At 43.3% G+C, this 129,469-nt stretch overlaps 1 protein-coding gene across 1 annotated transcript; it reads right to left on the bottom strand.

Moving 5' to 3' along the window:
• Positions 1-45,540: 45,540 nt before the first annotated feature.
• Positions 45,541-126,149, bottom strand: LOC124789144. Its single transcript, XM_047256437.1, has 5 exons — positions 125,973-126,149; positions 122,575-122,887; positions 75,831-76,058; positions 71,920-72,185; positions 45,541-47,572 (listed from the first exon to the last, which is right to left on the bottom strand). The coding sequence occupies exons 1-5, from the start codon at positions 126,147-126,149 to the stop codon at positions 47,327-47,329; spliced, it is 1,230 nt and encodes a 409-aa protein (XP_047112393.1). The 3' UTR covers positions 45,541-47,326.
• Between the last annotated feature and the right edge of the window lie 3,320 nt (positions 126,150-129,469).

Here is a 129,469-nt window from a genome sequence, read left to right as displayed (position 1 = left end):
TCTGCTGAAACTTGTTAAAAAAGGTTCTTAGTTTTCATTAGCGTAGCCTAAAGTTTTGTTTAATTTTCGCATATCTGCCATTTATTTCCACTTCTTGTTGTTCAATAGGCACAAAGTCACAAGATCTCTCTACATCCACTGAAGTTCACAAAACTGTTACACAACATCATACATAATTGTTCATTGTAAACTACCAAAGCTACAAGGTACACCAATTAATCTTTATTACAGAAGCTTCTAGAACTACCCATGACCCAAATTAATAATTTATAAACTTCCGTTTTTTGGAAGATATAACACAATTTAGAGTTTCAGATAGAGCATTAGAGAAAGAACAGGGGAAAGAAATACAGTATAAGAAGATTGGGTGACTTTGAGAGATGAAATAGTCAAGGTAGCAGAAGATCAAGTAGGTAAAAAGACGAGGGCTAGTAGAAATCCTTGGGTAACAGAGGAAATATTGAATTTAATTGATGAATGGAGAAAACATAAAAACGCAGCAAACGAAACAGGCAAAAAGGAATACAAACGTCTCAAAAATGAGATCGACAGGAAGTGCAAAATGGCTAAGCAGGGATGGCTAGAGGACAAATGTAAGGATGTAGAGGCATGTATCAATAGGGATAAATTAAAGAGACCTTTGGAGAAAAGAGAACCACTTGTATGAATATCAAGAGCTCAGATGGAAACTCATTTCTAAGCAAAGAAGGGAAAGCAGAAAGGTGGAAGGAGTATGTAGAGCGTCTAGATAAGGGTGATGTACTTCAGGACAATATTATGGAAATGGAAGAGGACGTAGATGAAGATGAAATGGGAGACATGATACTGCGTGGAAGAGTTTGACAGAGCACTAAAAGACCTAAGTCGAAACAAGGCCCCGGGAATAGACAACATTCCATTAGAACTATTAATAACATTGGGAGAGCCAGCCATGACAAAACTCTACCATCTGGTGAGCAAGATGTATCAGACAGGTGAAGTACCCTGAGACTTCAAGAAGAATATAATAATTCCAATCCCAAAGAAAGCAGGTGTTGACAGATGGGAAAATTACCGAACTATCTGTTTAATAAGTCATGGCTGCAAAATACTAACACGAATTCTTTACTGACAAATGGAAAAACTGGTAGAAGACGACCTGGGGAAAGATCAGTTGGGATTCTGTAGAAATGTAGGAACTCGTGAGGCAATAATGCCCCTACGAATTATCTTAGAAGATAGATTAAGGAAAGGTAAACCTACATTTATAGCACGTGTAGACTTAGAGGAAGCTTTTGACAACGTTGACTGGAATACTCTTTCAAATTCTGAAGGTGGCAGGGGTAAAATATAGGGTGCGAAACACTATTTAGTGTTTGTACAGAAACCAGATGGCAGTTATAAGAGTCGAGGGGCATGAAAGGGAAGCAGTGGTTGGTAAGGGAGTGAGATAGGGTTGTATCCTATCCCCGATGTTATTCAATCTGTGTATTGAGCAAGCAGTAAAGGTAACAAAAGAAAAATTCGGAATAGGAATTAAAATCCAAGGAGAAGAAATAAAAACTTTGAGGTTTGCCGATGACATCGTTATTCTGTCAGAGACAGCAAAGGACCTGCAAGAGCAGTTGAACGGAATGGATAGTGTCTTGAATGAACCTGAACAAAAGCAAAACGAGGATAATGGAATGTAGTCGAATTAAATCGGGTGATTCTGAGGGAATTAGATTAGGAAATGCGAAACTTACAGTGGTAGATGACTTCTGCTATTTGAGGAACAAAATAACTGATGATGGTCGAAGTAGAGAGGATATAAAATGTAGACCCGGCAATGGCAAGGAAAGCGTTTCTGAAGAAAAGAAATATGTTAACATGAGTATAGATTTAAGTATCAGGAAGTCGTTTCTGAAAGTATTTGTATGGAGTGTAGCCATGTATGGAAGTGAAACATGGACGATAAATAGTTCAGACAAGAAGAGAATAGAAGCTTTCGAAATGTGATGCTACAGAAGAATGCTGAAGATCAGATGGGTAGATCACATAAGTAACGAGGAGGTACTGGATAGAATTAGGGAGAAGAGAAGTCTGTGGCACAACTTGGCTAGAAGAAGGGACTGGTTGGTAGGACATGTTCTGAGACATCAAGGGATCACCAGTTTAGTATAGGAGGGCAGCGTGGAGTGCAAAAATCGTAGGGGGAGACCAGGAGATGAATACAGTAAGCAGAGTCAGAAGGATGTAGGGTGGAGTAGGTACTGGGAGATGAAGAAGCTTGCACAGGATAGAGTAGCATGCAGAGCTGCATCAAACCAGTCTCTGGACTGAAGACCACAGCAACAATAACATAACTCCATATTAATAGTTGTAATTTCCACATGTAAATTCTTTGAAAGCATTATGGAAATGAAAGAATAGAAAAGACATCAAAATAAAATGTTTATAAAATTATGAATCTTATGCCACATTCTTAATCTGACATAACATCGATCAGTAAATTAACAAAAAATATAGTACTATTTATCCGGAATAACACAAGATTGCTAACGTAAATGAATCCAGAGCAGTTAACCAGTTGGAACAGAAGGTAGTTTTACACAACCTTTACCAGTTGGAACAGAAGGTAGTTTTACACAACCTTTGTCCATAATTTCGACAGATGTAAACCCATTTTCTTCAGAAACAAACGAAACTCTAAGGTAGTGTAATAGCAGTAACTACAAACCCGCTAACTCACCTGTCAAAGTTACTTGCCACACAGAGATTGGCTCTCCACAAAAGTATAGGAGTATCACACATATCGTAAAACATAACTAAATTAATAAAACTAGTACTAACTAAAAATCACATTGGAGAAACACCAAATAATGAATCGATTTTTTAACCAATGAAAACGTGCTATTAGCGCATATCATTTTATAAGTTATTAAATTTGCTGTCTCTTATGATCAGGCTTGTCAAATGTGAAAAGTTAAAAATCCGGAAATAAAACCAATCAAATCAAATAAAAACTTGGTTCATTGATTCATAGTACCTACTCCGTTCACCGCCACCACCTACCAGCATGGCATGAGGTCTCAAGTGTAACCTAAAAAAAAAAAGTTTCTTGCAGTTGTGATTGTTTATACTCATTTTATTCTTTGTTTTTCGCTATTCTCTCATTCCCCCCCTCTTCCCCCCCCCCCCCCCCCCCCCCCCAATGCTCTTCCACATATTGACCATTCATCATACAAGCGTACTTCTTCATTCTCAGTGCATGCACCAGTTGCTTTGTTTTCCTGGTGTTCACACTCTGTGTCCTTTCAGTTGTAGCACAGCTCATAGCATGGCCTGACATTTTATTTCACTGGCTTTATTTCCGGAGTTTAATTATTCTCGCCTAACAAGCCCTGATCATAGGAACCAGCATATTTAGTAACCCAGAATGAGATTTTCACTCTGCAGCAGAGTGTGCGCTGATATGAAACTTACTGAGTTGGAGTGTCGCACACAGTTTTAATCTGTCAGGAAGTTTCATATTTAGTAATGTATACAATGACGCGCACTGACAGCATATTCTCTTAGGACAAATGTCTAATTGCTTCATTATTTGGTGTTTTTCCAATGTGAAGTTTTAGTGACTACCAGTTTTATCCTTTCAGTTATCTTTTACGATATATGTGATATTCACACCGCTTTGTGGGGCTCTAGTTTCTGTATGATGCATAATTTCGACGTTTGTTTCAGGGTTTGTAGTTATTGCTGTTAAATTGTCTTTGGCTTACACGTATTTCTGTAGGAGACAGGTTTTCATGTGACAAGATCATGGTCAAAGGTTGGAAAAAACTACCTTTCGTTCAACAGTCTGGCTGCTTTGGACTCAATAACTGATCTCTAACCATTGCTGAAGCGCAGCCTTGTTCATAATATTGAAATCAGATTGACTTATTTTCATGATACAGCCTGGTAGTATAATAAACTATCGAGGTATAATCTGTAAAGTATATATAAGCAGAAACTTCATCCAAGAGCTAATAAATTTACTAAATGTACAGAAACATGAATCAGGATACTTTACTACCGGAAACAGGCGTAAGCATGGTTAAAGGCGTGTGGTATCTTAAATTTCTCTAACTGAGATCAATTCCATAAGATTCTTACTTGTTGTAATATCCTCTACACAAGATCAGATATAAAATTTCTGTGACGCTCTATGGAATATGCATAGAAGTTAGTCATCCTATAAACGTTTAGCTGTATGTGGACTTTTAGATAATATTTATAGATAGAAAATCCTTTGTTTATGAAAGAACAAATGCCGGCCCTTGTGACCAAGCGGTTCTAGGCGCTTCAGTCCAGAACCGCACTGCTGCTATGGTCGCAGGTTCGAATCCTGCCCTGGGCATGGATGTGTGTGATGTCCTTATGTTAGTTAGGATTAAGTAGTTCTAAGTTGTAGGGGACTGATGACCTTAGATGTTAAGTCCCATAGTGCTTAGAGCCATTTGAACCATTTTTTTTTTTTGAAAGAACAAATTGTAATATCATAATCATCATCTCAGCCTTTTGCTACGTCATGTGGGGTTGGCGTTGCTTTGCTGGATCCTTCTCTTCCATAAATGTCTATCCAGTGCTTCTTTTCTGAGGCATCCTTTCTCCCGTAGGTCCCCTGCTACCTTGTCCTTTCATCTCATTTTCGGTCTTCCTCTTCTCCTTGGTCCTTCGATTTTTAGGTCTTCAATTCTTGTCCCCATGTAGTACTCCCCTCTTCTCTGCACATGCGCATACCATCTTAGCCTACTTTCTCGGATCTTCTTCCCTATGGGCCCCACTTTCACTGTCACCCTGATGTACTCATTCCTTAGTCTATCCATTCGTGTCATCCCACTCATCCACCTTAACATTCTCATTTCTGCCACTTCCATCTTTCTCTTTTGGGCTTTTGTAATTGGCCAAGTTTCTCTGCTATACATCATCGCAGGTCCTACCACAGACTTGTAAAGCTTTCATTTCATTCTGCAGCTAACCTTCTTATCACACAGTACTCCACTCAGTTTCCTCCGATTCATCCATCCACTATTTATCCTGTGCTATATTTTGGCCTTCAGTCCTCCATCACTTTGCATGTAAGAGCCTAGGTATTCAAATTTCATGATCAGCTTCAGTTGTTCTTCTTGCTGGTTAATATATAGGTCTTTGGCATCCTTTGTACATATATACTTTGTCTTCATCCTAATAATTCTCATTCCCATTTCCTCTAGAGCTTTTCTGCACTACTCAAGCTTGTCTTGAAGTGCCTCCTGGGCGGGTTCGCACATTACAACATCAGCGACAGACATCATGCTCAAAGGTGCCTCTTTTTTACATCTTTGACTAGTTCATCCATGACAAGGTCAAAGAGGTACAGCCTGAGAGCAGATCCCTGATGTAGTCCTACTCTCACTGGAAATGCCTTTGTTGCACCTGCACTGCTCCTGACTTGTGTCAATGCACCTACATACATGTCTTTTACCACCCTGATATATTTTTCTGGCAGGCATTAACTTCTCAGACATCTCCATATCTCTTGCCTCGGCACTCTGTCATATGCCTTCTCAAGATCGATAAAGGCCATATGCAGTTCGGCTTGTACTTCTCTGAGCCTCGCCATAAGTGGCCTTAGTGCAAATATTGCATCGGTCGTTCGTCTTCCCAGGATAAACGCAAACTGTTCTTCACATACTTCAGTTTCTAGATGCAACCACTTCTCAATTATCCTTTCCCAGATCTTCATTGTGTGGGACATCAGTTTTATGCCTCTATAATTGTCACAGTTTTGGATAACCCCTTTCCCCTTATATGTGGGAACCAATATACTGCTCCTCCACGCATGCGGCATTCTTTCTCCTTTCCAAATCTTCTGCTGTAGGCCCCAGAGAACATCAGTTTCCAGACTCTTCCATGCTTCTATTGGGATTTGGTCTGCCCCTAGGGCCTTCCCATTTTTCATTTTCTTCATTGTGTGTTCAACTTATTTCCTACTTATACTTTGTGTCATTTGTTCATGTATATCTCCATCTTAATACTTCTCTTGTACATTTTCCTCATTCAATAGCCTTTCAGAGTACTCCCAGCACCTATTCAGGATTTTCTCAAGGTCGTGTAATACTGCACCTGATTCATCCTTTATCTGCTTCATTGATGATATGTGCTTGGTCGCCTTATCTCTTGCTTTGGCAATCCGTAGAAGTTGCCTGCCGTTCTGTCTTCTTCCCAGCTCTTCATACGCCTCCTCCATTGCCTCAGCCTTTGCTTTTGCCACTGCTCTTTTTGCCATATTTTTTGCAGTCTTGTAGACTTCCCTATCCTCCTGTCTTCCTCTTAAGTTCCATTGTTTTTTTCCCCTTTCTTCACTTTTATCGCTTTCTGTACCTCCACATACCACCACCTTGCCTACTTATCTTCTGAAATGATAATTAAATTAAGACCCTATGCTGTCGACAGGCGTTGATATACATCAACATGGATAGTTGAAAATGTGTGCTCCGATCAGGACTCGAACCCGGGATCTCCTGCTTACATGGTAGACCCGCTATCCATCTGAACCATCAAGGGCACAGAGGATATTGCGACTGCAGGGACTTATCCCTTACACTCTCCCTGTGAGACCCACATTCCCAACTTACTGTCCACACACTACGTTCGTAGTGCCCCTGCCCATTGCACTAAATACTCACGGCAGACAATCTTACCAAGTCCCATAAGAGTTCGGGCAATATATGTGCATCTGCACAGAAGAAGAAGGTCAATGGCTGGTTAGCCTTGGTGTTGGCGATCATTAGGTCAAAAGACACAGTGTATTCTGGAATCTTGTTCCCTGCTACATTTCTTTTTCCATAGCTCCATCCACCATAAATTCTGTCTTCCCTACTCCTTCTCTCAGCAACATGTCCATTTAAATCTCCCCCAATTATCACTCTTTCATTGTCTGGTATTTCCATTGTTACTCCATCTAGGATTTTCCAAAATTCGTCGTTCTCTTCTTCTGAACACCCTGTCTGGGGTGCATACACACTTAGAACTGTGATGACGCCTCCTCCGATAGTAAGCTTTACACCCATAATTCTGTCATTGATTCTGTCCACTCCACAGAATTCCTCTTTTAGATCTTTATCCACAATAGTCCCTACTCCATTTCAGGACTCTTTGTCCACACTGCTATAGAACAACTTGTATTCTTCTGCCAATAGTTTGCCTTTGTCACCCTTCTGCCTAGTCTCTTGTAAGCACAGGATATTTATCTTCCTTCTTTGCACCATGTCTACAATCTCTCGACTCTTTCCCTTCAATGTCGCAATGTTTAAAGTTTCGACTTTGATTTTGCTTTTCATTCCTTCTTTCACACCCTCTTCTTTTGTTGGATTCTTCACAAAACAACTACCCTGGAGATCCGATTGGGAGATTATGACTACAGAACATTTACTTTGAGAAAACGAATTGTAAAAATCATAAGAAATTAAAATCAAAATCTTGAATGTTTAAGAGTAAATTTTAAAGAAATAAAATTTTAATTTAGCAAAGCTTATGTTAAATGACATGATTTTTTGCCATAAGTAAGAAAATTACAAAGTATACATTAAAAACATTTTCAGCTAGGAAACAGAGTACATATTGCATGAGAAAGAGTCCATTATATTAAAATAGTCATTTCAAATTTTAAGCACAGATCAATTTTCAGTTGTGTAGTTAATAAGTGTGTTCTGGGGTCCATCTGTTCCAAATTAGTTCCAGACAAATTCTGTATAAAACTTGTGCGTCCAGCCACAGCTATAAACGAGATGACATTTAATATCATGGATAAATTGTTTACACTTGCACATTACAAAACTCAGTCCCTGTTTTCTTCATTTTAAACATGTTAACTGTCCATATAACATGTTAGTAATTACACTCAGTTGCGAATACAAAGATATAAAAGAACCTGGTGCCCAACATATGTCCCAACTTCTTTTTCTCCACAAAAATAATTGTCCCTTGTCTTCGTTTGGTTACCATAGACATTATAAGTCTCACTTAGCCCCTTGTTTCGATTGTGTCATATTTTTGTTTGTTAAGGGGGAGGGCTGATTGCCAATTTTATATAAAACAATGTGAGTTCTTACTGACTGCTTGGATGTGGATGCCTTTATATGCCAGAGTAGACAAAGCAAATTGAAATAGTGATATTCAGTCTAGCAGTGATATTTAGTCTAGTTAGTATATCTGGCATTTACACTTGCACATTACAAAACTCAGTCCCTGTTTTTTTCATTTTAAACATGTTAACTGTCCATATAACATGTTAGTAATTACACTCAGTTGCGAATACAAAGATATAAAAGAACCTGGTGCCCAACATATGTCCCAACTTCTTTTTCTCCACAAAAATAATTGTCCTTTGTCTTCGTTTGGTTACCATAGACATTATAAGTCTCACTTAGCCCCTTGTCTCGATTGTGTCATATTTTTGTTTGTTAAGGGGGAGGGCTGATTGCCAATTTTATATAAAACAATGTGAGTTCTTACTGACTGCTTGGATGTGGATGCCTTTATATGCCAGAGTAGACAAAGCAAATTGAAATAGTGATATTCAGTCTAGCAGTGATATTTAGTCTAGTTAGTATATCTGGGATTTCCTACGTGATCATTTAAATATTAAAGCTGTTTGATATTTTCACTCAACATCATGAATTTTTCAATATTTTCAACAGTCCAGAAAAATGGTCAGATTTGGACAAGCATCTTAAATACATAGTGTAACAAATAATGGTAATTGTACAACAGGTTTAATGTAGTGCCAAAGAAAATGTGCATACATAGACAATTAAATGGTCATCACAGCAACAAGTTTTGAGGTGTAAAATTAATTAACTTCAATTTTAATTAATTACGTGCCATTTAAAGCTGTGTTATATAACTGGCATACACCAAGACAAGAATAAAAGAATTTGATCACTATAAAATATCTTTAAAGTAATGTTTAACCCATAATGCATTACACAGTAAAATTTCTCAAAATTCCTTGTCTTTTGACAAGTAACACAAGCATGTATTTATGAAAACGGAGTAAATATTAACAGAACCCTTCTCAAATAATGGGCATAGAACTTACTTTTTAGTTAAAGAGATGTTGACAATAGACTTCCATTTAAAAAGAAATTGGCTTCAACCCCAGCACACACAAAATTAATAAAATGTACACAGTAATACAGAAAAAACAAAATATTCCTAGTTTCTACTTTGTGTAATCTTACAGTATACTATGAAGTGTGAAATATATCTCTCAGGTTCACTCTGCCTTTGCAAAATTTATTGCAGCCCTGAAATATCTATATTTTTAAATAAGAACAATCTATGCTCTTGTTTAGCATTGAATAAGCCCCTAATTTTTATCTGTGTTCAGTTTTCATTTAGCATGTCAGATACTTTCAAACTTTATTCAGTGGGTGTTAAATTTTTTATAGTCAGTAACAACATTATGTTTTCTATTTCTTACAGATCCTTTCAGTATCCTTCTCATTTTAAAACTTGCCATCACAATAAAGTACTCAACAAAAATTCACATACCACAAATATGTCAGATCCATTTGAAGCATTGCATAAATATCATTAGCATAACCATAGAAAAAACTACTTCAACATGTAGCATAAGTAACCTTAGTCATTCTTGAAAACCATAGACAACATACCATTGCAAATGAGAGTAAACAAAATTACAAAACAACACATCAACATCCCTACATCATTGCCACAGAATATCATGAACATCTTCACAATACTATAAAATACAGTACATCAAACTGAACATATTTCCCAAACCTCATATATGACAATGCAACACATACCACAGACCAAGAAACATTTTACAATCCAGCTGATCTTTCAGACATCTACCTGTATTCAGTGTTCTTTGGATCTGAGAACTATCACACTCTATTGAACGTTTCTCTCGCAATGACACAACAGTAACAGAACTGACACAACTTTCAAATAATATAACAATTTCATTTCCCTTCAAGAGTTTTCACTCATTAGAGTTTAGATATTTTTTGATGTTAATAACTGCTGAATTTCATCACAAAATACTAAAATATTTCGAGTCTGATTTTTCAAAATAGTTACCAAAATTTCCTCACCATTTATATTTAGTTATTTTAGAACAGCAACATACAAAATATGACATCTTTGTTTATACAACACTGAATAAAAGAAAATTATTTTTCAGAAGAGCATGAAAATCTTTCATTATCAACTTTTGTGTACATAGATTTCATAATGTGCTACACATGGCAAAATTTCAAAATGGAGAAAATATTGCTTTATCGTCATCAAAAGATTTTTCAATGTAAACAGTTGTGCATCTTATTTCTTTCTAGTCCCCAGATAATTTTCAGTTGATTTTGCACCTTTCTGAGTACTGTAACCATTTTTGGTGAGATTATCATAAGACCTCTATATACTATCAACATGGTTCCTATACTAAGGTTGTAGAACACAGACTGACAGTAGAAGGTAATCAAGCAGAGATTAACAGATGAGTAGAAGGAAACAGGCAGTATAGACATGGAAAAGACTGAAATGTTACTGCACAAGCATCAGTGCCATGGGTTTGCACACATACAATTACCCAAAGAGTTCGTAATCCTCTGAGGGTACTATTATTACAATTCTTCACCATCAATTTCCTGAGTTTCATTTGTTATCACTGTTTCAATAGCTGACCTCAGTTTCACCATTCTCTGTTCGTTAGATACACAACATGCTGTCATGAAAAATTTGTAAACTTCCTCTTAAAATTTCAGTGAATTATTGCCAAAACATGTTACCAGTAAAACTGATTTTACGAAGTCCTCTCCACATTGTAGCTTCTAACTTTGTCAAAACACTTCAGAAATCACTGTCACACTGAAATCCACTACAGAGAGTGTTACATTATTTATGAATTTGGTCCAAGCAAGTTAATAGTCAGGTGTCAAAGCACAGAAATCTTAAATAAAAAGTTGTGCTTTTAATTCTCATGTGCTTCTAAATATTATCCTTCTGACTGTCCTATAAGTGCTAAATGAAGTTTTTCTGCATTCCACAACAGGTAAACATATATATGGTAAGGTTGTGTCCACACTGGTTTCTTGTATGACAACAATACTGCTAGTTTCAATAACGAAATGTTTTTCTTCAATAATACAATCGATTTTGCTGCCATGTTTCTAGATGTTGGAGTTGTGTCAGCACTAGTTTCCTTAACTGAATTGTACTCTTTGATAACACAGCTGGTTTTATTGTTAAAATAATTTATCATATTGTTTGAAGAGATTTTTATTCTGAGATTTGAGTGATAACTGATTCACTGTTGGCCTTCACAGTTCATTCTGTCTCCCCCATTCTAGATTCCAAAGGGTTTGTATTAGTTTTTATTTCAGTTTTCACTTCTTCTATTTGAGATTCCATATTTCCTAATTTAAAGCTAATTTGTCCTAATACTGAACTCAGTTCATTCAGGTCTGGCTTTCTTTCAACTTGCATGGTTCCTCTCCCACCACTTCACTCTCAATTTCTTCATTGTTTTTCATCATGTTAGAAATTTCCAGAAAACACTCACACCAGGGGTAAATATTTTGAAATTTCTTATATACTTATTTTGTCTCTTCCTTTATAGTCTTGTGCAATGATCTTGTTTGATTTTTTGTTTTCATGTACTGGTGTTATTTCCTATGAGTAATTATGGTTTTCAGAATGGGTGTCAGTTATTGAATCTTTTCTCCACACACTGCTTTAATCACATAGTGTATGGTTCCCATATTGTAGTATGTTTTTGAACAATATATTTTATATTAAAACTTCAGCCAACAAATCTTTGTGTCCCAGCACGAGCCCTAATATACAAAATTCCTTTCTCAACTATTATCTTCACAGATAATAGTTCCACAATGTATTGTGTATTAGTGAGTATGACTGTCAATGCACTAATTGTAGTCAAAATTTTAAGGAGAAAACTCTCTGCCAATTTAAAACATTTTAGTTAACTTACAGTTGGCATCACTGTTCAGGAGTTGCAATGTCTGTACAACCTTTTTTTAAAAAAAAAAAAAAAAAAAAAAAAAAAAACTTTAGGTCCTGGGCTTTTCAGTAGAATAGGCAGAAGTTTGTTGTTTAATTTTCCCGTATCTGCCATTTATTTCCAGGCACAAATTCATAAGTACTCTTTGCACCTATAAAGTTAATAAAATTGTTACACAACTTAGTACATAGTTGTTCAGTGATAACTACCGAAGTGCTTCATGTCCTGCTCTTCAGTGAATGAAGTGACACTTATTACTCCAAAACAACAAGTAATATCGACTATGCTTTGTTCTGAAAGCTTCTACAACAATCCAAGACTCAAATTAATTATTTATAAACTTAGGTGTTTGAAGATTTAACATAATTACAAATTAGTAAATGTAATTTGCAGATATAAATTCTTTGAAAGTATTATGAAAATGAAAAACATAGATAGCAAAATAAATAAAATATTTCTAAATTCATGGATCTTATGCCATGTCATTAGTTTGGTATAATAACAATTGGTAAACTAATAAAAAAAGTTAGTGTCATTTATCTTAAATAAAATTAGATTTACTTTGCTAAATAGGGATAGCAATGATACAGTTATGTTTTACATGCTTTCAATGTCATTTACAGGAAAACTAATTTTCATGATATAACCCATTAGTATGTGAAACTATCGATCTACAATCAGTAAAATATATATATAAGCCCAAGTTTCACTTGAGAACTAATAAACTTCAGAAACATGAATTACATGTTGTACTACTGAAAATGGCTGCAGACATAGTCAAAATCGTGTGGTATTGTAGATTTTTGTAATTAAAAAAAATTCCATAAGAATCTGACTTATTACAAGAGAAGCGAAATCTGTCTGTAGTCTAAAAACATTATTTTGTTTTAAAAATGGAACTTGAGATATAATTTCCCAGATGTAATTCAACTTTTAAATGAGAGGTGTCTTCAGTGGATGTTATGTAACAAGAGACATAATCACAGATTTAACGATAGTTCACATACTGTTTGTGGCAAAATTAAATGAGTTAATCTTTGACTATTCTGAATATATCTCTGCTTTCCATATGTTTTATTTATAAACTTGTTTTCAGTAATGGTACATATCACTTCCTTACAATATAATGAATAATTTTATGTCTATTTCATTACATACATGTATTTTTGAAAATTGAAGCACTGTATATACAGTAAATGATTATTTCATAATGCCTGCTTAACAGTCTTCTACCTGCACATCAAGAAAGTTCAAAAATGCTCTTTCTAGTTCACATGCTGGCTGCTGTGGCATGTTCTCAACACTGACTACCCTCTAACAACATTAGTACTGGTAGTGGGGGCAAGTAGTCTCCAATAAAAAGTTGGTACAAATTGTAGAGGGGGGACAAGTTTTGACAACAACAAGTACATTCAAATGTATGTAGACTGCAGTTATTATCCAGAGGCTTGCGCATGATCGACAACCATGGAGTGCTGCATGAAATCAGTATTCGAGCTGAAGATGACCACCACCTTAACCACCACAGCAACAACAACAACAACGACATGTCTCGTAATATAACTTACTCATCACCTGTAACGGACTGTTGTGCAAAATGTGACAGATTTCAATCACCTCCTTCCCATCCTCCCCTTGGTCTAACATTTTTTGCATTTCATTTCTTATTGCCTCTTGCTCTGACACAGGTACTCAATAGAGCTTCACACTGAAAGGTTTGTAGTTTGTTACATCTAAGTGACTCTCAGAATCCTTTACCTTAACATGTTTCTCAGAAAAAAATCTTCTAATTTGTGCTAACATTCTAAACATATCTGTTTTCTTTTGCTCTGTTATCCCTTGTATGTAATTGATTTGTCGCCTAAATGAAAGAAAATCATATTTCGATATGGTGAGATGAGCTGTTTGTCAAATATAAAGGATCTGTATTTTTCTTGATGTTATTTCTATAATCCAAAAACCATTATTATTAACAAAAATGTTGCACCAAAAGCCTAATAAAATGTTCGCATCTTCTCTTCATCAGGACACACCAGACTCGTCTTTCTGCCGCCTTAAAAATGACAGTCACACCTCTCACATCTAACAGCATCTCTGCTGCAGCGCCTCGCTTCGTTTATCTTACGTATGCCTCTTTGGAAACATCCAGCAAGTGCCACTATACCTGCTCCCTACTGAAGGCTGTGGATTCATAAACATAGTACTCAATACACAATTTACAATTTATATTAATGTATACAAATTTATACATTTTACATTTTGTACCCACAGGGGCAAGGTGCAGTTGTCTGCTTTCATGGCCACAGGGTCAGAAACCTTTGTTTTGGCCTTTCAGCCTTTGGCCTAATTTTTTTTCTTTATTATGATTTCATTCCCCTGCCCCATACGGGCAGGGGAGGGCTGTCAGCGGCACAATCCGCCGCTCTTCAGCCGAGTGACACGACAACTAAAACAAGAATAAAAGGATACACACATAAGGCGATAAAAAAGGGGAACAAAAAACAGAGTAAGGGGAGAAAATGGAGGTAAAAATACACTGACATGGAGACGTCCATGGGGGCAGTTAAAAAAGTCACCAGAAAGTTAAAAAACACAGTTGGCGATTCTTAAAACACAGAGAAGACACTGAATGTGCATGCACAAGTTAAAAGTCGGCAACAGTATTAAAAACACACTTAAAACCCACTTCGAGCACACACAGCGAAGAATAAACTGCCAGGTGGGACCTGCCGAGGGAAAGGTCAGAGAGGATGGAAAAGGACGGGAGAGCAAGGGGCAGCAGGGGGAGTGGCGGGATGAAGAGAGTAGGGGTGTCAGCGGGTACACTATGAGGCAGGAGACACGTGGGGCAGGAGATGAAGAGGGAAGACAGGGCAGGAGGGAGTGCAGAGACACTGAAAGGGGGCACAAGAGAGGGAGGGGGAGTAGGAGGGGGAAGCCGCTTAGGAGGAGGGAGGGGGAAGAGAGGGAGCCTTGAGGAGGAGGCAGGAAGGGGTTAGAGTCGGTAGGAAAGGTAGATGTCAGGGCGAAGCTCATCATCCGGGAGGGGTAGACGGTGGAAGTTGCATTGGGAAGGAGATGGAGGGTGTGGAGATGGAGAGAGGGTGGGACACAATGGTAAAGGCGTGGCAACTGGTTGGGGGTGGAGAGGAAGGGAGACGTCAGGGGATGAGGGGGATGAAGGCGGCGGACAATTTATAGGGTGCGGATGTGTTCAAGGAAAAGGAGAAGGTGGGGGAAGGGGATGAGGTCGTAGAGGATGAGCGTGGGGGACGGAAGGTGGATGCAGAAGGCGAGGCGGAGCGCATGGTGTTTGAGGATTTGGAGGGCTTTAGAGAACTGGGGAGGCCTATTTGTCTATTATTCTTTAATATACTATTTGACTAACTTCTGTCAGCTATGATGGAACCTAGTTTTTACCAAATGATTTATTTGACACACATTTTACCAAAAATTTTCTTACACTACCGGGTGGTTATAATTAAACTTTACGTATTTAAAACGTAATAACACGGAAACTGATAACTGTACGAGTATCAAACTTGGTAGCATTGATGTCCAGAGTATGCAGTGCATGATTTCCATGCGTCCCAGCCCCACCGTCTAGTTCCAACTATGACCAACAGGTGCCGTGATCAGTCATCGAGAATCGTAGTTTCACACGCCTAACCAGTCGCAGTGCACTTGTTGACGAGTCAACATGAGCTTGGACAAAAGGAGCAGGGTGTTATTGGTGAAGCTCTATTATCAAAACAACAGTAATGCTGCAGCTGCACTTCGAGAATATCGCCGGCTGAAAGGACTGCGAAAGGGCCCTCTTTCTCCACCTGCTGTGTGGAGCACGATGAAGAAGTTAGAATCAACTGGAGAACTGGGCATTCTGTGTTACGACAGTTGAACATCCTGTGGTCCACTGTACGGAACATGCTTTGAACCATTCTCAAATGGTATCTGTACAAGATCCGTATCGAACAGCAGTTTTCACCACAAGACTCACAAAGACGTGTTGGCTTCGCTCTCCACTTTCTCGCAAGGATTGAAGTTGACGAGGGCTGGCGCTGGACCATCCTGTGGACAGACGAAGCTCAGTTTCTCTGAAGGGTGAGGTGAACACACAGAATTGCCGAGTGTGGGGATCTTCACCCTCAGTCACTGCTCACGAAGTTCCTCTGTATGGTTAACGTGTCACCGTATGATTTGGCTTCACGGCTACATTCATCATTAGCCCATTCTTTTTTGAACAGGTTGGCGCTCAAGGACCAAAGACGTTCAGTGTGACTAGCCAGCGCTGCTACGATATGCTTAATGAGCATGTTATACCCGCCTTACAGGAGAGAGACGCATTGAACTCGACAGTTTTCATGTTTTCATGCAAGATGGGGCCCCATCGCACATCGCTCGTGAAGTTCAGCTGATTCCCCGAAACACAGTTGGAAACGATCTAATTATCAGCCGCTCTTTTCCAAATGCGTCACCAATACGGTCACCTGATGCCTGGTTGTGGGACTACCTGAAGGACAGGGTTTACCAGGGGAACATTCACACATTTGCTAAATTGAATCAACACATCAAGAGAGGTAGCCAGCATACCTACGGACATGCTTCGTTCTGCTGTGCAATCCTGTGCTTTCTGACTCTTCTAGACGCTGATGGGAGCCGTATTGAGCCTCTTTTGTAGCGGCATTGGCGCCGGTAGATAATGGTATAATGTACCATAGCAACACATTAAAAGTGTTTCAACTGGATTGATTCTGCATTATCTCTCTTCCCCATATCCTTAACATTAATGCTACCAAGTTTGGTTCTCGTACGGTAATTAGTTTCCGTCTTATAACGTGTTAAATAGGGAAAGTTTAATTATAACCGCCTGGTATATTAAAATTACAAATAAATCAATACTTAACATATGTAAGGAAATTATTACAAATTTTGTCTGACATCATGCAGTCCATTTCCACATTCATATTTATGACAGTTGCACGTGCCTCATTTAGTTTACAACGAAAATTTGCATCTTCCCTGTCCTTCGTTTATCTGTTGTCGAATCGTCGACGTGAGCTGGTTCCATTGTTAGAAGTTCCTCGCCGCTATTATTTTCTGCACCACGAAGAGCATTTTTCGATTGAGTAATGAAGTGTGAACAGTTCGGTCTCCACTCTGGGTAACTACTTACACTTGCCTACGGATTCCGCAAGCTACGACGGTCTCCACTGCATCGTGAGGCCGAAGGACCCTGCTGAACCATCTAAGTCTGGATGAAATCGTGACTTTTTACCTCTCCAGTAGCACATACGTACCACTGTTCCACCTATTCATCATCGCAGATGATGAATCACTTGGCGACTGCGAACTTGAATCGTTGCACAGCACTATATTTTAAGAACGACGTGGCAATTCTACATATCCGAGGTACGTTGCACAACTTACACAGCATTCTTTCACACGTATTTGCACTTCCTAATACGTCCGTTGGTTTTTCACATATTTACAGAATATTTAAAAGACATGGAACAAATAAGTCATGCAAACACAGTTACAAGAAAATCTTATCCTCGGTGAAGAAACAATACCGGGTAACTAATAGATTGTGGATTTTGCGTTTTCCACTCTTGACTCTCAGCGCATCAACTCTTACCGCCAGAATGCCGATATTTATTTTAATTATCTATAAATAAAATGAACTAAAACAGCACCATGTGTACGACACAGCGAGAAAATAGCTGGAATTACCGCGAAAGTGCAAAAGTATGAAATACTGCGCAGCTAGAATGTTTTGGATATTGTAAACAACACCGTGTAAATTCAGAAGTGCGCACAGCTTCAGCTGATTGTTACTACCTACTACGTAGAACCCAGAGCTCGAAAGTGGTTCCTTGGTTGTACCTTCAGTTACCGAAAATGGACATCGTTTTACAAGATGATCTCTTTACTGATGAAGAAAATGTTTCTCATCTGAACTTAGCGCATAAAAGCAGAAAACCCTTCTTGAGAGTGATTGACAGTGGTAAGAAGGTTGTTTTGTTATTTACCTCGCATTAACAGCAGTGCGCAAAAACTCTAAAATTTACTAATACCACAGCTCCTTTATTATAACGCCACATTTCACTTCACTTAGTGCACGCTTTAGTCCCTTCTGATAAAGATGTTTTGAATATCCACTAGATTATCGCTTTTCCAGTAAATACAGAACGAACAATATGTGAGAAGCGTAGTAACAATGAAGTTACATGCATAGAAGAAGAATTAATTTCTGTTACTTTTCCTGAGCCATCTAATGACGCAGGTAATTTTTATGGTGACTATTAGTGTTATTGATGATACTGTAATCGTCGTTCATCTACATCTGCACAGACACACTGCAAGCTACCGTCAGGTGCGCGGCAGAGGGTACTCTGTACCACTACTTGTCATCTCCGCTCACGTTCTACTCGCAAATAGAGCACCGGAAAAACGACCGTCTGTACGCCTCAGAGCCCTAATTTCTCGTGGGTCCTACACGTGATGTATGTTGTCGGGAGCAGAATCGTTCGGCAATCAGCTTCAAATGCCGGTACTCTGAATTTTCTTAATAGTGCTTCCCGAAAAGGATGCCGCCTTACCTCCATTGATTCCAATTTGAGTTGCCGAGGCATCTCCGTAACACGTTTTGGTTGAACCTACCGGTAATAAATCTACCACCACTTTTGCGAATTGCTTCGACGTCTTCCTTCAGTCCGACCTGGTTCAGATCCCAAATACTTGAGCAGTATTCAAGAATAGGTCTCACCAGTGTCCTATATGTGGTCTCCTTTACAGGTGAACAACTCTTTCCTAAAATTCTCCCAATAAACCGAAGTCGATCATTTGCCTTCCCTGCCACAGTTATCGTAAATACATTACAATGAAATTCAACTTTGGTTTTCTTAAGGTGATTTAGAAACGTTTCTCTTCTAGAAACTTCGCTGACTGCATCCAAGAAAGCTCAAAATAATACAGCCGTCACAGTTGGCATTGGAGACGATAGTACTTCTTCACATTTATTGCTGCCCGATGGCGCTGATTTTTTACCAGTGAATTCATATAATTTATCGGCAGCTGATGGAAGCGAGGATATTGAAGTGGAAGACAAGTATTTTGTGGTGACTTAAACAGTGATGGGGAAAAGGAAATCTGAAGCCTGCCCTGAAGAATGGATCAAAAACGCCAACAAAACTCTGAGAATGCTCGGACAAGCGTATAATGGATATAAAAGAAGTTGAATTGACAAAATTACTCATAATCGTCGAAGAGAGGCCCGAAAATTAGGTCCGATGTGTACTTCAAACGCGGATCATAAATCCGGTCAAAGGAAATGTCATCAAATTTCTGCTGTTGGCAGGCAGGAAATTTTTAACACTTTCTGGGAAACGATGTCATGGGATCAGAGGAAGAGTTGCGTAACCAATCTTATGGGCATAATTCCAACCAAAGGTCCAGGAAAGATCACTGGCGAATTCAGAACAAAAGACATGCTGGTTTATTATTTGAGAATTGATATGAGAAACATGAAGTATACTAAAAAATAAAAGAAAATTAAAAAATATATCTCAGCACACTTGTGGCATCAAAGAATGGACAGTGAGATATTGGCTGGATAATTCTACATTCAGAATCTTCATGTTCCTAAATAAAACCAATAAAGAAGAAAGATGAGAAAAACTTGGTAAAAAAATCCTGGAATGTCTTCCGAAACTGCCATCACATTAATGCAGGAAATCCTCCTGCAAGCTGGCTGTATCTTGAGCCTATTGTACAAAGCAGACAACAGCTGTATGGACTACACCGAAAAATGCAATAAGGAACAGATTTCACAATTAAGTTTAGCCTCCTTTAATTTCGAAGAGGGTAACCTTAGCTTATTTTCTCCAAAGGAAGACCAATGCGACTCGTGTTGCAGTTACAGGCTTGGAAACGTGAGTGAAAACACGTGGAAGCAGCATGTACAATGGAAAGAGCAAGCAAGGTTGCAGTAAGAGCTAGATAAGAAAGATGCCCAACGGAAGCTCTGCACAGTCTGCACCATGGACTTACTGGTTGTGAAAGAAGCACCGTTTCAACAGGCAAGTGTAGTTTGTTATGAAACAAAATTAGCTATCCTTAACTTTCCAATGTATAATTCAGAAAGTCATGACGCATTGCGTGTTACAGGTTCGGTAAAAAGCAAGGTTAATTTGTTGCATCAAGTTTTGCCTCTTTTATTGTGAGCACACTGTCCAAAACAATTAAGCAAAGGTCTGCTCCAGTCATTCTGTGTTCTAATGGCTGCTCATAGAATAAAAACGACGTATTGTCAAACGCTCTTTTAAGATTAGTAATTGGTTAAGGATTACTGATTACGCGGAAGTGTTTGGAGAAAGGTCATACTCAGACGGAATGTGACCCAGTTCCATCGAGTACAGACACGGAGGACGTGAAGTTATACTTCCTCGTCAATATGCCTAGGTATCTAAAGAGGCGAGAAGAGAGCTATGACCTTACGAAGTCTAGTACCTATATTACGCCTTTTTCACACCGAGCCAACAGTTACGGGCATGAGGGGAATGCAGTACCGTCCAGACATTATTTACTACAAGTGCACTTTAAGCGAAGTGTGGCAAGAAATACCAAGACGTCCGAGAAATATTTAAAGAAAAGTTTACTTCCTGAAACTACATAGACAAAGAAAGACTGACAATCAAGAAATCCAAATGAGATCATTTACAAAAACATAAAGCCGTTATTCCTAAGGATTTTCATTGCTATTGTGATAACATTCCTTACGACTTATCATCGTCTTGGACGTTACTGTTTAAAGAGTAACAGTGCGATGTAGTTCTCCGTTTGGCTGTTTTTTTCCTGAAGAAACCTACAGACAGTATGAGGCCTATTTGAACCGCGTGCGTATTTGAATTTGTTTCCATGAAGTCTTTTCAAAACGATGTTGTTACTGTTTTTCAGCAACAAAAACAATGTAAAATCGGTAAGTCATACAGGAGACTGAAAACAAATACCGTGTAAATAACATTATTCGTCCTCCTCCAAAAATACTGAGAAAATTCCGTGTATTGCCATAATTAAGTTTTCTAAATAGTATTTTTTCACTTTTTGTTACGATCCGGAATATCGTAGTAGTGCAACAATGCAAATTTCGTGCTGTTATGAAACGTATCAGGTATTCTAGACAGGTTTTGCCTCTCCTGTAAAATTCTTGTTTTGGCACTTTCGCGGTGTTGTTTCTTCACCGACGTTATTTCTCTTCTAATTCGAGATTCCTCGTAATTAATTTTTCCTGGCACCTTTGTTTTTAGCTCTAAGAAAATTTTCTCCCTTTTATTTCTTTCAGTGAGTGAGTGAACAATTTACTGCTCAAAGTTTTTATATCTTCCATAATAACCTGAAAACTAACACTATCAGCAACACAATCAAGAGATAACGGTGAGGAAAAGCAAAGGAACTCTATCAAGCAACTTCTGTTTAAGATGAACATCACGAATTCACTTATACTAGTATCTGTTTAAACAAACTACTTGCTACGAGCACGGGTAAAATACTGTCTGTAAATTCATCTTCTGCTCACAGCATAACGTTTCTACTCCTCTATCTCTATGTCTCAAAATCCTTTTTTAATATATTTTTCACTCAACTCATCACTGTTGAAACCGTCTCTGCATGCTACAAACCTATATATATATATTTTCATTGCATTTTATGTTCAGCTTCACTGGTAACTCTGTGTTTGAATAGTGTGTTTAAGCGTTTCTACAACGTTAGTTTTGTATTACTCTTTGTACAAAGTGAACTTAAGGGGAGGTTTACTATCTTTAGGTTCAAAAAAATCGTTTTCTTAATTGCATTTTTGGATCCATAAAAGTGTTTAGAACCCACCCCTGAAACGGTTTTTCCGAATACGGAACGGAAATGTTTGTTATTCGTGGTTGAACAAAAGAAATGCACCTGCCTGTAATCGGCCTTTTACACGCACCAGTTTTTTTCTTTTGGAGGACTAGTTATTGTACCGGTGCTTGGGAGGAAACACACAAAATTCAAATAAAAGTCTGAGCGCGTGTGTTTGGAAGTTAGCCCCCAAGCATTTGCATTCTGGTGTGAAGACTGTGGAGATCGTGACTTTCTTGGCAGTGGGCAGCTTCAACGAAGGGTATTCAGCAATTCTGGAGACCATGACAGCGACGGACGTCACCCTGGGACTCTATTCGACGCAGTTCGCCAAGCATTCGGAAGCCCACCGGATTCAAGCGGCCGAAAACCTTTTATGACCGGCCGTATGAGCGGCTCTGGAGCAGCGCAGGATGGCCCAGATCGAGCAGAACGCCCTTTTTGAGGAAGGACTAGTTTATGGACCCGGAATAGCAGATTAAATGTACGTTGTATAATATTGCATTTATATGTAGTCAAAACTTCAAACGCGTTTTCCTCGAAATGACTTTTTTTTATCACGCAGTATGGTAACTTCAAATCTACTGAACCGATTGGCATGATTCTTTGTTTTCGACGAAGCTAACTAAATTGTCTAGGAGTTGTAGCACTTTTATTCCGATCCATCAACTATAAATATTTTTATTTGGCCGACGAAGTCGAAAAATCGATGAAAACACTATTTTTATCAAATTGCCGCCATTTTGTTTCCCATGGACCAAGTAACTTAAGCGAGGTACAGTTCCTAAAGAATCTTATATACTTCGCTAACTTCAACTCAGTTTTGATTTCAGACGAGCCGGCTGACCTGTGACATACCGCGCGTGGAGGTCTACATCGGAATTGTGTTTCGTTCTGACGGCCTTTGCTCTTCGACATTTCCGGTCTAAAAAAAAGTCCAGTTTGTAGAGGAAATATCAATAAACATTTTGACCAAATTTGACATTGGTATCTACTCGTATAACACATCCCGAGAAAGAAATTCTCAAAGAACATGCTTTTTTTCGGGCCAAAGATAGTAAACCTCCCCTTAATTTACACTCAGATGTGGCTTGCGTAACCATCTATGTATTTCAGTGGACATAGCACACAAAGTTTTACCGAATCGCGTAACACTTAGGCTAAGTTCATGTGAGATACACTGTACTTATTACTACTCCTCAGCTGATAGAGCTGCACTCATGTTTAGCTCTTTCGACGTACTGAATATAAATGTATCCTAACTTAGTGCCGGACCGAGACTCGAACTCGGGACCTTTGCCTTTCGCGGGCAAGTGCTCTATCATCTGAGTTACCCAAGCACGACACACGACCCGTCTTCACAGATTCAATTCTGCCAGCACCTTGTCTCCTATCTTCCAAACCACACAGACGCTCTTATGCGAACCTTGCAGAACTAGCACTCCTGGAAGTAAGGATATTGCGGAGACATTTTAGCCACTGCCTGGGGGATGTTTCCAGAATGAGATTTTTCACTCTGCAGCGGAGTGCGCGCTGATGTGAAACTTCGTGGCAGATTAAAACTGTGTGCCGGACCTAGACTCGAACTCGGGACCTTTGCCTTTCGCAGGCAAGTGCTCTACCATCTGAGCTACCCAAGCACGATTCACGCCCAGTCTTCACAGCTTGAATTCTGCCACTACCTCGTCTCCTACCTTCCAAACCCTAAAGAAGCTCTTCTGCGAACACAGTTTTAATCTGCCAGGAAGTTTCACATCAGCGTACACTGCGCTGCATAGTGAAAATCTCATTCTGGATAAATGTATCGACTTATCCTCTTTTCCATAAATTCACACATAATCCCAATTATACGTAACTTATAAACTAATGTGGGAGGTACATTCCACCTTCAATTCAGTTCTTTCACCAAGCAGGGCGTCCTACTTTGTATCATTTCCTACAAAATTCTTATTAGTACATAACTTCTTAATTACGCATAACTGCCCATAGGTCAGTCACAGTGTTCATTCACACATACGCACACAAAGTACAAATGGGTACATTTAATATTTTTGCTGATAACGTTTGGTCTTCTACCCCTCAGAGTATATGTTTATCAGTATTTCGTACTTCCTCACGCTCTGTTTGACAGTGATTTGCCTGCTGTACTGTGTTTTTGTAAATACTGCTTATTCGCCGTAATGAACCTTTACTTACCATGAGACATGTTGTTGCTAACTATGCAAAGTTTTTGCCGTTTTATCAGACGAATTTTTCTTTTCTTTTTATTTCCCTCGCATGCAGTACATTAGTTTTTCGTATTCGCTTTAATGGACAGGTAATTTTCAATAGAATAGTGCAAACTATTGTACAGTTATCATAGTTTTATATATGTATGAATAGCGTAGTCCTTCGTTATTGTAAGTAGCTGTAAGTAGCTGTAAATAGTGTAATGTAAATCGTACATAATGTTGGTTCTGTCACTATATTCATTAGCTTTTTCTTCTTCGAAGCTTACTTGTTAACATTTGTTTTATTTATTACTTTACTATAATTGTAACCTTTCTGTAAACATTTCTTTCCTCGCACGGAACCATAGCTCTTTCCGTGTAAATATTTTCTTCTGCATATAGCTTCTTATTCTGATATACCTTTCTCCTTGTGCATAGTCCTACGTCTACGTACGGTCGTATGTGTGAAGTTGCTTTTGAAGTTTGTCTCAGAATTATATGGTAGAATGGACATATCATTAGATAAAATGCTTCATACTAGCAAAACCTGTGTATAAAATACCAAGTGTGCAGTAATAATACTCATAAAAAAACTGAAGAGCCAAATAAACTGGTAAACCTGACGATATAGGGTAGGGCCCCCGCGAGCACGCAGAAGTGCCGCAACTCGAAGTAGCATGGACTCGACTAATGTCTGAGGTAGTGCTGGAGAGAATTGACACCATGAATCTTGCAGGGCTGTCCATAAATCGTAAGAGTACGAGGGGGTGGAGATCTCTTTTGAACAGCACGTTGCAAGGCTTACCAGTCATGCTCAATTATGTTCATGTCTGGGGAGTTCGTTGGCCAGCGGAAGTGTTTAATCTCAGAAGAGAGTTCCTGGAGCCACTCTCTAGCAATTCTGGACGCGTTAGGTGTCACATTGTCCTGCTGGAATTGCCTAAGTCCGACCGAATGCACAATGGACATGGAAGAATGCAGGTGATCAGACAGGATGCTTAGGTACGTGTCACCTGTCAGAGTCGTTTCTAGACGTATTAGGGTTCCCGTATCACTCCAACCTGCACACTGCCACACCATTACACAGCCTCAACCAACCTGAACAGTCCCCTGCTGACATGCAGGGTCCATGGATTCACGAGTTGTCTCCATACCCGTACACGTCCATCCGCTCGATACAATTTGAAGCGAGACTCGTCCGACCAGGCAACGTGTTTCCAAACTTCAACAGTCCAATGTCGGTGTTGACGGGCCCCGGCGAGGCGTGAGACACTGTGTCGAGCAGCCATCAAGGGTACAAAAGTAGGCTTTCGGCTCTGGAAGCCCATATCGATGATGTTTCGTTGAATGGTTCGCACGCTGTCATTTGTTGATGGCCCAGCATTTAAATCTGCAGGAATTTGCGGAAGGGTTGCACTTCTGTCACGTTGTACGATTGTCATCGGTCGTCATTGGTCCCGTTCTAGCACGATCTTTTTTCCGCCTCGGCGGTGTCGGAGATGTGATGTTTTACCGGGTTCCTGATATTCACGGTACACTCGTGAAATGGTCGTCCTGCTTTACCGCTACCTCCGAGATGGCGCGTCCCATCGCTCGTGCGCCGATTATAACACCACGTTCGAACTCACTTAAATCTTGACAACCTGCCATTGTAGCAGCAGTAACAGATCTAACAACTGTGTCAGACACTACAGTTTCTTTCGCACTTCAGTGTACATGTGTATTCTTATGGTTAATACATTGGGTAGCAATACGGTTTATCAAGTGCACCCTTCGTTCCTGTAACTAGCTGTGTGGATAAAATGGAAAAACTGCTACCTCACTTGATCGATTTTCCCGTAATTTTGTGTTACATATGTGTTGGTGTTTGTTTAATGCGGTTTGTTCATACTATTTCCTTTGCGCAATAGTATTTTCATTTTCACTAGTTAATGTTTGAACAACGCATTGCGTTTCTTATATTCAGCCATTCTTCGTTAAGCGGTGCATTAGCGCGTTGGGAATAACGCACATGCACGAATATGGCCACTGCAAGCTACACTACGTCACAAGTGGGAGAGCGGAGAGGTTTACCACCTGTAGCTCAGCTAACTCGGCGCAGCCTGCCATACTGTATTGCTGTCGTTCATATTCGCTGTTTCCAAATATTTACTTAAAGTACAGTTTGCATATTGTCATTTCGCTCTGAGTAGAGTAACAAAATTTTGGTAATAAATTTCAAAGAATCTTCATACCGACCTTGGCTGGTACCTAGTCTAATTTGTTTCAAAAGTGGTAGTTTGCATATAGTTAGGCAAAAAACATCCTAGAAGTGTTTTCATTTCTTACTATCAGATAGACCTCCAAATTTCTGTAAGGATTATAGATTTTTTTTCCCATAATCGCTGCAGACGCTGAAGTGGCTGAGGCTATTGATCTCTTGTTTAGCATACGAATTCTTTGGTGGACGTCATTCACGTATTTCCCTGTTTTTTTTTTTTGTTGATAGGCAAATAGCATCCTTGCTGTGCTATTCTGTGCATAATGTATGATCCTTCAGCAACTGCCATTTTTTTTAAGCTTTTTGCGTTTCGTAGATGGAAGATGTGTGCACAGTGGCATCTCCAGTCCAACGAGAAAAGTGGTTATACGACTTTTTCTTTCATGGCAATTTTCCTAGCTTGTGCCTTTGCTTGCAACGTTATTAAAGGTTGTCTAACCTTTTAACAGTATCTCTGTATCCGGAAATTTAGATGATGGATTAGCCAAGTCATTTAATTTATACTTCTCGTGCATCAATTCGATTGATGTAAAGCCTGCTGGTGAGTGTGGCAAATTATTTACTATTTGCCGAAAGGGCGTCACGTATTCAATCTACTTAGTATGTGTGTGTGATGTATACGACTTCACAAACCTGTTGAACTCACGAAATACTCGTCCTGCTGGACTGGCCTCGGGATGAATTCTGGATACATGAATACATCTGTTACGTGACTTGACAAATTCTTTCCACTTTCCATCTGTGAAGTTAGTTGCCTTATGAGTCAGAAAAGCTTTTGCTTTACCCAATTTCACAAAAATACTCTCACAATTCGCTTGATTGTAGGCCCTGCCATTTGAGTTGTAGTTGGCACACATTTGCAGATATTTATAAAACACTTCATACAAGACTATTATATATTTCATTCCTTTTGCAGTTGGAAAAGGTCCTGCGGCTTCTACTGACACGAGCTTGAAGGACTTAACTTGTATAATAGGATGCAATTCATCGAATCGTGATGTGGTTAAGTATTCGATTTTTGACAGATTGCACATTTCTTGAGGGCCTGTTGTACTCTGCGTCTGATTTTAGGGAAATAGCAGTATGACATTTTCTGAGCTCACTTGACTACACCATATTTACCCCATGAGTTGTGTGTATGTCTGACAAAACTGTCTACATATCCTTCAGCTACACAAACACACCAACTATCAGACTGAGGAGTTCGACGATAAAACAAACATCCATTATTTAACTTACAACATGTTCTGAAGTCTGCGTCGTCACTACAAGTTGGTTGTTGCCTTACCTTTCTCCATCGAGAATCTTCCTAGGTAGTTTTAGTTTCCCTTTTATTTCTATGAACGAGCTGTACGAAACAAAATTCGTAGCTGCTCATATGTCTAATATCACGTGTACACCTACTATTCCTATTTTTGCATTAACCATCACCTGTACTTCATAGTTTATTCCTTTCACGTCATTTGCCCTATCTGTATACAGCCGTGCGATCTATGGCGTCCTGTCACGGTTCGCTTGTGTGTATGTGTGTATGTGTGTATGTGTGTATGTGTGTATGTGTGTATGTGTGTATGTGTGTATGTGTGTATGTGTGTCCATCCTTAGCGTAAGTTAGTTTAAGATATAGTATGTAGTGTGTAAGCTTAGGGACCGATAACTTCAGCAGTTTGGTCTGTTAAGATCTTATCACAAATTTCCAAAAATTTCACTTATCGCTTCCTTATTATACCTTAAATAATTGTTTATTAGCGTCCCGACCCAACTATCGTTTTCGGTCGGCGGCGGCGGCGGCGGCGGGACTAGGCCGACGACAGATTGCCGCTTATCGTCTGGACAGACGGTGTGCAGCCGCTCCTGCCGGTCACTTCTACTTGTTCACAACGTGATCAGTATTTTGACATGTTCTATTCTGCGCGTTATTGGGGGGGGGGGGGGGGGGAGGGAGCGTTTCGCTGATTTTGGTTGATGCAGCTCCCATAACCGTTGTTTTCATAACTTGTTTAAGTGTGGGTGTTCATTCACGTTCCTATTACCCTCGTTGTCTGTTATCACCGGTACCACATCAAGTATTCCAGCCACTACCGTTATTTCTTGATGGTGAGCCACGGTACCCTCAATTCCCTGTGACTAGTTTTTCTCTAGGAAGGCCTGTTCAAATTCTTTTCATGTTCGACAATGGTCTGCCTCTTCGGCCTCACTTTGTATGTAACCAACAACGAACGGAATCCTTTGCATTTAGGACCAATAGCGAGGTAAAACGTTTCTAAAAGCTCTCACAAAGACAACGGGTCGTGTTTTCTTGGATTCTTGTGAGAAACCTAGGAACTGTCTGTTTTATTAGACCCCCGTCTATTATAACTGACGATAGGCCAGGCAATACACCAGACTGCGACACCGTCCAACGCCTTTTCGTGGGCGGCAGTGTTAGATATGGTGACACTGGCACATACGTTTAATTGTTTGCGGACTGTTCTCCTTCACTGTCGCCGTAATCTGACGTTGGCGAAACAATGTTCGCGTGACTGCTTTGCTGGTTTGATTAGCTGGGAATGCGATTCTGCATCTACATCTATACTCTGTAAACCACCGTGAGGTACATGGCAGTTGTACCAGTTATTAGGGTTTCTACCTCTTCCATTCACGTATAGAGCGCTGGAAGAGAGATTGTTTGAATGTGTCATCATCATCATCATCATCATCGACTATGCCTTTCAGCGTTCAGTCTGGAGCATAGCCCCCTTATAAAATTCCTCCATGATCCCCTATTCAGTGATAACATTGGTGCCTCTTCTGATGTTAAACCTATTACTTCAAAATCATTCTTAACCGAATCCAGGTACCTTCTCCTTGGTCAACCCCGACTCCTCCTACCCTCTACTGCTGAACCCATGAGTCTCTTGGGTAATCTTGCTTCTCCCATGCGTGTAACATGACCCCACCATCTAAGCCTGTTCGCCCTGACTGCTTCATCTATAGAATTCATTCCCAGTTTTTCTTTGATTTCCTCACTGTGGACACCCACCTGCCATTGTTCCCATCTACTAGTACCTGCAATCATCCTAGCTACTTTCATATCCGTAACCTCAACCCTGTTGATAAGGTAACCTGAATCCACCCAGCTTTCGCTCCCATACAACAAAGTTGGCCGAAAGACTGAACGGTGCACAGGTAACTTAGTCTTGGTACTGACTTCCTTCTTGCAGAAGAGAGTAGATCGCAGCTGAGCGCTCACTGCATTAGCTTTGCTACACCTCGCTTCCTGTTCTTTCACTCTGTTGCCATCCTGTGAGAATATGCATCCTAAGTACTTGAAACCGTCCACCTGTTCTAACTTTGTTCCTCCTGTTTGGCACTCAATCCGTTTACATTTCTTTCCCACTGACATTACTTTCGTTGGAGATGCTAATCTTCATACCATAGTCCTTACATTTCTGATCTAGCTCTGAAATATTACTTTGCAAACTTTCAATCGAATCTGCCATCACAACTAAGTCATCCGCATATGCAAGACTGCTTATTTTGTGTTCACATATCTTAATCTCACCCAGCCAGTCTATTGTTTTCAACAAAAATTTGTCTGTGCGTGTAGTAATTATTTTTATCTTATCCTCACGGTCCCTATGTGGGCGATACATAGTGTATTCGTACAGTAATCATTTAAAGCCGGTTCTTGAAACTTTTTAACAGACTTTCTCGTTATACTGTACGTCTGTCTTAAGTCTCTCCCAATTCAGTTCATTATCTCTAACATTCTACGAACTAAACAAACCTGTGACCATTCGTACTGCCCTTCTCTGTGTATGTTCAATAGCTCCTGTTAGTCCTGTCTGGTACGGGTCCCACACAGTTGAGCAATATCAATATTTTAGAACCGGTTGTACGATTGATTTGTAAGCAATCTCCTTTGTAGACTAATTGCACTTCCCCAGTGTTCTACCAATAAACCAAAGTCTACCACCTGCTTTACCCACGACCTTACATCCAGTTATTTTTACGATCTGGCTGATACCAACAGTGACTCATTGATATTGTAGTTGTACGATACTGTATTTTTTAGTTTTGTGGAGTGCAAAATTTTACACATTTTAACATTTAGACTAAGTTGCCAATGTCTGCACCACATTGAAATCTTATCAAGATATGACGCATATTTATGCAGCTTCTTCCGGACATTACTTCACTATAGCTAACTGCATCACCTGCAAAGAGCCTGATTTTAGTATTAACATAATCTTCGAGTTCATTAATATACATGAACAGCAATGGTCCCAACACGCTTCCCTGGGGCTCGCCTGAAGTTATTTTTCACATCTGATGATGACTCTCCATCGAATACAACTTGCTGTGTCCTCCCTTCAAAAAGTCCTTAATCCAGTCACAAATTTCACTCGCTACCCCATATGATGACACTTTTGACAATAAGCTTAGCTGCAGTACTGAGTAAAATGCTTTTCAGAAATCAAACACTGCATCTACCTGGTTGCCTTGATCCAAAGCTTTCAGTACGTCACGTGAGAAAAGTGCGAGTTGGGTTTCACATGACCGATATTTTCGAAATCCATCCTTGTTGGCATTGAGGAGGTCATTCTGTTCAAGACACCTCATTTGTTTGAGCTCAGATTATATTCTAAGATTCTACAAAAAATCCATGTGAAGGATATTGGACAGTAATTTTGTAGGTCATTTCTATTACCCTTCCTGACGATGGATGTGACCTGTGTCTTTTCCTGGAAGTGGGCACGGTTTATTGTTCAAGGGATCTACGATAGATTATAGTTAGAAGAGGGGGGGGGGGGCTAACTCAGGCGCAAATTCAGTATAGAATCTGACAGATTTGGAGCTTTGTTCAGTTTTAACAATTCAATTGTTTCTCAACACTACTGACACTAATTCTTATTTCCTTCGTTTTTCAGTGGTACGAGGAATAAATTGGGGCAATTCTCCTGGGTTTTCCATTGTAAAGAAACATTTGAAAACGGAGTTAAGCATTTCAGATTTTGCTTTTTACCCTCAATTTCAGTTCCTGTCTCATTCGTTAGGGACTGATCACCAACTTCGGTGCCACTAACAGCCTTTACAGACAACCAGAATGTCTTGGGGTTCTTCGAAAGATCGCTTGACACTATTGTGATACGGTAGTCGATGAAGGCTTCACGCATTGCTCTCTTGACAGGCAAATGTGTTTCATTTAGCATTTCTCTATTTATTACCCTACGCTTTGTTTTACACCTATTATGTAGTAAACTGTTTCTTCAGGAGTTCCATTACAGTGACTGTATAGCATTATGAACTGTTCTACTGGGTACATATCTATGCAGTTCATGATCAAGTACTCTTTTAAACTTGAGCCAGAGTTCCTCTACATGTTCCTGCCCTGTGCCGAAAGTTTTAAGTTCCTCATTGAGGTATGACACTTCTGATTTTTTTGTCTAGTTTACTGAACATATATTTTCTGCTTTTTCTAGTTGCCTTTGTACTTTGGTAATCATTGTTGCCACAACTGCACCATGGTCAATAATACAAGTTTCGATGTGGACATCCTCAAAGAGGATCCAATACACCTCCATCGTGAGTGAGTTTCCTATCTATCTCGTCTAGGTAGATTTCAGAGAAGGCATTTAGTAAAGGTTCACATTGTCTTATCTCGCCCACCACTAACAAACCCGTCATTTTCCTAATTGTTAGATGGTTAAGTCTCCACCGATGATTACGGTTGATTGGGGAACTTACGTACAAGTGAGCTGAGGTTTTCTCTAAAATTTTCGGTCACATCCAGAGATGAGTCTGGTGGGCGATAGGAGGATCCAATAATCAGTTTATGCTCACCCCTGATATTGAGTCTTGCCCAAACAATCTCACAAGTAGCTTCAATTTCTACCTCGGTGGATTGGAGTTCCTTGTCTACTGCGACAAATACATCACCTCCATCTCCCATTTGCCATTTGCCTTTACTTTGGACACACACTTAAATTTTCCGCAAAACTCTAACTACTATCAATTTCACATTTCACTTCGTTGCAAGTTCGTCAGCTTGACGTGCACTTTGACCTTCATCTTCACTCATACTAGGAAGTTTTTTTTATCTAGCTGATGATACGTATTGCTAAATTTTGTATCTAATTTATCGGTTGCATCTGTCAACTGTGTTTTCAAGTTAGTGGCAAATTTTCGACGTTGTTTGAATGTGTAGTGACTATTCGTTCTAAGGTACTGAGACTTCGCTCTAACTGGCCGAGACTAACGGACGCGTTTGTGACTTTTGCACTCAAGTCTGTACGTAACTCAGTATTTATTTATATTACTTTCTGTAAGTATTGTTCTATGGTTGATACCTGCAAATAATGACTGTCTAACGAGCGCACAGCCTGAGTGCATGTGTCCATTCCTGTTCACTCAATATCGAGCTCGGAAAATTTCCTGCGTGTCTTACCTACCTATACCGACCCACATACCTACCTATACCGACCCACATACTTACCGATTTACATCTCATAAGAGACGACAGCACACTAAATAGCAAAACCGCTGACGGCTCGTAATGCTTCAGCATGTGTCCATGAGTCATTCGCGCTGTAACAACAAAAAGTAGCTAATCTGTTGGAAGGGTCGATTTCCAGTGCTGTTACAACGCCTGGTGGATGTATACTATGAACGACGACAGTAACCGAGTGTGCTGTAGTTTACACTAGGCTTGCATTCACGATTACCTCGCCAGTCGTGCCCATGTCGTTGTCGCACGTATGCGCTTTCGAAATTACTGAAGATTTTTCGTATCATGCAGTGACTCACAGACACGGAAATATATTATAAAGGATCCCGATCCAACTGTGCTAATTGTTCTGGTGTAACCACAAGCGCCGGAACGAAGATGCAGAACGCAAGACCAGAGAAGGCGGTGAGGAAACATCGGCCGATGGTACGCGGAATTGGACCGCGCCGCGCAGAGAGCGCCCCCTTCAAGATGTGAATATGAGCGCCGCTCCTGCCAGCCCCGACCTCTCAGATCAGCCCAGTCTGCATCGGACATCTGTGCTACGCTATCAGGGGGTGTGTAGAAAGAATTTTGCTGTTTTCATGTCTCATTTCGCTAGCGACGTTTACTGTAATCAGAGTTAAGTATTGTCTATTTGCTTTCTAGAAATAAAACTACTAATGTTATTTGTTTGAATTATTATATAACATTCCGAGAGCGCCTGATCCCTTATGCACCCTATTAGCAACGAGTGGGCAAGACCCCACACTAATTGGTTTAGAGAACATTTTAGAACAAAAAAATGACCGTCAATACAGACGCGAAAGACTGCAGAAATGAGTTCAATGGGAGTTTGTGCTGAGGGCCTAAAGTTCACGGCAATTAATCAGTACACGAGCGAGCTATCCACCCCTGGCAACATGAGAGAACGACAATTGTGTACATAGGAAAATGTGGCGAGTTTGTGAAAGGTTCTGTGCGGCCGAAGGCACTTGAATATCTTGATGTGTTAATTAATCGACCCCACATCACTGCAGTATATGCTGATATCTGTACAATACGCTCTTGTATCACGCTTGAAAGAGAGAGAGAGAGAGAGAGAGAGAGAGAGAGAGAGAAGGGGGGGGGGGGGCACGTGCGAGCCACGAGGTTGGAGCGTGAACGTATCCCTGTAGTCGCAGGCAGTGGCGCAATAGTGCCACAACCACACTTGCGGCTGGTCGGATGAGACCAAAGCGAAAGTGCCACGTGCAAGCTACCGACTGCGGTCAGGTGCTGCGTCCGGCCAGCATCTTTGTCATGCGACGAGCCTCTCTGTTCCCAAAGTTGTTTGCAGCTGCGAGTAGCAGCGCACAGGGTTGAGTGCCAGTGTGCGGCCAGCTATCACGCGGGTTCCAACTGCTGTGGATGTTTGCATTTCGTTATTTGTTACGAACAACTTTCTGGGGAGGGTAACGACAGCTCAGAGATATTGTGAATAACGGTGACACCACTCAATAGCCATTCAAATTATCATATAAATTTTAACAAAAGTGGTGAGCTGTTTTCAAGAGCCGCAAAGCTGTATGAAAATGCTTTGTCAGGATAGACGCATCTTCAGGTTTGTCTGTCAAGAATAGACATCACTGTGTGAAAGTTTTGAAATGGTAAACGTACAGAACCATAGTGTTTGGCATTCAATAATTTTTTAGGCATTTTATCCTCGTTCACAGCATTGACATTTTTTTCCCGTTTTTTCTTCTAGGCCTGGCACATTCAGCAGACATGCTATACATCTTTTGCATGTACACAGTTTTATAAAAATCCACCAATGTGCTTTGACTCTTACCGTGGATAACTTCCCGAAAGCTGGGACTCAGTAATTGTCCATCCACACCATGGAAACGTAACCACTGTGAGTCCTCGTCATTCTTTTATTTGTTGAATGCCAGCACTATTGTTCTATATTTCTACCATTTCAGAAATTTCACACAGTGATTTGAATTTTTGACAGACAAACATGAAGAAGCGTTATACTTACGTTGCTAATAAAGCACCTTCATACAGTTAAGCGGCTATTGGAAACATTTCATCTTTGACTTTTTGATATAGTTTTTATGATAATTTGGATTGTTATTTAGTTAGTTTGTTGCTGCGTTTCTATAAAAGGATCTTTCTGTCATCAAGGACTTAAACGCGGAAAATAATTACAAAATTTAGGAAGACTCCCACTTCGTGGGACTTGCCGTCCGAAGAGCATGTAGATAAAAACCTAAAGAGAGAAACCGGGGGGGGGGGGGGGGGGGGGGGGGGTTAATGACAGCCGCAGGAACAAAACCCAGTGTGTATGTTCTTTCACATTTTAGCACCCCAACACAGACATTCACAGAATGTGATCCAGCTGCCATGACAGAGCGCCATCATCTGCAAACTAATCGGTCAATACGTTTCTCATTTCTGTAATGTGAACTGAATATATCACTTTGTATTCATCGTGGAATCAACATTAACAGGAGGAAATCCATACAGTGTATCCATAAATTATCCTCCATCTCCGCTTCGTACATAGTTCTGTAGAAAAGAACATGCATTAACAATGTCTACAGCGACGTCAACGTCTACGTAAAGATCCGTGTATTTGCCATTGCCTCCAATATGCACTCGCAGAAACGCCTGGCCTGGGAACGCCCATAGTTTAATACTTTTTGTTTCATTTAAACAGTGTTCAAAATTTAGAAAGTAAGAAATCTTGTGTAGAGCAACATATGGAAGTATGTCCATGTGAGGTTAAACTAAATAATGGTACTTTTATAATTGTAGCTGCGTATAGATACCCATTTCCAGCTATTTTTTAAAACTTGGATTCTTTGTTATACTACCTGTCAGACAGGGAAAAGCAAATTATTGTTTATGGGGATTTCAATGTAGATTTTCTGGAAGAGTCTTATAGAAAGAATGACCTTTAAGTATCACTTTGTTCTTTCAATTTGATATCAGTTACTGATTTTCCTACTCGGGTAGTACGGAAAAGGAGCACACTGATAGATAATATTTTCATAGAACAAGATAAATTTAATCAAATAAACATTTACCCCGTTAAGAATGGTCTCTCTGATTGTGATGCACATCTATAGTGGCCGGCACGAAAATAGGGCTTCAAGGTCATCTCGCCATCTTACAGCATTGCCAGTTTCTTTTTACAGTGAATTTCAAACGCTCATAAAAATTCAAAAAAATATTGCCCAACTATTTTAGTCTAGAATATGATGGAGTACATTCCAAAAGGAAATTCTTACTAGCTGCTAGAAAAATAAAACTAACGCTACAAAAAGTTTTGGAGAAAAATAACTTTTTACTTCAACCTGTGGTAGTAATAGAATCACTAATGTAATTGGACTGAAAAAAATGAACATCTTCAAAGTTTACAGATGCATATGCTGCATCTTATTTCGGAAACAAAAGTATTCTGAGATAAAAAATAAAACATTGTAAGAGGTGTGAAATTGTGCCGACTGCGTAGCGAAAAATGTAGTCGTTGATGAATTTTCGTTTTGTAGGACTGCAATGAAACTTCCCGCGAGAAAGTTAAGAAAACTACAAAATTATTTTTGGTAACATTTCAGACATTATTGTATCGTACCACATACAAGGCAAATTGCTTCCGCGATATTCCGTGCGCGAGTCGTCGTAGGCCGCCGCGAAGAGTTTTGTTCGGACGGCTCGCTTTAAATATGACCGAGAATATTCCGTACTTCCCGAAAATATTTCACTGGCTGCTAATACATATCCTTCGTCATTGCATTCATCACTCAAAACCCCAGTATACCCTTCGCAAAAGTAATTTTAGTTCTTTTGAAGCCAGTATTTATGTTGAAGCCAGTATTTATGTTGAAGCCAGTATTTATGTTGAAGCCAGTATTTATGTTGAAGCCAGTATTTATGTTGAAGCCAGTATTTATGTTGAAGCCAGTATTTATGTTGAAGCCAGTATTTATGTTGAAGCCAGTATTTATGTTGAAGCCAGTATTTATGTTGAAGCCAGTATTTATGTTGAAGCCAGTATTTATGTTGAAGCCAGTATTTATGTTGAAGCCAGTATTTATGTTGAAGCCAGTATTTATGTTGAAGCCAGTATTTATGTTGAAGCCAGTATTTATGTTGAAGCCAGTATTTATGTTGAAGCCAGTATTTATGTTGAAGCCAGTATTTATGTTGAAGCCAGTATTTATGTTGAAGCCAGTATTTATGTTGAAGCCAGTATTTATGTTGAAGCCAGTATTTATGTTGAAGCCAGTATTTATGTTGAAGCCAGTATTTATGTTGAAGCCAGTATTTATGTTGAAGCCAGTATTTATGTTGAAGCCAGTATTTATGTTGAAGCCAGTATTTATGTTGAAGCCAGTATTTATGTTGAAGCCAGTATTTATGTTGAAGCCAGTATTTATGTTGAAGCCAGTATTTATGTTGAAGCCAGTATTTATGTTGAAGCCAGTATTTATGTTGAAGCCAGTATTTATGTTGAAGCCAGTATTTATGTTGAAGCCAGTATTTATGTTGAAGCCAGTATTTATGTTGAAGCCAGTATTTATGTTGAAGCCAGTATTTATGTTGAAGCCAGTATTTATGTTGAAGCCAGTATTTATGTTGAAGCCAGTATTTATGTTGAAGCCAGTATTTATGTTGAAGCCAGTATTTATGTTGAAGCCAGTATTTATGTTGAAGCCAGTATTTATGTTGAAGCCAGTATTTATGTTGAAGCCAGTATTTATGTTGAAGCCAGTATTTATGTTGAAGCCAGTATTTATGTTGAAGCCAGTATTTATGTTGAAGCCAGTATTTATGTTGAAGCCAGTATTTATGTTGAAGCCAGTATTTATGTTGAAGCCAGTATTTATGTTGAAGCCAGTATTTATGTTGAAGCCAGTATTTATGTTGAAGCCAGTATTTATGTTGAAGCCAGTATTTATGTTGAAGCCAGTATTTATGTTGAAGCCAGTATTTATGTTGAAGCCAGTATTTATGTTGAAGCCAGTATTTATGTTGAAGCCAGTATTTATGTTGAAGCCAGTATTTATGTTGAAGCCAGTATTTATGTTGAAGCCAGTATTTATGTTGAAGCCAGTATTTATGTTGAAGCCAGTATTTATGTTGAAGCCAGTATTTATGTTGAAGCCAGTATTTATGTTGAAGCCAGTATTTATGTTGAAGCCAGTATTTATGTTGAAGCCAGTATTTATGTTGAAGCCAGTATTTATGTTGAAGCCAGTATTTATGTTGAAGCCAGTATTTATGTTGAAGCCAGTATTTATGTTGAAGCCAGTATTTATGTTGAAGCCAGTATTTATGTTGAAGCCAGTATTTATGTTGAAGCCAGTATTTATGTTGAAGCCAGTATTTATGTTGAAGCCAGTATTTATGTTGAAGCCAGTATTTATGTTGAAGCCAGTATTTATGTTGAAGCCAGTATTTATGTTGAAGCCAGTATTTATGTTGAAGCCAGTATTTATGTTGAAGCCAGTATTTATGTTGAAGCCAGTATTTATGTTGAAGCCAGTATTTATGTTGAAGCCAGTATTTATGTTGAAGCCAGTATTTATGTTGAAGCCAGTATTTATGTTGAAGCCAGTATTTATGTTGAAGCCAGTATTTATGTTGAAGCCAGTATTTATGTTGAAGCCAGTATTTATGTTGAAGCCAGTATTTATGTTGAAGCCAGTATTTATGTTGAAGCCAGTATTTATGTTGAAGCCAGTATTTATGTTGAAGCCAGTATTTATTTTGAAGCCAGTATTTATTTTGAAGCCAGTATTTATTTTGAAGCCAGTATTTATTTTGAAGCCAGTATTTATTTTGAAGCCAGTATTTATTTTGAAGCCAGTATTTATTTTGACTGAAGTCTAGCAAAATATTTGTTCGAAAGGTTTTGTGAAACCCATGTTTTATTTAAATTTGCTGTAAGCCTATTAATCTCAGCATCCAATATGTGCTTGGTACACAAAAACCTCGTTCTTACTACTGCAATGTCCCTGTCTTGTGTTACATATTTCGTCCATCATTACAATTTCTGAATTAAAAAGCAAGTGGCCGGTGGAGACAGATTGATGTGACTGCAGAGTAATCGATTTTATCAAGGACATTATCCTGTGTTTCTCTAGCCACCGGATATTATCCTCTGTCATACTAAAGTAATACAATTCTACGTTCTAGCTTTTTGTAAACGTCGTCAAATATCACAGGTTTCTATACTCTTCTCGGAGAATCAGAATAGGTGCTGGGACTGTTCTGATGTTGCTGCACTCGATACAGAAGCACCATAACGTGCTGTCATTTTATAAGCTGCATTACCCTTACTACGAAAAGCCGGTAAATCTTTCTATGAAGAAAAGGAGTTAAATTTCGAATGTACAAGTAAACCGAATGCAGTAAGATTATATCCGAATGTAAAGACATCCGATACATGGTTTTACGAAAAACTGTTAATTAATGCAGAATTGATAATCTTATTTTAATTGACAGTTACTGTCGAGTAAACTAATCACGACCAGTTGTGATAAATTTATCAGACGTCTACTGTAAGGGAAAACATTCACAGTATGTCCTCTATAACTGAAATGAATAGACAAACATTTAAATACAGTCAGCTTTACATATACGGCACTTACATAAACTGAAGGATCTTCTGGCTCCGTGTCTTCAGATTCACTGTCGCTTGTTTCAGCCAGGTGTATCACAGATTCCACTATGGTATCCCTCAAAACCTGGTTCAAGAAATCAGTTTCTTTCAATGTTTCTGCGTGATTTACGCACCTCTCCTACTCCTGCTGAGTAACACTGTCAAGAGCTTCGTGTGTTGGCTTCTCGTGATCAGTAAGTTTGAAATTAGTATTTCTTTTCACTACTCACTTTACTTGGGCCCGTGTCAATTCAGTGGGATTATACTGGCAGTGATGCGGTGGTAGACTTACTGCTTGGTGTCCCATTGCCTTTGCCAGATGATCTAATTCTCAAGTATTATTGGCACCTACGAGTTCTTCCTTAGACAGGAGTTCAGCCTTAGTTTCATCGACTGAAAATGAAACACACTCTCTTTAACCACTCCATAACATCTGCCTTGCGCCAATTTGAACGTGGCAGCTTTTCTATCTGAATGGAGTGATAGCTGGTGTTATTCATCACGATAATTGAATTGACCCTCGTTGCAGCGCAGACAACATTCGAAGAAACCAATTCTTAACAACTCCTCCATTTCTGAATGGTGATCGGATTGGCAAGAACTTTTCCTACCACGAAAAACGAGTTTAGCTTCTGGTATGAAGTCTGTGGTTAATGAACCAGCGTGGGCATGATTAATCTGCCACCTCTACCAGTAGGCACTTTCAAATCGCCGTTTCCTTATTAGTGTGGTTCTGTGAAACCGAAGGTTCATCCAAGTACACTACTGGCCCGGTGTCTTCAGCACGCAAGAAGTGCATGTACGCAAAAACTTCGCTCTTGCTGTTGCAATGTCTCTGCGTTCAATTAAGAATTCCGTCCGTCATTACACTTCTTGAATCGGAAACCAAGGGAACGGAGAAGACGAAAAACGGAGGTCTTTGAGCCCGAGTAATTTTTTCACAGAGGTCTGCCTGTATTTTTTAGCCGTTGGATACTCTCCTCTGTCGTAATATCCAAGTACAGATCTACGCAAGAGTTTCTTGTTAAAACCGTCAAAGTCGGTTGATTTCCGTTCACGTTCGTATCCCTTTCTTGGAGAATCTAAACATTCATGTCTAGAGTGTCTCCCAATGACACAGATTTGTTAATATGGCCTACAGTTGACTTTGAGACACCACACGCTTTAGCAGTAAGTTATGAATTTGCGCAAAATTTAAGTTACTCCTCACTTCTTCATTGTCGGCCAGATCAGTAAAAGACTTAAGTACCGGTACATCCGATATGAAAATTTTCGATTTTTACGAATGTCTTTCCGCTCTTTATGCACACCGACCGGAGGAGTACAACAAGTAGGCCGTTGCACCTGCGAACACGTCAAAGCACCTTTCTGAAGACAGTAAGACACTGAGATCAGACGTGAACACTCAATATAGCACGGTAACACTGAGCTTTCAGCTGCTCTGACCTACCGCATCACTAACGGTACGTACATGGCAACCAAGCCGAGAGGCGGGCGATATAGTGTCCCTTTCCATATATTTCACATGAACAATATAAATAACGACAAAAGAACTATACATGCGTAATGTTGTATGAACTTTAATGCTTAATTGTGATACGGACAAAGTGACGAAATAACTTTAAAGACAATTTATCGATTCTGATAATAGAAAAAAGATTCTCCGTGCTATAAGATCATATGTGTAAACCACAAAATAAATATCTCTGGAGTGAGCATTGCGTTCTGCGCGTGTTGTCAACATTAAACCAGGATTGTCACGTGTTTTCGGGACTTCGCTGTGCTTGTGTGCTTTCCTCAGAGTTTGAACTTCATAATATCAAGAGTTTCTGTTGTGTTTTCACCGTTTGTTGATAGTGTAATGCGATGGTGAATTACTGTTGTTGCTACGGATGCAACGAAAAATATGTGAAAGGAGGGATAGGAACTTTTCATGGGTACTATGTTTAAAAATTTCGAGACGCATTATAATTAAGGCTTGATTCTGTAGACCTATTTCTCTACGATTTTATGACTATATAATAGATATTACTGCTCGTACAAAAGCTTACAAACAATCGCTTCCTCTCGTAAATTTGCTAGTTGAACACGAAAGGGAATGGTTAGTTGTTTCAGCAAATACTATCCTCCATGCATTTATCAGTGACTTGTCGATTATGTATATAGATTTGAAAGACGGGAGACAGAAAAATTCAATAGAGTGGGAGTCTAATTGTCTTCGTATAATGTGTGTGTCCAAACCTTTTTTGTTTACTATAAAGTTACAGGAGACGACCATGTTAAGTGTGTCTAGGACATGCAGAATGATTATGTGTGATTTATATTTTAGTATCCCGAAGGATGAACAACGAGTAAAGATGTGGTTCCAGAAAATGAGGAGTAATTTTGTCCCCACAAAATATTCCAAAGTATGTTCAAAACACTTTGAAGTGGAATGTTTAGAAACAGAAAAATTTGGACGTGTGTGGCTGAAGGTAGATGCTATACCAACTATTTTTAATTTTCCACAGCACCTACTACCAATTTCTGCATTCTGCTTAAATACATTTTCTGCACAAATCAAATAAAAAAACACAGTAGCGTAGCTAATCAAAGTACACATTCATCTTCTTTTATGTATTTTGCCTTCAATTTATTTTCTCCACCATTTGATTAAGAAGCGTAAAATATTAGTAAACATGTCCCCAAACTGTTTCATTTGTGTCACTTTCCACTTCCCTTAATGGTGTTATATGGATTGACTGTATTTATTTAATAAACTGGGAGCAAGTACGTAAAATGCGTTAAATAAACACTTCAAAGTGTCGCTAGTAAGAATAATTGTGCTTTAGGTCGCAAAAACGAGAAAATAAATACGCATACATTGCAGAAAAAAAGGACAAATTAGCAAGGATATAATCGCTAATGTGAGGCAAATTCGGTGTTTTTCGGACACTTGCAAAAGTACTAGCGTACTGTCAAGTCGTTTCTCAAGACTATCACTGCAAAAATGTACGTCAGGCTCTGTAATACTATAAAGTGCGGTATCATACCGAAAACTACCAAAACTAGAGTGCATCTGAACTGTGACACCTATCGCAAAGAAGCAGAATGCAATTTCACTTGCCCTTAAAATTTACGTAGCTGTTTTACTCCCGGTATCAAATGGATACTGTTAAAATGTCTGCGCACCCTATATAAATGATTCACGACACGTACGAAAAGAATCCGTCTGTAATAGGGATGTAGTGACATTCGAAATATACAGAGCGCTATACGGACAAACACGACGTCCCGAGAACACGTGACCAGACCGGCAATGTATCTTGCAAAATCTGTTCTGCGCATGTGAATGCTCACTCCAGAGATAGATACTCTATGGTGTAAACTAAAGAACTGAACGCTATAATCTGTTATATTATATAAGGACTGGAAGACAATGAACTTAGTCCTCTTCTGATGGTTTCTTGTGTCTTAGCTATTGTTTGAGTGCAGAAGGTACGATTGTATTGCGATAGCTTTTCTCTTGTCTCGTTTAATTACTAGAACATAATTGATGTGTAAAAGAGTTACGAAAATATAATAAGCTAATCAGGAGTGCAGAGTATTTATTTAAGGAACCCACGCCACATTTGTTATAACACAAGAGTTTGTGAAGCATTTTTTGCAGCTGCGATCATCTTTGACTGAGAAAGTTGGCCGTCATTACGCGGCGCATTTAAACTTTTTATTTCCACAGGAAATACGAAGTCGAAGCAGAAGAACTTATTTAAAAATACTATCAAAATTAATTAGCATCAAATCACAAGATTTATTTTATCATAAAGTGACTATTTTCAGTGATACAATTTACTATAGGTCAGGTGCCTCTTCGCATATATTTTATTACGCTAACGCATCTGATATTATTTGTAGGAGCCTGGCGCTCGTTTTCAATCAGAATTTAAAGTTTAATTTGGCAACCTGCAAATATAATATTGCTTATTTGTAATTGTTTCTTACGAGGTTCTATGAAACATAGCTTTATGAAATTTAACTTCACGAACTTAATAGAATTCTCATAACTGACAGCAGAAAGAGACATTACAGCGAATCTGAGCCCGCAACCCCTGCTGGCGACAGGCAGTGGCCGTGACCTTGAGGACTCTACTTTCGTGTAATAAAAGCAACAGTATATGACATAGCTCCATACAGTGATGCAAAACAGTCCTCCAAAATAGTTCTATTAACGATTTAACAATTGCAAATTTTAGGGAAAGCTTGCAACTGTTATATTTGGATGAGAGATACAGGGAACCGGATGCAAATTTAAAATTTAAGCTATTTCATGAAACTTCCTGGCAGATTAAAACTGTGTGCCCGACCGAGACTCGAACTCGGGACCTTTGCCTTTCGCGGCCAAGTGCTCTACCAACTGACCTACCGAAGCACGACTCACGTCCGGTACTCACAGCTTTACTTCTGCCAGTATCTCGTCTCCTACCTTCCAAACTTTACAGAAGTTCTCCTGCGAACCTTGCAGAACTAGCACTCCTGAAAGAAAGGATATAGCGGAGAATTTCTGTAAAGTTTGGAAGGTAGGAGACGAGATACTGGCAGAAGTAAAGCTGTGAGTACCGGCCGTGAGTCGTGCTTCGGTAGCTCAGTTGGTAGAGCACTTGCCCGCGAAAGGCAAAGGTCCTGAGTTCGAGTCTCGGTCGGGCACACAGTTTTAATCTGCCAGGAAGTTTCATATCAGCGCACACTCCGCTGCAGAGTGAAAATCTCATTCTGGATACCGTCAGATGTTCGGAAAAGCATCATACACAGTTCCGAAGGTAGCAAGAGTTGCAAGTCCGAGAATAACTGCACAATCACCTTATTAGCTCATGAATCCGAGTTGTTGACAATAATAATACACAGAAGAATGAAAAAGAAAATTGAGGATGTGTTAAATGATCAATTTGGCTTTAAGAAATGTAAAGACACCAGAGAGGCAGTTCTGACGTTGTGGTTGATAATGGAAGCACGAGTGAAGAAAATTCAAGACACATTCATAGGATTTACCGACTTGGAAAAAGCGTTTTACAGTGGAAAATGGTGCGAGGTGTTCCAAGTCTTGAGCAAAATAGGGGTAAGGTATAAAAAAGTCGGTAATATACAATACGTGAAAGAACCAAGAGGGAACAATAAGAGTTTAAGACCTAGACCGAAGTGCAGGTATTAAAAATGGTGTCTGTCCCCCTGCTGTTCAATCTACACACTGAAGACGCAATGGAAGAAATAAAATAAAGGTTCAAGAATGAGATTAAAATTCGGCGTGAAAGAATATCAATGTTAAGATTCGCCGAAACACTGCTCTCCTCAGTGAAAGTGAGGATGTGATGCATGGGGAACAGTCTAATGATTACACAATATGGACTGGGAGTAAACAGAAGAAAGACAAAAGTAATGGGAAGTAGCAGGAATGAGAACAGCGATAAACTTACCAGAATTAGGGATCACGAAGTAGACGAAGCTAAGGAATACTGCTACCTAGACATCAAAATAACCCATGACAGAGCAAAGAGGACACAAAAAATCGGACTAGCACAGGCAAAAAGGGAATTCCTGGGCAAGAGAAGTCTGTTCTTATCAAACATAAATCTTAATTTGAGCAAGACTCTTCTGAGTATGTTTGGAGCATTGTATGGTAGTTAAATGCGGATAGCTGGAAAACTGGAAAATAATAGAATCGAAAAATTTGAGATGTGCTGTAGAAGAATGTTGAAAATAGAGTAGAATGATAAGATGAGGAGTGAAGTGTTTCTCCGGAGAATTTGCGAGGAAAGTAACGTATGGAAAAGAGTGACAAGAAGTGATAGGATGACAGGGAATAACTTCCAAGGTACTAGAGGGAGCTATAGAGGGTGAAAACTGTAGAGGGAAACATACAGAATACATCTAGCAAATAATTGAGGACGTAGTTTGTCTAGGTGCTACTCTGAGATGAAGAGGTTGCCATAGGAGAGGAACTCGGGGCAGGCAGCATCATACAATTACAAGGCTGATGACTCAAAAAGCAAAACATACAATTTTTAATTTGCATTTTTATCAGACCATGTATCCTTGCTTAATCCAAAGTTCATCTTAAAATTTAAAAACAGAACATTTTCCGCATGCTTCTTACTTGAGTTCAGCGACAGTATTGTGAATGACAAATTAACTGGTGCTTTATTTCTTTCCAGATGTTTTGTCTGGTTACAATAGTTTTTAATCAATGCTTAATTTTTTTACTTTGGCTGTGGATATATTTTTCTGAAAGAGACGAGTTTTCCTTTATTCTTTGTTGACAACCACTCTTAACAACATAAAAAAATTATGTAAAATTGCTATACTTCATTTCCTTACGGTATAACATGTGCATAAGACGCGAGAAAGGGACTGCAGTCGAGATCGCACAACGCAGTTTCAAGTAAGGAATGGCATCATCATGGAACCATTGAAAGCTGTTCTAAAATGAGGATGTTATTCACAGACAGTGTGTTTCAAATCAACGCTACATTTAATTTAAGGACGGTTGCCCGGCGCGAAATGCATGTTTGCTTTTAGCTGCAGCCTGTGTTACGTGCTCGTTCGTGTACTATCTTTTCCATCAGCCATCAACAAGTCAAAAGATGACCTCAATTACTGTGTTGCAGCTACTGTCTGGTCAAAGAATACGAACTATTTAAAGACAGAGAACCTTCCTTAAACTTGATGTAGTCCTGATGTGTTGTTGAAGATGGTCAGTTAAACTAGTTGTCTTTGGTAAAAACTTTCGGTCTTCAGAAATGTTTGTTATAAGACATGTTTTAAGATGGATGTGCAATGATTGGAACATGTCCATCTAACTGAAACAGATGTGCTACTGTACATTTTATTGTATACTGTATGAGTTTTATGAGAGCAATCGTTTGTGAGCGCTAAATATATGGACATGGCCATGTGTACGGTGCGCTTTTTGATTTTAAATGTTTTATGTATGAAAACCTTTATATAACGCTCTGCATTTTATCTACTTACATGAAAAGTTGGCGAGAGGTTTCGGAAAAAATGAACGTTTTATAACAAAAATTTTTGAAGACCTTAACATACCGCAAAGTCTGTAACACTGAGTGTTGTAAGGAAATATTTTTGCGATTATGTCTTTAGAAAGTTTTTAGCAACTAAAACAGACCTCTCCTGATTTCTGGACATAAGAAAATTCAATCTAGTTGTCTGTGAATAAAAATTCAATACAACAACTTTCATTAGTTCTGTGACGCCCATCTCTAAAAACATTGAATATGTTGGGCACTGCCTAAAGGAAATATTTTACTCTTCTAACATTAAAGGTGTTACGGCTTCCAGGTTGGAACGGCTGCACTGCTTGTGTGGTGGAACGGGTCCGCACACGACAGTTCGACCCTGTTAACTGTTAAAGAAGGAACGACTATGTTCCAGTCAGAAGTAACACTTATCCCGTGCAGGCGTATCTGTGCGTAACAAGTTGCAGGACTGAAGCCTGAAGTTGGATGTTCCTGATTTGAACTGCAGGACCAAGAGCACTGGAATATAAACGCAGTAGTTTTCTCATTGATGCCCAAAAATGATGCGAAAGGTGAAAACCCACTTTTCTATAATCATATTAAAAATTTAACGTATTATTTGCTTAAGTATGATTCAGTAACAGTGTTATGTTCATCGCTACGTTAAATATCGTCCGTCCCTACTGCACTGGCAGTTTCATCCGAATGGCTGTCATGCGCGTGAACTGGAGCAGCTGGTGGAGTTGAGCCCTTTGGTGGAGGGGTGAGAGACTTGTTTTGAGAGCTGGCCAGTGTATGGCGTGGGTCTAGGACGGCGGCAGGCCGCGGCGGCTGCGCCAGACTGCATTCTCGGGGGTGGTCGCGCCGGCGGCGGCTTCGGCCCGCGGCTGGACCGCGCAGCCCTCCCGAAGCAGCCGCAGCCGCTCCTGGTGCAGCGCCTCCTGGTTCTGCAGCCGCAGCCTGTGCAGCTCCTCCTCGTGCATCACCCGCAGCTCGTGCAGCTGCCGCGACTGCTGCAGCTCCTGACGCGCCAGCTCAGGGTCCTCGCACCTCTGGCCACACACAAACAACACACATCACAACTCTCACCCCAGTGGGATGCACCAGACTCGTAGCAACGAGTCAGGTTGGGAACAACTACACCCAGAAGAAAGGAAGGGTTGTTGCTCGGTAACAGTCGTGAAAGCGGTGCAACCCAATCGCACAGCAAACACTAAAGTGCGCGTCATTTATGACGGCGGCCGAGTTTAGGTTCGTTCTGCGCATCTGACGTCACAAAACACAGTCAGCCAATGAACAGAGAACGACGTTGCCAGAGCTCGACTGCAGTACAGAGCACGGACGAGTGTCTTCAGTTTTAGAAACGTTCAGTCATAAATAAAGTAACTGAACGAAAGCGATGTCTTGATAGCAGAATTTCTTTCATCGAAAGTTTGGAAAAAGCATTCTTTATACCAGTTGCTTCATATCCTATTAATTAATTAGACCAAACAAGCAATAAGTCTCCTAATTCAGGCGATAGCAAGGAAAGCTGTTTGTATCATTCTCACTAACCGCTTTTTCGCAATAAAGAACAGTGGTAATTGTTTATTTCCTATTGCACTTCGACGAAACGTGAATAATTCATAGTCAATTCAACAGTGTTTGTCGGTATTTTGCGTCCTAGTTTAAAGTCGTCCAAGAACTACATTGAATGATGAGCTGCGATAGCGTAATGGTTAAAGTGTTTGACTACTAAGCGAAAGGTTCCGAGTTCAAATCTTGTTCGGTGCTTCATATTTTCATTATTTAAAAACAATATCGAAGTGTCTTACTTCATGAATTTTATTCGTTTGAATGTAATTTTTTGAAATTTCTAGTGGCAGCTGAAATCAGCCATACGGAAAGTATACGCTATGGACTTTACCCCTGCAAACTCTTCAAAAATTTCGTGCAGTGGTTTACTACATTTAATGCTGCACAAAAACTGCGTTGAACATCGAAACAAAATTAAGTCATAAGGGGGGAAGGTATCAGTCAAGAAGATGGGTAAAAATCAAATTTTTGGGCCAAATTGTTTTTGTGAAATCGAATGATAAGTGTGTCAAAGCAGTCTGAACACCAGTGTCTGCACAGGCGAGCAGTGCAGGGGCTTTACTTCATGAACTGCGCGCTCCCCCTTAAACGTAAGTTTGCTAGGCGCGTGCAATTGGCAACGCAGCAATATCCCGCGTCTGGGCGGGCATGCGCGAACCGCCAAGATAAAAGAACTGAACTATAGGTGTACAGACTGTCCATAATAAAAGTTCCAGTTTCAAAACGCTTTAGAAAGGGAACCGCAGCTTACAAGAGGGGAAACTCCCCATCGCACCCCCCTCAGATTTTGTGGCAAGATGGTCCAGGTGCGGCGGCGCGGTTCTTTCCGTCCCTTTACGACGAACCTGCACCTACCTGTGAACATTCTCTCAGCTAATCATCAGTAGGAAAGCCGAGTGAAACCTACTGTACTTCGATATGAACCAGGCTGCAATTAAAGTCACTAATCTACGTTTCGGGAGAAACACGAAATGAAAGGTTGGAAATTTTGTCCTCAGTTAATATATTCTGAAACTTAGGTGAACAAGTATCACTGCCAAGCCCGTGCTTGTCTTAACACAGTCACTCAATCCCTTTCACTCACGTTAGCAAGTTTATGGTGTCGCATTTCCCGAAAACGTAATAGCTACAAAAATACTGATTGTTTTTTATTGATAATGCTCGCCAAATATTAAGTTTGTCGGTACCAAATGCAGTCACAGTTTTTAGCCACCGACCTGCTCAATACGCCACGCGGAATATATGCCTTATCTCGTCACAAAATTCACATAAAAATTCCGAAATTTCTAAACGTCCATCGGAATACTTATGGCGTCACTTTACCACACTTTTGATGTATGGAACACTGCTAGATCCGGTAACTTATTTCCATCGGAACTACTACTGCACACGTCCGATCTCTTTCATGGCTAGCCTTCGATTCTTCTCTAGAATACTCCAAGTCTTTTCTACCAGCAGAGAAAGGCGCGCGAAGAATATTGCTTTACCATTGGTCAGATTAATCAACCGCCAATAGCAAAACAACATTCTCTCGCGTCAGTCTGCGCTTTTCATTAATAACCAATCGCAAAATAGTAAACCTAACGACTGCACCTTTTACCGACGTAATTATCTAATATGCTGAAGTTTTGTTTAAGCATAAAGTTATTTACTATTGTTATTTATACCTGAATTAACTTTCCATTTACCATAAACTTACTTCACAAAACTATTCTACAAAAATCCCCTTTGTTCATATCCATACTACTTCGAAATGTTCCCACACTAAACCCTACTACATAACTCGTTAAACAATTATTTTCATATTAACATTAATCCACACACACGCATCATTCATACTGCTAAAACATATTTATAACATTTTACATACACAAAAAGACATAACACTTTATGAAAATACTATAACAGCTTATGAAAAACATTCTATTACTTTAGTGCACTTTACTGGGCACAATCTAAACTGAATCAGTCCACTATCCGATACTGTCCTCTATCGGCTGATACATAAACTACGTGCGCATCCAGTCTCGCGTCACCATCTGTCACTATCCACTCTGAGACACATCTCCCACTTAACCGCCTCCAAGGCAGGATCGTTATATGGCGCTACGCCTCACAGCGAATAGCCCATCAAATACTGAATACAGATCAAGCACGAAATCAGCAAGAAGATGTACTGAACTGTGAAAAAAAAAGCAAAACAAACAGTGAACGGTCCACGAGCACAGTGGCGGAACTACGGCGTCGTGGTTAAGTCGTCAGTCTGCTTTCCACAGCGCTGCGGCGAGGACGTCTTGTTTACATCCCGTTCGCGCGATCACGAGTGCCCGTAGTTGTTTACTACTTCGTTGTCGCTAGTTTAGAGTCCGTCACTATCCACGCAACATGGCACATTCATACAAACCACCATCTAGATCAGTTTTCAACCTGATCGTGCACGGCCACGAGCTTTTGAGCTGGAACGTTTTCTACGTGACGTTAAAATTGAACTGCAGGACGTAATTGGTATTCATCTCTCTATCACGAGCAGTGTTGTCTATGTCAAGATAGTCTGTGGTGTGGGGTTTACCTGTTATTCTGCACAACGGATTAATCTGAGATGTACCCTTTACCCTGTGGTTCCTGCAAGATGCAATTTCCACCCCCACACTACTACAGAAGTCAGACAGACGGTCCTAACGTTCTAAAGAGAAATGCCTGAAAAACTTTCAGCAATAAATATCTTCTGGAGTCCTCCGCTGTAAGGAAATGACACAAAAATTCACAAAATTTCTTACGTAACTAGTGGGATACTTGGGTACTGAGTAGTGCTAGTTAGTGTAAGAAAAACATGAAACTAACGAAAGTTATTTATTTTGCAAAAATTCTGAGAAATCACAATGGCACTTTTAGTTATGAATTAAACAAGTTATATCCTGGTTATTTCCGGAATGTCAAGTTTCCTCTCAAGGATAGGATTCGCTAACGAAATTTCTATACAAAGTTTAAGATTGTGGTTGACTTGGCAGAATGGCTGAGGGGGGCACCTACTCAACTTGAATAATTATCCGTTAGAATGTTGCTAGGTACGTTTGAGGCTGTCGCGTGTGAAATGCAGTGAAGTGTACCGTTGTGGAGGAAATATGGGGCTCGCAATAGCTGTAGCGCACAATACCGTAAGCTGCGATGACGGCTGTCTGCGCCGCTCGCTGCTCATAAATAAGATAACTCTCGTTCTATCTGGATTGACCTTCGCCAATCAAACTCTCCCTACGACTTGATGAAGTCAAGGGTTCCTATTCGGCCCTAGTCTAACTATTGGCGTGATACACTGGTCAGATAACCAGTCCACCGCGATGCCACTCAAAATTTGGTTGCAGGCGTTTAACTATACCTCTGTCCGTTCACACCGCACAATAAGTGTGTCGGCCAACACAGTGAACAACGCTTAATTGCAAGGACTCGATATAGAGAGTCGGACTACGATTCGGCTCTCGACAGAGGTGCTCTCCCAGTGAAGTGCTGAGGAGAGACTTGTTCCTCGCTCCAAGAGCGACAATGGAACAGCGCCTCTCCACACCAGACGTGAAGGGGTATATCTTTCGGTCTCTTCCATTACTCCTTCAGCTCAAGCCGTCAGAAATATCTTCTGCCGATCAGCATTTCTCTTCTAAAACGGGAGAATGACGTTTCGTTTAAGGCCACCAATCCGGAAATCTGTAGTATCGGCGTTTGGCGTTTGCTGTCTCCCTGTGAAAAATCTCTGTAACTGCGTGCTGTGTGTAAAGAATGCATAGGGTGGATGCTTCCACACAATGTATAGGAATTTGCTTTTAAGCTGAACATGGGGTCATTCCTCCTTTCCCTTGGGCGAATGCTGTCCGCTCCACGGGCGGCCACCGGCCGACATAGATGGGTTGGGACTGGCCTCCTGGCGTGCGGATGCCTCACCAAACTAAAAGCTCCTGTGACCGTCGTGTCTGGAATGTGTGTGTGTGTGTGTGTGTGTGTGTGTGTGTGTACGCCAGCCTCTAGTATTTCAACCACCGTGCGCACTTGGGATTTATTAGTTATTTGCATATCGTTTACATGAATTCATACAATGTTAACTATCCTTTCGAGTTTGGGTTCGAATGAAGTGTCTTGATGTGCGGAACATGATTGTGAGGGCAGAATATGTAAGCAATGAAGGTCAGGTTCAAATGGTTCAAATGGTTCAAATGGCTCTGAGCACTATGGGACTCAACTTCTGAGGTCATTAGTCCCCTAGAACTTAGAACTAGTTAAACCTAACTAACCTAAGGACATCACACACATCCATGCCCGAGGCAGGATTTGAACCTGCGACCGTAGCAGTCACGCGGTTCCGGACTGAGCACCTAGAACCGCTAGACCACCGCGGCCGGCGAAGGTCAGGAGACCACGACATCTTACAATAGTAAGCGACGAGGTGTGCAACAGAATCGTGCGCGTACATGCGAACGGTCTTAAATTGAAACATTCTGATGGCCACAATGGGGGGCGGTCTCTATCGATCACTCAGAGCTTGGCCTCCATAAGATACGCGTCTTCGAACTCCCTTTCGAAGTACCACCGGATGTATTCACCGCGGCTTTGCAGCCTTATGGCAGTGGTCAGCCTTATGGCCGAAAATGGATCACCTTTACAACGTACCCCGTTCTTAACGGGTTACGACAGATCAAAATTGAACTCACCAAACATGTACCATCATATCTTGTCATCGGCGGCTCTAGGGCGATCATTATGTATGACGGTCAGCCAAGCACTTGCTCCGGTTGTGGCCCAGAAGGGCACGTCCGGTCGGATTGTCTCCGAAGACAGCTTACTCAGATGCCAAGAGGTGAATCAATGACCCCTTCTACCGTGACAACCCTTCCTCTCAATTATGCCCGGGTTGCATGGGCAGCAACCCTTTCCGATGCTGACCACATTAGTCCGATAGCCGCCCCCGATAGCGAGACCATGGATTCTGCATTACCGGATCCGGCCTCTACAACGGCGCCCCCACCTGAAGATAATCACCGATGGGCCTTGCAAGGCGGCATGGATGCCAGGATGGACATTGACCCAAGGGTTGTGCCGACAGCGGCTTTTCTACCAGACACCGGAGCAGCTGAAGAAATCCACCTACATTCGGATACTGAAACAAACGTCCGTAAACAGCGTTCCCCGCGGAAACACAAGAGACGGCGGTGTGCTCCATCGGACGAATGTTTTCAGCGATCGTCTGACATGGACTGTGGACGCTCCGACGACGGTCCGGCGGTACAGAGGCCGCAGTAACATCCCACCCAACAGATCGCCGTGGTGACGGCTTCAGCCCCTTCGACCCCACAGAACAGCAGGATCCCAAGCAGACAGTCGCTGCCGACTCCCAGCCAGTAGAGCCGTTGGAGTCAGCGCCGAGTGCTGCAGCAGCCACGAACAGCTGATGGTATTTCATGGCGACTGGGCGGACGACAGTGGGGAAAACTCCTTGCCCATCTTGTCGGACGACACGCGCGGGAATTTACCCCACCAGTGTTGATCCTTTCCCGCCATCAGATACAGTGACGAGACAGCCTTACAAGGGTATTGATGGCCAACACGGGTGCTATGAATAAACCTCAAACTTATCGCGGTGCGACTATAAACAACACCATACGGACGCGCGCTAAGTTATCCTTGCTTCAAGATATGTTGAATTCTGCTTCCATCGATATAGAACTTCTCCAGGAAGTGTACGTCGACGACTTCCCAGGCATGTACGGTTACGATGCTTGCGTCTCTCCAGCTTCCCCCACAGGCAGCGATGTCGCTGTACTACATCGGGAAGGGATAGTGTCGCACGATATCCTCTTTCTGCCCGGGGCAAGAGGAATGGCACTCACAGTACTAGTTGTATGCCTTCTCAATATGTACGCACCTTCCTAAACGGACAAACGTCGCGAACGTTCACGATTCTTTGCGGAAGACGTCACCCCGCTCTTCCAAGGCCGCCACGACCACCTGGTGTTTGAAGGTGACTACAATTGCGTACTGCCACCCAGAGACCAACTCCCACGACATAATCCGTACCCGTGACTCGAGACACTAATTCGAGAGCCGGCCGCGGTGGTCTAGCGGTTCTAGGCGCGCAGTCCGGAACCGCGCGACTGCTACGGTCGCAGGTTCGAATCCTGCCTCGGGCATGGCTGTGTGTGATGTCCTTAGGTTAGTTAGGTTTAAGTAGTTCTAAGTTCTAGGGGATTGATGACCACAGATGTTAAGTCCCATAGTGCTCAGAACCATTTTTACTAATTCTAGACCTGCAGATGGTGGACACTTGGGAACATCTTCAAGGCCACCGAACGGGATTTACACACTTCGAGTCACTCTTCCAGTCGCATCGACCGGATTTATGTCTCAAGCTCTCTCGCCGGTGGAACACAGGATGCGGAACTGTGGCCTGCAGCTTTCTCGAACCACTCAGCTTACGTTTGTGCCGTCACCAAACGGCGGCAACTAGTGTGGAGAAGCCGCTGTCCGTGGAAATTAAACATTGCCCAATTGTCTTACCCGGATTGCCGCCAAGCTGTTGAGGATACGTGGCATTCGTGTGAAAATCGCCTCCGTGCATATACCACAACGATCCGCTGGTGGTTGGACTGCGCCAAACCGGCACTGAGACGAACGTTGATAACCTACGGTCGCGACCACGCTGCTTGGCGTAGACACACACTCGACTTTTACTTCAGGGTACTGCGTGACTGCGATGCTACGCCGCCGTCTCCGGAACGACAAACGGCAGTCCACCGTGCTAAGGCTCAGATCATCGCTAATATGCGACGCCACCTAGGGGGTGGTCATCCGCACAAGGACGCAGGATCGGATACCGAGCGAACGCCCGTCGATGTTCCATGTACTTCGTGAACGTAAACGATGCCAACGAGCGCTGATACGCTTCATCGACACGGAAGACAGTCGACGCCTCACCACGCAACAAGACAAACACGATCATTATTCCCAGCTCTATTCCGCTCAGACCCCTGATCCGACAGTACAGGTAGACGTCTCTGACGATTTACGGCAGATCCGACAGTACAGGACGACGTATTTCAGACGATTTACGGCACCGTCACCCCGGCGATGGAAGCGGCCTTGATATAAGAAATTACGGAAGACGTAGTGATCGACGCCGTCAGAAAATGAGCTGTCAACAAGTCTCCGGGTCCTGATGGCCTCCCCTTGGAATTTTACCGCACTTTTCAATATTTATTTTCCACCCAATGGACGGACATCTGTCGCGAACTAATATCCTCGGAAGTGCTGCTCCCTGCGGCCCTTGTGGAAGGGATGATTATTCCTATTCACAAACCGTCCGGTGGCTCACGGCTGCAGGACGACCGCCCGTTGACGCTATTGAACTGCGACTTTAAGATCTTTTCTCGACTGTTGGCGGCGCGGACACACCAGACCTTACGAAACGTCATCTCACCCTATCAAACGTCATTATGAGGGGACAATAATATTCAGACAGCACTCAGTGAATATCGTGACTTGATCTCATTGGCGAGGGCATGTCGTCTGAAGGGTGCACTGGCGGCAATCGATTTCAGTCAAGCTTTCGACCGAGTGGACCACGACTATTTGGAAGCGATCCTCCAACATATGCGGTACCCACAGCCATTCGTCACTGTCGTCAAGCGACTATTCCATGGCGCGACATCCAAGGTGATCGTCAACGGCCGACCTACGCAGCCCCTCACCATTTCTCGATCGATATGACAAGGCTGCCCTCTGTCCATTTTACGCAGTGGCCATGCACCCACTCCTATGCGGCCTGTGCCAACGACTAACGGGTATGACGTTACGACGCCACACTTTCCGATGTGAAGCGTACGCTAACGACCTGGTGATTGTCATCCGCAACGGCGACGACACCGCTAGCACACTGAATTGGATAGCGAAATACGGGATGGCCACTGGTAGTCGTATCAACGTCGCAAAATCGGTGGCGGTGAACATCGGGGTCGGATTGTCTGTGGACAGTGTCACCCCCTTACAGCTCAGAGATACTTTGATTTTACAGACGATATACGACGAACCGCTGCTCGCAACTTTCGACGGCTTTTACGAAATGTTCGGACTGGGATTGCCAACAACCGCTTACGAGCCCTGGACATTGTCCAACGGACCCAGTATGTCAACACACATTTAGCGTCACGCATTCCGCACATCGCCCAGATATAACCTATACCGGTGATGTTAGCTCGCCGTATACTTGCGACTTTTGGGTCCTTCGTGAGTTCAGGAATGCTTTTCAAGATCAAATATGAGACTCTCACCCTTCCACCGGATCGGGGAGGGCTTGGCCTTTGTCACGTTCGTCACAGGGCGGTCGCCTTATTTGTGAGCACATTAGTCAAACTATGGCACCGCCGTCCGGACAGTGACGAGTTTGTTAATAGAAGAACTAGCACCGCCCTCCCTGTTGCCACCTGTGCCGATACACCACGTCCCCTCCTCGCTCTTCTACATCGGTGTCTTTTACCTCGAACTCAGTTACGTTTGACTTGCCTTACCAGCGACTCAACTGGCGACGGCAAAGTCGGTTTATCGGGTCATGCAACGTGGACGACCCGATAACGTCGTGGAGAGGAAGCACCCGAACGTCAACTGGCGAGTAGTGTGAGGGGATAATTCACCACGTAACACTGGACACTGACGTCACAGCTATGTGGTATATCACTGTCAACGGTAAGCAGGTGACCAGATCACGGCTACATGCGATCCACATGGTAGACTCACCTACGTGCACGAGCTGTGGCGTTCAAGACAACGATGAACACCGTCTTAGCTGTGGCGAGTCTACGGCAGTGTGGCACTTAGTGAGGCAAATGTCAGCATACTTCCTTCGAGTGACGCCGAATCATATCGACCCCACGACTATCTTATTCCCGGATGAGACGTATTACCCACGCACGAAAACTAATGCCGTGACGTGGCTTCGTGGACATGCAGTGCTTTATCTGTTTCAAGGACACTTTACATTTTTGGAACTATTTGCAGGAACGACATTGCAAGATCCTCCGTAACCCAAACTATCGACAATATTTTTCCAATTATTTGTGGAGTGCGTTCCACGACCCTCCACGCAGCTGGAGGGTGAGAGAAGCTAAAGTTACAAGACGATGATAGAACACTACACTGTACAACGTGGGATCTACCTTTCTCATTGCGAGAACTCATACCTGGACGATACAGCAGATGGAGAGTTTCGTCGTGACCCCTCGCACTCTGTATCAGTGTTTGCCCCATTTCCTCTTTTTGTCCCCGGTGGGTAAAGGTCTTCGCAGTTTTTGTTTAATGGTTGGAATGATAATGGTACACAGAAGACTCGCGTAGCATTTTCCAGAGACGGTACAGATAAATGGACCTGCAGGACTCACCTCCTAGAAAAAATAGGGCCCTACGATAAATGATGCCGTCAACCCGCACCACAGAGTCACGTCTGCAGAGTGAAGTGGTACCGGTTGATGTGCGCGAAGATTTCCCGTTGCCCGTATTCATCAATTCTGCGTATTGACATCTCCATGGAGATAGAAATGGGCTTCGTCTGCCGAAAGTTCCACGGCCATTTACCGTCCATTTCCATCCAAGCAAGAAATTCGAGAGAGAACTTTTATCTAGCTGGCAAGTCAACAGGAAGCAACTCCTGAACTTACATGATTTTGTGAGGAGAGGAATGTCAAATACTGCAACGTGCGGGCGATTCCCCATGCACTGCATGTTCGCACATCACAGCTCGACCCCTCGTGCAATGCTGTGGCCCCATCTTCCACAGACTTCGGACCAACTGCTTTCCTCCCTCTGCAATATTTCACATCAAGAGTTTTGTAAACATTTCCTTGAGTCACTTAACACGTTGGACCAATGGCTTTTTCATGCCCTTGAGTGTATGGAACTTCTGCAGGGCCAGTGGTGCAGTCACTATTCTTGTAAAAAAAGCTTTACCAGCTCCGCGCGGTCCTTCAAGGGGACAAGTCACGTTGGGTGTGTGACTCAAAGTGAGGAAACAAACGTGGACCGCGCTTCTATTTGTGTACGCATTTTGACGCTTACACCGCCTTCAACCGGTTCAATTTTCGTTAAATTTCCCTTTGTTCCATTACGTAATTTGTTCGTGGGTGAATAATATGCTGTTCAAATTTGACGTCATTCTGAGCGGTGATTCTAGTTTTGCTGTGTTTTGAAACTGGAGCGTGAATTACGGGCACCATGTACAATACATCACACGGGCGCTGTTCACCTCAGCTTGACTGTGTGACCACTGAATAGCGCCGAATTCACCCAGATCATCCAGCCCAATTTGTTATCGATCCTGCGATATCAGGGATATGATTTTTCAGTAAAGAATTCAGAACGACATATCCACTAATTTCTTTTCGATTTTTATGATTGATTTTAGAATTAAATTTACAAGTAAATTAGACTGTGAGTGTAACTTCAAGTGCACATATTTTATTTCGCTTGCTTTTTAAAAGAAATCAAATCGTGTACTGGGATGATTGACGATTGGAAACGAAGAGGGAGAAGTTCCTTTCTCATCAGACCTGATGCTTTCTATATATAAACCAGCGAGCTGACAATACGTCAGAGAAGATACGGGAGGGGATTGTCAATTCCAACATTTGCTTGAGAAGTAAGGCAACTTCCAGAAAAGACTGGTCAGTACCGTGAGATTTCTTTATGTCTGGGGCGACGCTACAGTACACCAAGCGTATACTGGCACATACTGCTATGTTGTACGGCCAAAACTACCGGTGAAACTGTAACAGGCGAAAGGGGGAGGATCAGAAGGGAAAAAGGAGTCAATGCATTATGTGGAATGGGAGACAGTGGTTATACTATTTACAACAAACTCATTATCTTATGGCGAGGAATAAAAATTCGTAACTTGATGCTTCTACTTTAGCAAAGGTGAAGAGTGAAGCTATATTTGATCATTAAGGATTAAGTTACGATTATATCAAAAAAATGTGTGTGAAATCTTATGGGACGTAACTGCTAAGGTCATCAGTCCCTAAGCTTACACACTACTTAACCTAAATTATCCTAAGGACAAACACACACACACCCATGCCCGATGGAGGGCTCCAACCTCCGACGGGACCAGCCACACAGTCCATGACTGTAGCGCCCTAAACCGCTCGGCTAATCCCGCGCGGCTACGATTATATCAATAACACCACTCACAGAATAGGGACTTAGTTCTTAATGATCAAATATAGTTCCATTATTTACCCTTGCTAAAGTAACGGCAGCCCCTTAACAAATTTTTCCCTCGCCGTAAGGTAATATGCTTGTTATTAATGTTACAACTGTCCCCCACTCCTCACGATGCATTTATGCATTCCTCCCGCTATAGCGTCCCCAGTGCTATATTACGAAAGACTTAAAAACAGTATTTATAAAGAAGAGACATTAAAAAATTGAATAATATATTTTTATCATGTAGCCGTAAATTAATAATTTCTTTGTGTAGGTTTAGATTGCAAAGAAATAATTTATGACAAAATGATCTAAAGAGACGACCATATACGCTTTTTTGTTAATTTTTTAGTCGACTTCACTTCTTCACTTGTCTTGATGATGTACAGACGAACATCTTGCGAGTGCTGGCAAATGTAAGCATATTTGCATGAGTTAACCATATAATATACTGATTTAATATTATTGTGCACTTTTAATTTGTAAGAGGTGATCCCGACTTCATGTCCGCCTTCCTTGAATTAACCTGCATTCAAGTAATTTACAGTTCAACAATCGCAGCGGCCGATACAGCCAACGACGCCATTACGTGGCGATATTAACTTATGAAAATTAGCGGAAGCGGAAAACTCGCCCGCTGTTAACATAATATTAATTTTTCTCCACAGCCGCCCGACGTTGCAGAAAATACTTAGCTTTAAGATTCTTATTTTCAGTACCATAGCCGAGAGCCAGAGCCAGGACTCCGACAAAAATACAATGGTTAACAGAGGCAAGAAAAATACTCTCGCGCGTGTGTGGGCCGCAATTGTAATTAATAACTAAAGATCTTTTGCTTTAAAGTGAGCTGACTAGCCGAGGAAATTAATATGAAAAGTTTATTACATTGTTCAACTTAAATGCTCATGTTTTAAGATTCAGCGAGTCTAACATTCATTAACGTAACAAATAATTTGAGATTAATATTGTTAAAAAGGAGAATTTCAGGAAAGCATTTAACCTTAAATCAAAATTAAATGAAATATCATTTTTAATTAAGGCCCACCACGTAAGTCGGTAACAATCAAAAAAAGTAACAATAATAATATATTAAATTACGACGACCGACGGACGCGAGACCGCTCACGTTGCACCTCTTGTCTGTTCATCACTTTCACCAGTAATTTTCTCCATACAATATAGTAGTCTGTGCAGTTCTCACTTGATGTGTTTTTTAGCATTTTATTCTGAGAGGCGTACTTTTAATTTTTGTATGTACTATAAGATATATTTACTTATACCTTCTTTATGAATTTTGACGTGCACATCAGATTGATTAATTACATTTTATCAATTTGTGTATAGCTGAGAAACCTTAACCAATATCAGTGTAACTCTTCAGGCTTTCCCGGCGATCTAATGACATCTTGGGTTGTCGGGTGTTCTGCCGGATATCAGCGTCGTACTTGCACGATATTTCGGTCACGTAGCTCGAGACCTTCATCAGGTGCGACCTGAGACTGCTCCTCGAGTGGACCTGCTCCAGTATTTATGCCTATGGCCTTCCCCCTCCACCAACGGCTGCAGGCGCTTCCTCTGTGGTCCGCGCCCATTCCCTGTGACCTGCTGGAGCGTTGCTGCTCCGTTTTCCGTCCGCTGCGGTTCTAGGTGTTCCCTCTGCGGTCCGCGCCCACCAAACCCGCTCCTGGGGGTTTCATCTACGGTCTGGGGTACCAGGCGTTCCCCCTGCGGTCCGCGCCCGCTCACCACGACCTGTTGGAGCGTTGCCGCTCCGTTTTTCGTCTGCTGCGGCTCTGGATGTTCCCTCTGCGGTCCGCGCCCACCAGTCCCACTTCTGGGTGTTTATTTCATCTTCGGTCTGGTGCTCCTGGCAGTCCGTCAGGGGCTCGTTTACGATCTCCATGTCTCTGGTTCTTCTGTTTGTGTAGTGTTGCAGCTGGCCCCGTTGCTCCTTTAACAATTCCAGAGCCGGATCCCAGGCTCTACTTAGCCGGTACCCTGTGTCACGATTCATAAGATAACATCCAACAAGATAGGGGGACTGCTGGGGAGTGTCAAAGGCGACTGGGGTTACGAAAACCAGGGATTTACAATATACCTTGTCAATGTGGCATGTCCTACATTGGCCAGACGACAAGAACTGTGGAGATCAGGTGCAAAGAACATCAGAGGCACACTAGATTAAGACAGGTGACTAAGTCAGCCATTGCTGAACACTGTCTAGAACTAGATCATGCCATGAAGTATGAGGATACCAAGATTCTAGCACGAACACCCAGATTTTGGGACAGTGTTATAAGAGAATCGATTGAGATTAAAATGGCTGATGATCTTATGAATCGTGACACAGGGTACCAGCTAAGCAGAGCCTGGGAACCGGCTCTGGAATTGTTAAAGGAGCAACGGGGCCAGCTGCAACACTACACAAACAGAAGAACCAGAGACATGGAGATCGTAAACGAGCCCCTGACTGACTGCCAGGAGCACGAGACCGAAGATGGAACACCCAGAAGTGGGACTGGTGGGCGCGGACCGCAGAGGGAACATCCAGTGCCGCAGCAGACGAAAAACGGAGCGGCAACGCTGGCGAGCTACAGAGGCTGCGCCGCCTTCAAGCGCCGCCCACGCCAGCAAGGACGTGCGGCACCCGCACGAAAGGTGCAACCAGGCACCAGTTTCGCCTCTGCCACCAAGGGGGAGTCCTTGGACGCCCCCAGGGGGCGGCAGGCGGAATTCCCGGCCACCACGCCGCCTAACCAGGCAGCCGGCACCCGGGAGGTCCAACACCAGGGCGGATGCCAAACCCGTCCCCCCACCACAGCCACGCCGCAAGCCGCAACTGCGGCACCTGCAGCTGCAACACCAGGACTGGAAGCAGCAGACCTGGGAGCAATGCTGAGCTCCCTCTCTGCCTTGCTACAGCAACTGCCGGTGCTCGTCACCGCCGTAACGGGGGCCCTCCAGGCCGCTACCGTCGCCGCGAAGCCACATCATGGATAATGTCCTTATCCATGGCCTGACCATCTGTGGCTTCAACGCCAACAGCCTGTTCCCACAACAAGGTGAGTTTCGTCAGTTCATGCAGGACGAGGCAATCGACCTGTGTCTGATCTGCGAAACTCACCTCAAGCCAGGAGTTCGCGTGAAGGTGGCAAACTATGTTTGCTACCGGAACGACAGGCCGACGGCAGGCGGGGGTACCGCCATCTACGTACGCGCCTCACTCCGGCACCACCAGGTGCAGCTCCCAGCCATGGCCACCCTGGAAGCCACCGGGGTGAACGTCACCACGGCTGCGGGGCAAATAACCTTCGTGGCCGCATACAGGCCGCCGCGTGGACACCTCCAGGAGGCGGACATCGACGAGCTGCTGACGTTTGGGGGAAGGGCATTCATTGCGGGTGACTTCAACGCGAAGCACCCGGAATGGAACTCCCGCCTCACGAACATCAGTGGCCGCCGACTTCTTCGCGCTGCCCAGAGGAATGGCGCCCTGGTCCTGGGCCCACGGGAACACACCATCTTCCCGGCCAGGGGGCGGTCAGACGTGCTCGACGTGGCCGTCATCAAAGGAATCGGGCATCACACGACCGCCACCACGCGGTGCGCGATGTCGTCCGACCACCTGCCGGTGGTCTACCAAATCGACATCGCTGGAGCCACGCTCCCGCCACGTCGGCGGACGTACCGGCGCCTGGACTGCGACCGATTCCAGGACAATGTCCTGGCATCACTGGAGAGCTCACCTGACCCCGCGGCAGTGGGTGCGGATGCCGCCCTCCAGTTCCTCACCCGCCAGCTGCTGCAAGCAGCCGACGCGGCCTCCCCTCCCCCTCCACAGGGTACCAGGGACTTCTCGCGTAACCTACCGCCTCCCATCCGGGACGCAATACGGGAGAAGAACCGCCTCTTCCGGGAGTGGCAGCTCACCCGCCAACCCGCGATGAAACGGCGCCTCAACCGCATGCGGAGAGAAATCAAAGCGGCGGCTGAGGCGCACAGGAACAACGTCTGGGCGGACCTCGTCGCCTCCCTCAACCCTGAGGACGGCAGCGCGTGGCGGACTGTGAAGTCCTTTCTACGCAGAAGGCAGCGCGTGCCGCCCCTGCTCTTCGGACAGGACGTCGTCTGCAGCCCGGACGGCAAAGCAGGCGTCCTGGCGGACCACTTCGAGCTGTCATTCACCCCGGTGGATGACAATGTAGACGAAGAACACCTCCACCGGGTGGAAGAGCAGCTCCCTGTGTTCCTGGAAGCCAGGGACGACGCAGACGAGATCGACCCCATCTCCGACGAGGAGGTGGCCGCGCAGATTACAGCGCTCAACACCAAGAAGGCTGGCGGTGCTGACGGCGTCACCAACCATCTGCTGAGGAGCCTGCCGGCGGGCGCATACCCATTCCTGGCGGGCATCTTCAATGAGGTCCTTCGCTCTGGGGTCTACCCCACTGTGTGGAAACACGCAGAGGTGGTGGCAATCCCCAAGGCGAACAAGGACCCACGGGACGCCGCCAACTACAGGCCCATCAGCCTGCTGCCGGCGCTCTCGAAGGTGTTTGAGCGCCTGTACGCCAGACGACTGCTCCGCCACGTGTCAGCGGAAGGAATCATACCCGATGAGCAGTTCGGATTTAGGAGGGGCCATTCCACCGTCCACCAGCTGATGCGGCTGGTAGAAGAAGCGATGCGCGCCCTGGAGACCCGGGAATACCTTGGGGCGGTGTTCCTGGACGTATCCAGGGCATTCGACTCCGTGTGGCACGACGGCCTCGTGTACAAACTTTTTGTACACGGGGTCCCGACGTCGCACGGGGTCCTCCTCCGCTCATACCTAGCCGAGCGGTCCTTCCACGTCAGACTGGACGATGGGACATCCACCCATCGACACATCCGTGCTGGAGTGCCGCAGGGGTCCGTCCTTGGGCCCCTATTGTACTCCCTATACACCGCCGACGCTCCGCGCGTGACGCCGGTGAAGTTGGCACTATATGCCGACGACACTGCGCTGTTCGTGCGGAGCATGAAGGCGGTCGAGATGCGCCGTCTTCTCCAAAGAGGTTGCGAGGCCCTTGGCGCCTGGTCAACCAAGTGGCGCCTCAAGCAAAACGCAGCGAAGAGCCAGGCGGTGGTCTTCACGAGAAGACCACTGCCGCCTGATCTTCCGCCAGTCACCATCATGGGCAGCCCCGTCCCATGGAGCAAGATTGGCCGCTACCTGGGGGTCACATTGGACCAGAAGCTGACGTGGAAGCCGCACATTGAGGACGTCAGGGGCAGAGCAATAGGGCGCCTACGCGTCCTGTACCCTCTGCTCAACCCCTCGTCTGCGCTGCCACCTCACCACGGCATCACGCTGTACCTGGCGCTGGTACGTCCAGTGCTGGAATACGCGGCTGTGGTGTGGGGCAACGCGGCCGAAACACACATCAACAAGCTGCAGAGGGGGCAGAGCAGGGCGCTCAAGCTCGCCCTGCGCCTGCCGAGGTTATACTCGACCGCTCGGCTACACGAGCAGACAGGAATCCCCCTCCTCCGCGACCGCTTCAAGCAATCGGCGCGGACGTTCTACGAGCGGACCGAACGGTCCGAAAACCGGCTCATCAGGGATCTGGGCCACCCTACACACCACAGGCCAACAACCCGTTGGCCGGACCTGCTGCGGGAGTGAAAACTCCCACAACAGAGACAGGACACCCGCATCCAGGAAAACCTAGAGGCCAATCCATGAAGAGAGGCCGCAGTTCCAATACGTAAGGTTTACGCAGGAATAGCAGAAAACTGCTTAGCCTGCCCCTGCACGGGTCAGGGAAGACCCGTAAGGTAGAAGCGAGCGAGCGAGGGAGCGGCAACGCTCCAACAGGTCGTGGTGAGCGGGCGCGGGCCGCAGGGGGAACGCCTGGTACCCTAGACCGTAGATGAAACCCCCAGGAGCGGGTTTGGTGGGCGCGGACCGCAGAGAGAACACCTAGAACCGCAGCGGACGGAAAACGGAGCAGCAACGCTCCAGCAGGTCACAGGTAATGGGCGCGGACCACAGAGGAAGCGCCTGCAGCCGTTGGTGGAGGGGGAAGGCCATAGGCATAAATACTGGAGCAGGTCCACTCGAGGAGCAGTCTCAGGTCGCACCTGATGAAGGTCTCGAGCTACGTGACCGAAATATCGTGCAAGTACGACGCTGATATCCGGCAGAACACCCGACAACCCAAGATGTCGTTAATATCAGTGCAACTTGTTTAGCACAATATGTTTAAGTCAGTCAATGGGTTTAGCGATTTATACTGCAAAGGTATAAGCTAATAATATTCAATACTTCATTAGAGAACATTTCCTGCTTTGTAACCAAATAAAACAGAAGTATTGCTATTTGTAATTTTTGTATAGTGTGTCGTGAAATGGTCACCTATCGTCGAAAATACAAACATCAATAAAAGTTTTGTATCACCTCGGTTCCGAGAGTTCCTGAATCTGTACAGAAAATTCGAAGAGAGATCAACATAAACATCATTCTCGCCCTTTTTATGGCTCATGAAAACCACACATCGCATGTTGTACCACCATACAGCGAGACCTTCAGAGGTGGTGGTCCAGATTGTACACACCGGTACCTCTAATTCCCAGTTGCACATCCTATTGCAGTGGTGCATGCCTGAATTCGTCGTGGCCTGCTATCCACAAGTTCATCAAGGCACTATTGGTCCAGACTGTCCCACTCCTCAACGGCGATTCGGCGTAGATCCCTTAGAGTGGCTTTAGACACTGGACTCGCATTCGGGAGGACAACAGTTCAATCCCGCGTCCGGCCATCCTGATTTAGGTTTTCCGTGATTTCCCTAAATCACCCCAGGCAAATGCCAGGATGGTTCCTTTCAAAGGGCACGGCCGATTTCCTTTCCCCGTCCTTCCCTAATCCAATGAGACTGATGACCTCGCTGTCTGGTCTCCTTCCCCAAAAACAACCTACAACCAACCTTAGAGTGGTTAGTGGGTCATGTCATCCATAAACAACCCCTTTCAATCTATTCCAGGCATTTCGATAGGGCTTATGTCTGGAGAACATGCTGGCCACTTTAGTCGATTGATGTTATCCTGAAGGAAGTCATTCACAAGATGCGCACGATGGGGGAGAAGGGGGAAGGCGTGGGGGGGGGGGGGTGGCGAATTGTCGTCCATGAAGACAATCATCGCCAACATGCTGCCGATATGGTTGCACCATCGGTCGGAGGATGGTCTTCAAGTATCGCACAGCCATTATGGCGCCTTCCATGACCACCAGCGGCATACGTCGGCTCCACATAATGCCACCCCAAAACAGCAGGGAACCACGTTGCTGCACTCGCTGGACAATGTTTCTAAGGCGTTCAGCCTGCCCAGGTTGCCTCCAAATACGTCTCCGACGATTGTCTGGTTGAAGCCATATGCAACACTCATCAGTGAAGATAACGTGATGCCATCCCTGAGTGGTCCATTCGGCATGTTGTTGGGCCCATCTGTACCGCGCTGCATGGTGACGTGGTTGCGAAGATGGACCTCGTCATGGACGTTGGGAGTGAAGTGGAACATCATGCAGGCCTATTGCGCACAGTTTGAGACGTAACATGACATCCTGTGGCTGCATGAAAACTATTATACAACATAATGGCGTTGCTGTCAGGGTTCCTCCGAGCCATAATCCGTAGGTAGAGGTCATTCATTGCAGTAGTAGCCCTTGGCCGGCCTAAGCGAGGCGTGTCATCGATAGTTCCTTTCTCTATCTCCTCCATGTCCGAACAACATCGCTTTGGTTCACTCCGACACACCGGGACACTTCCCTTGTTGAGAGCCCTTCCTGGCATGAAGTAACAATGCGGTCGCGATCGAACCGCGGTATAGACCGACTAGGCATGGTTGAACTACAGACAAGAGCCGTGTACCTCATTCCTGGTGGAATGACAAACTGATCGGCTTTCGGACCCCGTCCGTCTAACAGGCGCTGCTCATGCATGGTTGTTTACATCTTTGGGCGGGTTTAGTGACATCTCTGAATAGTCAAAGGGACTGTGTCTGTGATACAATATCGATAGTCAACGTCTATCTTCAGGGATTCTGGGAACCTGGCTGATGCATAAACTTTTTGTGTGTGTATAGTATTTGTACAGGTAGAAACTGTAGTGTTAATCAACTGTCCGCAGCTCGTGGTCGTACGGTAGCGTTCTCGCTTCCCGCGCCCGGGTTCCCGGGTTCGATTCCCGGCGGGGTCAGGGAATTTCTCTGCCTCGTGATGACTGGGTATTGTATGCTGTCCTTAGGTTAGTTAGGTTTAAGTAGTTCTAAGTTCTAGGGGACTGATGACCGTAGATGTTAAGTCCCACAGTGCTCAGATCCATTTGAACCATTTTGTTAATGAACTGACTATGAGCCGTGGCGGCTCATTTCACTATCGATAACGTTTAGCTCGCGTCCCATCAGGGGCCGCGGATTACACCCTTGGGCGATTATTGCTGCCTCGCCTAGTCTTCGAAAGCGGCCGCTAGAGTCGCTTCTATCGCTTGTAAAAAGAGAGAGAGGCCTCTGAAGAGAGCGGGGAAGGCAGTTAATGGGTAGTTTTCGCACAGTGTGGAGTCGGGAGCGCCAGCAGCAGTGCTTGGAGCAACGCACGTCTTTTCCGGGTCGTCATCCACTCTTCTTCGCCAGGACTGGGCAAAAGCAAAGTTCGCTGATGATGTGCGCAACTAGTTGTTCAGCTCTGTGCACCAATTTCCCACTCTGCAAGCTGTTTGAACAGATGTGTATATGTCCTTTGAGTCGTCATGCATACCTTGTTACTTGACTCCGTGTTTTTAGGAATAGTGTATTGGCCTGTCTGCTCTGTGTGATTTTTAAGTAACTTTTCTTAATCTGCTGGCCAGCGTTCTCTCTCAAAAATTTTGCCATGGTTAATGTTATTGTTATGAAATGTGCAGAGTTGGCCCGCATAGCAACATTATAGGCCGACATCTTATCCGGGTTCTTTTAAGCGTTTGTTTTTAAATTATTAGGCACGTAAAATCACTTGTTTCTAAGGTTAAGTATTTGTTTTCACGGTGTTTTGGAAGTTTGTGGGCTTTGGTGTCACTATTTTTCAGCTCTTTTAAGCTTATGAGCCCAGTTGATGGTAAGACCCTAGCGAGATTTTATTATATTCCTTCCTGGAAGAAATTACAGCTTGTTGACAATTTCAGCCCATGGCTTCGTGGGATCTGTGCTACACAAACTATACAATCAGCTCTTCCCAACTGAAATCTGGCAGCCTCTGACCAGGCCACGGTTTTCCAGTCTTCTGTGGTCCAACAGATATGGTCACGAGCTGCTGCAGGCGATTTCCTGCTATTGGCGAAGGCAGTCGCGTCTTTCACATGCTCCCACAGCCCATTGACGCTTAATTTCGCCGCACTGTTCTAATGGATACGTTCGTCATACGTCCCACATTGATTTCTGCAGTTATTTAACGCAGTGTCGCCTGTCTTAGTACTGACAACTCTACCCAAACGCCGTTGATCTCGGTCGTTAAGTAAAGACCGTCGGTCAATGCATTGTCCTTGGTGAGAGGTAGTACCTGAAATTTTGTATTCTCGGCACTCTTGTCACTGTGGATCTCTGAATACTGAATTCACTAACGATTTCCAAAATGGAATGTCCTGAGCATCTTGCTCCAACTACCATTCCGCATTCGAAGACTCAATTCCCGTCGTGCGGTTATCATCAGGTCGGAAACCTCTTCACATGAATCACCTGTGTTCAAATTACAGATCAACCAACGCGTTGCCCTTTTATACCTTGTGTACGCGATATTATAGTCATCTGTATATGTGAATATCGCTGTCCGATGACTTGTCACCTCAGTGTATGTTGGGCCAAATCTACTTTATGTCTGTTGTATGAAACACGTTTCAAAGTTGGAGGGTGCGAGTTCTGGGCTGTAGAATGGATGTGAAAGTAGAGTCCAGTGAAGCTTTGGGAACTCCTCTTGCGTGTACGGGCTTGTTTGAGGACATGTGCTGTCATAGAGGAGTAGTTTCAAGGAATTGAAGAGAGCGGCGTAATACACTTCAGAGTTGTTCATTGCACCGTGAGGGAGGACCTCAAACAGTAACTCCTTCAGAGTTCCTTTACCGCCTGAGGGTGCGACTTTGAACTATTTCTCCAGAGGAGTGATTGTGTGGCACCATTCGATGGATTGCCGTTTTGTTTCGGGTTCGAAGTGATGAACCTATGTTTCATCGTCTGTAACGACGATCGAGAAAAATTGTTATGATCAGCAGTGTTACGCGAAGTCGCGAAAACACGTGACAGTCTGGTTTAATGTTGACAACATGCGCAGAACGCAATGCTCACTCCAGAGATATTTACTCTATGATCCCTCCGCACTCTACTTCCGCGATTTCTGCGACTTACCACCGCATGAAAAAGTTACATCTCCCCACACAGAAAATTGCATCTCAACAAACCTGTCATTAGTAAGTATGTTTTACGTTTGTTCTTCTGTTGGCTTTAATTTTGTGTTAAAGAAACAAGTGTGAAAATATTAATAGTGTAATTAATATGTAACTAGCCATACAGTACCGTAATAGTTCGTGTTTAGAAAACGAATTCTAACATATTGTTACACTCACAGGTACCCGAACTACATTTCAGTCACTCAGTAAAGTGATAACTCAAAATATCATTGTCAACAGATATGGAGAAATTGCCACTGCGTCTTTAGACCGTTTTCGTCAGACGAGAGATTAGTTTCAAATTGTTTCGATGAACTTAATTATTTAAGTGAGATCGTTCTTGCATATATGAAATATACCCCATTGAGTGGCTTTCATTAAAGCAATTGCTTGCAATTAGTTACAGCAAAACTGTTCAATAATCCTTGTGATTTTGCAGACGCAGTTCCGACTCTGATTACTGGTTACTGTACATATCTATCCACACCAAGGCTGTTGAGAGACTCGTAAAGATTCAAGACAGCTCTTAGAGAATTTGCAGTTTAAAAGTGCCATAATTATGAAGTAGGTGTGCAGATGAGTGATTAAACTGTTTTATTGAAGTTGTTGTGCGATTTTAAATGAATAATAAATGTTGAATACAGTGAGTGAATAATGAAAATCTCATTTTCCACATGTTAAGCCGTCCTATACCCGTGAATTTTCCGCCACTTATTTATTGGTAAAAAGTTGGAGAGTGACATGCCGCCCCCCCCCCCTTTCTCCACAGTCTTGGTGTGGCACTGACCTGTAACATATCCCGAAGTGTACAATATGCATTTTGAGGCTGCTGATATGAAAGTGGGAAGTACAGATCTTCCAGTTAAATCAGGAATAGCTTAAGTGCATTACTTGAAAGTAACACAGGAAAAACTTATGTAGGTGGTAGTAGTGTCGGCAAAAAGTTCTTGTGTGTGAAGTTGCCATGTGGAACACCAGGTGTAAAACTTTTCTCGAAAGTCTTTAACTGTGTCGGAACAAAAGTGAGGCGTTCATATGACTCAATACTACTGTTTTCATTTCATTATACTTATACAGGTGTCTGAGTTCTGCTGTGTTAACATTGCAAAGTCCTGTAGGCATGTGGAGTATTAACCAAAACTGTCATATTGGAAGCAGAATCTAACACATTTGTTATTTTACTTGATATTTTCAGGAGAAAAAGGCAATGTTGCTTCTTATTGATATAATACATTCAGAGTCACAGCTCTGTTTGATGCCGAATGTGCATGTCGTCATATAATATGAAGGGCTTATTTCAATAGTGGTACAAGTCCATTACCTCCACTTTTCTGTCTATAATGCTTCTGAAATTAATGATCCAAACAAACATAAATAAAGGTTCATCTCTAGCAAGAAGCCATATGGATGAATATCTCTGGTATCTCAACTTCAGATTTTTCAGCGCTCATTTAACTTTACGGCTCTGTATCTCAAAATGAACAAAAATAGACTTGTACCACTATTGAAATAAACCCTTTGTATGCACTCACGGCACATCGATCTCACGAGGCACAAGGCTCTCATAACGAAGTATGTATGTCGGTCAACAGATGGCACTAGGAAAAGAATGTTAACTGCGCTTTTTAGTTGCTACTTGCGACTCAGTTGCGACTTCTCACGGAAATCGCAGTTGGACTCTATAGCATGTCACAGAGATGGGCGTAGTACGAACTTTGGCCAACAGATGGCACTGCTACTTGCGACTCTTAGTTGCTACTTGCGACTCTTAGTTGCTACTTGTCACAGAAATTGCAGTGGGACTCGATAACATGTCGCAAAGATGAGCATAGTACGAACTTTGGCCAACAGATGGCACTGTTAATTGTGCTTTTTAGATGCTACTCGCGACTTCTAGCCGCGACTTGTCACTGAAATCGCAAAAACCAATACGGAATTCGGCCAACAGATAGCTCACAGAGTTGAATGTGAAATGATACTTGCAACTGCTGTGACTGAAATTGCAGTTAGATTCGGTAAAGCTGTTATTGCGATATCTGACTTCTCAATCACCGTGATTTCTAACAGATACGTGATTTCCTGCCCACCACTAGTAGCAGCTGAGAGGCGGCACAGCAAGGCAGTCTCTCCAAGTAAGTTACCTGTGCACACGGCTCTGTCGGGTAGGCCGGTGTCGTCGTCTGCATCGGTGGTGTCGGGAAGGCCGCAGCGGGTGGCCTCGGGCGCAGTGGTCCCAGGTCTGGTGGGACAACAGCCGCAGGTGGGCCAGGTGGTCCAGGCAGGCCAGGTGCCCCAGGAGGTCCAGGGGGGCCTGGGAAGCCTGGGGGACCAGGGGGGCCTGGAGGACCACCTGGAAGGGGGGCAGCCTCAGCCGCCGCCTCAGGGGGCGCCTCTGGCGACACCAGCTCTGCAACAGGGCAACAGCTGACGCGTCACACAGCTACAGCCTGGAGCCGCCAGCGGCCAATTTCAATGTCGTGCTCGCTATGGATATTAAGTTGTGCACGAATACGTATTAATTGCATTTATCAACAAACATTTTGTCAGGTGCTCTGGCTGTAACCTACCAGCCTGTGGGTATTTTTGTTAATAATACACCACTTTCAATCACAATCTTCTCTTTTCCTGTTTTAATTCTACATGGCCATTCTCATGGATTACGTTTTCTACGTTTTACAGCTGCTTCAGTTTATTACCTAACAGTAAATGAAGAACATCATAGTTTTACACGAAACAACATATCTGACGAGATAAACGAAATAAATAAATTATTAATGATTAAATTCATCTGCACTTACATTATTTGCAATGTACTATATTTATGGTTGTATTGAACGTCATAAACGGCAACTGTTTACAACATACCACAGTGATGTAGGGAAGTCTAAACCAACGATAAAAGGAACTGATGGAATGTCAAGCCAGGAAATGACCTCAAATTGACCTCCTAAAGCTACATACACTACACTTCATGCTCGTCACGCGACATTTTTAACATCCTCTTGTCCTCTTACGCCATCTTTATTAAGATAACCTTTCGTTTGAGGCTAATAGAAGGAAGAGACTTTAACGAAACTAATTACATGTCAAATTCGATCTGATCTTTATGATTACAAGCGCAGTCGTCTCGTAGTACCAAGAACAAGGAAACAAAACTATGTAACTTAATTTTACTCTGTTGAAATTCAAAAAATTGTGAGGTAAAATTTACATAAACATCAATTCTACATGCATTAATTGGATTCTATAATGTGTCAAAGCACCCGATAAAATAACATTATTCAGGGTATATACAGTCAATCATCATATTCACATTCTTGCGTACACTGTATGTGTAGAATAATGTGACAAATTATTCGTTAAGTTTGGCTCCTTTTAATAGAGGTATGGTTTAGACATTTCTTATATTTTTGAGCAATATTTCCTACTGTTTTTAGCTTATGAACAAACAGGAAAAGAAGAAATATTGAGACAACACGGTCTAGTAATAAAAAAATTTCTTAACCTATAAGTTGCACTTATTATCTTTCAAATGTGAACTACAGCCCAGCATTTGTAGTTAGTATCAACTAAAAGTATTAGGTGTGGCAGTTGCAGGAATATAATTAAAGTTATGTACAGTGTTAATGCAAGACCTTTTTAGTTTTGAGACTTTTTCAGTCCCAGGTTCCAGAAGAAAGATACAAATTACCATTAGTCACTGCATGATTGTCTTTTACAATGTCTTTCTTAAATAAATAGAGCGCCTTGAGCGTGAAATACACGAAAGCGAAACATTCTGTGACATGACGTTTGTCCTAGAAGGCAGAGTCTCACTCTGACTTCTAATTCGGAGAATAATTACTACAGTCCGTTTTTTGTACATTTAGATGATTCTGGGCAATGACAACGGAAATGTATTCTCTGAAATTAACAGAGATAAAACATCAGAGAGGAAAAGGTTATTTACAATTTTCACAGAAATTAGAACGCAGCCAATATAGTCAAGGGGCAGGTAAGGGAAGCCAGTAGGTGAGAAAGGAATGAATGAGTTTTAGTCTATCCTCCGTGCTTCTGAATTCATACATCGAGCACGCAGTAAACGAAATCATGAAGAAATTTGGAGAGAGATTCAAAATTCAGGGAGAAGAAATGAAATATGAGAGTATCCAATGACACGGTTATTCTGTTAGATGGCAAAGGACTTTTTAAGATTAATTGACTGGGCTTGATGATGGCCTGAAAAGATTCTATGATATAAATGTTGATAAAGATAACGGAGTTGCGTCAAATCAGATGATGCTGACGGAATCAGATCAGGAAATTAGGAAGGAAGACACTAGGCAGTAGCCGAGTTTTGCTACTTGTGCAGGACACTGCCTGACAACAGCAGGAACGTAGAGGCTAATATGGACTGTCAACAGAAGAGGAATTTTGTTCAAAAGAGAAATTTGTTACGAGCAGATATTCCTGAAAAAAAAAAAAAAAAAAAAAAAAAAAAAAAAAAAAAAAAAAAAAAAAAAAAGATCGTAAGAGATGGAAAAGAGCCACCGTGGTGCAACAACTGAATTAGGAAACTATTGCGGAAGCAAAGGGAATTTCACAGCAAACAGCAAACAAACACAGCCAAGGCCTTGCAGACAAACAAAAATTACACGAAGCGAAATGTGAGGAGGGCTATGCGAGAGGCGTTCAATATATTCGAAAATAAAGTTCTATTTACTGACTCGGCAGAAAATCCTAAGAAATTTTGGTCTTATGTCAAAGCGGTGGGTGGTTCAAAACAAAATGTCCAGACACACTGTGACCAAAATGGTACTGAAACAGAGGATGACAGACTAAAGGCCGAAATACTAAAAGTCTTTTTCCAAAGCTGTTTCACAGCTGAAGACTGCACTGTAGTTCCTTCTCTAGATTGTCGCACAGATGATAAAGTGGTAGATATCGAAATAGATGACAGGGGGATAGAAAACCAATTAAAATCGCTCAAAAGAGGAAAGGCTGCTGGACCTGATGGGATACCAGTTCGATTTTAGACAGAGTACGCGCCGAAAATCCAAAGCGTTTGACTTTGTCATCGGGTGTCAGGGCTTGTAGCAATTGTAAACGGTAAGGCTACTGCTTTAGCCTTTTCCGTAAGATTTTCCAAACCGTCTGCTGTGGTACGTTTAGCTCCCTGCTTGCTTTATTCGTAGACTTCCGCGGGCTACGCGTGAAACTTGCCCGCACGCGTTCAACCGTTTCTTCGCTCACTGCAGGCCGACCCGTTGATTTCCCCTTACAGAGGCATCCAGAAGCTTTAAACTGCGCATACCATCGCCGAATGGAGTTAGCAGTTGGTGGATCTTTGTTGAACTTCGTCCTGAAGTGTCGTTGCACTGTTATGACTGACTGATGTGAGTGCATTTCAAGCACGACATACGCTTTCTCGGCTCATGTCGCCATTTTGTCTCACTGCGCTCTCGAGCGCTCTGGCGGCAGAAACAAAGTGCGGCTTCAGCCGAACAAAACTTTATGAGTTTTTCTACGTATCTGTAGTGTGTCGTGACCATATGTCAATGAATGGAGCTACAGTGAATTTATGAAATCGCTTCAATCATTTGTAATAGCCCTGTATTGTGTTTTTAAAAAAATAAACATCAAATGTGTGTGGATCAGCTTATTACAGACAGAACTGGAGAAGGGATTTATGGTTTAACTTTACTAAAGCAGATGAGCAGTTGATGGGATAGGATCTGAGGCATCAAGGAATCGTCAGTTTAGTCCTGGAGGGAAGAGATGGCGGCGGGCGTGGGTGGGGGCGGGGGTAGGGGGGTGGCAGAGAGAGAGAGAGAGAGAGAGAGAGAGAGAGAGAGAGAGAGAGAGAGAGAGATTTATGCAGAGATTTATGCAGAGATGAAGGAACTTGCACACAATATACTAGCAACGAGAGCTGCATCAGACATGTTTTCTGCCTAATTACAACAAACAAAATTCTATGCTGTGAAAAGAAATGGAACAGCCAACTTAGAGCGTTTCCTCGTACTACATGGAGCAGTCAGAGACGCACGAACCGGTGCCTCCCTCCGCTCACCTTTAACTGTGAAGTTCTGGTCGTCCCGGCGGTAGCCCAGGCCGTCGGCCTGCACGTACAGCCAGTAGTTGATGACGTCACCAGGCTTGAGGCGCACGCGGCGGTCCTCGTAGACCCAGCGGCCGGCCTTGGGCTTGGTGATGTCCACCGAGATCTGGCCCGCCTCCAACAGGCCCATCGGCTTGTTGATGTTGGCGTGCACCGCGAACAACTCGATGCCCAGCTCGTCTGCAACCAATTGCGTGCTCACGTCCTAGCTGGAGCTAAATGTTGTTGTTGTTGTTGGTGGTGGTGGTGGTGTAAGCGGTGTTCCGTTACAAACGAATGATTGCTTCATTATAAAACATAGAAAAACTTTTCTGGTGTTCTGCAACCATTAGATGGAGACCAGAAAACAAAGAAACATTTGTGAAGTATCTTTCAACAGAATGCCACCTACACTTTGAACCTCATCAGAGTTTCAGTTGGATTATAACAGTAAAATCAAGTATATTATTAATTTTTCTTAACTGTAACTATTCATGTGCAGGCCCAAATGTAGAGGGAGGGTGGGGGCGGCAAAGCGGGGTACCTGCCCCGGGCGGCACTTTCAAGGTGGGGGTGGGGGGGGGAGGGGGGCAGGCGCCAAATTTATATTGTTGAAGTACATTGTTTCACAAAGCGCCTAGCATCCAACGCACGTCGATCTATCGATTGTTCGTATGATTTTGAAACGCATCCCTGTTTGTTTCTGAACACATTCTAAATTGCCATCTAGACGAATCGGACGTTAATTTTTGAATGTGTGCATAATGTATGTGACGTCTATACCAGGGGAATCCCCACTGCATCTGTTTATGTTGTTGATTGGATGTGCAAATGATAAGCGTTGTTACAATTATTGGCGAAATCCCTAGATTCACATGACATATATTTGAACGACTAACTGGAATAACGAGTAAGAAAGATTCTATTATCATCTCGGTGTATCCAAGAAAATGAAATTGACGGAAAATTTTTTGCCACATCGCGAGTTACTAAGGGCCAATTTTCCCCTCTTAGCACCTGCTTCCTTCTATTCTCGGAGCAGCGCGGAAAACGCGTTGTACGAGCATGTAATAACGCTTAACCGGAGAATAAACGCTGGATAACTAAAGCGGTGATTCTGGCATGGTTGGTGAAAACCGGAGAATAAATTTTGACAAGATTGTTTATTAGAACAAGGAAGAAGAAACGGGCACATCACATAAATTATATGAAAGAATATGACCATTCCAGATTTATACAAATATTTCGTCCTACCACCATTTTCGATCTCTATAATGTCACGAGCGTTGAAAGAGTCCAGGCCCAGCTTGAGAAACTGGAGCATACGAATGAAATATGAAACTGTTTCCTCACGTAAGACTTTTTGCTTCTAGTAGGCCTAATAGGCATTTGATATTGGTTCTTAGTGAATGAGGTAGATAAAAATGAGTTTGTGCCAAAACAGTCTCGCATATTTTCCGAGTATTACAACTGCTGCAATATTAGAAAGGCCTATTTCGTTTTATCTAGCAGACAGTGACAAAATAGAGGCAATCAAATCGAGAAACCATACCACACCCATCTTGGGTACTATTCGTATTAACAGCTTTTTCGGAATTAAACGGCGACATTTTGATTCTCCATGTAGCAAAACGTTTAATGAACTTTGATGAGGTAATAGATCCTTTTGCAGTAAGGAAAGCACTCCGTTTAAAGCCGTAACAAGATTAGAGTGAAAAAAAAAAAATTGCTAGGACCTAAGGATTCAAGAAATGTGTACTGTCTTGCTTGCCTCTAGTCTTTATTGCTTTTAAGTTTCCCACCTTTAATTTGTGTGTCACACGAAAGAGAAACTTAATAGGTAATAGGCAATAAAGAAAAAACTTTCAGAAGAGTTTTATTCTCCTGATCACAAATAATCCCACTCACTATTGAGATTTTTTTAAAAGGGGTTCGGATGTCAAACCGTCTGACTGGGAGCAGGAGAGGCACCACAGGACATTTTAATTTCCACTGTCCTTGATATAGGTTTGATGGCTGCCATTACAAAAAATTACACGTTTGAATTCTATAGAGCGAAATACAGTGAGGTGCGATAGGAGAATGCTCTGTGAAGAGCTGCGACACCATTTTGGCACATATAAGACCAAATAACCTGTCTTACGTTTCCTCTGACCCATGTATTATATATGAAATTCTTCAGACAGGTGGGTGCTACAGAACGACCTCATTTTTGAAAAACCGACCGATTTTTAGATTTTTGTAGTCCTATCTCAAGCGGTCGCAGGGGAGGGGAGAGGGGAGGCCACTATCACGTTTTTGCCCCGGTTCGTAAATATCGTGGATCCGAGGCTACTCGTGTGTAATACAGAACACTGACCATCCAGCAATCAGTCCGACTATTACCAAATATATCACTAACATCAACCCAGGATCCGTCTACTCCCATACAGTGGTTGATAGCCACTGGCAAATAGAGCCACAGGACAAGATTAAGGGAAACAGTAGCAGATACTTTTTAAGGGAAATTAAAAAATCTGACTGGATAAAAGGACAGAACTGTTTATCTATACTCCAAGTTTTAGTTTAACGTTGTTACAAAAACTCTCGGTAAGTTCTTGACCCATTTATTTCCTATATTTACACGATACTCTAATAAACATTCGGACAGATATTTTTTAAATATATGTAATATATAACTATATATTAAATATATAAGGGGAAACGCAGAGCGCTTTAGGGGAAACGCCGAGCGCTTTAGGGGAAACGCCGAGCGCTTTAGGGGAAACGCCGAGCGCTTTAGGGGAAACGCCGAGCGCTTTAGGGGAAACGCCGAGCGCTTTAGGGGAAACGCCGCTCTAAACTGAAGCCTAAGCGCACATTTTTTTTGTAAATATTAAGTGGGGCTCCTCCATGCCCACATTTGCATCGTAACCATTTATGAAGATCTACTGTCACCTCTACTTTCTTCAGTATCTAAAAATAATTCTGTCGAAAGTGCAGCGATTTATTTTCGCCTGGCTTGTTAACCATTTGTCATTTTCAGAGAAGCGTCATGAGTGGCGAATTTTCAGTAAAACTTACACATCCCTGGTTGTCATGCCGAATTTGCACACACCAGTGTTTACACTGCCTCACTTCACTTACATGTCTTGCAGACCATTGCGGAAGACTTCAGGAACAGTGGTTTATTGAATTTATTAAGTGGGGAACTGAGGAAAAGTAAAGGCAGTAGCTTATGAAAAACAAATGCTCGGTACAAAAAGTCTAATGTGTCCAAAACCCATAGCATTTCTCACTTCATCAGCCATCGATGGCCCTTAAAAATTGCATTCTTTCACCAATAAAGTTTGTATTTGTTGGAATAAAACAACGAAGTTTTAGATAATAACGATATGGTAAAATACTCTTCTCTTTGCATACTGTATTTGCCAAAAATATCATTTCGATATGTGAAACCATTTGTGAAATATGAGGAATTTGTGAACATTTCACTCTGGCTTTACCGCTGGCGCGGGGCTATCGCAAATGAGTGTGCTACATCAGATCAGTTTTCTCGACATTGGTGAAGACGTCCCTACCCTAGACTAAAGAAAAATTCAGTTACGTTATTTGAATTTCGTACAAAACAACACATGCAATATGTACCAAATGCAGAATCATAGCGACCTCTCTTTCATTGCACACTTTTCAGAATCTCGCGCAGTGTCTTACTTTCACGTAAATATCACAATAACTATGACCATTTACGAAATGATGGGCACATCATAAACGTGACATATAAAGCTGTAAGTAAAGCAATAATGATTTTTTTTACCCATTAGTTTCTGTAAAACGTTTGAGAAATATTGCAGGGTGCGCGCCTCGATTATGTCATCTCTGACCGGCGGAAATGTGGAAAACGCTTGTCTGCCTCCGCTTCCGAACAAACGAATGAACTGCCCAGCGCTTTGGTCGAAAATTGGTCACTGTGCATCGGCCACCGTGTTCAGCGCGGGCTGTACACGGCGGCAGCGACCTGTGACATGGAAGCCACTCCTCTACAGCGAGTCGGCACGCACTTTGTGCTGGCCGGCCGTATCTTTATAAAGAACGAATCTAAATGAAAAAGACAAAATTTATTGTCACTTCTTCAAGAGTGATCGACTTCCTAAGGAGCAGTCAATTGGTCTTAACAAGAAGCTTATAACGTTTCTTTGCATCGATAAGGATCCTCCCAAAATTCGTTAAGGTAATAGTGAAAATAGGAAGTTTTTAACTGTGTGGATTGAACAGTTTTTTTACGCTGCGTGGTAGGCTTGGAGCTGTTCCAGTTTGCTTCATATGAAAGGTAACTGTCGCTTGTCTTAAACGTGCCAATTTAAAGTCACGCTACCGAACATCTCATCAACAGTTCTAAAAAAATTTCGTCAAAGAAATCTGTAGGCGTGTCTACCTTCTTGCGAAAACAGCACGGCTATGCAAAATGGCGCGCTTAATGAACACCAGAAGCCATCTCCAGGCTCAGATAGGAAAAGAAATTATGTTGGAAGTGATGGGGGCACTTTTTGAAAAGAGAAAGGACGTTGTTTCCTCAATTTATCGTATTTGTCAGCAGCAAGCAATACAAGAAGAAACGAAACATTGGCTGCTGACAGTAAAAGTAGTTTGCTCGAACTTCTGCGAAAGACGCCTTGCCACGCCATAGCACTTATGAATCTTTTGACATTTTTAATGAAGAACAAATGTCCACTTTTAAGCGAATTTTGGATATTTAAAGTAAATTTTGTAGGAACGAACTGCTAGCAATATTGTCGTTTAACGACAAGACGGGCCCCCCTGCGATAATCGCCAAAGGAAAGTGAGTAGTAAAGAAAATCGAGGATAAGAATGCTGGGCTACTATCTTATCTTCGCCTAATACACAAGGCAGACCTTCGTGGAAAACTTAGTACCACTCTGATAAGTAATGGCTAGCTCAGGTTGATCAATTTTATGAGGTTCTGCTCTGCAGCACAGACAGTACTAAGAGTTTCTATCCGAGTGTGATCCGTCGCATTCTGACTCATTGCAGCACAACCACGTTCGCTGGCTAAGTAAAGGTCAAGTGATTGAACGTCGTTGGCAAACAGAAGAAAAAGTAGTCAAGAAGCTAGGGCGTGTCTGGAGTTCCTACCAAACGAACGCAGTATTCGGTCTGTAGTTTTCCTGAAAGACATTATGAATGTTCAGAAGCGCTCAGCACCGAGCTACACCGAAATGTGAAATTAATATGCGAGCTGATACAATACATGTCTTCCTTCCGTCACAAGCTGGATATCTTTGAAAAAGAAATCCAGAAATGGAAAATCCAGGACGGATTGTAACAATATTATGAAACGGACAGTTGCTACTCACCCTATAGCAGAGATTCCGAGTCGCAGATAGGCACAAGAAAAAGACTGCCACAAATAAAGTTTTCCGCTAGTAAGGCCTGTTGAACCAGCCATACTGCTGCTTTGTTCGTCACTGCAGGGGCTGTTTTTATACACAGGTTTTCAGTTTAACTGTCACACGATAGGCGTGGTTTGAAAATGGACGTAGATGTCCGAAACTAATAGCCATCAGAAAATAAGATTTTTCCTAATCTGAGTTACGACGGAGCTACAAACATTTATGTAATTCATTTCTGAAAATGAATTTTTTGAAGAACCATTCTCTCTCAAGATTAATAGTCGCCCACCTTCCTTGAAGACGCTTTTCGCATAACCCGCTCCCCGCGTGAACCAAACTTTAAAAAACTTGCTTAAGACCGTAAAAGTAATTTCTCCTATCGCTTTTCTAATACAGTACCTGCTGTTCATATTTTTTGAGTGTAAATTAAAATATTAATAAGGAATATGAGCTGCTTTTATGGGGACCTCGATACAAATTTTCAGAAGTATCTAGTCCCCATCTAAGATTACTTGCCGACTCCTGGAGTACATATGAATATCAGTATCCTTGAACTAACGAAATTATATGCTGCTTCGTGTTCCCAGCTGACCGAAACCACTAAGATCTTGAAAATAGCACCCTGAGCTGAAAGAACCGTTAAAGTTGTTGGTTAACCATCAAGAAAACTGTTTGGAATACTGCGAACCTCAGATTAGCGGTGCCGTCGTCAGAGAACCAACCACTCATCAAAATATACTTGGGCCCTTTCATAAGTTGGTACCATCAGATGTTCCCAGATAATCTAGCATGAGTATTGATAACTGGCGCCAAGTCAGTGGAGTGCTACGTGAGAAGAAAGTGATCATCCTTCTCAAGATGAATGTTCATAGGCCCATCATCCTCACGGCGGTTCTGTATTACTGATAATGTTGTACATCAACAAAATGTGAACAAGCGCTGCTTCGAATGTAAATGAAAAAGTTGGGATTCTCCATGTGTGTCACAAGGCTGGACAATATCAAAAACAAAACACGTACGGGAATGGATCCGAGTGACATAAATCACCATCAAATTAAGAGAAATTTATAATAAAACTGTGTTCTTGACAACAAGCATTTATCATATTTCTTTAATACGTACGCGTTTCAGCATTAAGCCATGTTCGTTGGAACAAATCATTGACAAAATATCGCGTCAGTGTTAATCACACGAAGCAAAATTGCAGGAAGTGCTTTCCTCACACAGGAAATTCCGACAGCCCATGTTCCTAAGTGAGTGAAGAAATATATTACTGCCTCTAACACCCTTCTTCTGTAATTACCACGACGCAAAAATTACAAAAATTCGGGCCCGACCTGCCGACAATTTTCTTCCGGTTTACCCTTCACGACTGTAATACTAAGGGGGGCAAATGGAAGAAGTAGGTAAACTCCGCGACACACCGTATCCTGGCTTGCGGAGTACAGATATAGATGTAGAATGGGCGAGAGAAGGAAAGTTTATCTACTTCTGTGAATAAGAGCACGAACAGCACAGAAAATAAAAATTGCACAGCCGAAAAAGGAAGAGCACTATTTCGCTGCAGGCGCCCTGCTCTTGCCGCAGCCCCATCATCTGCACCACCGTGCTTATAGCCTGTCATACCCAGCCCGCGTCGGGTCGTCACCACCGCCTAGTGTCCTCTCCGTTTATCTCCACTGTCACTTTTCACCACCTTCTCGTTAGACACTGTGTCTTCATCCGGAACTAATCTCCATACGTGCACAATATCGAAGATCATTCACCTCATCTCTGTTCCATAACTTCGTCTATATTTGCAGTAGAGAAGAGGCTTTGCCGTTAAAAAAATACAGAAGTGTGTATTAATGCCAGCGGAGAATAGCAGCCGTTGATTAATTAATATTTAGACCTGGAAGCGAAAGGGAAATATGCGCCGAGTCGACCTTAGTTATAAATAGCAGCACGATATCAATACTTCACAGTTTGCTTGGATAAAAATACAGCTCGCAGCACCCGAAGACAACGATTGGTCGGCCATCGAGATATTGAACATAAAATCGAATCAACAACTTGGCTCAACACGCAAAGCATGTCATTTAATCGCCCTGAGATAATAAATATGAACTAAATACTCAGTATACAATGTCAATTCATCAAATCGTCTAACAAGTGGTAGAGAACACGCGAGAAATTTAGTTTGGGAGACAGAATTATCTGAAACGTTTATTCAGCCAGATCTACAGATCTAACATCTACAGGATGGTCCATTGATCGTGAGCGGGCCAAATATCTCACAAAATAAGCGTCAAACGAAAAAACTACAAAGAACGAAACTTGTCTAGCTGGAAGGGGGAAACCAGATGGCGCTATGGTTGGCCCGCCAGATGGCGCTGCCATAGGTCAAACGATATCAACTGCGTTTTTTTAAATAGAAACCTCCATTTTTATTACACATTCGTGTAGTACGTAGAGAAATATGAATGTTTTAGTTGGACCACTTTTTTCGCTTTGCGAAAGATGGCGCTGTAATAGTCACAAACATACGGCCCACAATTTTAGGCAAACAGTTGGTAACAAGTAGGTTTTTTAAATTAAAATACAGAACTTAGGTACGTTTTGAACATTTTATTTCGGTTGTTCCAATGTGATTCATGTACCTTTGTGAACTTATTTCTGAGAACGCATGCTGTTACAGCGTGATTAGCTGTAAATACCACATTAATGCGATAAACGCTCAACGTTATGTCCGTTAACCTCAGTGCATTTGGCAATACGTGTAACGACATTCCTCTCAACAGCGAGTAGTTCGCCTTCCGTAATGTTCGCACATGCATTCACAATGCGCTGACGCATGTTGTCAGGCGTTGTAGGTGGATCACGATAGCAAATATCCTTCAACTTTCCCCACAGAAAGAATTCCGGGGACGTCAGATCCGGTGAACGTGCGGGCCATGGTACGGTGCTTCGACCACCAACCCACCTGTCATGAAATATGCTGTTCAATACCGCCTCAACCGCACGCGAGCTATGTGCCGGACATCCATCATGTTGGTAGTACATCGCCATTCTGTCATGCAGTGAAACATCTTTTAGTAACATCGGTAGAACATTACGTAGGAAATCAGCATACATTGCAGCCGGCCGGAGTGGCCAGGCGGTTCTAGGCGCTACAGTCCGGAACCGCGCAACCGCTACGGTCGCGGGTTCGAATCCTGCCTCGGGCATGGATGTGTGTGATGTCCTTAGGTTAGTTATGTTTAAGTAGTTCTAAGTTCTGGGGGACTTATGACCTCAGCAGTTGAGTCCCATAGTGCTCAGAGCCATTTGAACCATTTTTTTTAGCATACATTGCACCATTTAGACTGCCATCGATAAAATGGGGGCCAATTATGCTTCCTGACATAATGCTGCACCATACATTAACCCGCCAAGGTCGCTGACGTTCCTCTTGTCGCAGCCACCATGGATTTTCAGTTCCCCAATACTGCATATTATGCCGGTTTACGTTACCGCTGTTGGTGAAATCTGTCATCGTCCCGTAATTTCTCTTGTGCCCAATGGCAGAACTGTACACATTCAAACTCGTCGCCATCCAATTCGCCATGCAATTCCTGGTGCATAGAAATATCGTACGGGTGCAATCGTTGTTGATGTAGCATTCTCAACACTGATGTTTTTGAGATTCCAGATTCTCGCACAATTTGTCTGCTACTGATGTGCGGATTAGTCGCAACAGCAGCTAAAACACCTACTTGGGCATCATTTGTTGCAGGTCGTGGTTGCCGTTTCACATGTGGCTGAACACTTCCTGCTTCCTTAAATAACGTAACTATCCGGCGAACGGTCCGGACACTTGGGTGATGTCGTCCAGGATACCGAGCAATATACATAGCACGCGCCCGTTGGGCATTTTGTTCACAATAGCCATACATCAGCACGATATCGACCTTTACAGCAATTGGTAAACGGTCCATTTTAACACGGGTAATGTATCACGAAGCAAATACCGTCCGCACTGGCGGAATGTTACGTAATACCACGTACTTACACGTTTGTGACTATTACAGCGCCATCTATCACAAAGTGAAAAAAGTGGTCCGACTAAAACATTCATATTTCTTTACGTACTACACGAATATGTAATAAAAATGGAGGTTCCTATTTAAACAAACGCAGTTGATATCCGTTTGACCTACGGCAGCGCCATCTAGCGGGCCAACCATAGCGCCATCTGGTTTCCCCCTTCAAGCTAGACAAGTTTCGCTCTTCGTAGTTTTTTCGTTTGACGCTTATTTCGTGATATATTTGGCCAAGTCACTATCAATGGACCACCCTGTATATACTGTTTCCTTTGTAGTCTGTAAGGCATTGAGGAAGATAATTCGTACAGTGAAATATAGAAACCCCATTACGTAATTACCCGGTACACAAACCGTCACAAACGGGATATAGAGTTTTCACAGAGAGAGCATTTCCCGCATGGACAGCAGCTCCTGCTTTGCGTCAGAAGAGGACAGAGACTGAATCATCATATTTAAACTGTTTTCAGTGCTTGGTAATGGCTGTGCAAGACAACGTTCTTACTACGGACGGGTACGGAACTCCCAGTGACGCTGGAGTGTGTGGAAGCAGTGGGGAAAGGGGGAGCCCCTTGGCTAGCGGAGTAGAAGGCCTTGAAGGCAACGACCCTGACGCAAAGCATTACGTGCTACTGATGACGTGCTTGCTCCAGATGTGACGTCACAATCGGCGAGACCAGCGGCCGGGTCGAGTCATTCAGTGGCCTCCTTTACGCGCGGCTGATTGTAACACTAAACAACGGGAGCTACTTAAAGCGGACATTGTTTACAACTTCTGACAGCAGTAGTATATTTACGTACAGCCCAAGAGCTTCGTTATTCACAGCTGTGGTCGTATCATTGAAAGTAAACGTCTGCTAAACTGGGGTAGGTTCACACTAGGTGTGACGTCATAGTCGGTTCTGAGTTCTCCTGTCACTGATTTGTGCACCTGAGCCCCAACGGTAGACGACCGCCATTTCTGGCGACGGAATCAGTTTTTTTTTTTTAAATCCATATTTATTTTGAGAGATTAGTTGCTCACTAATCTTGACGGTTTTAGTCAGTTTGCCATTATTTTATTTTCTGGTAACTCATTTCGCTCGTTCCATGTGCTGGCCACAACGTTATTGCAGAGGAAAAACAGGTAGAAATGTTGTAGTACACGCAAATTAAAGTGATATCGTTAGGTATCAAAAGTATTTAAGCAGATTGAAGATTCACCACTGCTTCCATATGTAGAGAAATGTAACATCTCTAAACTTAAAGAAATAGTCTTCGCCTACATACGCGAGTTGACGTTTTAGTGTCAACAAAATCATACAAATACTTAACACTAACAACCCTTAAGGATATTGTAGCGTCATCTACGAGATCCATCAGATTCTTTTAACAGTAGAAAACGAACGTAAATTATTAGAAGGAAGTCAAGAAAACTGGGAAATTAACACAATCATTTTGCGAGGCAAAGAGGGAAGAGTTCACGATATTGCTTTCGGATCCATACAACCATTCGCCTGAAATAATTTAGAGAAATTTAAAGATACACATGTCCGAATGACCAATAGTGTATATGAACCATTATCCACTTGAACCCGAGACCAGTATTTTGCTGATGTTCTACATCGATGTGTGTACCCTTGGTTGGTTGGTTGGTTGGTTGGTTAGTTTGGGATATAAAGGGTCATCATTCCCTTTTTCCTGACGAAAGAAAGGCTCAAGGTACAGAAACACCACACGTAAAAAGGAAACGAATGGAATGAACAAAAAATGGGGAAAACATACACCACAAGGAAAAGCAGAAGAACGTATGAAAACCATAGAGCAGATGGTCTGGGCTGGCTGATCACAATAATAAAAGAGAATTAGCCAGCCACTCTGCAACACATTAAAATGTCCACCCCAAAAAGACAAGGCGAGATGAACATTTGCAGGGAGAAGACGACCACAAGGAAATACAACTGCAAAGTGCGACAGAGTTAAAATGGAGGGAGGGTGGCGACCTCAGAGAGAAGGCTAAATGCCCACCCTTAGATGGTACGATAAAAGCCCCCTCTCACGAATAAAACGTAAAAATAAATCTGCTATTCACGTATTGTCGCCCAACACCGAAAGTAGGATGCTTGGAAGGTTAGAAGTCCGCCGCAGAGCGGCGGAAAGTGGGCAGACCAGCAAGATGTGGACGACAGTCATATGCCAGCCACAGTGACACCGAGGCAGGTCCTCGCGACAGAGGAGGTAGCCATGTGTTAGCCACGTGTGGCCAATGTGGAGCCGGCAGAGAACCACAGAGTCCCTGCGAGTGGCCCACATGGAGGTCTTCTACACATTCTTAGTCTCCTCAAGAGCAAGCAGTTTGTTGTGTGCACTGAGATTATGCCATTCAGTCTCCCGAAGATGAAAAACCCTGCGGCGGAATAATGATCGCAGGTCATTTATAGGATGCCTATCTCCAGAATAGGTTTCCGTGTAGCCTGTTTGGCCAGCCTGTCGGCAAGTTCATTCCCTGTGACTCCGACGTAGCCTAGGGTACACACAAACACCACGGAATGACTGGACCGATCCAAGGCATAAATGGACTCCTGGATGGTCGCTACCAAAGGATGGCGGGGGGAGCACTGTTCGATAGCTTGTAGGCTGCTCAAGGAGTCAGTATACAGGAGGAACGACTATCCAGGACATGAGCGGATGCCCTCAGGAGCACGAGAAACGGCCGCCAGCTCTGCAGTGAAAACACTGCAGCCATCTGGCAAGGAGGGCTGTTCAATATTTACTCCATGAACACACGTGAAGCCAACGTGATCATCAGCCATCGAGCCGTCACTGTAAACCATTTCATGGTCCCGGTACATCTCAAGAATCGTGAGAAAGTGACAGACAGCTGCAGTGTTTACTGAGTCCTTAGGACCATGTGAAAAGTCCAGACTAACCTTCGGCCTAGGTGTACACAATGGAGGTGTACGTGACTGGACCTCGAGTATAGGTAGTAAAGGCACAGACTCCACGCCAAACAGAAGAGATCGAACCGCAATCATAACCTGACCTGTGCCTCCGATGCGGGAGATGAACCGCTGTTGGTGGGAAAAGGAGACTGTAACTCGGATGCTCAGGAGAACTACGAATGTGCACTACGTAACTGGCGAGCAGTTGTGCACGCGTAACCTTCAACGGAGGGACTCCAGCCTCCACCAGAACGCTGGTCACTGGACTCTTCAGAGAAGCTTCTATTGCCAACCGAACGCCACAGAGGTGCACTGGGTAGAGTAAACGCAACGACGAGGGCGCCCTCCGAACCATAAACCAGACTCTCATATTCAAGGCGGGATTGAGCAAGGGCTCTGTAAAGCTTCAGCAGCGTAGAGCTATCTGCACCCGAGTTGGTGTTGCTCAGGCAGCGGAGAGCACCGAGGTGCTGCCAGCACTTCCGCTTCAGCTGACTAAGATGAGGAAGCCACGTCAATCAGTCTTAAGAATCTAATGTCTCCACTGCTACCGTGAATGGATCGTCATTAAGGCAAAGTTCTAGTTCCGGATGAACGGTACGACGCCGACAGAAGTGTATGACACACAACTTTGCGGTTGAAAACTGGAAGCCATGGGCTAGAGCCTATGTCTGCGCCTTGTGGATGGCTCTCTGTAGGCGCCACTCAGCAACACCAGTACTGGAGGAGCCGTACTAAATGCCGAAGGCGTCTGCATATAGATAAGGTGAGACGGACGGCCCGATAGCTGCTGCTAGACCGTTAATGGCCACTAAAAATTGAGAAACACTCATTACAGAGTCCCGCGGGACACCATTCTCCTGGATATGGGGGGGGGGGGGGGGGGACTATGGGAGGCACCAACATGGACATGGAAAGTACGGAACGATACCAAATTTTGGGTACAATCGGGCGTGGGTCCCAGAGATCCCACTCATGTACTATGGCAAGGACATGATGTCACCAGGTCGTGTCGTAAGCTTTTCGTAAATTAAAAAAAAAAAAAAAAAAAAAAAAGAAACAGCAACCAGGTGTTGGCGCCTGGAAAAGACTGTTCAGATGGCACATTCAAGGGAAACCAGATTATCAGTAGTAGGGTGAACCTTGCGAAATCCCCTTCTGACATGTAGCCAGTAGGCCATGCGATTCCAGGACCCGACATAACCGCCGACTTACCAACGTGCAAGGACGCTGAGGAACTCTCATTCTGAAAATGGAGCATTATAGGGTTCATTGTGACGTTCAGTGAACTAGAGGGCCTTCCTTTCCATCTGCCGTCTGAGGGCGCAAAATGGTGGGGGATAGTTCCCTGACGCGGAGGCTCGAGCACAGTGCTCAGCAAAGTGCTCGGCAATTGAGTTTGCGTCGGTAATAACAAGCCATTCATGTTAATGCCAGTAACACTGGTCAGGGTCTGGTACCCACGAACAAGTCTGATCTTCGTTCAGACTTGGAAGGTGACTTATGGCACCCAATGGTCGAGACGTACCTCTCCCAACACTACTGTTTCCGTCGTTTTATAAGCTTGCGAAGGCGGGCACGGAGCCGTTTAAAAGCTATTAGGTGCTTTAGAGAAAAGTGCCACTTACGTCGCTGTAGAGCTCGCCGACGCTCTTTAATGGCCTCAGCGATTTCCGGCGACCACCAAGGTACTGACTTACGCCAGGGTCACCCTAAAGAACAAGCTATCGTGTTTTCCGCCGCAGAAACGATCGTTATATTTCTGACGAGCCTCAGTACAGGATGAAAGATCAAGGGACTTTAACTCCTGTATCTTTTCTTCCTTACAAGACAGGCAACTTGGTGAGGAGACTGATAGTCATATCATCACTCGCAGGCAACGGAACGCAAGGGGCTCCACTCAGAGAGGGTGTCCACAGTCACTATACAGAGGATCTGCTGAACTGCGGGAAGACATGAGCCCTAAACGCAAGCACCGAAAACACCCCATGGGTGGTGAGACATGGCTTCACATCACATCAGTTACACAGAACGTCGACCCTCTCCGAGAGGCTACCTCCCTCAGATGCCAGAATGAAGGTACCAGTGTTGGTGCGATTGTCCTTCCGACATTTGTGAACAAAACTAACACCCTGTTGTTCCATGTTGGCCCCGAGTTCATCAGTTTTAAGGATGACATCTGTGACGTCTCCTAGCAAGACATTTACAAAATCATTATAATATATAAAAAATAATAAACATTTATCCGTATTATTATTTCATTACTGTATGAATGGTTGTAGATTATGTACAAAAGGAAATAATTGTTCATTTCTAAGTTTCTGCAATATTTATGTATTCATATTTCACAAATAACGTCTGTGATCGGCGAATGTAAGTATCGAAGCTGACGATTATTAGAAATAATTACATAGATGCATATTAAATTGCCTATAAATAGTGGAGGTTGAAACATTGCTGTCTGTCTTCTTGTAGCCGTTAAAGTTGTAAGAGCCTGTGACGCTTGCTTGAATGCTTAGGTAGCCTTCGTTTGTTCTTTTATCGAGAAAGACGCCATTGGAGGCTGATATTTGTAAAAGGTGTGTACTTTCAATTTATGTCCATTTTTTGAATATAGAAATTGTTAAAATTATTACGTGTAATAATTTATTGCTAGCTTGTCCAAGATTTCATTACACATTCTTAGCAGTTTTCAGTATATCAGAAATTTTTCATGACGCAGAGCCGTGCAGCGATAGCGGGAGCCGCTGCCGCGGCAAATTCAAATTAAAGTGAATGAAAGCAGTTTTCCCGCAATATAGCGGGGGTGTAACGGTACATTTAAATTCTCTCTTTCATCTTCCTGGAGACTTCAAATGAAATTGTGGAATTTATTACGTCATTTTCAGGTGGACATGGGCAGCTGCTATTATTTTATCAGTTACGTAAATAATTCATGAGTGATAAAATTTTAATTGTGTGTGATCAAAGACTGCTGTGCAAAACCTGCTCAGGCTAATAACATAAAAACCAAATTTCATTTTTTTGTGTGTTTCATGCTCTCGTGTTAGTCGCGGCAGTTAATAGTGTTCATATATTTAAAAAAATCCCGTTAGCGTACATAACATACTGTAACTTCCATACAGGTAATAAGAGAAATTTTTAGTGCATTCAAGAGACGAAAGTAGCGAAGGGCATCTTTGTTTTATTCCTTAATTAGTTACAGTAATGATACCATGTTCCATATCTAACAAGCCAGATCAGTGTTATATAAAAATAGTTTGCAAATTAAAGATCGTACGTCCACAGCAGGAAATATTTCATTGTTGTCCGTATCGCCACGTAATAGGTCAAAGTGCATAAAGTCAAACTATTTTCAACTGCAGAAACTAATAGTGAGAATCTTATTTTATCTGTCGTGCTCGCAACAATAAGCAATATAAAATTAATATAATATTGTGCCATATAAACTGTATATAAAGTAAAAGGGGTGCGCGGTGGGGTTTACGTGACACATCCCTATGAAAAATGACTCCATGAACCATAGTTAAACACTGGTGGGGAGTAATGGACACCAGGACTCCGCCAAGATGATCACAAGCACGAAGGGCTCCAGAGGTAGTTTTTATCAACAGTGAACCTGACCATATCTTACAGAGAGACTCTACATTTCAGTATCTTCCACAAAAAATAACGGCTTTATGGCGGTGAACGTGGTCCCATGCGTTCTAGTGCAGACAGGTAGCAATGAAAGTGTTTCAGCCCCCTGGCCCGTCTCCCTGGGCGTAGCCAGGGAAGGGAGAGTCGCAGGGTCATAAGAAGCATTAAATGAGCCATTACCAACCTGAGACAGCCACTGAAGAATGGGCTGTTTTCTGGAGCTTGATACGTTTCATATACGAAGCACCCGTTCTGATAACAGGCTTTTCTCATGGGGACCACCCAGCCACAGCAAGAACTGTCTGGCACGGCGACTGTTACCAGGAGTTCCAATGCTCCAGAATGCCAAGCAACCATTTCTAGGCATGCACGGGAAGTCAACAGCTCTAGTATCGTAAGTGTGATCCCTGTTTTGTCATGGGGCTCAGACGGATGGGTACATAACAGTCCTCATGGACTGGCTACACGTGCTGGTGACCCAGCAGGGCAGATGGGAGCTACGGCAGATAAGGAAGAGACGAAGGAAGGAGGGAGGGAGGGAGGGAGGGAGAAGAAACCACGCTGTGGATTCTGGGGTCGGAGTTCTTCCCCAAATGGCTCACATACAGACATAAAATTTAGAAGTCTACGTCAGACCCCAAAGGAGCACCGAAACCGCCAAAAAGGATGAAAAAGGCAAGGGTGACAAAACCACAAGGAATACAGGAAACCAGGCTGATAGCCATGTCGGCGTAAGCAAGAACGCACAGATAGGAAGGAGGTGCTAGAGAGAAAGGAGCAAGGGCTGGGAACGAGGGGACGGAGAAGGAAATGCAGTCTGGGAAGGAAGAATTGGCTGTAATGGTCGCATGTGCGCCACGCGTGAACTTGCGGAAGAACCGTGAGCCCCCTATGGAGGTCTGCTCAAATAAATCTATAGAGCATAAATACTCCGTATACCACCGTATAGTGCGTGGCAGAGGGTACCCTGTACCACTACTAGCCATGTCATTTCCTTTCCTGTTCCATTCGCAGATAGAACGAGGGAAGAAAACTAACTGTATGCCTCCATCTGAACTCTAATCTCTCTGATCGTATCTTTATGGTCGTTATGTGAAATCTAAGATGGCGACAGTAGAATCGTTCTGCTGTCAGCTTCAAATGCTGGTTCTCTAAATTTTCTCAATAGTGCTCCTCCAAAAGAACGTCTCCTTTCCTCCAGTGATCCCCATTTGGGTTCCTGAAGCAAATTTTTAACACTTGTGTGTTCGAACCTACTGGTAACAAATCTAGCCGCCCGCCTCTGAATTGTTTCGATGTCTTCCTTTAATCCGACTCGGTGCAGATCTGATATATATAAGGTTATGCAACAATGGGTCGCACTAGTATCCTATATGAGGTCTCCCTTACATATGAACCACACTTTCCTAAAATTCTCCAAGTAACCTAAAGTCTCCCGTTCCTTGCACCATTACGCCTAGACATTTAATAGACGTGATTATGTCAAAATGCACACTACGAATGCTGTATCCGCACATTATGGGTCTTTTTTCCTATTTATCTTCATTAACTTACATTTTTCTACAATTACAGCTAGCTGCAACTCATCAGACCAATTAGAAGTTTTGTTCACGTCATCTTGTATCCTCCTGCAGTCACTCAACAACGACAGCTTCCCATACACCACGGCATTATCAGCAATCAGCCGAAGGATGGTGCTTACCGTGTCCGCCAGATCATTTACGTACATAGAAAATTAGGCCTACAGTGGCCCTATCACACTTCCCTCAACCACTCGTGGCGTTACCCTTGTCTGAGGAACAATCGCCGTCGAGACAACATACAGCATTCTGTGCCAGAAGAAGTCTTCGAATCAGTCTTTTACCTTGAACCAGTTCCGTAAGCTTGTCCCTTCATTAATAGTCGGCAGGGTTGCACCGTGTCACATGCTTTACGGAAATCTCGAAACGTGGAATCCACCTGTTGCCTGTCATCCATATTCCCCAGGATCTCGAGATCAATGACAAAATACTTACGGAGGTGGCTAACGAAAACCAAGTCGCCCTTCCAAAATTGAAAACTGATAAGAATTTACACACGCGATATTTAGCTACGTAGCTCCCTAGACAACTGAATTTAATTAATGCACCGATTATGTACAATACTAAATGTAAACAACCAACGGGATTCCTAACCAAAATGTTTTATCCTAAGTGAACTTGGCGGCGGCGGCGGCAGCGGCAGCAGCTAATGTTTCGACAGCGTCAGACCCCGCCTTACTGTAACAAATTGCTTTCTAAAAGGTTTCAGCCGTTGTGCTCTGGTGCAGTCTTCTAGAGCGGGGGTGGCCATCACCCAATCGTCGAAAGAAAGAACTTCGTGACGTCAGTGCCCATTATTCAACCTACCACTAATTTACCGAGCAGTATTCCGTACGAGAGTTCGGTGGAAAATTGCAGAGTCCGTGCCTATGTCTGACTGACGAATCGGAAGATGTATTTTTAAAAAGAACGCGACGAACTGTTGTCTCCGGTTCGGTCACGCTACGAGCCAGATTTTAAAGAAAATATTCAACGTATGTTCCCACACTTCTATAACAAGGATCATGAAAACGTCACTGATCCCACGAACTCACATGCGCTGCAGTTAACTGCATTGTCATACATCACAGAGCTAAAGGGTAACAGACCGCTGATATGAGGTGACAGGAAATAAATTCAATTAAGTTTATTCCTCACGCAGTCCTCCCAGGCATGGTCGATTGATAAGCAAACAGAAGGAAAGACATCTGCTGGACAAGGCAAAGCCAAGTTAATTATTGCAAATAGAACTTTCATAGAAGGCGGCCGAGGTAGACGCATTTGACGGTAATGGGTCCCACTGCCTACTTATGCACAGTAAGTTACATTTATTTACGTTAAGGGTGAACTGCAAATCCCTGCACCAAGCATCGGTCCTCTGCAAGATTTCCTACATTTCGCTACAGTTTTCTGGCGTCTCTGTTCTCCTATAGACTATATCATCATTGACGAACAGCCTCACGAAACATCCGACATTGTCCACCAATTCGGGGGAAAATTTACTGTGAGAAGTTAAGCTCTGTACTTCCCCGAAGTTACTTTTACAGCTGACTATTTAGCCGCGTTGAGTATTTTCTACTAAAGCCTTGGTCCAGTCACGAAGCTAATTCGATATTCCGTAATCTCTCATTTTGTTCATTAGGCGAAAGCTTGAACTTTATCAAATGTTAAGGAACACTGCATCAACCTGGGCGCCATTATCCTCGGCCCTTCATACCATACGAACCGGGTTTCACAGAACCGCTGCTTGCGGAGTCTATTTTGATTGCAATAGGGGACACTAGTTCTAAAAATCGTAATAATACACGAATACTAAACGTGTTCCATTATTAGGCAAGACACTGATGTCAGTGATGTAACTCTGTAATGTGCATCTGTCCGAGGACACTACACCAAAATTTTGCTGAAAACGGTGTGAGGAAAGAAAACCAATTTGTAGCAAAGCGACAACATAAATGGTTTCTACTAAGATGGTATCTGTTCTTTCGGACATCGGTGACCAAGAAGTTCGTTAGAATGAAATTACAATGAAATGAACACCCTTAGCTGCTTACAGGCATTGACATACGTCAACGGGGACAGATGAAAATGTGTGCCCCGAAAATTCGCACAGAAGAAGAAGATGGTCAAGTGGCCAGTGAGCTATATTTACTAATATATGTCTTTCGGACATGTCCGAAAGAACAGATACCATCTTAGTAAATATATAGTCAAGGCTCACCGGCCACTTGACCATCTTCTTCTTCTTCTGTGCGAATGCACAAACAGTGCCCGAACTCTTACGGGAATCGGCAACGCGCCGCAAGTAATGAGTATAATGGGCGGGGGCACTACGAATGTAGTGCGGGACAATACGTTGAGAATGTGGGTTTCGCGGGAGGCGTGCCAGAGATAGATCACTGCAGTCGCGCTATCCTCTGTGTTCTCGGTGGCTCAGATGGATAGAGCGTCTGCCATGTGAGCAGGAGATCCCGGGTTCGAGTCCCGGTTGGGGCACACATTTTCATCTGTCCCCGTTGAAGTATGTCAACGCCTGTAGGCAGCTAAGGGTGTTCATTTCATTGTAATTTCATAAACAGTTTCTTCGACACAAAGCTAGGACACAATGTATTGTCATCTGTCACCCACTGCAGAACGTGCCTCTTGTCTGAAGGTGGTAACTGGCTGGTCAAATCCCGTTACGGCATTGTGAAACGCTTGTATAATTGTGTCGTAAGACAGTAAGAAAAACGAAAGAAAATTTAATAGCTACAAGTGTTCTATAGTCACACTTCCAGTTTGTTACCTCATCATTGATCTAATCCGAAAAACTCACTTTCCTTCCTCTCTCTCGCATGCACACCCACACAACCTCGATTAGAGATTGGGTGTGCTATGGTATCCATTCCTGAGGCAAGATGAAGCAATTACTGATACTGGCACTGGAACAGTGTCGTCGTAACTGCCGTCTGCTTCACGTCTGCTGTGCAGCGAGCTACGTTAATTTAAGTATTAACTGTATTTTTCTTACTTGTCACCTTCTGTGTGTTTTTGCTTTTAGGAAGTTTTAATCGTCGAGTACTAGTAATAGTGTTCCATAGATTTCGTGGTTGTTTAGAATACAGTCAGAGAGAGTACCTTTAGTCAGCCATAGTGCCAGTAGTGCTCGTGTTTGTTTTGAACACAGTCCAGAGACAGGTAGTGCTATTTTCATTGTTTTCTACAGGAAGTGCCTAGTAACGACAGTTTAGTCAACTATCAGCCGCCTTCAGTGAATTAGCAGTCTAGTTAAAAGTTGATTAACTCTCCACAGTAAATTGATTTCTTAGGATGGATAGCATGTGTGACTGCTGTGTACGGACGCAGGAGGAGCTGGCCATTGTTCGCGAACAGCTGAACGTGCTGATGGCCGCGGTCAGCCGTCTTCAGGCTGCTACCTCGGAGTGTAGCGGCAGTGGGGAGTCTGGTGCGTCGCATGGTACACCCCAGGTGTTACATGATTCACCCACTGTCCCTGCTGTCGAGACATCTTCGCGGGTACCGGGCGCGTTGGGCCAACCTCTCCCCAAGGGGAGTGGCGGGTTCAGCGGCGTTCGCGGCGCACGAGGCGGAGGGTCAATGTGGAGGCTGGCCGTGTGGCATCGCCCGCTGCCTGTGAGTGGACATGTGGCTGCTCCTTCAGCAAGGTCCGAGCAGGCACACGGGGGGAGGGGTTTATTAGTTTTGGGAGCTCCAACGTTAGGCGGGTGATGGAGCCCCTTAGGGAAATAGCGGAAAGGTCGGGGAAGAAGGCCAGTATTCACTCTGTCTGCTTGCCGGGGACCTCATCCGAGATGTGGACGAGGACTTTCCGGCGGCGATAGAGAGCACTGGGTGCACCCGACTGCAAATTGTTGCTCATGTCGGCACCAATGACTCCTGCCGTGTGGGTTCAGAGGTCATCCTCAGTTCGTACAGGCGGTTGGCGGAATTGGTGAAGGCGGAAAGCCTCGCTCGCGGGGTGGAATCTGAGCTAACTATTTGTAGTATCGTTCCCAGAACCGATCGCGGTCCTCTGGTTTGGAGCTGAGTGGAAGGCTTAAACCAGAGGCTCAGGCGATTCTGCGGAGACCTTGGGTGCAAATTTCTCGACCTCCGCTATCGGGTGGAGAAAGGTAGGGTCCCGCTGAATAGGTCAGGCGTGCACTACACGCAGGAAGCGGCTAAAAGGGTAGCGGAGTACCTGTGGAGTGCACATGCGGGTTTTTTAGGTTAGAGAATTCCCTCCCTAGGCCCGACAAGACGCCTCCTGTGACGCGGCAAGGTAGGAGCAGGCAAAATGCAACAGGGAATAACAATATTAATGTGCTAATAGTAAACTGCAGTAGCATCTATAGAAAGGTCCCAGAACTGCTCTCTATTAATAAACGATCACAATGCCCACATAGTACTAGGGACAGAATGAAATTCTAAACTCAGATTGGAATGTATACCGCAAAGAGAGGCTGGACAGTGAAGCGGGAGGCGTGTTTATAGCGAAAAGAAGTGCAATAGTATCGAAGGAAATTGATGGAGATCCGAAATGTGAAATGATTTGGGTGAAGGTCACGGTTAAAGCAGGCTCAGACATGGTAATTGGATGTCTTACACGCCCCCTGGCTCAGCAGCTGTTGTGGCTGAGCACGTGAAGAATAATTTGAAAAATATTTCGAGTAGATTTCCCCGCCATGTTATAGTTCTTGGTGGAGATTTTAATTTGCCGGTTATAGACTGGGAGACTCAAACGTTCATAACGGGTGGCAGGGACAAAGAATCCATTGAATTTTTTTAAAGTGCTTTATCTGAAAACTACCTTGAGCAGTTAAACAGAGAACCGACTCGTGGCGATAACATATTAGACCTTTTGGTGGCAAGCAGACCCGAACTATTTGAAACAATTAACGCAGAACAGGGAATCAGCGATCATAAAGCGGTTACTGCATCGATGATTTCAGTGGTAAATAGAAATATTAAGAAAGGTAGGAAGATTTTTCTGTTTAGCAAAAGTGACAAAAAGCAGATTTCAGAGTACGTGACGGCTCAACACAAAAGTTTTGTCTCAAGTACAGATAGTGTTGAGGATCAGTGGACAAAGTTCAAAACCATTGTACAATATGTATTAGATGAGTATGTGCCAAGCAAGATCGTAAGAGATGGAAAAGATCCACCGTGGTACAGCAACCAAGTTGGAAAACTGCTGCGGAAGCAAAGAGAACTTCACAGGAAACATAAACATAGCCAAAGCCTTGCAGACAAACAAAAATTACACGAAGCGAAACGTAGTCAGAGGAGGGCTATGCGAGAGGCGTTCAATGAATTCGAAAATAAAGTTCTATGTACTGACTTGGCAGAAAATTCTGAGAAATTTTGGTCTTATGTCAAAGCGGTAGGTGGATCAAAACAAAATGTCCAGACACACTGTGATCAAAATGGTGCTGAAACAGAGGATGACAGACTAAACGCCGAAATACTGAAGGTCTTTTTCCAAAGCTATTTCACAGAGGAAGACTGCACTGTAGTTACTTCTTTAGATTGTCGCACAGATGACAAAATGGTAGATATCGAAATAGCTGACAGAGGGATAGAGAAACAAAATCGCTCAAAAGAGGAAAGGCCGCCGGACCTGATGGGAAACCAGTTCGATTTTACACAGAGTACGCGAAGGAACTTGCCCCCCTTCTTGCAGCGGTGTGCGGCGGCGCGGTTCTTTCCGTCCCTTTGCGACGAACCTGCACCTACCTGTGAACATTGTCTCAGCAGATAAGTAGGAAAGCCGAGTGAAACCTACTGTACTTCGACGTGAACCAGGCTGCAATTAAAGTCACTAGTCTACGATTCGGGAGAAACACGAAATGAAACGTTGGAAATTTTGTCCTCAATTAATATATTCTGAAACTTAGGTGAACAAGTATCACGGCCAAGCCCGTGCTAGTCTTACACAGTCACTCACAATACCTTTCACTCACGTTAGTAAGTTTATGGAGTTGCATTTCCCGAAAACGTAATAGCGGCAAAAATAATGATTGTTTTTGATTGAGAATGTTCGCCAAATATAACGTCTGTCGGTACCTAATGCAGTCACAGTTTTTAGCCACCGACCTGCTCAATACGCCAAGCGGAATATGTCTTTTCTCGTCACAAAATTCACTTAAAAATTCCGAAATTTCTGTATACACATCAGAATAATTATGCCGTCACTTTCCAACACTTTTGATGTATAAAACACTGCTAGATCCGGCAACATATCATTTCCATCGGAACTACTACTACCCTCATCTGATCTCTTTCATGACTAGGCTCCGACGACTTCTCTAGAACACTAAGTCTTCTCTACCAGCACAGAAAAGCGCGCGAAGAATATTGCTTTACCATTGGTCAGTTTACTTAACAGCCAATAGCAAAACAACATTCTTCTGCATCAGTCCGCGCTTTTCATCAATAACCAATCGCAAAATAGTAAACCTCACGACTGCACTCTTTACAGACGTAATTATCTAATATGCTGAAGTTTTGCTTATGCGTAGTTATTTACTATTGTTATTTATACCTGAATTAACTTTCTCTTTACCATAAACTTACTTTACAAATCTATTCTACAAAAAACCCCTTTGTCCAAATCCATACTTCTTCGAAATGTTCCCACACCATATCCTGCTACGTAACTCAAACAATTATCTACATATTAACCTTAAACCACACTCACACATCATTCATACTGCTAAAACACATTTACAACATTTTACATACACAAAAAGACATAATAACACTTAATAAAATACTAGAACAGTTTATGAAAAACATTCAGTTGCTTTAGTGCACTCTAGTGGGCACAATCGAAACTAAAATAACAGTTCCCCTATCCAATACTGTCCTCTATCGGCTGATACATAAACTACGTGCGCGTCCAGTCTCGCGTCACCATCTGTCACTATCCAGCTCTGAGACATCTCCGACTTGCCTCCAAGGCAGGATCGTTATACGGCGCTACGCCTCAGGTGTACCGTAGGTCTAGAAGAGCGTAGCGACCCAAAGGATTGTAAAAGGGCACAGGTCATCCCCGTTTTCAAGAAGGGACGTCGAACAGATGTGCAGAACTATAGACCTATATCTCTAACGTCGATCAGTTTTAGAATTTTGGAACACGTATTATGTTCGAGTATAATGACTTTTCTGGAGACTAGAAATCTACTCTGTAGGAATCAGCATGGGTTTCGAAAAAGACGATCGTGTGAAACTCAGCTAGCGCTATTCGTCCACAAGACTCCGAGGGTCATAGACACGGGTTCCCAGGTAGATACCCTGTTTCTCGACTTCCGCAAGGCGTTTGATATAGTTCCCCACAGTCGTTTAATGAACAAAGTAAGAGCATATGGACTATCAGACCAATTGTGTGATTGGATTGGAGAGTTCCTACATAACAGAACGCAGCATGTCATTCTCAATGGAGAGAAATCTTCCGAAGTAAGAGTGACTTCAGGTCTGCCGCAGGGGAGTGTCGTAGGACCGTTGCTATTCACAATATACATGAATGACCTTGTGGATGACATCGGAAGTTCACTGAGGATTTTTGCTGATGATGCTGTAGTATATCGAAAGGTTGTAACAATGGAAAATTGTACTGAAATGCAGGAGGATCTACAACGAATTGACGCATGGAGCAGGGAATGGCAATTGAATCTCAGTGTAGACAAGTGTAATGTGCTGCGAATACATAGAAAGAAAGATCCCTTATCATTTAGCTACAATATAGCAGGTCAGCAACTGGAAGCAGTTAGTTCCATAAATTATCTGGGAGTACGCATTAGGAGTGATTTAAAATGGAATGATCATATAAATTTGATCGTCGGTAAAGCGGATGCTAGACTGATTCATTGGAAGAATCCTAAGGAAATGCAATCCGAAAACAAAGGAAGTAGGTTACAGTACGCTTGTTCGCCCACTGCTTGAATACTGCTCAGTAGTGTGGGATCCGTACTACACTCCTGGAAATGGAAAAAAGAACACATTGACACCGGTGTGTCAGACCCACCATACTTGCTCCGGACACTGCGAGAGGGCTGTACAAGCAATGATCACACGCACGGCACAGCGGACACACCAGGAACCGCGGTGTTGGCCGTCGAATGGCGCTAGCTGCGCAGCATTTGTGCACCGCCGCCGTCAGTGTCAGCCAGTTTGCCGTGGCATACGGAGCACCATCGCAGTCTTTAACACTGGTAGCATGCCGCGACAGCGTGGACGTGAACCGTATGTGCAGTTGACGGACTTTGAGCGAGGGCGTATAGTGGGCATGCGGGAGGCCGGGTGGACGTACCGCCGAATTGCTCAACACGTGGGGCGTGAGGTCTCCACAGTACATCGATGTTGTCGCCAGTGGTCGGCGGAAGGTGCACGTGCCCATCGACCTGGGACCGGAGCGCAGCGACGCACGGATGCACGCCAAGACCGTAGGATCCTACGCAGTGCCGTAGGGGACCGCACCGCCACTTCCCAGCAAATTAGGGACACTGTTGCTCCTGGGGTATCGGCGAGGACCATTCGCAACCGTCTCCATGAAGCTGGGCTACGGTCCCGCACACCGTTAGGCCGTCTTCCGCTCACGCCCCAACATCGTGCAGCCCACCTCCAGTGGTGTCGCGACAGGCGTGAATGGAGGGACGAATGGAGACGTGTCGTCTTCAGCGATGAGAGTCGCTTCTGCCTTGGTGCCAATGATGGTGGTATGCGTGTTTGGCGCCGTGCAGGTGAGCGCCACAATCAGGACTGCATACGACCGAGGCACACAGGGCCAACACCCGGCATCATGGTGTGGGGAGCGATCTCCTACACTGGCCGTACACCACTGGTGATCGTCGAGGGGACACTGAATAGTGCACGGTACATCCAAACCGTCATCGAACCCATCGTTCTACCATTCCTAGACCAGCAAGGGAACTTGCTGTTCCAACAGGACAATGCACGTCCGCATGTATCCCGTGCCACCCAACGTGCTCTAGAAGGTGTAAGTCAACTACCCTGGCCAGCAAGATCTCCGGATCTGTCCCCCATTGAGCATGTTTGGGACTGGAAGAAGCGTCGTCTCACGCGGTCTGCACGTCCAGCACGAACGCTGGTCCAACTGAGGCGCCAGGTGGAAATGGCATGGCAAGCCGTTCCACAGGACTACATCCAGCATCTCTACGATCGTCTCCATGGGAGAACAGCAGCCTGCATTGCTGCGAAAGGTGGATATACAATGTACTAGTGCCGACATTGTGCATGCTCTGTTGCCTGTGTCTATGTGCCTGTGGTTCTGTCAGTGTGATCATGTGATGTATCTGACCCCAGGAATGTGTCAATAAAGTTTCCCCTTCCTGGGACAATGAATTCACAGTGTTCTTATTTCAATTTCCAGGAGTGTAGATAGGGTTGATAGAAGAGATAGAGAAGATCCAACGGAGAGCAGCGCGCTTCGTTACAGGATCATTTAGTAATCGTGAAAGCGTTACGGAGATGACAGATGAACTCCAGTGGAAGACTCGGCAGGAGAGACGCTCAGTACCTCGGCACGGGCTTTTGTTAAAGTTTCGAGAACAATTCTTCACCGAGGAGTCAAGCAGTATATTGCTACTTCCTACGTATATCTCGCGAAGAGACCATAAGGATAAAATCAGAGAGATTAGAGCCCACACAGAGGCATACCGACAATCATCCTTTCCACGAACAATACGAGCCTGGAATAGAAGGAAGAACCGATAGAGGTATCAAGGTACCCTCCGCCACACACCGTCAGGTGGCTTGCGGAGTATGGGTGTAGATGTAGAACAGAGTTTACGTCGGAGTTGATCCCATATACTCTGTTGGTGACAGATAAGGCAATATTGCTCGCAACGGGACTACCTCAGCATCACCCAGACAATTCATACACACATGTGCGATGTGTGAACGAGCGTTTCCTGTTGAAAAATGGTACCACGATGCTGTCGCGTTAGACGTACCGTGAGGACACAGGTCGCCCGTGACGTACTGTTGTGCTGCCAATGTTCCCTCAGTCAATACCAGCTGTGACCTGGTGTCATACACAGTAGCTGCCCTACACCACGACGCCATGGGTAATACCGTTCTGCCTCTCCAAAACAGTATAACAAAGAGGCCTCTCCCGAAGTCGTCGTCATTCTCACCGATGATGACCATCCGGAATAGTGCACAACCACGATTCATCACTGAACACAATGTGACGCCATTCATCTGTAGTTCACGTACGAATATAAAATATGTAATGTGTAATGTGTAGACATTGAAATGACATTCTTTTAGCTAATGTTTAACAGTTTAGATGCACACCATGTTTCTACACACACACACACACACACACACACACACACACACACACACACACACACAGTTTGAATGATTCTAATTTCATGGACTGCTCTGTAGCTTGTATTATACATGCTTACATTTCTGACTGTATAGTAAAATATTGTGTATCTTACATTCATCAATCCTGTTACTCTCACTTTATTTTATTAATGTTTTTATGTAATATCAATCAAGTTTAGAACTTAATACTTCAGTTTTGTAACCTGATTACCACAGAAGCGATTATTGGCAACTTCTTTGGATTTGGTCAAGGCTGTTATCTTCTACTCTGAAGCTCTCTCGCTTGTACTGCTATACATCACATGATGTTATTTTGTCAATGGGCCATCATATTTCATCTTGCTACAATTTTTCATTTTTACTGGCAATTATGGTTTCCAGTGGTAACGTATGTCAAAGTATGTATGACATGTAATACATCTGCGATAACTTTTGTATTTCGATTGATTTAGCGGTTTTTCCTGTTTTGATCTTGTTTCGCACTGTCACATTGTCCACTTTTCTATGTTGTAAAACTGCGGTGATGATGGTTCAAGACCATAACCGGTAACAGAATTAGTGACGTCGCAGACAGCACGGTGTTGTGCATTTTATAAAATAATTAACAAAAACCACAATGCCACTAATATCGCAAATGATCTACACATCCTGAAACACAGCAACAGTTTTTTCCGAAAACTAACAATAGAAGAAAATGGTCCTAAGTTTGTTTTTCCGTGTCTAAAAGTAGCTGCAAGCCATCTAACAAACGCGACTACATGACAAACTACGTAACAACCTAGTACAATCCACAACACTACCACAATCCCAATTGTATAACGCTGACATTTATTTACTAACTGTCATTTGTACAACTGCCGGTGCCATGATGTACGCCGAGAAAAACGGCAACGACAAAGAAAAGCAGGAAGTACGCCGGAAACAGCAGCAACAATCGTACAAACCATGCTGTGACGTATAATAAGGTATTATGAATTTATTCGCAGAAAACAGTATTTGGGAACAAACAGTAAGCATGTAATAATGTTTTACAATGTCAGTAAGTATGCTATTTTTGCATGCTTTAGAATCAAATAACCCACTGCTTATGGCGATATTGTCGCTGAAACTATTTTGGGAATGAATAAATAACAAAAGTGTTTTGCATCAAGGCGGACCCACAATCCTATATTCTTTCTCTGCAGTGACCTACGAATCTATCATCGTGTAAATCTTCACAAAGCTTTACAATCCCTTGCTCGAGTCCTTAAATGTGTCTCAACGGCAGTGCTGTACATTTCATTTTTAAGATTCCCCCAAACAGAATTAACCAGAGGCTTAAGGTCAGGTGATCTTAAAGGCCAAGCTATCGGCCCTGACCCACCTATCAATTTTGGCGCTTTAGATATATAGTTATACGCTCAATTATACGAGGACTTAACTAAAAAAGTTTATATTTCAAATACATTTCGACTAACTAGGACGTTATTACATAATTAAGTCTGTGGCGGATCCTAATCACAGATTTAAACTTATCTCGTAAACGGCTTGTTGCTGATCCAAGTTTCCTGGAAAGCTCTTGTTTCTACTAACGTGCAATTTCACCCGTGTCAGTTTTGGATATTAAAAATGACACGCCTATTCACAGTGAACAGTAATAACTGGCCCACCACACCACCTTTAAGCACAGCGCGCACTACTTTCGCCTCTGACGTAGGCTGATGAACGACGCTGCACAGAGTTCTGTTTCCACCGAACTCTTCAGTCCAAACACATACCGGTTCATCTGTCCCGTAAGCGGGACAGACGACGCTGCGGAACTGTGTGGCAAGGCCCCTACACGCGTACCAATCTATCAACCCACCGACCGACGGACCTACCAAATCCGTGGCAACCTACACAGGTCCGGACCAACTGCACTCTGCGATTACTGCGCCACCATGTTTTGTTTCTTACATTCATTGAGTTCGTGTTCTACGAGAGCCCACTTGGTTTTAAAGTAAAACAAGAAAGGGGATTTACCTTGAATGTTTTAGAGGTAACAAGGGCAAAAAAAAAAAAAAACGAGGGAAAGCTGTGGGCAAAGAAGTGACTAATGCAACGAAAGAAGTTGACCCATGTTCTGTTACTTAAGCAGATGAAAGTCGATGATTTTCGTACCATAATTATCTAAGAACGGTTGAATTATGCGTTTCCAGCTGAACACATCAGTCCATTCCTAACGAAAAAGAATACGGTCGTGAAAGAGGCTGTAGGCTGTGACGGGAGGCTGCTAGCTACATTATGATTTCTAGCCACTGGGAGAAGTTAAGAAAACCTCAAAGTTCAGTTCTATTAGATCCCCACGATAATTAACCAAAATGATTCCTGAAACCTTAACGTGAAGCAAAATAAATAAAACTTTAAACTTTCGTGTAAACGTCATTAATTTAATTATGTATGTAGAATAAAAGATGACCTGCTGTTCCTTATCTATATGAGCGATTTGGGAGACAATCTGAGCAGCCGGCTTAGGTTGTTTGCAAATGACGCAGTCATTTATCCGCTAAAAGTCATCAGAATATCAAGACAAATTGCAAAACGTTGTAGAAAAGATATCTGAATGGTGCGAAAATTGACAGTTGACCTAAATAACGAAAAGTGTGAGGTCATCCACATGGGTGCTAAAAGGAATTCGTTAAAATTCGGTTACACGATAAATCAGTCTAATCTAAAAGCTGTAAGTTCAACTAAGTACCTAGGTATTACAATTACGAACAACTTAAATTGGAAGGAACACACAGAAAATGTTGTGGGGGAGTCTAACCACAGACTGCGTTTTATTGGCAGGACACTTTAAAAATGTAACAGACCTACTAAGGAGACTGCCTACACTACGCTTGTCCGTCCTCTTTTAGAATACTTCTGCACAGTGTGGGAGTCTTACCGGATAGGATTGACGAAGTACATGCAAAAAGTTCAAAGCAGGGCAGCACGTTTTGTATTGTCGCGAAGTAGGCGAGAGAGTGTCTCTGAAATGGTACAGGGCTTGGGGTGGACATAATTAAAACAAAGGCGTTTTCCGTTGCGACGGAATCTTCTCACGAAATTCCAAACAACAACTTTCTCTGTCGAATGCGAAAATATTTTCTTGGCACGTACCTACCTAGGGAGAAACGATCACCGCGATAAAATAAGGGAAATCAGAGATCGTACGGAAAGATATAGGTGTTCGCGCTATACGAGATTGGAATAGAGAATTGTGAAGGTGGTTCGATGAACCATCTGCCAGGCACTTAAATGTGATTTGCAGAATATCCATGTAGATGTATGTCCTGACAAAACTCTACCATCTGGTGAGAAAGATGTATGAAACAGGCGAAATACCCTCAGACGTCAAGAAGAATATAATAATTCCAATCCCAAAGAAAGCAGGTGTTCACAGATGTGAAAATTACCGAACTATCAGTTTAATAAGTCACAGCTGCAAAATACTAACGCGAATTCTTTACAGACGAATGGAAAAACTAGTAGAAGCCGACCTCGGGGAAGATCAGTTTGGATTCCGTAGAAATGTTGGAACACGTGAGGCAATACTGACCCTACGACTTGTCTTAGAAGCTAGATTAAGGAAGGGCAAACCTACGTTTCTAGCATTTGTAGACTTAGAGAAAGCTTTCGACAATGTTGACTGGAATACTCTTTCAAATTCTAAAGGTGGCAGGTGTCAAATGCAGGGAACGAAAGGCTATTTACAATTTGTACAGAAACCAGATGGCAGTTATACGAGTCGAGGGACATGAAAGGGAAGCAGTGGTTGGGAACGGAGTGAGACAGGGTTGTGGACCATCCCCGATGTTATTCAATCTCTATATTAAGCAAGCAGTAAAGGAAACAAAAGAAAAATTCGGAGTAGGTATTAAAGTCCATGGAGAAGAAATAAAAACTTTGAGGTTCGCCGATGACATTGTAATTCTATCAGAGACAGCAAAGGACTTGGAAGAGCAGTTGAACGGAATGGACAGGGTCTTGAAAGGAGGATATAAGATGAACATCAACAAAAGCAAAACGAGGATAATGGAATGTAGTCGAAATAAGTCTGGTGATGCTGAGGGAATTAGATTAGGAAATGAGACACTCTAAGTAGTAAACGAGTTTTGCTATTTGGGGAGCAAAATAAGTTATGATGGTCGAAGTAGAGAGGATATAAAATGTAGACTGGCAATGGCAAGGAAAGCGTTTCTGAAGAAGAGAAATTTGTTAACATCGAGTGTAGATTTAAGTGTCAGGAAGTCATTTCTGAAAGTATTTGTATGGAGTGTAGCCATGTATGGAAGTGAAACACGGACGATAAATAGTTTGGACGAGAACAGAATAGAAGCTTTCGAAATGTGGTGCTACAGAAGAATGCTGAAGATTAGATGGGTAGATCACATAACTAATGATGAAGTACTGAATAGGATTGGGGAGAAGAGAAGTTTGTGGCACAACTTGACCAGAAGAAGGGATCGGTTGGTAGGACATGTTCTGAGGCATCAAGGGATCACCAATTTAGTATTGGAGGGCAGAGTGGAGGCTAAAAATCGTAGAGGGAGACCAAGAGATGACTACACTAAGCAGATTCAGATGTAGGTTGCAGTAGGTACTGGGAGATGAAGATGCTTGCGCAGGATAGAGTAGCAAGGAGAGCTGCATCAAACCAGTCTCAGGACTGAAGACCATAACAACAACAACAACATAAGGACTGAAACATTTAGCAAATGTTAGAACTGTGTAAAGATTCCACACTTTGCTCTTCATAGCGGGAGCCTTGGATACATCTACATCTACATCTATACTCCGCGAGCCACCTTACGGTGTGTGGCGGAGGGTACTTATTGTACCACTATCTGATCCCCCCTTCCCTGTTCCATTCACGAATTGTGCGTGGGAAGAACGACTGCTTGTAAGTCTCCGTATTTGCTCTAATTTCTCGGATCTTTTCGTTGTGATCATTACGCGAGATATATGTGGGCGGTAGTAATATGTTGCCCATCTCTTCCCGGAATGTGCTCTCTCGTAATTTCGATAATAAACCTCTCCGTATTGCGTAACGCCTTTCTTGAAGTGTCCGCCACTGGAGCTTGTTCAGCATCTCCGTAACGCTCTCGCGCTGACTAAATGTCCCCATGACGAATCGCGCTGCTTTTCGCTGGATCATGTCTATCTCTTCTATTAATCCAACCTGGTAAGGGTCCCATACTGATGAGCAATACTGAAGAATCGGACGAACAAGCGTTTTGTAAGCTACTTCTTTCGTCGATGAGTCACATTTTCTTAGAATTCTTCCTATACAGGTTGGATTTTTTTAATCATTTACGAAGCAAGCATATTTTATGAATTAACGTCTGTTGAATGTCGGTATTTTGGAAACAAATGCCTAAAAACAGAGATACAGAAGGTCGACTGACTTATTCTCCCTATGTGCCACACAGAACTATTGTGGATTCGATAAAAAAGTGAGAAAGTATCTTATTTCCATCTGCTTTATACCACCGTACAACCCTCAGGACGTGTATATTAAAACTGCATTTAATCACGCGCGCAAAGACAAGAAACGAAGTTTTGCTTGGCGGTTGGCGGAAGAGCACTGCACATCACAATTTGCTGGGCGGTGCGGGGCGTGGGGGTGGAAGATAAGGGACTGGTCGGCTGTCTGGTGGTTCCACCTGCCCGACATCCCGACAGTGAAAGTTCGTTGTTCGATCGGTCAAAACAACTACCTACACACATCCAGTTTGTTAGTCACTCAGTACTTTCCGAAAGACAAGAAAACACGGCGACAAACAACACTCGGCTATCCAAACCCTTATCGATTCCGAGACGAGCAGAGCAAACTGGTGTCCTCACAACAGTTGCCTGCGAAGTCCGCGTTCGTTCCTAGAAGGGAGTTGTTCGGTGTCCATGAAAGTACGATATCAGGGAGTCAGGTCTAGTGGTTTTGTGCATCTGCTCTGCGACAATGAGTAAAGACCAGAATGACGTGCGCCGGTTCCATTTAAGTAGGAGACACTGGTCACCTACGATAGACTTTGTGGGGGGGAGGGGGGGGGGGAGAGGGAATGGGTCTCCCACATTTTTATACGCAATCTAATTGGTACCCCATCAGGTCCTGTGGCCTTCCCTGTAACAGGTTTCTTCAGGTTTTGTATGCCGCGCTCACTGATCTACAGTGTGTAACCGATTTTCGGCAAAATTTCGGAAGTTGTCCAGGAATATGTTCCTAATATTTTGGTATGCAGGTCCCGTTGTCTCCGGTAGCTCCTTATAGTAACTATTTTCTTTGATTTCTTACTCCTATTTACCTTTGTATCTTGTTTGTTTTAGGGCGCAAAACAACTAGGATCATACGCGCCCAAGTCAGAACTGTAGAACACGAAGACAAGGAGAGGAGTTGTAAACGACTACACGTTAATCTCAATCGACGGAAGAGAAGACAACTAAAAACAGGGACGTGGAGAAAGATATATAAAATACCCCCACAGAGAGACGGAGGTCATGAACTAAAAATGGCCTTCGCCTTATTGCTTCGACGGATAAAAACAAACGCAGTCGACACACCGCGTGTCGCTCGCTAAAACGGCCGATAACACAAACGAGTTGTTAAAAAAAGGGGCATTCCGTCAGGAAATGGCAAACCGTCAAAGGTTGAGCGCAATGAGTACAAAGTGGTGGGGCACCACATAAATGGCGATGGCTAAAAAGACAGCGCCCGATACCCACGACGTGGTATGATCTAACGGCGCGAGGGCCGAGATGAGGTCGTCCAAAAATCTGGGAGAGGCTTAGCCCGGAGATTGTTCCTATGACGGGAGGACCAGTGGTGATGTCGAAGTGACACCACCTGCTGACAGACGGCAACACATCGGGAGGAATGTAAGAACTAGCGGGCTGAGGTACAAGGACTGCAGCCTTGGCAGCAGTGTCGGTGGCCTCCTTTCCTGTCAGACCGACGTCACCGGGATCCCACATAAACACCACAGTCGCTCCATCAAGAGAGAGTAGGTGACAGCTTTCCTGGACCCGTTGCACTAAGGGATGTGCGGTGTACACTACACAGAGGCTTTGAAGGGCACATAGAGTCGGAGTGGATGACGCAGTTTAAAAGCCTGTGTCGCCGGATTTACTGCGTGGGCTGATACAGGTCGAAGAACTCTGCTATAAACAACGAGCAGCGTTCCGGAAATCCATACCGTAAAACGTCGGCGCTAATGACTAAGGCACACCCGATACCACGGTCTGTCCGAGAGCCACCAGTATACACAAAGGTGCTATCGCGAAGTTCCGTGCGAAGGTCGTGGAACTGGAGGCGATACAGCGAGGCTGGAGTAGTCTCCTTAGAAAGCGAATGAAGGCCAAGGTGAACACTGGCCGCCGCAAAAAGCCAAGGTGGTGAAGGGTTTAGTCATCCAGGAAAGCTGCAGTTAGCGTGAAGTTAAGCTGCTGGAGCAAGAGCAAGAGCCGACAGCGACAGCGACCTCCACGAGGTAACGGAAGAGGGATACACCCCACACTGGCGACTAAAGGAGTCGTTGAAGGAGGCATAGGATGCGTGGCCACGTATGGCAGACAAACGGCATGCATATCTGCTGAGGAGAAGGTTACAGCGGTAGGACAGCAGTATTTCGGCAGTTTCTGCATGTAGACTCTCAACTGGGCGTGTAGAAGGCATCAGTGACCAAACGGATGACTGGTGGATAGTATTGAGATGGAGTAAGAGCGACGGACGTGCAGATGCTTATACGAAACACCCAGAGTCTAGTTTCTAACGCGCAAGGGACCAGCACAAACGGAGGAGGATGTTTCCGTCTGCTCCCCATGAAGTATCACTGAGGACATACAGGATGTTGAGGGACCGCTCAGCGAGCTGCCAGGTGTGGGAGGACCAATAAAGTTTCCTATCGAGCATGAGCCCCAGGAACTTCGTAGTTTCAACGAACGGAAGAGCGACAGACCCGAGACGTAAAGACGGTGGAAAAAACCAACTGCACCCGCAGAAATCCATACGAACGGTTTTGTGAAACGAAAGCTTATGTCGATACTCCATGAGTAAAGACGATCGAGACATCGCTGAAGATGCCGCAAAATGGGACAAGTCCGTGGAGAACTGCCACAGATGGCAAAATCGTCAACGAAAAAGAAGCCGGAGATGCCCGGCGGAAGACAGGACATTACAGGGTTAATGGCGACAGCAAAGAAGGCGACGCTCAGGACGGAACCCTGAGGCACACCGCTTTTCTGAATAAGAGGCAGGCGGCCGCAGAAGCCTCACATGTATTGAGTATGGAGGTGGTGTAGGCCACAGTCTGGTATTTACGCAGAAAGCCATGCATGACATGGCGGACAAAGTGACGAGATGGTTAACTGCAGAACGGCGCGCTCGAAAGCCACTGTGCAGTGGTTAGTAAATTGCGAGACTCGAGCCACCATACCAGCCACGCATGAATCATACGTTCCATCACCTTGCAAACACAGTTGGTGGGAGAAATAGGGCGGTAGCTAGAAGGAAAGTGTTTGTCCGTACCAGGCTTAGGTATGGATATGACAATGGCTTCACTGCAGCGTCTGGGAAATGTGCCCTCTGCCCAGATGTCCGTACGTATGAAGCAGAAAGTGCTTGCCGGCAAGAGAAATGTGCTGCAGCATCTGAACGTGAACATCGTCTGGCCCTGGGGCGGAAGATCGGGAAGAAGTGAGCGCATGATCCAGCTCCCTCGTGGTAAAGGCGGCATTGTAGCACGCACTTCTGAGAAGAGAAAGGTATCGCCCGAGCGTCCTCCGCTCGTTTCCGATAGAGGAAGGCAGGGTCAGTGGGAGGTGCTCGAAATCTCCACAAAATGCCGGCCCGTGGTGTTGGAGACAGCAATACGGTCCACGATGACATTGTCTGCTACTGTCAGACCGGGACTTGGGAAATGCTTCTTAGTCCCAGAGAGCGCGGGAGGTTGACCCTAATTACGGAAGAGGGAGTGGAACTGTTAACGGAACTAGAGGACGAAATCCAGATAGCTTTTTTGCTATCCCAAAGAACGCGACGACACTGTGCACGAAACTGTTTATAACGAATGCAGTTTGTTACCGTTGGATGATAGTTTGAAAAAGGAGAGCACGTCTCCGCGAGCAAATTGCGTCGCGACACGCCTCTGTCTACCAAGCGATCAGGACACGGTGTGGTAAAGAGGAAGTGCGAGGAGTGGAACATTCTGCAGCGGTGAAGATAACGTTTGTAAGATATTCTCCCTGGTCATGACAGCTGGAGAAATTTTGTTCATCGAAGGTCGCCAGGAAGGAATAGAACCTCCAGTCAGCCTTAGTAAGCTGCCATTTGTGTGTGCACGTAGGTGGCTTAGGAGTCAGTAAACGGTTAGCTCATGGGAAATGATCACTCAAGTATGTGTCAGAGAGAACGGACCAGCAGAGACGATGGGCAAGCTGAGCTGTGCAGAAAGATAGGTCCAAATGGGAATAGGTGTGCTTGAAGTCTGAAAGGAATATGGGAGCTCCTGTGTTTAGGCAGAAGAGGTTAAGTTGATTGACATCAGCGAAGAGGGCATCTTTCGGACAGGTTCTGGGAGAACCCCAAAGGGGATGGTGTGCATTACAGTCACTGAGCAGCAGAAAGGGGTGAGGTAGCTGCCCTGGCGACATCGAATGACTGAGGGATGTAAATTCTGCAAAGGGAAGAGATCAAGTGAGGAAGGAAAAAGTAAACTGCAACAGCTTGACGGCGGATAGTCAGGGAGATGGGTTGACTATGAACGTCATACTGCATGAACAGAATGACTCCCCCATGAGATGGAATGCCGTCCTCAAAGAGGGTAGGTCAAAACGGACCGGGAAGAAATGCGAGAGCTCAAAGCAGTCGTGAGGGTGCACTTTTCTTTCCTGAAGGCAGAGAACAAGTGGACGCTGCGATTCTAAGAGCAGCCGGAAATCCTCTTTGTTGGATAGAAGACTGCGAACGTCCCACTGGAGGCGAGTCATGGCGATTAAAAAATGAAAGGGTGTCACTTCGGTGGCAGCCGAGCGGAAGCCTTCGAAGACTCGCTGCTACAGGGCACAGAGGCTGGACAATCCTGCTCCGTTAAGTCTGCAGAAGCGTCAGTATTCTCCTTTGTTGGGCTGCGGAGTCCAGGGCAGGACAACAGCTGGTAATGCACACCAGCAACACGGAGGTCGGCTGGGCGAGGATATCAAGTGGCGACACCATCGAAGAGGATCTTCGAGTCGGTGAAGAAGACAATTTACCTTTGTTTGACTTCTAGGAGCCTTACCGGGTGGCAGAGGAAGACTCAGGTGGTTGCTGGTTGGAGGAACACAGGGAGTCTTCACAGGAGAGTCCCTTCTGTCCTTTCCAGCCTGCCAGTTGGGTAGCTGGTGACTTCACTCCGTGAGGCGAAAGTTTGGTGGTATGTTACACAGCTGGAGGTGGAGATGGGTACGCTACCATGATGCTGGGCGGTTTCACAAGCCCGGTGCTAAATTTGAAATCAGATGTCTGCATCACCATATACCTCGTAGAGCGAGGTGTAGCAAGAACAGTATTTTAAGTGCCCGATGGTAGAACATTGCACAACCATTACGGCGCCTTTCATGAGCTTCAGCGGCGTACGTCGGCCCCACATAATGCCACCCCAAAACAGCAGGGAACCTCCACCTTGCTGCACTCGCTGGACAGTGTGTCGAAGGCGTTCAGCCTGACCGGGTTGCCTCCAAAGGCATATGCGATACTCATCGGTGAAGAGAACGTGATGCCAATCCTGATCGGTCCATTCGGCATGTTGTTGGGCCCATCTGTACCGTGCTGCATGGTGTCGTGGTTGCAAAGATGGACCTCGCCATGGACGTCGGGAGTGAAGTTGTGCATCATGCAGCCTACTGCGCACAGTTTGAGTCTTAACACGACGTCCTGTGGGTGCACGAAAAGCATTATTCAACATGGTGGCGTTGGTGTCAGGGTTCTCCGAGCTATAATTCGTGAGTAGCGGTCATCCACTGCAGTAGTAGCCCTTGGGCGGCCTGAGCGAGGCATGTCATCGACAGTTCTCTCTCTCTGTCTCTCTCTCTCTCTGTCTCTCTCTGTCTCTGTCTCTCTCTGTCTCTGTCTCTCTCTCTCTCTGTCTCTCTCTCTCTCTGTCTCTCTCTCTCTCTCTGTCTCTCTCTCTCTCTCTCTCTCTGTCTCTCTCTCTCTCTCTGTCTCTCTCTCTCTCTCTCTGTCTCTCTCTCTCTCTCTGTCTCTCTCTCTCTCTCTGTCTCTGTCTCTCTCTCTCTGTCTGTGTGTCTCTCCTCCATGCCCGAAAAACATCGCTTTGGTTCACTCCGAGACGCCTGGATACTTCCCTTGTTGAGAGCCCTTCCTGGAACAAAGTAACAATGCAGGCGCGATCGAATCGCGGTATTGACTGTCCTAGGCATGTCTGAACTACAGACAAGACGAGCCGTGTACCTCATTCTTGGTGGAATGACGAACTGATCGGCTGTCGGACCGCCTATGACTAATAGGCGCTGCTCAAGCATAGCTGTCACCTTTGGGCGAGTTTAGTGACATCTCTGAACAGTCTGAGGGACTGTGTCTGTGATACAACATCCACAGTCAACGTGTATCTTCAGGAGTTCTGTGTACCGGGGTGACGCAAAACTTTTTTTGATGTGTGTATTTTCTTCTACGATGCCGATATTATCAACGGGAATATGCACAGGCGACTTTGACGGATTACCCGTTTTTATGTAAGAATAAACATTTTAACATTTTTTCCTTAATTCAGTAGATACGATCCTGCTTCTGAATTAATTTAATCTTTTCGTGTATTTGCCCATACGCTTATTTGTTTACGCAAATATTCTCTGCTTTTCAATCAATTTAACGGCGGAACATAGAACTTAGTGAACAGTATACTACAACGGCAAACTGTGAAAGCAACGAATATTCGAATTTAACGTCTCGTCGATGACAAGGTCACTAGTGACTGTGCTCAAACCCGTGGATATAATCATGGTTTTATCTTAAGCGGTTTACGGAAATCAAGGAAAACGTTAATATGGATGGATGAACAAAGTAATCCGGTTCATTTGGATACTTCGAACACATTTCATTTCTTTCTGTAGATATTTGGTATGTAGTTGATTCCACGAAAATAAAATATAAAAAAAGAACATTTTATTTCGTCTTGTACTGGCGTGCAGGGAAGAGGAGCTGCTGAGGGGTGTACAGTTGAGTAATGGAAGAGCTGACAGATTCTGAAAGAACGCTGGCTGACGATCATTACTTAGTATACAGCATGCCGTGCTTAGCGAGGAAACTATGTATCGTGCACTGCTCGAAAACAGTGGAACCTCGCAGAGACAGCATAATTCATTCCAGAATCTTACCCGCAGTGCGAAACACTCGTTAAGTGAAGCAATTTATCCCATATAAATTAATGTAAAATACGATAGTGCTTTCCATGCAGAAAGAGTACTAAAAGTTTTATCTTATTCATGCCACTGATTCAAAGAAAATGATATATATATATATATAGTATTATGTACTTGATTATCCACGATGCATGACTACTTTTTTACTAGAAAGCTATGTATAGTCATTTGTTTCTGCCGACGATTCAACACTTAGCGAAAATGCGACACAGCGTTATCTTCAAATAAATTTATAGCGCGCATAGCCTCGGCTTCATTGAGGTGATGATTTTCAATGCATGTTGTTGTGGTCTTCAGTCCTGAGACTGGTTTGATGCAGCTCTCCATGCTACCCTATCCTGTGCAAGCTTCATCTCCCAGTACCTACTGAAACCTACCTCCTTCTGAATCTGCTTAGTGTATTCATCTCTTGGTCTCCCTCTACGATTTTTACCCTCCACGCTGCCCTCCAACGCTAAATTTGTGATCCCTTGATTCCTCAGAACATGTCCTACTAACCGGTCCCTTCTTCTTGTCAAGTTGTGCCACAAACTACTCCCAAATTCTATTCAATACTTCATCATTAGTTATGTGATCTACCCATCTAATCTTCGGCATTCTTCTGTAGCACCACATTTCGAAAGCTTCTATTCTGTTCTTGTCCAAACTATTTATCGTCCATGTTTCACTTCCATACATGGCTACACTCCATACAAATACTTTCAGAAACGACTTTCTGACACTTAAATCTATACTCGATGTTAACAAGTTTCTCTTCTTCAGAAACGCTTTCTTTGCCATTGCCAGTCTACAATTTATATCTTCCCTACTTCGACCATCATCAGTTATTTTGCTCCCCAAATAGCAAAACTCCTTTACTACTTTAAGTGTCTCATTTCCTAATCTAATTCCTCAGGATCACCCGTCTTAATTCGATTACATTCCATTATCCTTGTTTTGATTTTGTTGATGTTCATCTTATATTCTCCTTTCAAGACACTGTCCATTCTGTTCAACTGTTCTTCCAAGTCATTTGCTGTCACTGACAGAATAACAATGTCATCGGCGAACCTCAAAGTTTTTATTTCTTCTCCATGGATTTTAATACCTACTCCGAACTTTTCTTTTGTTTCCTTTACTGCTTGCTCAATATACAGATTGAATAACATGGGGGAGAGGCTACAACCCTGTCTCACTCCCTTCCCAACCACTGCTTCCCTTTCATGTCCCTCGACTCGTATAACTGCCATCTGGTTTCTGTACAAATTGTAAATAGCCTTTCGCTCCCTGTATTTGACACCTGCCACCATCAGAATTTGAGAGTATTCCAGTCAACCTTGTCAAAAGCTTTCTCTAAGTCTACAAATGCTAGAAACGTAGGTTCGCCTTTCCTTAATCTTCTTTTTAAGTCTTAAGGTCAGTATTGCCTCACGTGTTCCAATATTTCTACGTAATCCAAACTGATCTTCCCCGAGGTCGGCTTCTACCAGTATTTCCATTCGTCTGTAAAGAATTCGTGTTAGTATTTTGCAGCTGTGACTTATTAAACTGATAGTTCGGTAATTTTCACATCTGCCAACACCTGGTTTCTTTGGGATTGGAATTATTATATTCTTCTTGAAGTCTGAGGGTATTTCGGCTGTCTCATACATCTTGCTCATCAGATGTCAGAACTGGCTCTACAAAGGCCCTCAGTAGTTCTAATGGAATGTTTTCTACTCCCAGGGCCTTGCTTCGACTCAGGTCTTTCAGTGCTCTGTCGAACTCTTCACGCAGTATCGCATCTCCCATTTCATCTTCATCTACATCCTCTTTCATTTCTATAATATTGTCCTCAAGTACATCGCCCTTGTATAGACCCTCTATATACTCCTTCCACCTTTCTGCTTTCCCTTCTTTGCTTAGAACTGGGTTTCCATCTGAGCTCTTGATATTCGTACAAGTGGTACTCTTTTCTCCAAAGGTTTCTTTAATTTTCCTGTAGGCAGTATCTATCTTACCCCTAGTGAGATAAGCCTCTACATCCTTACATTTGTCCTCTAGCCATCCCTGCTTAGCCATTTTGACTTCCTGTCGATCTCATTTTTGACACGTTTGTATTCCTTTTTGCCTGCTTCATTTACTGCATTTTTATATTTTCTCCTTTCATCAATTAAATTCAATATTTCTTCTGTTACCCAAGGATTTCTACTGGCCCTCGTCTTTTTACCTACTTGATCCTCTGCTGCCTTCACTACTTCATCCCTCAGAGCTACCCATTCTTCTTCTACTGTATTTCTTTCCCCCATTCCTGTCAATTGTTCCCTTATGCTCTCCCTGAATCTCTGTACAACCTCTGGTTCTTTCAGTTTATCCAGGTCCCATCTCCTTACATTCCCACCTTTTTGCAGTTTCTTCAGTTTTAATCTACAGTTCATAACCAATAGATTGTGGTCAGAGTCCACATCTGCCCCTGGAAATGTCTTACAATTTAAAACCTGGTTCCTAAAACTGTCTTACCATTATATAATCCATCTGATACCTTCTAGTATCTCCAGCATTCTTTCATGTATACAACCTTCTTTCATGATTCTTGAAACAAGTGTTAGCTATGATGCAAAACTCTACCAGGCGGCTCCCTCTCTCATTCCTTCCCCCCAATCCATATTCACCTACTGTGTTTCCTTCTCTCCCTTTTCCTTCTCTCGAATTCCAGTCCCCCATGACTATTAAATTTTCGCCTCCCTTCACTACCTGAATTATTTCTTTTATCTCATCATACATTTCATCAATCTCTTCGTCATCTGCAGAGCTAGTTAGCATATAAACTTGTACTGCTGTAGTAGGCGTGGGCTTCGTGTCTATCTTAGCCACAATAATGCGTTCACTATGCTGTTTGTAGTAGCTTACCCGCACATCTATTTTTTATTCATTATTAAACCTACTCCTGCATTACCCCTATTTGATTTTGTATTTATAACCCTGTATTCACCTGACCAAAAGTCTTTTTCTTCCTGCCACCGAACTTCACTAATTCCCACTTTAACTTCAACCTATCCATTTCCCTTTTTAAATTTTCTAACCTCCCTGCCCGATTAAGGGATCTTACATTTCACGCTCCGATCCGTAGAGCGCCAGTTTTCTTTTTCCTGATAATGACGTCCTCTTGAGTATTCCCCGCCCGGAGATCCGAATGGGGGACTATTTTACCTCCGGAATATTTTACCCAAGAGGACGCCATCATCATTTAATCATACAGGAAAGCTGCATGCCCTCGAAAAAAATTACGGCCGTAGTTTTCCCTTGCTTTCAGCCGTTTGCAGTACCAGCACAGCAAGGCTGTTTTGGTTAGTGTTACAAGGCCAAATCAGTCAATCATCCAGACTGTTGCCCCTGCAACTACTGAAAAGGCTGCTGCCCCTCTTCAGGAACCACACGTTTGTCTGGCCTCTCAACAGATACTCCCCCGTTGTGGTTGCACCTACGGTACGGCTATCTGTATCGTTGAGGCACGCAAGCCTCCCCACCAACGGCAAGGTCCATGGTTCATAGGGGGTTTTTAATGTATAAGGGAACCGATTCCCATGCTCTCAGCATTTCTTTTGTTGCGGCAGGAGATTGCTGCTTTGCTGTCTCCGCCTCCGCGAGCTCCTTTCCGTAACTTCCTGCTGTGTAACACACTACAACTCCATAAGCTCCTCGGTGGTCATTTCTGGCTGTGATCTTCCACAAGCTCTTCGATATCATTGTTATCCCTTTCTAGTCCCATGCTCTAGACCAATGACACAATCTCGTTGACTACAGGCTCCTCAGGTACTGATTCAAATGCCCGAGTCACATTCGACAATGCACTCTGGCCAAAGCTTCTTCCAAGCAGAAGTGGGAGTTCTCTTGGTAACCCCTTCCCACGCCTTTTCGATCGCCTTTAAGCAGCCAAAGATGTTGAAGTGATATTTCCAAAACTCTCAGAGTGACATTGGTATCTTCAGTCAACTCAAAGCAATGCTCAAAGAGCGCTTTAGTATGGAGCTTCTTACAGTTAGAAATATTCTGCTGGAGTAATGGAGCGGTATTGGGAGGCAGAAACTGAACCTTGATGAATTGAAATTCTTCTAGATAGTGGTCTTGTAGGCCTGGAGAATGGGCAGGAGTGTTGTCCGTAACAAGACATGGCGTGGCAGATTCATCTCAAGCAAATATTTTTTCATCGAAAAAATGATCCAATCACAAAAAAGATCACGTGTCACCCAAGCCTTGTTGTTGGACCTCCACATCACATTGAACGTGCTCTTCTGGACTTTACAATTATTGGAGGCTCGTGGAGTTTCTGAATGGTAAACAAGCAGCGGTTTAGTTTTCAAATCGCCAGTTGCATTGGCACGGAATAGCAGTGTGAGACAGTCATGCATTGGCTTGTGACCGGGCAATGCATTCTCCTCTGCTGTTAAAAAGGTATGCTTCGACGTCTTTTTTCCAGAACAGACCTGTCTCGTCACAATTAAAAACCTGTTGCGGCAGATGACCCTCAGATGAAGTTCCCTGCTGCCTTTGTGTCGGAGCTGGCTGCTTCGCCGTGGCTAACTATGCTGTGGATGCCGGGTCTTAAACTCCTCAAACCACCCACAGCTACCGTTAAACACTTCTTCGGCCGTTAATGATCCTGGTGTTTCCTTAACGAGGTCGGTGAAAATCGTTCCCGCCTTCTCACACGTGATGCTCTCGTTAATAATGGCTCCTTGCAATTGCTTTATATTTATCTGTTGCTTAAATACTTTTCACTCGCTTTGAAGCATCGATCTCGGTAATCTTGTCCTTGTTCTCGAGGATGGTGCAAATAGTTGATGTTGACCCGTTGTATGTGCGTGCTACATCAGCAATGCTCACACCATGTACGCGTTTTTCAATGATTTTACGTTTTATTTCTGAGGTCATTTTCTTTCTCTTATGGTTGTCTTCTTTCGGTTTTATCTTCGGTGACATTTCTACGAAGGTTACTAAAATTTGCACACAAGGACCACCGCGAACACAAGTTCAGGTAAAAGAGATCACAAGCTGCACTCTAGAGATGGTAGCAGAAAGAGCGCTAAACCCAGACTGCGGTACGTACTGAATTCATTGTTCAAATGCCGCTGCCGACAGCGGAAGGTGTTCGTATTGTTGAACGTTCCCCCAGCCGCATGCGAACGGCTGGTGACGTCACACTAAATCGTCGTTACTTGTTATACGAAAGAGTTCGTTAAGCGAGTAATTTTTTTATGATTTGTTTTGCTCGTTATGCGAACTGCACGTTATAGGAGGTGCTCGTTCTGCGAGGTTCCACTGTATAACGATTTTCTGCAAGCTGTAGGTATCTGATTGATAATGAAATCAAATTCGTACATATCAAATGTAAAATCATATGAGAAAAGGGAACATTAGCTTAAAATAGTGTAAAACACTATCACGTAAACTGTCAACGTGATGAGATAGTTTTCAATGGGAAAATGTATTGTATAATAAAGAATACGATCCACATCTATATTGCTTTTTTCACAGTTCAATACACCTCCCCGTTTTTATGATCTGCGTTCAATTTTCGACGAGCTGTCCACTGATCCATCTTATCACTAAATCTGATGAGGGCGTGGTGTGGAGTTTCCCTTATAAGAAGCAAGAAGCTTTACTGTTCCAATCTGTCAGCAACAGTACTAAACGCTGCGGGGAGGTATAGGATTTAATTTAGGGATCCCTATGGAAGCAGATTTAAGGTGGTATTATTATGGTGACAGCCTGACAGAAACGCTGACTGTGTAAACGAGCAGCACAAAATTTCCGATATGTGACTTCTTGCAGCGTAAATTCTTGTTTAAATACTATTGTCATACACAGCGTACATATACCTTCATAATATTTGTTTTCAAAGAAAATAACTTCCCCTTTCGTCACACAACGTGCACAGAACACCAGCCAGTTGATGAAATTTTCTACGGTTATCAGCCAGTGTCATCCTGAAGCCATGTTTCCAACAAATTACTCTTCACCTTCAGCTGAAGGTGAGTAGGAAACTTTTTGAAATATTAATTCATGACTACGTTACCACAAGCTACAGAAGATTTCATCAATGAAGTTCGCCAAAAAATCCTACATTATTATATTTACCACTTTTTAAGTTTGTTATTGATTTTTTTCGGAATGGAAGGTAATGCCCACTGAAGGTGCAACAGAATAGGAACGTGGTCGGTCACTAAGCACCGAACGGACGAAATTTCATTTTTTACGAATTAAATACTATGCAAGCTCACGAAAACTAAACTAAATAAGTCTGTAGTGATATCAGATTTGGCAGTGAAGGGTAGTATTACAACTAGCAGATTGTGAAGCGTGCTCGCTGACTGAACGGCCTCACGCAGGTATACTAGTAGATATAACAGGTAGTTTACCTGGTATGGATATGCGGAGTCCCCTCGGGCTGAGGGCCTCGATGAGTGGCGGCGGCACCGTGTAGAAGGGCGACTGTGCTGTCGTCCGCTGCAGCAGCGTCAGCAGAGCACACGCAAGCGGCAGCACAGGCGGCGCCATTGTGAACGTGGAACGCTTGGTCCAGCCCGGCCGGAGGCGCACGGAGCTCTGGCGGCCCGCTTCCCGTTTCCCGCCACTGTGTGCCGCCACGAGGCTGCCGCCAATCAGGGGACTGCCCGCCGCTGACGTCACGAGAGCGCAGCTGCGCGCGTCACACCCAGCAGACAGTGCACTCTGCTAGACGAAGAACTGCCACAAGACAGATCGTAGAGCTCACCATTAAAAATGTTGGGTGTTTAGAAACTCGTTACTGTAAGCCCAGTGTACACGGAGACACTTGCGAAACTTAAGTTTCGAAACTGTACTGCTCACTGCTGCGCGTGCGCGGCCAAGAGTAGTGAAAGATCTTTGGGGAGACTATGCAGTTAAAGGACAACTTCCACGACACACAGCTATTACTAGTTTGTGTTTTTAGGTTAAGTGGCGTTTCAATAAATACGACAGGAAGTCGTATTTGTTGGTGATTTCTGGGCAGTTAGTCTATGCACAGGTGCTTATGGGAACGTGTATGATAATAATTACAAGAACAAACGGCGACACAATACCGCATTTGAGATAAATGGTTCAAATAGCTCTGGGCATTATGGGACTTAACATCTGAGGTCATCAGTCCCCTAGAACTTAGAACTACTTAAACCTAACTAACCTAAGGACATCACACACACCCATGCCCGAGGTAGGATTCGAACCTGCGACCGTAGCAGTCGCGCGGTTCCGGACTGAAGCTCCTAGAACCGCTCGTCCACAACGGCGCATTTAAGATAACTATTCGAGTATGAACACTGAAAGACTGACGATGCCGGGAGTTAAGGACCAAGTTACATCGTACAATTTCTGTAGATACTCTTAGGTCAGAACGAAGCCACCCTAAACAAACTGACTTCGCTTTAATCACAGCTGTGAAAAATACGAATGCAGTGGAGCTAACTGTGGAACCAGGGAATTTAATATGTACAAAGCGAAAAGTCTTATGTCCGAAGCCGGCCGGAGTGGCCGAGCGGTTCTGTGGGCTACAGTCTGGAACAGCGCGACCGCTACGGTCGCAGGTTCGAATGTTGCCTCGGGCAGTCCTTAGGTTACTTAGGTTTAAGTAGTTCTAAGTTCTAGGGGACTGATGACCTCAGAAGTTAAGTCCCATAGCGCTCAGAGCCATTTGATGTTAGAAAGTCGGAGATAAGCTTCCGAAATAAGTGGCAACACAAAGATCTGAAATAAATTAAACAATTGTGGACTTTGGAAGTCATACAGATAGCATAGGGCGCGAGATCCCGTCCGTTGATAGAGTATCTTCTATCTTAAATGCGTTATCACAGTCGGATCTGAAGAATCTGGCCCCATGATACTACATAATAATGTTGCGCAATGGCTTTTTTAGATAACGCCATCTGGTATTACTGGCCCTAAGAAATGCATCCTGAATGTGATCTCTCTAATTCTTTTCTAACTCTTTACTATGTTAGAGGATTTAATGTCTATGAGATTAAAGTAACCAATTACAAAATCTAGAATTTATTCCAGAAACATCGTTACGTTTTTCAAGGATTAACAACTGTCATTAACTATCTCATATCCATTACTAGACAGAGGCCTACATAAATACTCATAATTATGGGTTGGCATGGTTTGGTGACGAGTAGGCATATTAAGGAGTTTCCGCCGTGATCTATCATTCAGAGAAAAGCAAAGTTGTGTGATAGGTAAGCAGTTATTTCACAGTGAACGAAGATAATGTTACTGTTGTGACAGAACGACCGTTACAGAGGCCACCGCTTCGGATCGACTAGCCACTAACGGATCGTCGCGCCTGTCTGTTCCGTGTGTGACGCTGTCGCAATCCGTTCTTACTATGAGCTACGCCGTCTACTGTTGAACCGCAGATCTTATGGTGGCCATGTGTCACTGCACTTGAATAATGAAAACTGAAAACAACCGCTGTGTTGCAATCCAACTCATAACTCCGATTATTGGTGGGCTTGCTACTGCTACCTACGGAAGGCAAATGGTTTTGGCCCCGCCTTTCTCGACTTTGTTGGTCACACATGCTGGCGTACAGTGCTTAATAATCTGTACTGTCTTTGTCATTATGGTTCGTACGTTGATGGCAGATTACACTTTGGACCTGAAAACGAAGCCGTTCCGATGGAAACTGGTAGCATGTTTTCAACTAACGAAGTTTGAATTACAATACAGCTGTTGCTCTCAATTTTCATTATTCAAATGATTCATGTCCAGTACTCTCCCACTGTCCTCGATGGGTTACCACAGAGTCTATCACTGCCCTCAGTTAAGTATTCTGCTGATCTCCGCTCTCTCGGTCCGAATGTTAATCTCATCTATTCGCCATCTTCAGTAAGAATAATATTCCTGTTGTTCTTCTCCACGTCTACGGTCCGCGCCGTTGCTAGCTCTCGAATCGAGGACCGAATTGCTGAATCTGCGTGTCCTTACTGACGTCCTCCGCGTCCACGAATCACACCGTTCCTAGTTTTTTCGCAACTCTTCCAGCTTCCGTCCAACCTCCCGCTTTGCCGCCGTTATCCGTCACATGCTCCTGCAATGTTTTCAATGAGAAGTGTTTGATCAGCCATAATGCAGCCTGTAATTTGCTCCCCCTGAGTTACATCTCTGCTCACATAAACCGCTGGCTATGAAGACGTCATTTTGGCACAGAAAACGTACTGTAGACAAGCGCAGAGAAATGTCTTCCCTGACGAGGATATTGGAAAGTTGGCACAACGCTACGACAGATGTCTAAATCGGAATGGTGACTATGTAGAGAAGTAAATGAAAGTTGCTGCTGACCGTTGCAAATGAAACCTTTTTTTTTATTTTCGCGGTGGTTTCCATTTCGCTGTCGATCGGACCTTACTTTCCGAGCAGCCCTTGTACGTGATTTGTTTGTGAGAATAGCTGTATATTGGCCGTTTAGTGGCTACTAAACATTTTTATTATATACCTTTGATTTTTGAACTGGAGTATTTGATCCTGTAACTTGTTAGTTATCAGTCGCAACGAGTTCGTCCAGTTTAATTGTGGTATATTCTGTGGGCTTCCTGTCCTTTCTCTCGTTCACAATATTCCATACAGTTTTAATTCTCTTATCAACGTCGTTAATTTATGTTACGATGTGCACTTTTTCTTGACTCCCTACTGTGTACTAATGTATCTTTATTATACGTCAATATAACTTTATGTTGGATCATTGCACCAGTATATACAATGTTCAGTTTCCATTTTCAAGTTTTCAGTTATCAATTACCACTGCTTTGTTCTGTGTTCCTCTAAGTGGATTTCTTAGCAGTATATCTATTGCAAATGCTTCGCGCTTTTGAGTTGGTGGTGGAGGTGGTGCTAGGGGGAAGTCCAGGACGTGCCGATAGTTGAGTAGTATTAGGAACAGACAGAAATTTCCGAGTAGCGCCGTCAGAGCTGACATGTGGAGCTTGAATGCAGCTTGTGTTGGACAGATGACGCATGGTGCCCGTAGTTGCTGTTGTCTTTAGGGGGGGGGGGATTTCCCCCGGTGCTGAGGCTGTTGTACAGCATGTTGACCTTTCTCGTTTTCCTCCTCCACAAACAATGAAACAACGTCACCAACTGTTACTTTGCGTTTTTATGAAGAGTCCATCCTGTTTTTTCCCGTGGGTACAGTCATTTCGTGAAGTTGCATATTTAATTATTGCCGCTTGTTATTAACTGTTCCTGACGCTTACAACATACCTAGTCTGAGGACCCGCTTTGTCACCTCAAGTCAACAGAATGACTGCAACAAAGTGGACAGCCATCTTTTGGATAACGTATCCTATGAGAAAAAGGTATGCATCGTTTCGACACCGTATGTGTTTCATCGACTAGTTTCACTTTCCGTTTTCTTTGCTATGCAAAACTTCGTCCTTATTGCTGTGTTAACGTAAGTAAAATGCAAGATCCATTATTACGATGGTTTAAAAGATGATTAGTCAAGAAAGCTACAATAATGAATCGCGTCCAGCATGGATGTGCTAACGTAAAAGGGGCGATCAAAATGTTTGCATTCGAAGGCCGTACAGTCAAGAATCGGGATGCAAGTAAAATCGCTGTGAGCTTTGAGGCTATCGCACCGACGCACCAGTTTGAAGAATTCCGTTTGTTAAAGCACCGTACCCTGCTGCGTGAAGAATTCCGTAACTGCCTGCTGCAAGTCTTCGTCTTACAGGTATATTTAACCCTTCAAAGCGTTTTTTAAGGGGGGAGGTTGATGAAAATCACACACTATTTCAAAAATGCACCAAATCCACAGTTTTGGAGATATGGCAATGAAATTTTGTACCACGCTTTACATGAAAGAAACACATTTACATATGAAACCCTTTGATTATATATGTTCAAGTTTTTTTTAATTAAATTTGAAGTTTTACTTTAAATAATAATGGATGTCCCTTTTTGTCAGAAAGTATTCAAGAGATTTCTACAAAACTTTCTCTGTTTCATCTCTTTATATGTTGTAAGCTTCCCTCATGAGGTTTTTGGAATAGGTCAAATAGGAGAATTTACGTATTTTTTAAGTTATAATTCGACAAGTACAGTTTTAGATTCATGCAAAATTCCAAGCACTTTGCCCCATATCTCAGCTTGCAATCAGAACTTCAAAATTTTCTCTTGAGGCAACGTTTATTAGGTTTACAGAAATATGTGTACAAAATTTCATATTTCTAGCATTCATAGAATCTGAGGAAAAGGTACATAAACTTTAAAAAACAAACATTTCAGGAAACGCAATTTAAAGTTCAACCTAACTTTTTCCATATGTCACTTCTTCAGTTTGTACTCTGGATCGTGTTTCCCTTCAAGGCTTCTCTTCTGGTTTCTTGTTGTCTGTCTTCTTTCCTTTACCAGGTCTTCAACTGACTTTTCAGCTGCAGAGACGCACTGTAAATCTATTTTTCTCAGGATGTCTTGAGTAAATTTTCCTATCTTGAAGCCCATTCTTTCTAATACCTTCATCGTCCCGAGGTTTTTTATACACTCTTTATTATCGTGGCATAACTGAATGAGGAAAGAATCTAACACTTGTATAAATCTCCTTCAGTATCACAAGGCAAAAAAAGAATTGCTTCGTCATAAACGATGCAGCTAGTTTGTTATTCTTTATAAGATACGGAACAGAGTCAAAGATGATCTATGAAACCCAAGAGTATGTATCACGGCCTTCTGGATGTATCCCACACACGTTTGGTTGAAAGTAAGACACAGAATCGTTGTTCACTGAGCTGGAATTGAAGTGCTGCTTCAAAACATGGGCGTGGCAGGGAGGCCGCGTCACACTTTTAAATAATTTTAAGCCACTTCGAATGCGATTTCAGCATTGAAACTTTGGGAACTTTTTGTCCATGAGTTGTACTAACAAATAAAAAAAATCGAAAATTGAAATTTTTGGTCAATTTCATCAACGTCCCCCCTGAAGATCCCAGAGACATGATAATCGCATGGGGAGAGGTCAGATCTAAAGGACGGGTTCTTGAGAGTCTTCCAGTAGCGTTGGTGTACCAATAGTTTCTGCTTTACAACATTTGCGATAGGGGATGTGCGCTATCACCAAGCACAATCACCCCTTGGTGCCATTCCACAACGGTGATTTCTGATAGACATGTTGCCCCATACACATTCTTCATTCTGCGATGGATGGCTACCGGTGTTTGTCCTTCGGCAGGCAAGAAAACAATTACAGCAAGCTGATCCTGTTCGGACGCATTTGGTAAGTTCAAGCTTTCGCATTTGCCGCACATTGGGTAAGACGCGAACGCCACACTAATACCATCCTTGCAGTTCGGTGCTTAAATACCCGCATCGGAGTCACGCTACACTGAATATACGCTGCAGCAACACCCTCAAACGGAAATTTTTTGATCGTCCTTTATCTTTTGATAAAATATATGCTAACACATTTTCTTACGTGCGATTGCAATCGCTTATTTCGTCATGGACTACAACTCTTCACTCTTAGCAATGTGGCTAAGAACACGTCAGCTGTTTATTTAAATGTTTAGTTCATTAAAGATAGCATTTTTGTTGGGTAACACTGTAGCTCACTAAGTTTTGGTGGTGAGCACTACCTCAAAAATGGCTCTGAGCACTATGGGACTTAACATCTGAGGTCATCAGCCCCCTAGAACTTAGAACTACTTAAACCTAACTAACCCAACGACATCATACACATCCATGCCTGAGGCAGGATTCGAACCTGCGACTGTAGCGGTCGCGCGGTTCCGGACTGAAGCGCCTAGAACCGCTCGGCCACCGCGACCGGCAGCACTACCTCTGTACAGTGTGCGTGAATGATCGAAAATTATTCTTAGGATGGCACAGGAGATGTGTAATAAAAGCGAAGTGCTTCCAATGTCTGGTGAACAAGTGCATTATCATAAAACGAAATGCTTGGTTAAGTTTTAATTCATTCTCATCTTGCACTTTCATCTGCAAAGAACGTAGCGTAGAAATATTTGTGGAGTGACCTTTCAGATGAGCAGGACAAAATGTGTAATTAGACATTGAGCCTTCGTGCATTCCTCTCACAAAGAGGAATATACAGTATTTCCACTGATGGTCTTTGCTTTACTCGTACCTTGGGCAACTTCGAAGCGCCGTATTGACTTGCGTGTTGTGGCAGTATGCTGTTTCAAAACCCCTAATGTACACCAGTACGCTGTTTGAAGGCAATGTCACATCGAATATTTATCACAAACACGTCACCCTTATAATTAAATGTGAGTTAACGAC

The sequence above is a fragment of the Schistocerca piceifrons genome, chromosome 3 (assembly GCF_021461385.2).
Source record: "Schistocerca piceifrons isolate TAMUIC-IGC-003096 chromosome 3, iqSchPice1.1, whole genome shotgun sequence".
NCBI classification, from domain to species: Eukaryota; Metazoa; Arthropoda; class Insecta; order Orthoptera; family Acrididae; genus Schistocerca; species Schistocerca piceifrons.
The sequence above is the reverse complement of the archived record's forward strand: the minus strand, read 5'-3'. Positions and strand labels throughout refer to the sequence as shown.

Bases quoted from the DNA above. Each gene is read 5' to 3' on its own strand.
- LOC124789144 (XM_047256437.1), bottom strand. From the start codon at position 126,149: ATGTCAGCTCTGACGGCGCTACTCGGAAATTTCTGTCTGTTCCTAATA. The intron at 122,888-125,972 runs GTAATTGATAAC...TTCGTCTAGCAG, and splicing joins GAACACAGAACAAAGCAGTG to AGTGCACTGTCTGCTGGGTG. The intron at 76,059-122,574 runs GTAAACTACCTG...AATTGGTTGCAG, and splicing joins ACTCCGCATATCCATACCAG to ACGAGCTGGGCATCGAGTTG.